Source organism: Biomphalaria glabrata, chromosome 2 (genome assembly GCF_947242115.1).
Source record: "Biomphalaria glabrata chromosome 2, xgBioGlab47.1, whole genome shotgun sequence".
NCBI lineage: Eukaryota > Metazoa > Mollusca > Gastropoda > Planorbidae > Biomphalaria > Biomphalaria glabrata.
In genome coordinates this window covers 31,770,627-31,914,805 of record NC_074712.1, presented here as the reverse complement: position 1 = coordinate 31,914,805, position 144,179 = coordinate 31,770,627, and the positions used below count along the sequence as shown (strand labels likewise).

Here is a 144,179-nt window from a genome sequence, read left to right as displayed (position 1 = left end):
GGCCCTCGATGGAAAAATGTTGCCTACCCCTGGTCTATATCTAACGTGGATGAAAGAGGAAACCATGACGATACATACACAATTTTTTAGGCCTCCCCCCCCCCTTCCCAATAAAGAAGAAACAAAGAAAAAAAATGCTAAGCTTCCTAAACTAAAGATAATATTTATAAAAAAAATAGTTCAACAGGGGAGGTGCGGTGGCTGAGAGAAAAGGGGTTGGCTTCCGAACCACCGGTCCCAGGTTCGAATCCTAGTGAAGACTGAAATTTAAATTTCAGGATCTTAAGGGCGCCTATGAGTCCACCCAGCTCTAATGGGTACCTGACATTAGTTGGGGAAAAGTAAAGGCGGTAGTTCGTTGTGCTGGCCAGATGACACCCTTGTTAACCGTGGAGCACAGAAACAGATGAACTTTACATCATCTGCCCTATAGGCCGTATGGTCTGAAAGGAGAACTTTACTTACTTTTATGATTGGTTTTTAGTAGCTTCTAATGTGATATAGATGTATATCAAAGAATTGTTTTTACATGATATGCACAAGAAAGCCTGTAAGATATTCATTGTTATCTAATTATCTTAAAAGATAACTGCGTGTCAATGTTCATCCGACTAGTCTATATTTAGTTTGATTAGTAATGATACACACATTTTATTTTTTCCCTTTTTCTTAACGTTCAAGTAGCCAGCGTTGAGTCTACTTCAAGCAATGCTTGTCTTGGCGACTGTCTTTTTGGCTGTTTGCGTGCCATATAGTTATGGAAGTATTTGCTGCACGCCAGATCAGTTTGAGGCATTTTTCATCTTTGATGACGCTAATGTTTTTATTGACGCTAATGCTGGTACCGCCTATAGGTCAGTTTTTTGAATTTGTAAATATATTTAGGATTCCTACTGGTGAGTTTTGATATTTGAAAAGTCGACTGCTTGTGTTAACAAAAGAGTAATTTTCTGTTTGTACCGCCTACAGATGAATTATTTGGTAGCTTGCTGAGTTCTGTTGTTTTATTTTTACAACGGTTATGTTAAGTCGCTCTGTAGTTTTCTTGGTTGTTTGGATTTTCGCAATCCATTTTTCGACCATTGTTACACATCGAATCGTCATGAAATTTTACATACAAGCTAATGATCCTATATAACATGAATCAATAAAAGAATAACTAATTAGTCGTAATTATTTAATTTTTGTCCTAATATATATATATATATATATATATATATATATTATATATATATATATATATATATATATATATATATATGTGTGTGTGTGTATATATATATACACACACATGGGGGGAGTGGACCCTAACCCCCGATGGCTACGCACGTCAGAAGCACCATGTATTTTCTATGTTTTTACTTATATAGCTATATCAAAGGCACCATAGCTATGTATTTTTTTGTGTAGATATATCAGAAGAACTATGTATTCTATTGTGCGGATATATCAAAAACAATATGTATTTTCTATGTATTATTTTGTGTAGCTATATCAGAAGCCTTATGTATTCATTTATGTACCTATATTAGAAGCACTATGTATTGTGTACCTATATCTACTCTATATGCATACTCTTGTGCAGCTATATTAATGGCACTGTGTATTCTCTATGTATTCTCTTGTGTGGCTATATCAAAAGAACTATTATTATTTTGGGTAGCTATAAAAAAAAAAGAACTTTATTCTTTGTGTAGCTATATCAACAGCACCGCTCAAGTCTCTTACGACTACACCAGACGAGTGAGTTACATGAACGTATCGTCGGTAGAGCTCACCCCCTTAGTACCACAACCTATCGTGACTCAGTACAAAATAATCAATGATTATGTTAAGGTAAGCCAACACCATCTCTCTCTTTCTACACAATTCATTAGGGAACTGTACAAAGGATAACTTTAGCTTTAAGATAATCAACTTACAACAATGACGACCGAAGTATTAGTAAACTAAATAGAAACAAACAAAAATGTCTCTTTAGCAATACAGAATGTTAAACAGAAAGAATTAATTGGGTGAGGATATCGTTGTTTACTGCATAAATGATTAGACTTGGTTCGAAACCACTCGATTTTTACGCTCTGGCCGATCCGGGGCGGGTGCGTCAATAAAGGTAGATTTTCGGATCGGCCCTAATGTTCCATACATTTGTGTCCACAGAGCTATTTTGCTAGCAAAATAATTCAATGCCAATGTGAAGATTATGTCAAAGAGTGTATGTATATTAATCAATTATAAAGAAAACTTTGTAATGGATTTGTTTATTAAACATTGTCTTAATTACCATTTTAACAAATGATTTTTTCCTTCTACAAAATATACAGCGCCTAGTGGTCAAAATTGATGCTTAAAGTCAAAGACTAAAAAGGCCAAAAAAATAATTAATAAAAAAAAAATATACAAAAACTGCTTGTATCATTCATTGGCCTCCTTGGGTCGTAGAACGATTATGGTTCATCTCGAACACTTTTTCACGTGGCTGTGGAGCCCTATTTTGGAGAGACACTCCCGTTTACATAGGCTATATTGCAGGTCAAGGTGGCTTTCGCTTTGGTGGTAGAGGAGCTGGCCATTTTTCGTCTGGCACGCTTTTCTTCAAGAGATGAGGCCCATGTTTTCTTCAAGAGCTGAGGCCCATGTTTTCTTCAAGAGCTGAGGCCCATGTTTTCTTCAAGAGCTGAGGCCCATGTTTTCTTCAAGAGCTGAGGCCCATGTTTTCTTCAAGAGCTGAGGCCCATGTTTTCTTCAAGAGCTGAGGCCCATGTATTCTTCAAGAGCTTAGGCCCATGTATTCTTCAAGAGCTGAGGCCCATGTTTTCTCGCTTGTATCAAAACACATTAAAATTAGAAAATTAAAAAAAAGAGCGTAGGTGCGAATTTCATTTTATCTCACCCACAATCAATTTTTTTTTCATTTTTTAGTTCTATGGTACTTTTCAGTAGAAAGCGTTGTTTTCTAAATTATTATTTTTTTTTACTATTTATTTTTTTTATAGTTCATTTAGTTCAAAGTTCAATTTCGTGTCATATTTCATAGTTCATCCATCTTTAGGGCATACAGTACCAGTTCTCTGATGTTCACTGTGATAAAACAAACATAGGAACCACGATGCAACAGCTCTGTATACCAGGTGTAGTATTAAAAGAAGACCATCTCTCAAAGAGCTAGATCTTTGGCAACTTATTATTTGTTGAATTTCTATTTAAATTGTTTAAAACTATAAGTCAGTATGCCCAAGTGGCGTAGTTAGGGTATTTGATGCCTGGTGCGGTCGGTCCTCATGATGCCCCCCCCCCCAAACAAAAAATCCTTTTTTTTTCTCCAAAAGAAATGCGTATTTAATGTTAAAGTATTGCTAATTTGGAAAAAAAATATCTATTTTACAAAAAAGATACTACAAATAAATCTTAGTGCTTTCTTACTAGCAGTTTATCTATAATTTTCATACCGCATCATGATATTGCTAAATTTGATGATAATTTCTAGAAGAATTTGGTCCATTGAAAAAAAATTCAACCCCTAGATCTTATATTGTGTTTCTACAGAATCTTCTTGCTTTTGCCTGGTATTTGTTTTCATGCAGCCAATATTGCACTTATTTAGGACTTTTAATCCAGCCTTGACATGTCAGGTGTAGGCTTGATGCCCCTCATCACTTGATGCCCTGTGCGGCCCGAACCACCCGCACACTGCTAACTATGCCACTGGTATGCCCTATAATTTGGTTTAATTAGAACACATGTGGAGATTACTTTATGCATGATTTAGAAAGAACCAAGAATATGAATCTGAATTTTGTTTTGTCTCATTGATTACATGTTTCTGAAGAAAGCTTTGCACTTTAAAATTTTTTTTAAAAAGTCTAACTACCCTAGTGTGAATATAAGCCATAACCCACACACACTAATAATCATATGCTAGTTGTGCTTGTATATTTGAATGAGTTTGTTTTTATGTACAGATAACGCTATCCAGTTGACCAATGGCTTTATTGGTAAAAACCAAACTCAGGTGGTCACATATCAGTACACCTACCCAGGTTCACCCTACACATATACCACTACGATAAACCCAAAAGGTAGGTTCAGATTTGCGCTAAATATAGGCCTATACTTAACCAGTAATGAATATGTGAACAAGCCAATAATCTGTGATATGAGTGTTAAATATATTACAGTTAACGTTTAGCCCAGTATATCTCAAACTTTTAGCAATGAAGCCTCTTCTAGACCAAAAAAAAATTACTTTCGCGACATCCTTAGCAATCCAGGGGGTTATTGCGTTTTCATGAATTATGAGATTCTGAAATTCATTCTCTTGGCGTCTACAACACACTATTTCTCACAGTAAGAAGAGCGAAGGTGGATGAGACTTGAGCCCTCGAGTTCAAATTCAAGTCGCACGATTTTTTAAAAAAATTATTAAATACATTTTAAAAGAAAGCTATTACGGTAACCTTTAACCAGATACCTCTTTCTCCCCCCCCCCTTTCCTTTTCCCCACTGGTCCAGACAAGTGATAGGATCATAGCGCATTGAGAAAGAAACAGTTGGTAAAAATATTTCTAATCGCACAGATTTATTATTCTTATTCTAGAGCTAATAGAAATTAAATTACACGATTGATCCAAACTAATTGATACGATTAATTACAATTAATATAAGCTTTGTTTTTGAAAAAAAAGTATTTTTTTTCTTGTTTTTGTATTTACTTAAATAAAGTTGAATTCTGTTTTATTCTTTTAAATCCACAAGCCTGCTCAACATTGTTTCAATTTATTTTCATCTGGCTGTTCTCAGCGTGCCTTCCTGTTGCTCAGATCTACCTTAGCGCTGATGTAGTGCCAGACAGTGGGACCATGAACAGCATGCTGGTTTCGGACATCTCCCTAGGAATCAAAGACACGTCTGTTTTTATCCCGCCAAAAATCTGCCTCAACGATAAAAGCAGTCGGGTTGAGAAGGTATTGTCGCTATCAGTGACATACTTGTCGTGATGGGATCTCAGATTCCTTAGGGTGCTGAAATGATCAATATAAGTAATTCAAATCTAATGAATTTATAAATGATTTTCTATATAAAAGAATGGAACTAAATGTTCTATTTATCTCCCATTTCCCCGCCTCTCGCTCCCCTCTATAAAAAGTTCAAGCACTAGCCATTATATTTTTATATTTGTATAAGTAATAAATGTATAAAATATTAGTTCTATGTAGCCTATAATTTGTCAACCTATTCAACACGTGTTTGATCCTTATAAAATACTAGAACTGGACACTGGCTATGCCCGCTGATTTATTCCTAGGTTTTATATTGTTTATCCCGGGCATGCTACCCTACCTCATAGTGGCGCCCGGGTGGAAACGATCGTAGGAGGAAACGATTAGGCTAAAGTGTAGCAAAACAAGACTCCCGTGGGGGTGCCTAAGGGGGTGCGAGAGCATCCTCATTGCACTGCGCGGAGTTGTATAAAAGCTCCCACAACCTTGTCACAATCCAGGCGCTGTTCCTCAAGGGGCCGTTACATAAATGGCGTGTCTCGCACAGTTAGCCTGGTATAGAAAAGGAAAATGGCGGGAGTCTTAATGTACGCGGCCTCTTGCCACGATTCTGACCCACCTGCCAGACAGAACAGTGTACACTGTTCTCATTCAGGCCGGTGAGAGAGAGCTCTTTTTCACTTTTGCTGGCCTAGAGTTCCAAGAGCCGAAGACTCAACTCTACCTGAAAGTTTCAAGAAGAAGAAGAAGAATATTGTTAATTATGGCCGGAACACCCTCGTATTTTTTAAATTTCAATATACGGGCCACATTTGAACGATCAACCTAACAGACTTTATTAGCCAGTGAACTAGTGTATTTGTTACAATGACATTTCACGGCCCGCTCTCTTTTCCCTTCTGTCTGTCTGTCTGTCTTATCTGTCGGTCTGTCTGTCTTTGTCTCTGCCTCTCTCCATATCTATCTATCCCTATCTTTCTCATTCTCTCTCTTTCTCTCTGTCTTTTGTTTTCTTTTTTAAGTGTTTTTATATTTTTCTTATTGACATTTATTACCGAAAATCAGAAGTCGTATCATTACAAAAACGTGTCTAGCTGCAGTAGACAACATTGGACAGCGGTGATAAGTGAACTAGATTTATATCTTCTTACTGCTAAATCTTATCAGATAGTTTATTCATGAGCTTAAAAATATTGTTTTTTTTTATTTCAGCTCCAGTTCAACAGAGTTATGTCCAGACTACTCAAACTGACCAGATATTTCTGAAGTTTATATTTTAAATAATTGTTTAAGACGGAATTTGTGTGTATATTTAGTCCATTAAACAGCACAAGACACCGCAGCAGTAGTGATAGAATTCCACAAACGTTACTTCTGCATTACAGTTTGTAAAAAGACAAAAATTAAATGTAATTTTAATCAGATAACTTTTTTTATTATATTCAAGCAAGTGATCTTACGCAAAAATGAATGAAGCTTTTCAAGAATGAATGAAGCTTTGCAAGAATGAATGAAGCTTTGCAAGAATGAATGAAGCTTTGCAAGAATGAATGAGGCTTTGCAAGAATGAATGAAGCTTTTCAAGAATGAATGAAGCTTTGTAAGAATGAATGAAGCTTTGCAAGTTTGAGTTGAATTTCATGAATTTGTGTCTGACTGGTTGAATTAGAGAACATTTTAGTTTTGATTAAATAAAAGTTACTTTCAAATTCTTAGGAAAAGTTTAAACATTTGGTTTCTCTTCGACAAACGTCACATTTGAAGGACGACGTACTGAAGAAACTCGTGTATGTGTCTAACGCAATCAGTATCACAGCCGTCCATTCCAAGGAACAGCAAGTTATGTTGTCACTGGCAACACTATTGCAGACTCCTTGGTCCACCAGGGAGGGCAAATTCCACCCACTCAACAGGCTGTAAGTTTTCATCATGCTCTGGCTATAATTTAAAAAAAAAACAGAAATGGAAAAGTGGTTTGAGTGCTGGGACAAGTCCCGTGGAGTCTGGGAGCGCATGAGGCGCCCTGACCGCACATCTCCGTGGTGGTGGCTGTCCAGGCCTGAGCAAGCTATTATAGCACAGTGCAGGACAGGCCACTGTCCTGATGGCTCATATTTCTCACGGCTATGGCCAAATTTCGATTCACAGTGCCCCCGCTGCGGGGAGGAAGAGGAAACCGTGCCTCATATTCTGTTTGACTGCCCCAGACTTGCTGATCTCCGCCTCGACAGGTCTGGGAAACACAAAATTCTCGACCTGTATGGTGACATTTATGCACTACGCAAGACAGCAGGGTTTCTGTCCAGGGCTTTTGCAAGAGAGGATTTGAGCCTCTCAAGCCCTCACTCAAATGGAGTTTGATGGTCATGATGGTTGTCACCTTGTTCTTTAAATTTAATTTCTATTTAAATTTGTTAATTTTAATTTTTAAAAAAGGAGCGGGGGAGAGATGGAACACAACAACAAAATGTCTTTTATTTTAATTTGAAAGACTTGAAGCATTCTCGATTCATTTTAACTGGATTCGATTTTTTAAAAAGTTCCCACACTTCTAAGAAGTGATGACTATGGACACTTATGCACAAATTATTAACAGCAAAACATTCTTAGCAGCTTTTAAACTAAAAAGCTTAGGGAACAATATGTCTTTTCTCAGGGTGTGACCAATCCATCTTCCCAAACTAAGGTTTGTCTAGCTCTGTTGTTGGCAACTTTTCTTAGGATGTCATCAATTCATTTTCACTTTATTTTCAAGACATGATCATTTATCCCAACTTTGTTTTCTTTCAAAAGTGAAGACCACAGGATCTAATACGTTAATGTTTCTCTAGTCAGAGTCGTAACTGCCTTCATAATCTGTGCAATAAAATTTAAGTTCCCCACGGATAAATGGATTAAAGTCACATAGTCCTGAAAAGTTACAAAGAAAGTTTGTTCGGAAACACAAACTCAAAAATCTGCCCCGAAGTGGTCAGCTCAGGCAGGTAAAAAGGCTGGTTTCAATATTTTTAGAAAGAATATCAAGAACTATGAAGTACAAACTATCAACAACTAAAACCCTATCTCCAACTATCAACATCTAAAACCCTATCTCCAACTATCAACAACTAAAACCCTATCTCCAACTATCAACATCTAAAACCTTATCTCCAACTATCAACATCTAAAACTTTATCTCCAACTATCAACAACTAAAACCCTATCTCCAACTATCAACATCTAAAACCTTATCTCCAACTATCAACATCTAAAACCTTATCTCCAACTATCAACAACTAAAACCCTATCTCCAACTTTCAACAACTAAAACCCTATCTCCAACTATCAACAACTAAAACCCTATCTCCAACTTTCAACAACTAAAACCTTATCTCCAACTATCAACATCTAAAACCCTATCTCCAACTATCAACATCTAAAACCCTATCTCCAACTATCAACAACTAAAACCCTATCTCCAACTTTCAACAACTAAAACCTTATCTCCAACTATCAACATCTTAAACCGTATCTCCAACTATCAACATCTAAAACCTTATCTCCGTCGATACAAAAAGAAGAGACGTGCGCGTGTAGAAGTCCTTGCCGCTGTGTTAATGGTTCGACTAACAACTTAATACCACCGTATACGGAGATTGATTAATGTTATTATTGTTACATAATTTTACATTGTTAATAATCATATGTAATGAAGATATGGTCGCATGTGATGTTATTGACTGCTTATCTAATTGATTTAATATTTTTGTAAAGGGTCAAGATCTCATTCAAAGCCCCAACAACGAAACTTTTATCATTAGTTCCCATGTTTGTCTTGAGTGTCTGATACTTTTAATGTCAGTGACATATGACTAGGCCAAATAAACTGGACAGTAATGACTTCCTCCCCCGCAAAGAGAAATCTACAATCTTCCAACTAAGAACAGGACACACACCTCTGTTAAATTACCATCTTAACAAAATAAATCCTACACACCTATCCCTTTGTAGACACTGCACCCATCCTTGTTAATACTGTAATCCACATCCTCTTTGAATGCCCCTTCCTAATCCAGCTTAGGCAGACCCTAACACCACTTCAGCCCACCATAACCAAGACTATGTAAGGTATTGCTCAACAACTGAAAGGAACAGCACACTATTTTTCCTTGGCACAGTCTGCAAAAGAGCTCACAGCTCAGCTGCAAAAAGCTGGCTAGAAGAAGAAGAAGAATGCCAGTGACATGAAATAGTGATCAAATTAAAGTATTGAGCGTCATTAGCGTATGTTATGAGCGTATCATTGCTGTTGGTTTCATTTGTCTGTTTTTTTTTTAAATTATTTTTGACTATTCTAAAGTCGTCATTAAGTTCATTTAAACATAATGTAGATCTAGAGATCTAAAACAAATCAAGATAATAAAATGATACCATTGCCAGTGGCGTAGCTAGGGTGGGGGAGGAGGGGGAGAATTTGAAAATCCCCCACGCCCCTTCTTGAAGGCCCCCAAATGAATGTTTTTTTTACATGAAAAATTAAATATTACGCAAAATGCAGGGCCCCCAAAGAGGTTAAGCCCCCACGGTCCCCAAAACGATGGAAAAAATTCCAAGCTACGCCCCTGACCATTACACACACAAACTTGTGTGCAGCTCTCTCTTCTTCCACAACGTCCGTCCACAACGAGAATATCCACCCTGTACAATACCTTCACTATCTCTTTTGTTAACTGCTTCATATACAACCGTTTTTTTTTCCTCAAAGAGCACAGTATGTAGATTATATTTCTTAACATAACAGACAGCTGTAGCAATACTAGGTCAGATCAGTAGAAATGCCAATCAAGAATAAAATGAGACGGACCACCTTCGTAATATAGAATAATTTCGAAATATCAATTTAAAAAAATGTTTTAAGATTAAAATACGACCAACAGATTACATAACCCCACCTAAAATGTTTCTCATTCTTACACAGTTACAACAAACAAAATATATAAAATCCTTTCTTAGAATATATAGCTTATCTAAGGGAAAGAGCAGGGCCGGTCTTAGGGCCGCAGTGGGCCCCTACTTTCATAGGCCCCGCGCTAACTCTAGTTGTAAATTATTAAATTAAACCATTCTAACTTATAACAGGGTTTCTGCGGTCTTCTGATTTTCCAGGAGCTCCTGGAAATTTCATGAAATTGCAAAGTATACGAAAAAAGTCATGTAAATCTGAAATTATTAAAAATATCCTGAAAACTCAAAAAAGTTCTGAAAAATAGAAAAAAGTGTAATTTCGGGTGTCATTCAATATGGAAAACGTCAATCGTACTCGCGATTAAAAAAAAAACCGGCATTGTCAGCTTCATTTAATAAAAATGATAGGGCGAATTTTAACCAAAAACAGTAAGTTCTAATTCTTAATTTACTGTAATAGTCAATGTCATTTAAATATAAATCTAAATCTATCTCGATCTCTTAAACAAAATCAAAAGCGATATTTTGCTAGTCGATAGTAAATCTAAAAGGCAGATCGGCTTTTGGTTGGAAATCTACCTTCAATTGTAGATGGCTCGTAAAGTTAGTTTGATCATGATTTGCACTTAGTAAAGTACGAATAAAATGCAAAGACGAATTTATTTTCTAACAAAAAATTTTAATTTTCACTTATTATCATTATCCCTACCCAGACGAGGCCGCGCGCAATCCGTTTCGCATAGGGCCCCGCAATCCGTAGGACCGCCCTGGGGAAGAGCTTACAGCTATATCATACAAGAATGTAATAGTTATTTTCCTTTTGGATATTAAAAAACAATGAATTATCAATAATTAATTAACTAATTGGTTAATTTCTTAATTGATTCATGATTTGTTAGGTGCAATATATAATTGTTTAAAATTTCAACTTGATCTGAGAATGGGTGCTGGAGAAATAAAATGTACAATTATTTAAGGGGGCAAAGCCCGACATATTTAACAATATCTGTGAATACTGAAGGATTAGTTTCCCTTGTTGGTATCTAGCAAAATAATTATTAACAAGTAATTAGATGACAAGTTGGTTAATTATTTTTATTGATTAATATATTGTTTATAACAATAAATAATTGTGCAAAGTTTCAACTTGATCCGAGAATAAGTGTGGGAGAACACAGACAGACAGAAAGAATGACAGATAGAGTGAGTTGATATAAGCTTTGTAAAACAGACTGTTATGATGAAAATTAAACAAGAATTTAACAAGTATAGTACTTTATGTTGCAAACAGACTGAGCTTCATAACAATACGTCGCCCTTATATTGTTTTATATTCATTTTGGACAATTCTTTTGTCTTTGGGGTGGGGAGGAGATATTTCCTTTCTGAAACTTTGACTCGGTATGTTTGAACAAGTTATCCAGGCCAGACAAAGAAATTTAGGGTAAATATTCAGGTTAAAATAATAATATTAAAAAAAAAATTACACTTTTTACAATGCGCTGAGAGACTTTGTCCTGCTTAGGAATTCAAAATAACAGCGTGAAGTGCTTTAAAATATTTTTTTTTGATGTTAAAGTAGATAAAAAAAAAAGGTCATCAAAACGCTCGGAGCCATCAGCCTTGAAGTTGTTATACATTTGAATATATGCTTGTTGAAATCCATCTTGACCTAGACTTTATATAATTTATCTATTTATCGATTTCTTGAAGTACATTCAAACTTTGGTGAGCTAGTTTCTCAGGGGAGAGAATGACTACAGACAATCCAGACTTTCTACTGCATTCTTCGCCTCTAATCTAAATACTTAGGCTTCGTTTAAAATGTGTGTCTGTGTGTATCTGTGAGAATGTGTACATGTGGATATGAATTTGAACCACGTTTTTAAGCTAAGTATAAATATGATTGAACTTGTAGTTGGCATCTAAAGTAGCACAATGGATAAAGTAACTCTGTTTCTTGTGGCGGCACTTTTTGTGACGGCTACTTTAGCGGCACCAAAGAAAATCGAGGTTTGATTAACAATGAAACTATTTGACCAAGATTATTTGTACGTGTTCTGCAGTAATAGTGTGGTTCCTGTTGCTTTCAATCATAGTATGCGTCTTAGAAAACAGACAGATTAATGTAGCTGTGCTGCTAGAGTAGCTTGTCAGACGGAAGGTCCTTGAGACTGAAAACTTAAAGAAGGACGCGTTTGGTGGGCGATGAATGAGTCTCAGGAACTCAAACTGGTAGCATAGGCACAATACGTCTAAAGAGAATATTTAAAGAGATATTGTCAATATTACATTGAATAATAAATGTTTGTTTCAAAACTTAAGCATTATATTCCTCGTCATCAGTTTTCCAAAGAAATAAATATCACAAAACGTCCGCAATATTGAGAGGTTTTCAAAATAAATAAGGGCAATAAGCGACAGTCCTCATTTTAAACAGTTTGGGAGACCAACACACATATAATGTTTGCTTTGTAACATTTTTTTCGCTATGGATCGAACAAAAAAAATCGCAAAATCAAAACACAGCTGATATCAAATTTGGAGACTCCATGGTCAAAAGACCATATTCTCAGTTCATTAATCATATTTATCGAGATTTAAACATTTCTGTTACTGCGTTTTTTTTTAATTTCTAACAAATAAATTTCTAAAAGAGTTTTTGTTTTAATTCAACAGGTGTCATTTATAGATCATGGTGAGTTTATATATTATTTTTTAAAATATGTTTTAGTTACAAATAGATTTCAATAGGTCCATGCTCTTGTCTAGATCGCTGGAACCAATAGCTAGCTTCCTGAAAGTAAGACTTAAAAAATATTAAATGCTTTGTTTCATATAACTTCACTGCGCACACATTTACATTGTAAACGAATACTCCAAACAAATGCATAGATCTGTTTTTAAAAAGAAATGAACTTCTGTGTCAATGGGGTTTTAATATTTACTTCATGATTGGACAGTAGTTGCCGCTTTGCAACCATGTCTCTTAAGACTCTAAGCAAATGATGAGGCTCGCTTTAACAGGCATCATTTAAAGCAGTCTGTGATGAGAGCGAGCTGTCTGATGACTCTCGGGTTTTAATCTAGGTGATTTAGAACTCTGGGATTTTTAGAACACCCCTGAGTTCACCCAACTCTGATGGGCACTTGAGATTATTGTATTTATGTGTATTTTTCTGTTGGGTTGTCTTTATATGAGAAAAGAGTCCTTGTAATCACAACAAATTTCCGTAAGGATCAATAAAGCAGTCTTAGTCTTAGTCTTAGTCTTTTTTGGGGGAAGGTGGTTGGTGGTTGTGCTGGCCACATGTCACCATTATTAACTGTCTGCCATACAAACAGATGTCATGTACATTTTTTTCTGTCTGTGATGGTTCCAAGTAGATACAATGGAAAATCACTTATCTTTTTTTTTTGAGGGTTCAAATCCTAAGACACTCTGAAGACCAAGAAGCACGGGGAGTCCATCTCATTTTCCTTCTCTATACCACATTTGTCATTGGACAAGTTGTTGAGACTTTCTTTCTCGCCTGGTACCACATTTGTCATTGGACAAGTTGTGGAGACTTTCTTTCTCGCCTGGTACCACATTTGTCATTGGACAAGTTGTTGAGACTTTCTTTCTCGCCTGGTACCACATTTGTCATTGGACAAGTTGTTGAGACTTTCTTTCTCGCCTGGTACCACATTTGTCATTGGACAAGTTGTGGAGACTTTCTTTCTCGCCTGGTACCACATTTGTCATTGGACAAGTTGTGGAGACTTTCTTTCTCGCCTGGTACCACATTTGTCATTGGACAAGTTGTTGAGACTTTCTTTCTCGCCTGGTACCACATTTGTCATTGGACAAGTTGTTGAGACTTTCTTTCTCGCCTGGTACCACATTTGTCATTGGACAAGTTGTGGAGACTTTCTTTCTCGCCTGGTACCACATTTGTCATTGGACAAGTTGTTGAGACTTTCTTTCTCGCCTGGTACCACATTTGTCATTGGACAAGTTGTTGAGACTTTCTTTCTCGCCTGGTACCACATTTGTCATTGGACAAGTTGTTGAGACTTTCTCGCCTGGTGCAATGAACTCAGCTCCATAGGACTCCCCCCCCCCACCGTGTTTTGCTACCTAACTTAAGTCTCCTCTTACGAGCTTTTCTACCCGCAGGGAGACGTTGAGGCTGTAAAGATTTTTCTTGACCTGAAAGTTGAGTCAGAGAATCTTGAAACTCTAAGCTGGTGGAAGCTCCCGCCTTCCTAACTCTCGGGCTGGAAGTGAGAATTTAGGCCGATGAACCAGGGGAACCGCTAGGAGTCTGCAATAAAACTGCTCAATGTATTGAATTGTATTGTTACAGGACTGTCTTCCATTCCCGTCAATGCTAACAGTGTGGTTCCATTTAGCTTTTTAACAGAGATTCTTTTTTGTTTCCCTATTGGTCTAATCGTCTCCTCTAAAGAACGTTTCCACTTGAGTGCCATTAAGAGGCTGGGAGGCTTTTGCCAGCAACTTCCAAAGTCGTAATAGTCTAGAAAATAGACTGAGGCTCTTGAAACTCTAGACTCTAGGGCACTCTAGGCCAACGAAAGCTTCTTTCCGCCGACCTGTCTTAACAATGGTTCAGTCTTGAATGTGTCAAAGCAGATGACTATGTATCACATCTCTTATTACAAGTGCCTCGAAACCCAAGATATAGACGAGGCCGAAGGCCGAGTAAAATGGGTAACTTCATCATTATCCTTTAGCATATCACATTAACCATGCATCTTCCAGACATTAGTGTATTAAGAAGAAACAGCATCATTATTTAAAGGAAATAACTTCATTGTTTGTTTTTCACCAGATAACATAGAAGAAACTAACGATGGGGGTCTGGTCTACACGCCACACGGTACGGTCATTGTGGGAGATATCGAGATTGAACTGGTGAGTGAACTAATAGGCTAAAACTTTACTTAATGGTTAATGGCATAAAGCTCATATCAAAGATAACTTACATCTAGTAGTTTAATGATTCTGATATAACATGTAGGCCTACTACCATTGATCAAATCATTTAGAGGCGAGTTTCTTTTTTTCACTAATAACACAAACTCTTTATGTGTATTAGACTAGGAATGGTATCCTCAATCCAAGTCACCGATGGCCTCAAGGTAGAATCTACTACACCATAAGTCAAAATTATTGTAAGTAATTCTGTACATTATTTCTGGTCTAATTGTAGACTTTTATAGTGTACTAGTCGAGTAGCATACGCCGCGCAGCCTTAGGCCACTGCAACCTATGCCACCGCAGTGGGTCCCGAACTGTCATAGGACCCGCGCTAATTCTATATAAATTATTAAATTAAACCATTTTATAACTTATAACAGATTTCCCGCGGCCTCCTGTCGATTTAGCATAGTGTCCATGTTGCATGTATTCCACACATTGGAGAGACGTATATATTTATTAAATACATTATTTTATGTCATGATGTCGAATGCCAAAATTCAGGGGGCCCCTAAAAAGTCCAAGCTCCCAAGGCCCCCAAATCCCTTGCTACGCCACTGAAAGTAGGTCAAAACGTTGTGAAAAACGAGCAGTCTCCTATATGGTCCAATTGGATTTAAAGAACATAAAGAGTTTTAAAAGAAAGCCAGAAAGGTCTTTTCAACATTTTTATAAAGAGCTTCAAAAGAAAGCCAGAAAGGTCGTTTAAACATTTTTTTAAAGAGCTTCAAAAGAAAGCCAGAAAGGTCTTTTCAACATTTTTATAAAGAGCTTAAAAAGAAAGCCAGAAAGGTCTTTTCAACATTTTTATAACTTTTTCTTTCGTTAAGCTTTGAACATAAACACACAAAACATGTTGAGCGCAGTCGTCCCTCACTAGAGGGCGTTTTTACGTACTGAAGACTCCGTGTTTCAGTGATTTGGACAACAAACAATCACACTTGTTTTCCTGGACTACAGGATGTACAAATCTTAGTACGTGGTTTTAAGAAAACTAGAATCATTTTTTTTTAGCACAAATAAAAGGTTGCTAAAGGGAGTTATAATGTTCTTCAGTTCATAAAACCTTCATTAATGTATAACTACGGACTAAATATTGTGTTGATTTGTAACTTTTAGGTGTCTAGACATGTACATTTCCTCTAAAGTAAAAATGTTACTAATTTCAAATCAACAATAAACTCTTGGCCTTTTCGTCACTTCCTATAATTAGTTCAACATAGTAAACAAAAGGTGAAAAGTCAAAAACAAAGACTACATTTTCACAACTGATCACTAACCTAGAGAGGTGACATTTCACACATAAACTTTTACTGCGTGACAAAATACTTTATCACTATATCAGAAAGATCACTTCCGTAATAATTGGATGAATTAAACATAATGTTTTACATACATTTGTGACAGTGGAAATATATTTTTAGCGCAAATTTCATGCTTATAGCATGCTTGGTGCACTATGATTCAATTACTTTTGTGGAGCAGTTAAAAAGGGGGGGGGTATTTGGGGAAAGTTGTAAGTGTTGCCTTTTCAAAAGCTATTTAATTTATTTTTTTTAAATGATCAAGTCTCAGCCTCCACGATAGTAAAGTGACGTGCTAACCACTGAGCCATTCAAGTACTTATAAAAATAAAAGGTTTTATAGTTTAAAAAGTCTAGAGTTTAAAATTTGTAGTGAACGACCTGATTCTCCAAACAGAGTTTTCATTTAGACAACTTGATCTATATATTTCTATTTGAACATTTGAAAAATGGTCGATTAACTAAGTTGTTAGTGCGTCGTGCTAATTATGCGAAGAATCTCGTGGGTTCGATCCCCTTAATGTCTTTTGTTTTCTTTATTTTAACTATAGGACAAATAAAATATAAATGTTTAGTCTACTAGAAATAATTTCCCTTTTATATTTTATCTTTCGTGTGAGAATAGCTTCGGCAATTCACGACACTATCATAGCTGCCATGAGGGAACTGGAGCATGATATCAATGGAGCATCAGGTCACTGCATTCAATTCATTCCTAGGACTAACCAGGTCACTTATATAGAGATCCATGCAGGAACAGGGTAAGTACATCTCATCAGGAAGGTGTATGTGTTTCCACGTGCTAGAAAATGCATTCTCATCCAACCATGTTTTCGAGGCATGCCGGGTGATTTTTGTTGTTTAAATAAGGTGTATCTTCACAGACTTCTTTGTTTCCAAGTAGGATCCTCTTGTCTTTGTAGTATCAGCATGTTCTAAATAGACAAAGTAATATTTCAATGCAAATATTATCTCATCATTTAAGAATTTTCTAAACATATTAATTTATGTTTTATAATAATGACTCAAGCTAATTGGTAAATTAATTTGTCATTACTCATTCTTCGGTCAAAAGTGGCAGCGGCAGAAAAGTAAAGGGGGAATTGAGAAGGGAGTTAACAACCTCCATTTTGAAATGCTAAGCGGTGAAATCTGTCAGAAGGGAAGTGACCCACAAGTCTTGGAGCTAATCGCTCAAAAGCGATTTAACAAAGAGTGAAAACCTACAACTCAAAAGCTAACGCAATGTTAGTCTTAGAAGTTGATTCTTTATTCAGACAACATCGGAAGTGATTAAATGATTATCAAGTTGATGGGAAGGGGGGGGGGAGAGCCATCTCTCTTGACCCTTGACGAACTCTCACTAAGTTTGACTGGCATGTTACTTGAAATGGGGAAAATGAAAGACATTTCTTTTCTTGACTTATTCCCAAAAGTTCTGAAAACATTCCCGTGAAATGTCAACTTCTGTAAGTCTACCACCATATAAGCCTCCCTGTCATAGTGTAAGTCTACAACCATATAAGCCTCCCTGTCATAGTGTAAGTCTACCACCATATAAGCCTCCCTGTCATAGTGTAAGTCTACCACCATATAAGCCTCCCTGTCATAGTGTAAGTCTACTACCATATAGGCCTCCCTGTCATAGTGTAAGTCTACCACCATATAAGCCTCCCTGTCATAGTGTAAGTCTACCACCATATAAGCCTCCCTGTCATAGTGTAAGTCTACCACCATATAAGCCTCCCTGTCATAGTGTAAGTCTACCACCATATAAGCCTCCCTGTCATAGTGTAAGTCTACCACCATATAAGCCTCCTTGTCATAGTGTAAGTCTACCACCATATAAGCCTCCCTGTCATAGTGTAAGTCTACCATCATATAAGCCTCCCTGTCATAGCGTAAGTCTACCACCATATAAGCCTCCCTGTCATAGTGTAAGGCCCACCATTTAAGCCTCCCTGTCATAGTGTAAGTCTACCATCATATAAGCCTCCCTGTCATAGTGTTAGGCCCACCATATAAGCCTCCCTGTCATAGTGTAAGTCTACCATCATATAAGCCTCCCTGTCATAGTGTTAGGCCCACCATATAAGCCTCCCTGTCATAGTGTAAGTCTACCACCATATAAGCCTCCCTGTCATAGTGTAAGTCTACCAACATATAAGCCTCCCTGTCATAGTGTAAGTCTACCATCATATAAGCCTCCCTGTCATAGTTTAAGTCTACCACCCTATAAGCCTCCCTGTCATAGTGTAAGGCCCACCATATAAGCCTCCCTGTCATAGTGTAAGTCTACCACCATATAAGCCTCCCTGTCATAGTGTAAGTCTACCACCATATAAGCCTCCCTGTCATAGTGTAAGTCTACCACCATATAAGCCTCCCTGTCATAGTGTAAGTCTACCCCCATATTAGCCTCCCTGTCATAGTGTAAGTCTACCACCATATAAGCCTCCCTGTCATAGTGTAAGTCTACCACCATATAAGCCTCCCTGTCATAGTGTAAGTCTACCACCATATAAGCCTCCCTGTCATAGTGTAAGTCTACCCCCATATAAGCCTCCCTGTCATAGTATAAGGCCCACCATATAAGCCTCCCTGTCATAGTGTAAGTCTACCACCATTTAAGCCTCCATGTCATAGTGTAAGTCTACCACCATATAAGCCTCCCTGTCATAGTGTAAGTCTACCACCATATAAGCCTCCCTGTCATAGTGTAAGTCTACCACCATATAAGCCTCCCTGTCATAGTGTTAGGCCCACCATATAAGCCTCCCTGTCATAGTGTAAGTCTACCACCATATAAGCCTCCCTGTCATAGTGTAAGTCTACCACCATATAAGCCTCCTTGTCATAGTGTAAGTCTACCACCATATAAGCCTCCCTGTCATAGTGTAAGTCTACCATCATATAAGCCTCCCTGTCATAGCGTAAGTCTACCACCATATAAGCCTCCCTGTCATAGTGTAAGGCCCACCATTTAAGCCTCCCTGTCATAGTGTAAGTCTACCATCATATAAGCCTCCCTGTCATAGTGTTAGGCCCACCATATAAGCCTCCCTGTCATAGTGTAAGTCTACCATCATATAAGCCTCCCTGTCATAGTGTTAGGCCCACCATATAAGCCTCCCTGTCATAGTGTAAGTCTACCACCATATAAGCCTCCCTGTCATAGTGTTAGGCCCACCATATAAGCCTTCCTGTCATAGTGTAAGTCTACCATCATATAAGCCTCCCTGTCATAGTGTAAGGCCCACTATATAAGCCTCCCTGTCATAGTGTAAGTCTACCACCATATAAGCCTCCCTGTCATAGTGTAAGGCCCACCATATAAGCCTCCCTGTCATAGTGTAAGTCTACCACCATATAAGCCTCCCTGTCATAGTGTAAGTCTACCACCATATAAGCCTCCGTTTCATAGTGTAAGTCTACCACCATATAAGCCTCCCTCTCATAGTGTTAGGCCCACCATATAAGCCTCCCTGTCATAGTGTAAGTCTACCACCATATAAGCCTCCCTGTCATAGTGTAAGTCTACCTCCATATAGGCCTCCCTGTCATAGTGTTAGGACCACCATATAAGCCTCCCTGTCATAGTGTAAGTCTACCACCATATAAGCCTCCCTGTCAAAGTGTAAGTCTACCACCATATAAGCCTCCTTGTCATAGTGTAAGTCTACCACCATATAAGCCTCCCTGTCATAGTGTAAGTCTACCATCATATAGGCCTCCCTGTCATAGTGTTAGGCCCACCATATAAGCCTCCCTGTCATAGTGTTAGGCCCACCATATAAGCCTCCCTGTCATAGTGTTAGGCCCACCATATAAGCCTACCTGTCATAGTGTAAGTCTACCACAATATAAGCCTCCCTGTCATAGTGTAAGTCTACCACCATATAGGTCTCCCTGTCATAGTGTAAGTCTACCACCATATAAGCCTCCCTGTCATAGTGTAAGTCTACCACCATATAAGCCTCCCTGTCATATTGTTAGGCCCACCATATAAGCCTCCCTGTCATAGTGTTAATCCCACCATATAAGCCTCCCTGTCATAGTGTAAGTCTACCACCATATAAGCCTCCCTGTCATAGTGTAAGGCTCACCATATAAGCCTCCCTGTCATAGTGTAAGTCTACCACCATATAAGCCTCCCTGTCATAGTGTAAGTGTACCACCATATAAGCCTCCCTGTCATAGTGTAAGTCTACCACCATATAAGCCTCCCTCTCATAGTGTTAGGCCCACCATATAAGCCTCCCTGTCATAGTGTAAGTCTACCACCATATAAGCTTCCCTGTCATAGTGTAAGTCTACCACCATATAGGCCTCCCTGTCATAGTGTTAGGACCACCATATAAGCCTCCCTGTCATAGTGTAAGTCTACCACCATATAAGCCTCCCTGTCATAGTGTAAGTCTACCACCATATAAGCCTCCCTGTCATAGTGTAAGTCTACCATCATATAGGCCTCCCTGTCATAGTGTTAGGCCCACCATATAAGCCTCCCTGTCATAGTGTTAGGCCCACCATATAAGCCTCCCTGTCATAGTGTTAGGCCCACCATATAAGCTTCCCTGTCATAGTGTAAGTCTACCACCATATAAGCCTCCCTGTCATAGTGTAAGTCTAACACCATATAAGCCTCCCTGTCATAGTGTAAGTCTACCACCATATAAGCCTCCCTGTCATAGTGTAAGTCTACCAACATATAAGCCTCCCTGTCATAGTGTAAGTCTACCATCATATAAGCCTCCCTGTCATAGTTTAAGTCTACCACCCTATAAGCCTCCCTGTCATAGTGTAAGGCCCACCATATAAGCCTCCCTGTCATAGTGTAAGTCTACCACCATATAAGCCTCCCTGTCATAGTGTAAGTCTACCACCATATAAGCCTCCCTGTCATAGTGTAAGTCTACCACCATATAAGCCTCCCTGTCATAGTGTAAGTCTACCCCCATATTAGCCTCCCTGTCATAGTGTAAGTCTACCACCATATAAGCCTTCCTGTCATAGTGTAAGTCTACCACCATATAAGCCTCCCTGTCATAGTGTAAGTCTACCACCATATAAGCCTCCCTGTCATAGTGTAAGTCTACCCCCATATAAGCCTCCCTGTCATAGTGTAAGGCCCACCATATAAGCCTCCCTGTCATAGTGTAAGTCTACCACCATATAAGCCTCCATGTCATAGTGTAAGTCTACCACCATATAAGCCTCCCTGTCATAGTGTAAGTCTACCACCATATAAGCCTCCCTGTCATAGTGTAAGTCTACCACCATATAAGCCTCCCTGTCATAGTGTTAGGCCCACCATATAAGCCTCCCTGTCATAGTGTAAGTGTACCACCATATAAGCTTCCCTGTCATATTGTAAGTCTACCACCATATAGGCCTCCCTGTCATAGTGTTAGGACCACCATATAAGCCTCCCTGTCATAGTGTAAGTCTACCACCATATAAGCCTCCCTGTCATAGTGTAAGTCTACCACCAAATAAGCCTCCCTGTCATAGTGTAAGTCTACCATCATATAGGCCTCCCTGTCATAGTGTTAGGCCCACCATATAAGCCTCCCTGTCATAGTGTTAGGCCCACCATATAAGCCTCCAATTCATAGTGTTAGGCCCACCATATAAGCTTCCCTGTCATAGTGTAAGTCTACCACCATATAAGCCTCCCTGTCATAGTGTAAGTCTACCCCCATATTAGCCTCCCTGTCATAGTGTAAGTCTACCACCATATAAGCCTCCCTGTCATAGTGTAAGTCTACCACCATATAAGCCTCCCTGTCATAGTGTAAGTCTACCACCATATAAGCCTCCCTGTCATAGTGTAAGTCTACCCCCATATAAGCCTCCCTGTCATAGTATAAGGCCCACCATATAAGCCTCCCTGTCATAGTGTAAGTCTACCACCATTTAAGCCTCCATGTCATAGTGTAAGTCTACCACCATATAAGCCTCCCTGTCATAGTGTAAGTCTACCACCATATAAGCCTCCCTGTCATAGTGTAAGTCTACCACCATATAAGCCTCCCTGTCATAGTGTTAGGCCCACCATATAAGCCTCCCTGTCATAGTGTAAGTCTACCACCATATAAGCCTCCCTGTCATAGTGTAAGTCTACCACCATATAAGCCTCCTTGTCATAGTGTAAGTCTACCACCATATAAGCCTCCCTGTCATAGTGTAAGTCTACCATCATATAAGCCTCCCTGTCATAGCGTAAGTCTACCACCATATAAGCCTCCCTGTCATAGTGTAAGGCCCACCATTTAAGCCTCCCTGTCATAGTGTAAGTCTACCATCATATAAGCCTCCCTGTCATAGTGTTAGGCCCACCATATAAGCCTCCCTGTCATAGTGTAAGTCTACCATCATATAAGCCTCCCTGTCATAGTGTTAGGCCCACCATATAAGCCTCCCTGTCATAGTGTAAGTCTACCACCATATAAGCCTCCCTGTCATAGTGTTAGGCCCACCATATAAGCCTTCCTGTCATAGTGTAAGTCTACCATCATATAAGCCTCCCTGTCATAGTGTAAGGCCCACTATATAAGCCTCCCTGTCATAGTGTAAGTCTACCACCATATAAGCCTCCCTGTCATAGTGTAAGGCCCACCATATAAGCCTCCCTGTCATAGTGTAAGTCTACCACCATATAAGCCTCCCTGTCATAGTGTAAGTCTACCACCATATAAGCCTCCGTTTCATAGTGTAAGTCTACCACCATATAAGCCTCCCTCTCATAGTGTTAGGCCCACCATATAAGCCTCCCTGTCATAGTGTAAGTCTACCACCATATAAGCCTCCCTGTCATAGTGTAAGTCTACCTCCATATAGGCCTCCCTGTCATAGTGTTAGGACCACCATATAAGCCTCCCTGTCATAGTGTAAGTCTACCACCATATAAGCCTCCCTGTCAAAGTGTAAGTCTACCACCATATAAGCCTCCTTGTCATAGTGTAAGTCTACCACCATATAAGCCTCCCTGTCATAGTGTAAGTCTACCATCATATAGGCCTCCCTGTCATAGTGTTAGGCCCACCATATAAGCCTCCCTGTCATAGTGTTAGGCCCACCATATAAGCCTCCCTGTCATAGTGTTAGGCCCACCATATAAGCCTACCTGTCATAGTGTAAGTCTACCACAATATAAGCCTCCCTGTCATAGTGTAAGTCTACCACCATATAGGTCTCCCTGTCATAGTGTAAGTCTACCACCATATAAGCCTCCCTGTCATAGTGTAAGTCTACCACCATATAAGCCTCCCTGTCATATTGTTAGGCCCACCATATAAGCCTCCCTGTCATAGTGTTAATCCCACCATATAAGCCTCCCTGTCATAGTGTAAGTCTACCACCATATAAGCCTCCCTGTCATAGTGTAAGGCTCACCATATAAGCCTCCCTGTCATAGTGTAAGTCTACCACCATATAAGCCTCCCTGTCATAGTGTAAGTGTACCACCATATAAGCCTCCCTGTCATAGTGTAAGTCTACCACCATATAAGCCTCCCTCTCATAGTGTTAGGCCCACCATATAAGCCTCCCTGTCATAGTGTAAGTCTACCACCATATAAGCTTCCCTGTCATAGTGTAAGTCTACCACCATATAGGCCTCCCTGTCATAGTGTTAGGACCACCATATAAGCCTCCCTGTCATAGTGTAAGTCTACCACCATATAAGCCTCCCTGTCATAGTGTAAGTCTACCACCATATAAGCCTCCCTGTCATAGTGTAAGTCTACCATCATATAGGCCTCCCTGTCATAGTGTTAGGCCCACCATATAAGCCTCCCTGTCATAGTGTTAGGCCCACCATATAAGCCTCCCTGTCATAGTGTTAGGCCCACCATATAAGCTTCCCTGTCATAGTGTAAGTCTACCACCATATAAGCCTCCCTGTCATAGTGTAAGTCTAACACCATATAAGCCTCCCTGTCATAGTGTAAGTCTACCACCATATAAGCCTCCCTGTCATAGTGTAAGTCTACCAACATATAAGCCTCCCTGTCATAGTGTAAGTCTACCATCATATAAGCCTCCCTGTCATAGTTTAAGTCTACCACCCTATAAGCCTCCCTGTCATAGTGTAAGGCCCACCATATAAGCCTCCCTGTCATAGTGTAAGTCTACCACCATATAAGCCTCCCTGTCATAGTGTAAGTCTACCACCATATAAGCCTCCCTGTCATAGTGTAAGTCTACCACCATATAAGCCTCCCTGTCATAGTGTAAGTCTACCCCCATATTAGCCTCCCTGTCATAGTGTAAGTCTACCACCATATAAGCCTTCCTGTCATAGTGTAAGTCTACCACCATATAAGCCTCCCTGTCATAGTGTAAGTCTACCACCATATAAGCCTCCCTGTCATAGTGTAAGTCTACCCCCATATAAGCCTCCCTGTCATAGTGTAAGGCCCACCATATAAGCCTCCCTGTCATAGTGTAAGTCTACCACCATATAAGCCTCCATGTCATAGTGTAAGTCTACCACCATATAAGCCTCCCTGTCATAGTGTAAGTCTACCACCATATAAGCCTCCCTGTCATAGTGTAAGTCTACCACCATATAAGCCTCCCTGTCATAGTGTTAGGCCCACCATATAAGCCTCCCTGTCATAGTGTAAGTGTACCACCATATAAGCTTCCCTGTCATATTGTAAGTCTACCACCATATAGGCCTCCCTGTCATAGTGTTAGGAAAAATAGAAAAAAGTGTAATTTCGGGTGTCATTCAATATGGAAAACGTCAATCGTACTCGCGATTAAAAAAAAAACCGGCATTGTCAGCTTCATTTAATAAAAATGATAGGGCGAATTTTAACCAAAAACAGTAAGTTCTAATTCTTAATTTACTGTAATAGTCAATGTCATTTAAATATAAATCTAAATCTATCTCGATCTCTTAAACAAAATCAAAAGCGATATTTTGCTAGTCGATAGTAAATCTAAAAGGCAGATCGGCTTTTGGTTGGAAATCTACCTTCAATTGTAGATGGCTCGTAAAGTTAGTTTGATCATGATTTGCACTTAGTAAAGTACGAATAAAATGCAAAGACGAATTTATTTTCTAACAAAAAATTTTAATTTTCACTTATTATCATTATCCCTACCCAGACGAGGCCGCGCGCAATCCGTTTCGCATAGGGCCCCGCAATCCGTAGGACCGCCCTGGGGAAGAGCTTACAGCTATATCATACAAGAATGTAATAGTTATTTTCCTTTTGGATATTAAAAAACAATGAATTATCAATAATTAATTAACTAATTTGGTTAATTTCTTAATTGATTCATGATTTGTTAGGTGCAATATATAATTGTTTAAAATTTCAACTTGATCTGAGAATGGGTGCTGGAGAAATAAAATGTACAATTATTTAAGGGGGCAAAGCCCGACATATTTAACAATATCTGTGAATACTGAAGGATTAGTTTCCCTTGTTGGTATCTAGCAAAATAATTATTAACAAGTAATTAGATGACAAGTTGGTTAATTATTTTTATTGATTAATATATTGTTTATAACAATAAATAATTGTGCAAAGTTTCAACTTGATCCGAGAATAAGTGTGGGAGAACACAGACAGACAGAAAGAATGACAGATAGAGTGAGTTGATATAAGCTTTGTAAAACAGACTGTTATGATGAAAATTAAACAAGAATTTAACAAGTATAGTACTTTATGTTGCAAACAGACTGAGCTTCATAACAATACGTCGCCCTTATATTGTTTTATATTCATTTTGGACAATTCTTTTGTCTTTGGGGTGGGGAGGAGATATTTCCTTTCTGAAACTTTGACTCGGTATGTTTGAACAAGTTATCCAGGCCAGACAAAGAAATTTAGGGTAAATATTCAGGTTAAAATAATAATATTAAAAAAAAAATTACACTTTTTACAATGCGCTGAGAGACTTTGTCCTGCTTAGGAATTCAAAATAACAGCGTGAAGTGCTTTAAAATATTTTTTTTTGATGTTAAAGTAGATAAAAAAAAAAGGTCATCAAAACGCTCGGAGCCATCAGCCTTGAAGTTGTTATACATTTGAATATATGCTTGTTGAAATCCATCTTGACCTAGACTTTATATAATTTATCTATTTATCGATTTCTTGAAGTACATTCAAACTTTGGTGAGCTAGTTTCTCAGGGGAGAGAATGACTACAGACAATCCAGACTTTCTACTGCATTCTTCGCCTCTAATCTAAATACTTAGGCTTCGTTTAAAATGTGTGTCTGTGTGTATCTGTGAGAATGTGTACATGTGGATATGAATTTGAACCACGTTTTTAAGCTAAGTATAAATATGATTGAACTTGTAGTTGGCATCTAAAGTAGCACAATGGATAAAGTAACTCTGTTTCTTGTGGCGGCACTTTTTGTGACGGCTACTTTAGCGGCACCAAAGAAAATCGAGGTTTGATTAACAATGAAACTATTTGACCAAGATTATTTGTACGTGTTCTGCAGTAATAGTGTGGTTCCTGTTGCTTTCAATCATAGTATGCGTCTTAGAAAACAGACAGATTAATGTAGCTGTGCTGCTAGAGTAGCTTGTCAGACGGAAGGTCCTTGAGACTGAAAACTTAAAGAAGGACGCGTTTGGTGGGCGATGAATGAGTCTCAGGAACTCAAACTGGTAGCATAGGCACAATACGTCTAAAGAGAATATTTAAAGAGATATTGTCAATATTACATTGAATAATAAATGTTTGTTTCAAAACTTAAGCATTATATTCCTCGTCATCAGTTTTCCAAAGAAATAAATATCACAAAACGTCCGCAATATTGAGAGGTTTTCAAAATAAATAAGGGCAATAAGCGACAGTCCTCATTTTAAACAGTTTGGGAGACCAACACACATATAATGTTTGCTTTGTAACATTTTTTTCGCTATGGATCGAACAAAAAAAATCGCAAAATCAAAACACAGCTGATATCAAATTTGGAGACTCCATGGTCAAAAGACCATATTCTCAGTTCATTAATCATATTTATCGAGATTTAAACATTTCTGTTACTGCGTTTTTTTTTAATTTCTAACAAATAAATTTCTAAAAGAGTTTTTGTTTTAATTCAACAGGTGTCATTTATAGATCATGGTGAGTTTATATATTATTTTTTAAAATATGTTTTAGTTACAAATAGATTTCAATAGGTCCATGCTCTTGTCTAGATCGCTGGAACCAATAGCTAGCTTCCTGAAAGTAAGACTTAAAAAATATTAAATGCTTTGTTTCATATAACTTCACTGCGCACACATTTACATTGTAAACGAATACTCCAAACAAATGCATAGATCTGTTTTTAAAAAGAAATGAACTTCTGTGTCAATGGGGTTTTAATATTTACTTCATGATTGGACAGTAGTTGCCGCTTTGCAACCATGTCTCTTAAGACTCTAAGCAAATGATGAGGCTCGCTTTAACAGGCATCATTTAAAGCAGTCTGTGATGAGAGCGAGCTGTCTGATGACTCTCGGGTTTTAATCTAGGTGATTTAGAACTCTGGGATTTTTAGAACACCCCTGAGTTCACCCAACTCTGATGGGCACTTGAGATTATTGTATTTATGTGTATTTTTCTGTTGGGTTGTCTTTATATGAGAAAAGAGTCCTTGTAATCACAACAAATTTCCGTAAGGATCAATAAAGCAGTCTTAGTCTTAGTCTTAGTCTTTTTTGGGGGAAGGTGGTTGGTGGTTGTGCTGGCCACATGTCACCATTATTAACTGTCTGCCATACAAACAGATGTCATGTACATTTTTTTCTGTCTGTGATGGTTCCAAGTAGATACAATGGAAAATCACTTATCTTTTTTTTTTGAGGGTTCAAATCCTAAGACACTCTGAAGACCAAGAAGCACGGGGAGTCCATCTCATTTTCCTTCTCTATACCACATTTGTCATTGGACAAGTTGTTGAGACTTTCTTTCTCGCCTGGTACCACATTTGTCATTGGACAAGTTGTGGAGACTTTCTTTCTCGCCTGGTACCACATTTGTCATTGGACAAGTTGTTGAGACTTTCTTTCTCGCCTGGTACCACATTTGTCATTGGACAAGTTGTTGAGACTTTCTTTCTCGCCTGGTACCACATTTGTCATTGGACAAGTTGTGGAGACTTTCTTTCTCGCCTGGTACCACATTTGTCATTGGACAAGTTGTGGAGACTTTCTTTCTCGCCTGGTACCACATTTGTCATTGGACAAGTTGTTGAGACTTTCTTTCTCGCCTGGTACCACATTTGTCATTGGACAAGTTGTTGAGACTTTCTTTCTCGCCTGGTACCACATTTGTCATTGGACAAGTTGTGGAGACTTTCTTTCTCGCCTGGTACCACATTTGTCATTGGACAAGTTGTTGAGACTTTCTTTCTCGCCTGGTACCACATTTGTCATTGGACAAGTTGTTGAGACTTTCTTTCTCGCCTGGTACCACATTTGTCATTGGACAAGTTGTTGAGACTTTCTCGCCTGGTGCAATGAACTCAGCTCCATAGGACTCCCCCCCCCCACCGTGTTTTGCTACCTAACTTAAGTCTCCTCTTACGAGCTTTTCTACCCGCAGGGAGACGTTGAGGCTGTAAAGATTTTTCTTGACCTGAAAGTTGAGTCAGAGAATCTTGAAACTCTAAGCTGGTGGAAGCTCCCGCCTTCCTAACTCTCGGGCTGGAAGTGAGAATTTAGGCCGATGAACCAGGGGAACCGCTAGGAGTCTGCAATAAAACTGCTCAATGTATTGAATTGTATTGTTACAGGACTGTCTTCCATTCCCGTCAATGCTAACAGTGTGGTTCCATTTAGCTTTTTAACAGAGATTCTTTTTTGTTTCCCTATTGGTCTAATCGTCTCCTCTAAAGAACGTTTCCACTTGAGTGCCATTAAGAGGCTGGGAGGCTTTTGCCAGCAACTTCCAAAGTCGTAATAGTCTAGAAAATAGACTGAGGCTCTTGAAACTCTAGACTCTAGGGCACTCTAGGCCAACGAAAGCTTCTTTCCGCCGACCTGTCTTAACAATGGTTCAGTCTTGAATGTGTCAAAGCAGATGACTATGTATCACATCTCTTATTACAAGTGCCTCGAAACCCAAGATATAGACGAGGCCGAAGGCCGAGTAAAATGGGTAACTTCATCATTATCCTTTAGCATATCACATTAACCATGCATCTTCCAGACATTAGTGTATTAAGAAGAAACAGCATCATTATTTAAAGGAAATAACTTCATTGTTTGTTTTTCACCAGATAACATAGAAGAAACTAACGATGGGGGTCTGGTCTACACGCCACACGGTACGGTCATTGTGGGAGATATCGAGATTGAACTGGTGAGTGAACTAATAGGCTAAAACTTTACTTAATGGTTAATGGCATAAAGCTCATATCAAAGATAACTTACATCTAGTAGTTTAATGATTCTGATATAACATGTAGGCCTACTACCATTGATCAAATCATTTAGAGGCGAGTTTCTTTTTTTCACTAATAACACAAACTCTTTATGTGTATTAGACTAGGAATGGTATCCTCAATCCAAGTCACCGATGGCCTCAAGGTAGAATCTACTACACCATAAGTCAAAATTATTGTAAGTAATTCTGTACATTATTTCTGGTCTAATTGTAGACTTTTATAGTGTACTAGTCGAGTAGCATACGCCGCGCAGCCTTAGGCCACTGCAACCTATGCCACCGCAGTGGGTCCCGAACTGTCATAGGACCCGCGCTAATTCTATATAAATTATTAAATTAAACCATTTTATAACTTATAACAGATTTCCCGCGGCCTCCTGTCGATTTAGCATAGTGTCCATGTTGCATGTATTCCACACATTGGAGAGACGTATATATTTATTAAATACATTATTTTATGTCATGATGTCGAATGCCAAAATTCAGGGGGCCCCTAAAAAGTCCAAGCTCCCAAGGCCCCCAAATCCCTTGCTACGCCACTGAAAGTAGGTCAAAACGTTGTGAAAAACGAGCAGTCTCCTATATGGTCCAATTGGATTTAAAGAACATAAAGAGTTTTAAAAGAAAGCCAGAAAGGTCTTTTCAACATTTTTATAAAGAGCTTCAAAAGAAAGCCAGAAAGGTCGTTTAAACATTTTTTTAAAGAGCTTCAAAAGAAAGCCAGAAAGGTCTTTTCAACATTTTTATAAAGAGCTTAAAAAGAAAGCCAGAAAGGTCTTTTCAACATTTTTATAACTTTTTCTTTCGTTAAGCTTTGAACATAAACACACAAAACATGTTGAGCGCAGTCGTCCCTCACTAGAGGGCGTTTTTACGTACTGAAGACTCCGTGTTTCAGTGATTTGGACAACAAACAATCACACTTGTTTTCCTGGACTACAGGATGTACAAATCTTAGTACGTGGTTTTAAGAAAACTAGAATCATTTTTTTTTAGCACAAATAAAAGGTTGCTAAAGGGAGTTATAATGTTCTTCAGTTCATAAAACCTTCATTAATGTATAACTACGGACTAAATATTGTGTTGATTTGTAACTTTTAGGTGTCTAGACATGTACATTTCCTCTAAAGTAAAAATGTTACTAATTTCAAATCAACAATAAACTCTTGGCCTTTTCGTCACTTCCTATAATTAGTTCAACATAGTAAACAAAAGGTGAAAAGTCAAAAACAAAGACTACATTTTCACAACTGATCACTAACCTAGAGAGGTGACATTTCACACATAAACTTTTACTGCGTGACAAAATACTTTATCACTATATCAGAAAGATCACTTCCGTAATAATTGGATGAATTAAACATAATGTTTTACATACATTTGTGACAGTGGAAATATATTTTTAGCGCAAATTTCATGCTTATAGCATGCTTGGTGCACTATGATTCAATTACTTTTGTGGAGCAGTTAAAAAGGGGGGGGGTATTTGGGGAAAGTTGTAAGTGTTGCCTTTTCAAAAGCTATTTAATTTATTTTTTTTAAATGATCAAGTCTCAGCCTCCACGATAGTAAAGTGACGTGCTAACCACTGAGCCATTCAAGTACTTATAAAAATAAAAGGTTTTATAGTTTAAAAAGTCTAGAGTTTAAAATTTGTAGTGAACGACCTGATTCTCCAAACAGAGTTTTCATTTAGACAACTTGATCTATATATTTCTATTTGAACATTTGAAAAATGGTCGATTAACTAAGTTGTTAGTGCGTCGTGCTAATTATGCGAAGAATCTCGTGGGTTCGATCCCCTTAATGTCTTTTGTTTTCTTTATTTTAACTATAGGACAAATAAAATATAAATGTTTAGTCTACTAGAAATAATTTCCCTTTTATATTTTATCTTTCGTGTGAGAATAGCTTCGGCAATTCACGACACTATCATAGCTGCCATGAGGGAACTGGAGCATGATATCAATGGAGCATCAGGTCACTGCATTCAATTCATTCCTAGGACTAACCAGGTCACTTATATAGAGATCCATGCAGGAACAGGGTAAGTACATCTCATCAGGAAGGTGTATGTGTTTCCACGTGCTAGAAAATGCATTCTCATCCAACCATGTTTTCGAGGCATGCCGGGTGATTTTTGTTGTTTAAATAAGGTGTATCTTCACAGACTTCTTTGTTTCCAAGTAGGATCCTCTTGTCTTTGTAGTATCAGCATGTTCTAAATAGACAAAGTAATATTTCAATGCAAATATTATCTCATCATTTAAGAATTTTCTAAACATATTAATTTATGTTTTATAATAATGACTCAAGCTAATTGGTAAATTAATTTGTCATTACTCATTCTTCGGTCAAAAGTGGCAGCGGCAGAAAAGTAAAGGGGGAATTGAGAAGGGAGTTAACAACCTCCATTTTGAAATGCTAAGCGGTGAAATCTGTCAGAAGGGAAGTGACCCACAAGTCTTGGAGCTAATCGCTCAAAAGCGATTTAACAAAGAGTGAAAACCTACAACTCAAAAGCTAACGCAATGTTAGTCTTAGAAGTTGATTCTTTATTCAGACAACATCGGAAGTGATTAAATGATTATCAAGTTGATGGGAAGGGGGGGGGGAGAGCCATCTCTCTTGACCCTTGACGAACTCTCACTAAGTTTGACTGGCATGTTACTTGAAATGGGGAAAATGAAAGACATTTCTTTTCTTGACTTATTCCCAAAAGTTCTGAAAACATTCCCGTGAAATGTCAACTTCTGTAAGTCTACCACCATATAAGCCTCCCTGTCATAGTGTAAGTCTACAACCATATAAGCCTCCCTGTCATAGTGTAAGTCTACCACCATATAAGCCTCCCTGTCATAGTGTAAGTCTACCACCATATAAGCCTCCCTGTCATAGTGTAAGTCTACTACCATATAGGCCTCCCTGTCATAGTGTAAGTCTACCACCATATAAGCCTCCCTGTCATAGTGTAAGTCTACCACCATATAAGCCTCCCTGTCATAGTGTAAGTCTACCACCATATAAGCCTCCCTGTCATAGTGTAAGTCTACCACCATATAAGCCTCCCTGTCATAGTGTAAGTCTACCACCATATAAGCCTCCTTGTCATAGTGTAAGTCTACCACCATATAAGCCTCCCTGTCATAGTGTAAGTCTACCATCATATAAGCCTCCCTGTCATAGCGTAAGTCTACCACCATATAAGCCTCCCTGTCATAGTGTAAGGCCCACCATTTAAGCCTCCCTGTCATAGTGTAAGTCTACCATCATATAAGCCTCCCTGTCATAGTGTTAGGCCCACCATATAAGCCTCCCTGTCATAGTGTAAGTCTACCATCATATAAGCCTCCCTGTCATAGTGTTAGGCCCACCATATAAGCCTCCCTGTCATAGTGTAAGTCTACCACCATATAAGCCTCCCTGTCATAGTGTAAGTCTACCAACATATAAGCCTCCCTGTCATAGTGTAAGTCTACCATCATATAAGCCTCCCTGTCATAGTTTAAGTCTACCACCCTATAAGCCTCCCTGTCATAGTGTAAGGCCCACCATATAAGCCTCCCTGTCATAGTGTAAGTCTACCACCATATAAGCCTCCCTGTCATAGTGTAAGTCTACCACCATATAAGCCTCCCTGTCATAGTGTAAGTCTACCACCATATAAGCCTCCCTGTCATAGTGTAAGTCTACCCCCATATTAGCCTCCCTGTCATAGTGTAAGTCTACCACCATATAAGCCTCCCTGTCATAGTGTAAGTCTACCACCATATAAGCCTCCCTGTCATAGTGTAAGTCTACCACCATATAAGCCTCCCTGTCATAGTGTAAGTCTACCCCCATATAAGCCTCCCTGTCATAGTATAAGGCCCACCATATAAGCCTCCCTGTCATAGTGTAAGTCTACCACCATTTAAGCCTCCATGTCATAGTGTAAGTCTACCACCATATAAGCCTCCCTGTCATAGTGTAAGTCTACCACCATATAAGCCTCCCTGTCATAGTGTAAGTCTACCACCATATAAGCCTCCCTGTCATAGTGTTAGGCCCACCATATAAGCCTCCCTGTCATAGTGTAAGTCTACCACCATATAAGCCTCCCTGTCATAGTGTAAGTCTACCACCATATAAGCCTCCTTGTCATAGTGTAAGTCTACCACCATATAAGCCTCCCTGTCATAGTGTAAGTCTACCATCATATAAGCCTCCCTGTCATAGCGTAAGTCTACCACCATATAAGCCTCCCTGTCATAGTGTAAGGCCCACCATTTAAGCCTCCCTGTCATAGTGTAAGTCTACCATCATATAAGCCTCCCTGTCATAGTGTTAGGCCCACCATATAAGCCTCCCTGTCATAGTGTAAGTCTACCATCATATAAGCCTCCCTGTCATAGTGTTAGGCCCACCATATAAGCCTCCCTGTCATAGTGTAAGTCTACCACCATATAAGCCTCCCTGTCATAGTGTTAGGCCCACCATATAAGCCTTCCTGTCATAGTGTAAGTCTACCATCATATAAGCCTCCCTGTCATAGTGTAAGGCCCACTATATAAGCCTCCCTGTCATAGTGTAAGTCTACCACCATATAAGCCTCCCTGTCATAGTGTAAGGCCCACCATATAAGCCTCCCTGTCATAGTGTAAGTCTACCACCATATAAGCCTCCCTGTCATAGTGTAAGTCTACCACCATATAAGCCTCCGTTTCATAGTGTAAGTCTACCACCATATAAGCCTCCCTCTCATAGTGTTAGGCCCACCATATAAGCCTCCCTGTCATAGTGTAAGTCTACCACCATATAAGCCTCCCTGTCATAGTGTAAGTCTACCTCCATATAGGCCTCCCTGTCATAGTGTTAGGACCACCATATAAGCCTCCCTGTCATAGTGTAAGTCTACCACCATATACGCCTCCCTGTCAAAGTGTAAGTCTACCACCATATAAGCCTCCTTGTCATAGTGTAAGTCTACCACCATATAAGCCTCCCTGTCATAGTGTAAGTCTACCATCATATAGGCCTCCCTGTCATAGTGTTAGGCCCACCATATAAGCCTCCCTGTCATAGTGTTAGGCCCACCATATAAGCCTCCCTGTCATAGTGTTAGGCCCACCATATAAGCCTACCTGTCATAGTGTAAGTCTACCACAATATAAGCCTCCCTGTCATAGTGTAAGTCTACCACCATATAGGTCTCCCTGTCATAGTGTAAGTCTACCACCATATAAGCCTCCCTGTCATAGTGTAAGTCTACCACCATATAAGCCTCCCTGTCATATTGTTAGGCCCACCATATAAGCCTCCCTGTCATAGTGTTAATCCCACCATATAAGCCTCCCTGTCATAGTGTAAGTCTACCACCATATAAGCCTCCCTGTCATAGTGTAAGGCTCACCATATAAGCCTCCCTGTCATAGTGTAAGTCTACCACCATATAAGCCTCCCTGTCATAGTGTAAGTGTACCACCATATAAGCCTCCCTGTCATAGTGTAAGTCTACCACCATATAAGCCTCCCTCTCATAGTGTTAGGCCCACCATATAAGCCTCCCTGTCATAGTGTAAGTCTACCACCATATAAGCTTCCCTGTCATAGTGTAAGTCTACCACCATATAGGCCTCCCTGTCATAGTGTTAGGACCACCATATAAGCCTCCCTGTCATAGTGTAAGTCTACCACCATATAAGCCTCCCTGTCATAGTGTAAGTCTACCACCATATAAGCCTCCCTGTCATAGTGTAAGTCTACCATCATATAGGCCTCCCTGTCATAGTGTTAGGCCCACCATATAAGCCTCCCTGTCATAGTGTTAGGCCCACCATATAAGCCTCCCTGTCATAGTGTTAGGCCCACCATATAAGCTTCCCTGTCATAGTGTAAGTCTACCACCATATAAGCCTCCCTGTCATAGTGTAAGTCTAACACCATATAAGCCTCCCTGTCATAGTGTAAGTCTACCACCATATAAGCCTCCCTGTCATAGTGTAAGTCTACCAACATATAAGCCTCCCTGTCATAGTGTAAGTCTACCATCATATAAGCCTCCCTGTCATAGTTTAAGTCTACCACCCTATAAGCCTCCCTGTCATAGTGTAAGGCCCACCATATAAGCCTCCCTGTCATAGTGTAAGTCTACCACCATATAAGCCTCCCTGTCATAGTGTAAGTCTACCACCATATAAGCCTCCCTGTCATAGTGTAAGTCTACCACCATATAAGCCTCCCTGTCATAGTGTAAGTCTACCCCCATATTAGCCTCCCTGTCATAGTGTAAGTCTACCACCATATAAGCCTTCCTGTCATAGTGTAAGTCTACCACCATATAAGCCTCCCTGTCATAGTGTAAGTCTACCACCATATAAGCCTCCCTGTCATAGTGTAAGTCTACCCCCATATAAGCCTCCCTGTCATAGTGTAAGGCCCACCATATAAGCCTCCCTGTCATAGTGTAAGTCTACCACCATATAAGCCTCCATGTCATAGTGTAAGTCTACCACCATATAAGCCTCCCTGTCATAGTGTAAGTCTACCACCATATAAGCCTCCCTGTCATAGTGTAAGTCTACCACCATATAAGCCTCCCTGTCATAGTGTTAGGCCCACCATATAAGCCTCCCTGTCATAGTGTAAGTGTACCACCATATAAGCTTCCCTGTCATATTGTAAGTCTACCACCATATAGGCCTCCCTGTCATAGTGTTAGGACCACCATATAAGCCTCCCTGTCATAGTGTAAGTCTACCACCATATAAGCCTCCCTGTCATAGTGTAAGTCTACCACCAAATAAGCCTCCCTGTCATAGTGTAAGTCTACCATCATATAGGCCTCCCTGTCATAGTGTTAGGCCCACCATATAAGCCTCCCTGTCATAGTGTTAGGCCCACCATATAAGCCTCCAATTCATAGTGTTAGGCCCACCATATAAGCTTCCCTGTCATAGTGTAAGTCTACCACCATATAAGCCTCCCTGTCATAGTGTAAGTCTACCCCCATATTAGCCTCCCTGTCATAGTGTAAGTCTACCACCATATAAGCCTCCCTGTCATAGTGTAAGTCTACCACCATATAAGCCTCCCTGTCATAGTGTAAGTCTACCACCATATAAGCCTCCCTGTCATAGTGTAAGTCTACCCCCATATAAGCCTCCCTGTCATAGTATAAGGCCCACCATATAAGCCTCCCTGTCATAGTGTAAGTCTACCACCATTTAAGCCTCCATGTCATAGTGTAAGTCTACCACCATATAAGCCTCCCTGTCATAGTGTAAGTCTACCACCATATAAGCCTCCCTGTCATAGTGTAAGTCTACCACCATATAAGCCTCCCTGTCATAGTGTTAGGCCCACCATATAAGCCTCCCTGTCATAGTGTAAGTCTACCACCATATAAGCCTCCCTGTCATAGTGTAAGTCTACCACCATATAAGCCTCCTTGTCATAGTGTAAGTCTACCACCATATAAGCCTCCCTGTCATAGTGTAAGTCTACCATCATATAAGCCTCCCTGTCATAGCGTAAGTCTACCACCATATAAGCCTCCCTGTCATAGTGTAAGGCCCACCATTTAAGCCTCCCTGTCATAGTGTAAGTCTACCATCATATAAGCCTCCCTGTCATAGTGTTAGGCCCACCATATAAGCCTCCCTGTCATAGTGTAAGTCTACCATCATATAAGCCTCCCTGTCATAGTGTTAGGCCCACCATATAAGCCTCCCTGTCATAGTGTAAGTCTACCACCATATAAGCCTCCCTGTCATAGTGTTAGGCCCACCATATAAGCCTTCCTGTCATAGTGTAAGTCTACCATCATATAAGCCTCCCTGTCATAGTGTAAGGCCCACTATATAAGCCTCCCTGTCATAGTGTAAGTCTACCACCATATAAGCCTCCCTGTCATAGTGTAAGGCCCACCATATAAGCCTCCCTGTCATAGTGTAAGTCTACCACCATATAAGCCTCCCTGTCATAGTGTAAGTCTACCACCATATAAGCCTCCGTTTCATAGTGTAAGTCTACCACCATATAAGCCTCCCTCTCATAGTGTTAGGCCCACCATATAAGCCTCCCTGTCATAGTGTAAGTCTACCACCATATAAGCCTCCCTGTCATAGTGTAAGTCTACCTCCATATAGGCCTCCCTGTCATAGTGTTAGGACCACCATATAAGCCTCCCTGTCATAGTGTAAGTCTACCACCATATAAGCCTCCCTGTCAAAGTGTAAGTCTACCACCATATAAGCCTCCTTGTCATAGTGTAAGTCTACCACCATATAAGCCTCCCTGTCATAGTGTAAGTCTACCATCATATAGGCCTCCCTGTCATAGTGTTAGGCCCACCATATAAGCCTCCCTGTCATAGTGTTAGGCCCACCATATAAGCCTCCCTGTCATAGTGTTAGGCCCACCATATAAGCCTACCTGTCATAGTGTAAGTCTACCACAATATAAGCCTCCCTGTCATAGTGTAAGTCTACCACCATATAGGTCTCCCTGTCATAGTGTAAGTCTACCACCATATAAGCCTCCCTGTCATAGTGTAAGTCTACCACCATATAAGCCTCCCTGTCATATTGTTAGGCCCACCATATAAGCCTCCCTGTCATAGTGTTAATCCCACCATATAAGCCTCCCTGTCATAGTGTAAGTCTACCACCATATAAGCCTCCCTGTCATAGTGTAAGGCTCACCATATAAGCCTCCCTGTCATAGTGTAAGTCTACCACCATATAAGCCTCCCTGTCATAGTGTAAGTGTACCACCATATAAGCCTCCCTGTCATAGTGTAAGTCTACCACCATATAAGCCTCCCTCTCATAGTGTTAGGCCCACCATATAAGCCTCCCTGTCATAGTGTAAGTCTACCACCATATAAGCTTCCCTGTCATAGTGTAAGTCTACCACCATATAGGCCTCCCTGTCATAGTGTTAGGACCACCATATAAGCCTCCCTGTCATAGTGTAAGTCTACCACCATATAAGCCTCCCTGTCATAGTGTAAGTCTACCACCATATAAGCCTCCCTGTCATAGTGTAAGTCTACCATCATATAGGCCTCCCTGTCATAGTGTTAGGCCCACCATATAAGCCTCCCTGTCATAGTGTTAGGCCCACCATATAAGCCTCCCTGTCATAGTGTTAGGCCCACCATATAAGCTTCCCTGTCATAGTGTAAGTCTACCACCATATAAGCCTCCCTGTCATAGTGTAAGTCTAACACCATATAAGCCTCCCTGTCATAGTGTAAGTCTACCACCATATAAGCCTCCCTGTCATAGTGTAAGTCTACCAACATATAAGCCTCCCTGTCATAGTGTAAGTCTACCATCATATAAGCCTCCCTGTCATAGTTTAAGTCTACCACCCTATAAGCCTCCCTGTCATAGTGTAAGGCCCACCATATAAGCCTCCCTGTCATAGTGTAAGTCTACCACCATATAAGCCTCCCTGTCATAGTGTAAGTCTACCACCATATAAGCCTCCCTGTCATAGTGTAAGTCTACCACCATATAAGCCTCCCTGTCATAGTGTAAGTCTACCCCCATATTAGCCTCCCTGTCATAGTGTAAGTCTACCACCATATAAGCCTTCCTGTCATAGTGTAAGTCTACCACCATATAAGCCTCCCTGTCATAGTGTAAGTCTACCACCATATAAGCCTCCCTGTCATAGTGTAAGTCTACCCCCATATAAGCCTCCCTGTCATAGTGTAAGGCCCACCATATAAGCCTCCCTGTCATAGTGTAAGTCTACCACCATATAAGCCTCCATGTCATAGTGTAAGTCTACCACCATATAAGCCTCCCTGTCATAGTGTAAGTCTACCACCATATAAGCCTCCCTGTCATAGTGTAAGTCTACCACCATATAAGCCTCCCTGTCATAGTGTTAGGCCCACCATATAAGCCTCCCTGTCATAGTGTAAGTGTACCACCATATAAGCTTCCCTGTCATATTGTAAGTCTACCACCATATAGGCCTCCCTGTCATAGTGTTAGGACCACCATATAAGCCTCCCTGTCATAGTGTAAGTCTACCACCATATAAGCCTCCCTGTCATAGTGTAAGTCTACCACCAAATAAGCCTCCCTGTCATAGTGTAAGTCTACCATCATATAGGCCTCCCTGTCATAGTGTTAGGCCCACCATATAAGCCTCCCTGTCATAGTGTTAGGCCCACCATATAAGCCTCCAATTCATAGTGTTAGGCCCACCATATAAGCTTCCCTGTCATAGTGTAAGTCTACCACCATATAAGCCTCCCTGTCATAGTGTAAGTCTACCACCATATAAGCCTCCCTGTCATAGTGTAAGTCTACCACCATATAAGCCTCCCTGTCATAGTGTAAGTCTACCACCATATAAGCCTCCCTGTCATAGTGTAAGTCTACCATCATATAAGCCTCCCTGTCATAGTTTAAGTCTACCACCCTATAAGCCTCCCTGTCATAGTGTAAGGCCCACCATATAAGCCTCCCTGTCATAGTGTAAGTCTACCACCATATAAGCCTCCCTGTCATAGTGTAAGTCTACCACCATATAAGCCTCCCTGTCATAGTGTAAGTCTACCACCATATAAGCCTCCCTGTCATAGTGTAAGTCTACCCCCATATAAGCCTCCCTGTCATAGTGTAAGGCCCACCATATAAGCCTCCCTGTCATAGTGTAAGTCTACCACCATATAAGCCTCCCTGTCATAGTGTAAGTCTACCACCATATAAGCCTCCCTGTCATAGTGTAAGTCTACCACCATATAAGCCTCCCTTTCATAGTGTAAGTCTACCACCATATAAGCCTCCCTGTCATAGTGTAAGTCTACCACCATATAAGCCTCCCTGTCATAGTGTAAGGCTCACCATATAAGCCTCCCTGTCATAGTGTAAGTCTACCACCATATAAGCCTCCCTGTCATAGTGTAAGTGTACCACCATATAAGCCTCCTTGTCATAGTGTAAGTCTACCACCATATAAGCCTCCCTCTCATAGTGTTAGGCCCACCATATAAGCCTCCCTGTCATAGTGTAAGTCTACCACCATATAAGCTTCCCTGTCATAGTGTAAGTCTACCACCATATAGGCCTCCCTGTCATAGTGTAAGTCTACCACCATATAGGCCTACCTGTCATAGTGTTAGGCCCACCATCACCAAGTTAATGGATGTTCGGACGCACTGTTTGCCCTTGAACTATTACAAACACTTTGACATCGAGTTTAAAAGAAAGTTTCTCTCTAAGTAATGACCAATGTAAAGATCAAGACTTATAGTATTATCTTGTCATATGTTTCTTTGTGTTGAGATTCTCAGTAGTGCAGATAAAATTTGTCGGTCAAAACTATCTTTTTTTTTACACAATTTGTCTCAATTATGAAACTGCCCTCTAATGTAATCTGTAATCAGTGTAAAGGTGCATCCACGATTTCATACAGCTCTTAAATCAATGTTTCTCAAACTTTTGCATGTCACGTCACACGCTCAGACCAAAAAAACATTCCTTCAGAACTCCATCAGCCACCTGGTGGGGGGGGGGAGGCTATAGTTACGTCTGTGGGGCAGCTAAAATAAAGCTATAGAAGTGGTGGGATCTGCCGATACTAAATTGTGAAAGTCATTGGAGGTACTGAGCATTGAAGTCTTTAACCGGCATGATAGTCAAAGGAGTATTTTTAGTTCAGCGGGACATCTTGTAGTGGCAGGTTTGTTGTTCAGTTCTGCGGGACATCTTGTAGTTGGCAGGTTTGTTCAGTTCTGCGGGACATCTTTTAGTTGGCAGGTTTGTTCAGTTCTGCGGGACATTTTGTAGTTGGCAGGTTTGTTCAGTTCTGCGGGACATCTTGTAGTTGGCAGGTTTGTTCAGTTCTGCGGGACATCTTGTAGTTGGCAGGTTTGTTCAGTTCTGCGGGACATCTTGTAGTTGGCAGGTTTGTTCAGTTCTGCGGGACATCTTGTAGTTGGCAGGTTTGTTCAGTTCTGCGGGACATCTTGTAGTGGCAGGTTTGTTGTTCAGTTCGGCGGGACATCTTGTAGTTGGCAGGTTTGTTCAGTTCTGCGGGACATCTTGTAGTGGCAGGTTTGTTGTTCAGTTCGGCGGGACATCTTGTAGTGGCAGGTTTGTTGTTCAGTTCGGCGGGACATCTTGTAGTTGGCAGGTTTGTTCAGTTCGGCGGGACATCTTGTAGTTGGCAGGTTTGTTCAGTTCTACGGGACATCTTGTAGTTGGCAGGTTTGTTCAGTTCTGCGGGACATCTTGTAGTTGGCAGGTTTGTTCACGCAGAAGACGTCAACAATGTTACGCTAGACATTTGATCGTTCTGATGTCAGAAAGGCTGGTAGAATCGCAATGGCGGAGTTTTATTTAAATATCTTCTACAGAAGAAGTTTTTAAATAGATCTAGTTGCAGACGCCTCTTTCGAAAACAGAAGATGAAACGACGCCACTTAAATGAAATGTTGAAAACCTCGTCGTTTTTATTAGATTTTTACTAATACTTTTTCTAATTTTTAATACTAAAATATGGACTACCACGCAAATACAATAATAACAAGGTTACAAAAGACAGTTTGTGTGGAAACACGAACTCAAAATCGGCCCCAAAGATGTCCACCCAGGCAGGCTTCAATATTTTTAGAAAGAACATCCAAATGAAATTATATCAAAGACAAATGAGAGATAAGAATGGAGAAAGAAGGTTAACTGATCTTGTGTAGTGCCCCAACGGTACAGCTGATCAAAGTATAGGTGCAAGTGAATGCAAAGTTAGATGTGAACCTGGCCTAACTAGTTCCCCTTTCAGACCTTGTGGTCTATAGGGCAGATGTGGTAAAGTTCATCTGTTTTTGTGGCCTACTGTTAGCGAGCGTGTCATGGAGCCAGCACAACGACCAACCGCCTATACTTTTCCCCAACTAATGTCAGTTAGAGCTGGGTAGACTCAGAGGCGCCCAAAGATTCCAAAGTTGAAAATCCCAGTCTTCACCAGGATTCGGTTCGGAAGCCAAGCGCTTTACCTCTCAGCCACCGCGCCTCCCCTGGCCTAACTGATGTCTTATAATTGATCTAATTGCTTTGAAAAGGCTCAATCTCTTATTCGAATCCTCAAAAAAAAAAAATAAATAATTTCCGCAATAAAAAAAATGTTCAGAAAAATGGAGTTTATAAGATCACTATTTATTTTAAATTAGGTCTAACTTATAATGCATACTAATTAGCTTTTTCTCTTTAAAAAAACTGCTTGCATAACTGATTTTAAAAATTAGATTTTTCGCTTTCAGGAAAAAAAAAAGCCGTTGCATCAGAACTTGGAATGGTATAAAATATTGTGATGTCGGATTTTCAATATCTTTTCTAGTTTACGAGATCTAAACGGGACAGACGGACAGACATTTCACACAAAACTAATAGCGTCTTTTCCCCTTTCGGGGGCCGCTAAAAAAGACTACACACGCTATCTAGGCGCGCACCCACAGTTCTAGAGATGCTTTAATTAATACACATAGTACATTCTGAACGCCGTAGCAAACGAAACTATTCTCACCTCTTCTTATGTACAAAGTAACTGAACAACTTAGGACTAGATCTAGATTTCGATAGAATGGAGAAATGGCCCACTAATATAGAAAGAGATGGGGAAATAGGGAACGACAAAGAGGGGGGGGAGACAAAGAGGGACGGAAAGACAGATAATGAGATATAAACAGACAGAGAGAGAGAAAGAGAAAGATAATCTTAATGGCATTATCAGGGATAGGAGTACGCGAAATAGCGTATTAATTAGGGCATAGCCTTGAACTTTACAGGTCGTGACCTATAAAGCTTTTTTTTTTATTAAGGTCTGTGTATTATCTGCTTTCTAATAAGAAGAAAAATTATGTCCAGAGCTCAGACGTCAGATAATATGCTCCGTATTATTCAATCAAATTTTTATTAAGTGCTTGATTTAAAAATGTGTAAATGCCCACTGTCCAACAGGTCTTAGATCTATCACTGACTCCTAGATCTCGATACATTGGAGTGCAATGTCCAAGGTGAAACATGGACTATACACTACAAAAATGTTTTGATTTGACGTTTTCCTGCTATATTAGTAACTTTTTATTATTTTGTTTAGTCCTAGTAGAGCTATGAAAATACTGTCGTAAAAGAAAAAAAAATCTGAAATTGGCTTTGGTAACTATTATAACAAGGAAAATATAAACAAATAAAAAAAAAAACAAAGCTTAACTAATGGAAAAAATCGCTAATTCACTGCCATACATCTCAATATAGCAGGAATAAGCTTCCTTTTTGAATATACAACAAAATTGATTAATTATCACTAAGTGATTAATTAATTGGTAATTTCAACTTGATCCGAGAATGGGAATTGGAAGGAAAAAACTTATAGAAAAATTTAAAAGGGCAATAACTCAAATACAGTCATATCTCGCAATAAGTAGCATTTTTTTCCTTTTTCAATACCGACCAAAATATTTAATTAGCAACAATTAATTAACTAATTATTTTTTATTTTTTTTTACTGATTCATGTTTTGTTAGGCACAATCAACTTGATTCTAAAATAAATCCGTTTGTAACACAATCATTTTACTAGACAGACAGAGTGATTTGATATAAGCTAAGTAAAAATTGGTCTAATATTTCACTGATAACAGAGCTAAAAATAAAATAAAAACTGTTTGATAAAAACAGAACTAGTTTTGATATTAGACAATTTCAAGAGAAAAAATCTTGCCAAAGGAAGTGTATTGAGTCTCGGGGACAGGGACACTCAAGCTGCCATATTCATAGAAGGTGCTGTCTTAGTGCCAAGTATAGAAGGTGCTGTCTTAGTGCCAAGTCTTAGTGCAGTGTTTCTCAACCAGCAACAGCCAAACTAATTATTTACAATGTTTTAAAAGTTATGTGTTGACTAATTGTTATCATCTATAGAGCGAGAAGCTGGTCTACGTATTTTTCAAGAGGGACAAAAAGAAACAAGATTCTAAACTAAATCCATGTTGGACAATGAACCAAGTAAAATGATATTGTTACTATTTTATTACCAATGTTTCAAAACAATTAAATCTTTGAAGTAAGGGACGTTGTTTCAATCTTCTAAGTAGAACTTTGGTCAAATGTTTTCAGGAGCAACAATGTCGAGTAAAAAAAACTTTTCGATTATTTTCTTTTAATAAGAATGGTCGCAATTCTCCCGATAGTCATCTATCGTTCTGTTGACGACTTTTGAGTGATACAAAAAAGGAGCTCGAAGATGACTTTACGACTATGACTCTCTTTACGTGAGCTATATCGTTCGTGGACACAATGTGCTCATTGTTTCTTTCACAAAATCTAGATCAAAGTTCTCTTCTATGTCTTAGCTTTTGATAAAGTTTCTATCAGCTCAATCTGTCTGCCTGGTACACAGTTTGTACGTTATTTCTCCCACTTCCCATTCTCGGAACAAGTTGAAACTTTGCACAAGAATTCATTGTCCCTAACAGCGCACGAATCCAGCAAGAAATGAAGAGTCACATAATTAATTAGTGATAATGAATCAATTGTGTCTGATTTAGAAAAAGGGAAATTAATCTTACAGTATCGAGAGAGCATGACTCTAAATGTACAGTTATTTTCCTTGTATAAGCTTAAATATTAGAAAAAATACTTTGCTCGTTTTCTGCTATTGGTCATTGGGCATCAAAGAAACGTTTATTATCAATGATACCAGGCATATGTTGTTGTTCCATGTGCTAGATTACATCAGTAGGCCTATAACGTAACCTAATAACCGAAAAAAGTGACACAGAAAGTAGAACTGATAGGAGCCATTGGAAACAGATAAGTAAACGTTCGTCTTTGGTGCGTACTATACTTTTGTGATGTCACCATTACACCAATTTACATCTTGCAGAAACGAGTCATCACTTATATGAAGATACCCCCTTTTGTTTCGACCGTAGATAAGGTCCAGGCTTTCATCTCACTTCTAAGAGGATGAACCATAGTCGTTACATGACTCAAAGTCTCAAAGGTGCTATAGATAGTCATATCGCTGTTGAGGCTGTATCTAATAAGTTAATTAGTCAACACATAACTTTTAAAAGATTTAAAATAATTAATTGTGCTCTTGTCTTGCACTGATTGGGCAAATTAAAAGTCTTTGCAGCAGTGCTTTAAAGCTGAACAAAAAGCGTTATAGTCATCATCATCACCCTCCATTTGAGTGATGGCTTGAGATGCTCTAATCCTCTATTGCAAAAGCCTTGGAAAGAAGCCCTACTGTTGTACGTGGTGCATGTTAATGCAAACAATACAATAACAATCTCAGAATAAGTTTCGTTGCTACAATTTGATTGGCATTTTATTATTATTATAATCTCATATTATGCATTGATTTGAACAAGAGACTGTTTTCAATAACATTGATCTTGTTACAACAATGTTACAACAGAGTTTTTATTGTCCTTGTTTCTAGGTGTCACTCAATCATTGGATTTAACAACCATGGTAAACAAGACGTTTCTATTGGCGCTGGCTGCGAGCTGAAGGGAATAATCATGCACGAGCTGATACACACCATTGGCTTCTGGCATGAGCAGAGCCGTCCAGACAGAGACAACTACATTAACATTGATCTTAATAACGTTAAAGCAGGTCAGGGTTAGGTGCAGGGCATTATATACAGATCTATATCTAAATATCAAAAAAATTCACAATAATACATGTATAGTATATCAGAAGTTAGGAATAGCATCTCCTTCTCTCTCTCTCTCTCTCTCTCTCTCAAAAAACGTTAGTCAATGAAGGTCACCTAGCAGTTTTCCTGTTGAGTTTACATTTTGCTCAGATCTTATTTATGCATTTGAAAACCATTGTGGCTGAACTGTTTTTTTTTGTTTCAAAATGTTTATGTAACGATGGCAGGGCCGGTGGGGCTACAGCCCAGGGGGACTCCACAAGGAATGGGGCCCCCACACAATAGAAAAAAAATCTCTATTTCAACGGGTCAGCAACTTACATTTTTGTTTAAAATATTTTTTTTTTCGCATTTTTTACCAACAATACTTTAAATTTTGAAGTTGTTAACTGTGTCAGCTTATACTCTCCCTCATAGTGTGCTCGTAATATACAACAGGAGCTCCGCATTTACTATATTGCGTAGTACACTTTATGTTACTAAAATATGCATATTCATTTTTTTTAAATATGGCGCGTGCTTTTAGATATTGATATTTTATTAATAAGTGGATTTTTATTAAAGCTTTCAAAAAAAAAAGTTTAGAGGCCTCCACAAAAAGTCAGTCTAGGGGCCTCCACAAAATGTCAGTCTAGGGGCCTCCACAAAATGTCAGTCTAGGGGCCTCCACAAAATGTCAGTCTAGGGGCCTCCACAAAAGTCAGTCTAGCGGCCTCCACAAAAGTAAGTCTAGGTACCTCCGCATACCTAAATCCGGCCCTGGGCGATGTATTTATTTTTTTGCCGACATAACTTCTCCAAAATAACGATAATCCTATTTTTAACCTGTCCTATTTTATTTTTAGCTTCTGGAAGCTAATGTGTAATAAACTCGACCCTTCCACATCTTATGAGATCTTGACCCGTACATTACTAGCATTTAGCATGTATCACTTGGTCTCTTAGAGAATTATTCTGAATCTTGGACGAGGCTAAAGAGTCAAGAGATTAGCACGACGTCTCTCCAGTCTTCTTTCTCCTTCTTCTTCTTCTTCTTCTTCATAAGTTTATGTTGGGGGGGTTCAGACAAGTACTCCTATACCTTCGATGACCTGGGCAGTGGTTTCCAGATATGGCAGCTCTTCATATAGTTTATGTTTAATATAGGTGGGCTTTGAGGCCAGTATCTTCGGGTCTCTCGGTAGAGTATGCAGCTTTGAAGGTCATTCTCTGGTGATGCTCCATAAGGGCAAATCTCACTAGTCCTTATTTAACTTCCGGAACATGTGTTGTCTCATTCTGTTGTGTCCGGTTCTGAAAAGAATTATTATAAGTTAGTTATGCCGGGACCGCTTGTAATAGGCATCTTTTTTTCTTGAACTTTGCGTCAGAGCTGGCCCATTTCTAGTTTATTCTACTCTTTTTTTTTCCCTTTAGACCAGTGATGCCCAACATGTCTAAGCATAGTTGGGGAGGGGAGGTGTATCTATATTTCCCACTTGCTGTCACGGGTACAACGCGTCAAAGAAATGGTCCAGTAGAAACGAACGTCTGCTGCTTGTGAAGAGAAGTTATCAAGGGAGTTAATACTCGGTCGTTGGTTTGTAGCCACAGTCAGTTAGTAGGCTACGGCTAAACCGATCTAGGCGTATTCTATTCTTAATAAACTAACTTTCAAATAACTTTCACAAATTTCTCTCTTAAAACAAAAGCTTAATATAACTTTTATTAATAATATATACAGATTTGACTTGATATGAGGCATAGATCTAGTAGTAACAAAATGAAATAATATTTTAAACAAAATCGATCTCACTTCATTCCTGAACTAGTTATCCGTTCAGCTATCCCCACGTGACTTCTTAACATCAGTTATGACAGACCAGCTCTTATTTTCATCATTCCATCATTCTACAACACCAAATTCTTTCTTTTCTTGTAGTTACTTTGGAAACACACACATACACAGTGATACACTCCAAAACAAAGGGGCCTGATAGCGCCACGTAACAGAGTTACTGGCCGAATAGGGCCCTAGAGCCTTGGGATAGACATCGCTGAGTTAGATCATCTTTTTTTTTTCAGAATCCAGACACGACTTTAACCTCCATCCCGTGACTGAGGCCACCACACTCAACACCGCCTATGACTTTGGCTCCATCATGCACTACGGGGTCTACACCTTTGCTCTGGACCGCTCCAAGCCGGTCATCACAGCCAAACCTGGGAAGGCATCAGACACTACGTCCATGGGCCAGAGGCTGAGTCTAAGTACTACTGATGTGCTGAAGATACAGAGGCTATACGGATGTACTGAAGGTAGGCCCCTTGAACTAGGACTGGTCTGTGGAAACAACTGTCCAACAATGATGTGTTACCAAAGATATAGTGTCAGTACAGGTGCACTAAAAACACGAGAATCTAAAGGAATTATTGTCAAAGTCTTCATTTTTAATTTTAAAAGCTTGTTTTGTTAATAATGTTAAAACCATATCTTATAGACAAAATAACTGAAATTGTTGAAGAGCCAAGGGCGCTACCTTTTGCGGACATATTTTCTTTTTTTTTAATATTGTAGCCTCCCTTATTTTGTTATACTATTGATTAAATAAAAAGCTGTTAGCTTTAGTCTAATGCAAACAAATAAACATGATTCTAAAAACTTTTTCCCCCACAGATACTACTCATATAACTAAACCAAGTAAGTATTTTTTTTGTTTGCTAATTAGGCTTACTAATCACTGGTCTGGTCACCTGTTATTAATACTTTGTAGATCAAAATGTCAAATTCTACAATTCACATAAACATTGCATGCTTTCGAAAATTAGACCAATGGAAAGTATAAGAAGACGTAAATATAGAACACTGAACAGTACATAAAGGATATATACAATATTAAAATAATTAAGAAAGCCCACATTACTATGCTTATCTACTAGTTGAAACTTGAATATTTCTATACTAGTTGGGCTCATAATACTTCTTCTCTTAATCCTGTGAAGTCCTAGGGGAGCGTAGTGCCGCCGCCACCACACCTCTCCTCCCAACTCGGTTCTGACCAGCTTTCTTCATCTGCTCCCAAGCCATTCCAGTATCCTCAGCTTCACTGATGAGTGACCTCTTCCAGGTTTGCTTGGGTCTGCCCACTTTCCTCTTTCCTTGCGGAAGTAACGTCTGTATTATATAAGAAGAAGATAAGAAGATAAGTGCCTGCCTTGCAACATTGGTAGCTAGTGTTCGCAGGTTGTGTGTCCTAACCAGCTCCACTTACGCTTTTTCATAATACATAGATAGTATATACAAAATATACCTTTTTTTAAATAGTTATAAATCTTCCGAGCCGCTCGAATCTGGTATACTTTGTTGTTGAACTTACTGGATTCACTTTTAGTCTTTATACAAGTAGTCAAGTTTCAAAAGGGGAGGTAAAGGTATAGTCTCTGATGAGATCATTCAGATCTTGTGATATTTCATTTGATTCAAAATCTCAGTTTGCGTATCTTCACTAATTTGACTTAGGGCGAAAATGACCACATGAAATTTTGGGGTCAAAACGTAATTTTCTTCTCTGTAATTTACAGGATTGAATAAGAACTAAGTTTCTTACTAACATTTCCAAAATTAATTTTAACAGTCAAAATTAGTAAACATAGAACAGTAAGATATTATTCCTGAGGACCACATGAAACCTATATTGTTAATACAATAAAATAGATGGAAATGGATGAATGAATCCTGAATTATCCTCGCAGTTCAATTCCCTGCTTTCGACTTTCAGCTACTTTAACCAAATGTACTTTTGAAAGCACTGAATGTGGTTTGGTCATCGAGCATACAACTTTTAACTGGATTCATGGCCGGGGTGTAATTGCAGATGGTCCACATGCTGGCTATTCTTTCGGTACAGGTAAGTGACTTTCTAATTTGTTGTATTGGTTTTCTGTGGCCTTGGTAAGCCAGTATGCCCTATCATCAGTACAAACTGAACATGTATATCAATAATTTGACATTTCATTTTCAAAGTGTTCCTGTAAATTTTGTTATAAGATTTTTTCTTCAAATATAGGAATATATATATTAAGTTGACTGTTCGTATAATATACTCGTGTTTCTACTTGTTCAGATTCCTATTTAATTGCGGTCCAGTCCCCGACACACGCCACTGGTGTAGCCAAGATTCACAGTCCTACCTACAGAAATGGTCCAGTCTGCGTAGACTTCTACTTCTACCAGAAAGGCCCAAGCTCGTATCTGGATGTAGTGGTTCAAGGTCCCCATCTGACTACCACTGTTGTCAAGAACTACCACAACAACTACCAAAACAACTGGGTGCACAGCAGGACGTCCGTCAACGTTCCAGTGGGAACTGAGTTCACGGTGAGTTCATGACGACATTCCTGTAAGTTCCGAGTTCACGGTGAGTTCATGACGACATTCCTGTTAGTTCTGAGTTCACGGTGAGTTCATGACGACATTCCTGTTAGTTCTGAGTTCACGGTGAGCTGATGCCGACATTCCTGTTAGTTCTGAGTTCACGGTGAGCTGATGCCGACATTCCTGTTAGTTCTGAGTTCACGGTGAGTTCATGACGACATTCCTGTTAGTTCTGAGTTCACGACGACATTCCTGTTAGTTCTGAGTTCACGGTGAGTTCATGACGACATTCCTGTTAGTTCTGAGCTCACGGTGAGTTCACGACGACATTCCTGTTAGTTCTGAGTTCACGGTGAGTTCATGACGACATCCCTGTTAGTTCTGAGTTCACGGTGAGTTCATAACGACATCCCTGTTAGTTCTGAGTTCATGGTGAGTTCATGACGACATCCCTGTTAGTTCTGAGTTCACGGTGAGTTCACGACGACATTCCTGTTAGTTCTGAGTTCACGGTGAGCTCATGACGACATTCCAGTGGGTTCACGAGCAGTGAATCTTGAAGGTGTGTGTATAACGAAAAAGTAAATGGAGGAAGGGTCACTGAGGGTCAGAGCATTAGAGTGGTACTAGCCAAAGAACACGTTGATGCTTAACTAGGAGGAGCGCCCTTATTTACTTCACAACACCCTGTACAATGAAACGACTGTTTATTTTTTTATTTAGTAATAGTAGAGACATACACAAATAATTTTGTTAGGCAAATGTCAGAGTTTCTGTGTTTAATGAATTCACAAGTTCTTAAATATATTTTTTTTCCCAGGTAACATTCCAGGCCCACATGGCGGCAGGCGATGTGGCTATAGATGATGTTCATATATACCAGGGACACTGTGTGTAGAATTCTCATATAGTTCTTTTTATCCATATTTTAGTATTAAGGCTATAATCTAATGGTATTCAATACATTTCTCAATAGTCATAAAACATTGTTTCTGTACTTTTTCTAAATACAACTCAAGATGGAAAAACTCAAGTTGCTTTTTATTTTGTTACCGCCCTTGCACTGCTATACTGACTAGCGTTTGTTTACTCGTCGTCATGTGCCTTGAAAACTTACCGAAGTGTATTGATTTGTGACTTTCTTGCAGCCTGCCTTACCCCCGCTTTTTTTTGTCACGAAGTGTTTAATTACAGTTAGCACTCTATAGGCCGTGGCATAATAAATACTGAGTTTCTACATGTGTGTATTTCAAATTTAAAAAGAAATATGAAACTCGAAGCTGTAGCAAATAATTGATTTATTTTATACACATTATCAGAGTTCACAATGACAACAATTGTATGTAGTTTACATAAGTAAAAAAATAATAACTTTAATCTTTTATATATAGTCCACAAAAACAACAACAAAAAAAAAAAAATGCAAGAAAGACTCATATGTTATGAGAGGATTTCTGGACAAATAATAGTTCTCCTTTCAGACCTTGTGATCTACGCGGTTAATAATGCAAAGGTGATCTGTTTCTGTAGCCTACGGTTAACGAGGATGTCATGTGGCCAGCACAACGAACAACCACCTCTACTTTTCCCTAACTAATGTCAGTTATCCCATTAAATCCCAGTCCTTACCAGGATTCGAACCCGGGACCCCCGTTCAGAAGCCAAGCTCTTTACCACTCAGCGACCGCGCCTTCTGGACAAATAATGCGTGGACAGTTTAAAAAAAAAAGAGATAACAGCCACAGGATCATTGACCGTCATGCCCCAATGAGTTTGATTTTGATTACGTAGGCTGAGAAAGATTTGATAATGTGTAAGACGGGTGTGAAAATGTAGCGAGCATCTGTGCGCCATAGTGGCGTGTTGCTGGATGTGTCGGATTGTCGTGCGTCACATCAGGGGCCATTGCCAATATCCGGCAATTCTACAAGTGCATGCTGTGTGGGTGAGGTAAGGAAAACTTAAGATCAAAAGTCAATAAACGACAAAGTGGCCTTCGTCGCCTTAATGTGACGTCATACACTAGGAAAAGGCCAATTGATTTATTTTTAGCGTGTGCAGGGGAGAGAGTAGATTATCAAGGTGCACAAGTACTCAATGGAAAATTAAAAGTGCTGACACGGACAGATGGAACACTCTTTCAAGCCCTATTGGGCCTCAGATTTTTTTTAAAAAGCTTGTTTAGAAAAAGGGGTCGTTTGATGGTGCTAGTCGGCCCATGGTAGTATATAAGTTGCATAAAACCTAAAAGCCATGAAATAAGTTACAAAACAAAAAAAATGGAAATGTGTTTGATTTATTTTTCAAAATATATACACAATTAGCCTAACCCATTTCTACTTGTGAGATTTAAACTTTAAATGAGAGAAAATATTATTCTTGCACTACTATACGCAGAACTCTATTTCACTAGGCGCGAGGTTAGGGTGACAGGGAAAACTATGCTAAGTGGCCACAATGGTCAAGATTTGAATGACCCTTTATTTTTGTTAAGGAACATGACTTACTGTAAGTTGGACCATCAGCCACTGGGTTGAACCGAGACCATTCGTTAGAGAAGGCCTGAACACTGAACTGCCACGTCACAGGTCTGTACAATGTGGCAACGAGCTATTGGTTAAATTGCCCACAGATTGTGACGTTGCATGTCAACTAAGCCACACACTATTTGTAAGTACTGGATTGAACTAATGCTCACACTATTTGTAAGACTCCATGCACTAAGACTTCATGCGGGGATTATCTCCCTTGTAGCACGGTCCAGGTATATGACAGTGTTGTTCATGGTGTCTCCGTACAGGGCAAGACATACACCAGAAAGGTTTTGAGGGACGGAACTTCAAAATGCCTAATCTGTAAAAAAAAATGCTCTTTGCACAAAGACGATTGAAACAGAGTCTGTCCAAAGGAAGTTTAAAGACAAACTCAAGCACTCAGTAGTTCCAAGAGACACTGGACAAATGGTCTGTTTCTACATGGGAAAATAGTTTAAGAAGTGAAAGAAAGAAAAAAAAAAGAAAACGCTAAAGTATATTATAAGTATTGTGGGAGTGGGTGGGGGACATAGACCTCTGATTTAGCCTGAGAACTGTTTAGAATCGAATACTCATTTTTAGATGTCAGTATTAGATTTGGACTAACCATCCCACCCTAGCTAAACAAAATGGTTCTATGGAAGAAATTCACCGAGTCACCGGCACCACTGAGCCACCGGCACCACTGAGTGCCAGGCAACGAGATGACGCTCTGAACGTTAACAAACTGAGAGACGGGGGACAAACTGAGATGCGATGGCACGGTGATAAAACATAACGCTGAGAGAAAACAACAACTCATTAAATGTCCAGGAACACTGACCAGCCGATGAGAGTGTTGAACAAGAACACGCTGACCTCAGCAGTAAAGTGAGACCAAATGAGACAATGTTCATACATGAAAGGTCATTGACAGGACAGACTGTCAGTGGGCGAGGATGTTCTATAAATAAAACGTTGGGTGATAAAAGATACTTTGCAAATAATGTCAAGCTTCACATTGGAAGCATTTTGCATTGATCATTGCCATCAAACATTACATCAAAAACAAAATAATAATAAAACAAATTTAAAAACAAAGTCACGTGTGCATGAAACCAATCACAGAAATGTCATAAAGTTCCAAACTAAAAAAAAAGATGTAGCAAATGAAACACTTCGATGTTTTGTTGTGCACATTCTCAAAGATTCCTAATGAAAAGTTTCAGATAAAATGTTAGTACTTAGATCTATATGGACTGGAGCTGCTTAAATAAAGTATATGAGACTTACTTTGATAGTGTTTAAGAATTGTTTCAACAAGTCAAATATTCTGAAAAAAAAAAAAGAAAGCTATCGTTTTGAACAAAATTAAGGGAATGATTTATTTTTCATTCTATCTTTAAATTATCTTGATACTTATATTTTTACTAATACAATGTTTATGCTTGCCCTGGATGTGACAAAATATGTAGGTCACAGCTGGGTCTGCGCAGCCACGGGAAATACTGCATTCCTCGCTAATCTTCGGACTCGAAGACAAACCTTATTATTTGTTACTAATAACTCTAAATCTATTATAAATAATTCTACAAAACAAGTGCTGCTCTAGAATCTAAAACTTCTATGAAATTAGTTGCAACAATGTGCTGACAGCCCAAAGTAAAGGGAGACACTGCTCGACATGAGTTAACTGGCCAGAACTTGTATGTACTGGAATGGACTCCAAATGCCATTCAAATAAATAATACAATTTTGGAGGACGGAAAAAAATACAAGTGTCAGTTATATACACAGAACGCAAAAATAGTACATGTGTATTGCTTAGCACAGCCTAGGAAGCTTTCTGGCCACATGACAAAGTGTCTAGTCTTTGTTTAATATAGAACTGAAATACAAAATCAATAAAATATGGACAGCAGCTTAAAATACATAAAATACATTCATTTTAAAAATGTGTATACATTCATATTAACAGATACAGATCATGTCGGAGTCAAGAAGAAATGACTAGCTTGGAGATCACAAAGTCTTATCTCTAAACGCCTTCACAATTTTCTGTGTATGAATAATTAACTTTGTCATCTATGTGCATTGGGGATTTGTCTCCACATTAGAGAAGACATGATGATGAATGGAACATTTTGACAGCCTGTAACCTCTAGGAGAACCGGTAACAGAAACACACTAAGTTGTGGCTGGAGGGGACAAGCACACAGACACACACATTCTCCTTGCACCGCTATACAAGCACAAGATTTGTGTTTTCTAAATACGTCATTTGTCCATACTCACTATTACACCGGCCCCTTGGTGGAGAGAGACTCTGTTCTAGTCAGCTCGTGATGGTGAAACCAGATATCACCAACACCTGACCTAACCTAGGACAGTGGGGGTGGGGAGGGGGTGCAGGTGAGATCAAAGGCAAATCTAAACGTTTGCTGCGGAATATTGTGCAAGTAATGTACAAATGTAAAAGTCGATATATTGATATCTCCAGACTTTGTCAAGTTACAACACAGTATAATATCACCAAGTGTAAGTTTGCCGGAAGGTTCATAATTGTAAAAGTAACAATGGCATTAATGCAGAACGTGTAAATATTTAATACATTCACCTTGTACATGTACACATGTAGCCAACAGAATATATTCAAGGAGTACAATCTGTATCCAAGACTCCAGGTACATAATTCTTCTCATGGGAAATGAAGTGCCATCAAAACATACATGACCATTGAACAAAAAAAAAAACAAAAAAAAAACGAAACATTAAAATAGTTGACTATGTTAAAATAGGAAGTGACCCATTAGGACATGACTCAGGAACCTAATCAATGTCTTATCTATCAGTGATGGGCAAACCACGGCCTGCAGGCCGAATCAGGTCTAGTGAAAGGTTCAAACCGGTTCGTCATATTGTCATTACGATAAAAAAAAAAGTTACACTCATAATGTAAATATTCAAGTTTTTAATTCGATTTAGAAATGAGTGAAATATTGAGCATATCGATTGAAATGATTCACTTTGTTGATTTCGCTGGGCACATTCGTAGAAGATTTCAACCCTAAATTGTGGAATTAAAAACTTGTCCTGTTTTAACAAGCAGAATGAAGTTAGAAGTACTTTTTCAAACATAAGACAAACTACGGAGGAAAATGCCAATATGAATGCTACTAAGCAATGGAGACTATTTTTGTTTCTGCTACTTGAACATTGAAGGGAACAACAAAACAAACAAAATAAAAAGAATTTTTTTTTCTAAAGACAACAGCTGACCAACATTTGTAAGAGTGAACATTTTGATCTTAATAACTAATGAATAAGAGATTTAATTAACTGTAAAAAAATTCCCCAACCCCCGACAACAATCCTGGTTAAGCTACCGGTGTCCAGGCAAGTTTTGGATGTTTGCAGCCTGAAATTAAAACAAAAAAGCCCAGGTGGAAAAAATTGGTAGACGATACATGTACATTAATATCTAAATACAGCAGAATGGTTCAGCAGTAACAGTTAGTAGTGTTTAAAAAAAATATATAATAATTAGAATGTCAAGAAATACAAACAAATAAGTGACATAGTAATAAGGTCAAGACTACCCTGCGTCTGTCATATCTAAAGAATCGGACACTGATCAGTTTAAAAAAAGATAACAGTCCCACATACATGTACACCGTCCATTAACATACACAGGTCAGTTAGAACATTCATAATCATTACACAGGTCAGTTAGACCAGTCATAATCATTACACAAGTCAGTTAGACCAGTCATAATCATACACACTGGTCAGTTATATTAACCTATTTAATATATATAATTTGTTTCAAAATAAATATCACAACATTTATGCTGTCTAAATACGCTTGACAAGAATCTTAATGCAAAATATGCTAGACTTTTAATTAATACAAGTATTCCGAGAAACAAACTGGAGATTTACATTGTAATAAGAGGCAGCACTTCATTCATACTTGAGTCAAAGAAGATACATCATTTCAACTCGTGTATCTTATTCTCCAGCTAACAAGAACTGCGAGACTCCTTTAATATCTCCTCCATCTTCTCCCTCATCATCTCCATAGCAACAGCGTCTTCTCCAGTGGCAATCCCTCCCTCAGACGATACAACAGAACTGAAACTAATCCTACTTTCAGCTTCATCCCTGTTGTAGGACGGATATCTTTCCAAGGAATGTGCATCAACATGCGAGGCTTCTTCCCTCACATAGCCAGCTATGTCTAAATCATTTGAAACGGGTTGGGGGTTTTCTGTGACATTGTGACCGTGATCGTGGGACAAGACAGTGATGTCATGGTGATGGTGAGATTCACCTGTTTGTTTGTCGGGAACATCAAGGTCCATCTCCTCATCAGAGTCCTGTAGAAGTTCATGTGAAGCACCTTGACCTGTGTGAAGGTTATATGTCAATGTGTTTGAACCAACATACTCATCATTCATGTAAGATATATCTTTAGACTGAACCATGATTTCATTATTAGGCTGCTGATGTAGAAGCCCCACGGAGCGAGCAGCACCCTCATAAAACTGAGTTTCTGCCACAACCTCCACATCGCTTAGCCTTGGTTCCACTGTCCAGGCATTGACAATAATCTCAGGAGGGGCGCCCACCTTACCACTTGAGAACCTCGTCTCATGAACTGTGTCAAGATTCTGTCTGCTGGCTGATGCAATGGAACTTGAAGTCTGCGAAGAGGCTTCACCGCCTCTTTCTTGCATTTGTAGGTCCATGTTTGACTTGCCCATTTCCGTATCTTCTTCAATGTGTGGTTCTAACCCTGAAACGTACCTTGCCTTGTGCACGGGGCGACGGCTGCGGTGGGATTTATGAACACGCCGAGGGGGCACCCCAACTGGACTGTTGATTCTGCTGTACATCTGCGGGGAGGCAGATCGATTGGGCAATTCAGAAGACTGAGTTAACACTTTGCGTATCTGCCTGTCTACCACCGAAGCCTGATTCGGATTTCGACTAGACGGCCTACGGTGCTGCTGATACTGTTGATGAGGTGACCAGCTGCCAGCGACTCGCCCGTTGAGAGTCTCAGCACCTGCAGGTCTCTCGCCATGTTGGGCGGTGTGACTGACGCTACCGCTGGAATGTTGCTGCTGATTTTGCTGCTGTTGCTGCTGCGGCTGTTGCTTGGGTGGAGGCTTTCTGTTGCAGATGACAAAATACACAACGCTCACCGAGGCGCTCACACCCAGGGCGCCGATCGATACACATATTAAAATAATGCCGACTACTTTCTTGCCTTCCTCGTTGTGTAGCTCTGGTGGCAGTCCACTTGTGTCCACCTGTCAGGACAAGGTGAGGAACAGAAAAAAAAGTTTTAGTTCTCGGTATAGCAACTAAACAAAAAGATTTTAATAGAGGTCTAGAACAGCTCCACAATTCATCATAATATGTGTGTGTGTCTGGTCTAGAACAGCTCAACAATTCATCATAATATGTGTGTGTGTCTGGTCTAGAACAGATCAACAATTCATCATAATATATGTGTGTGTGTGAGTGTGTCTGTGTGTCTATAAATCATTATTTCATTATATTAATTTTTTTTTTAATAATTTTTTTTGCGAATAGTGACTTACCCTTACAGTGGCCTTCATTAGTTTCAAAAGTATAGATAACTATAAACAATATACTGAACAGATCATCATGGCTTGGAACCTACACAGGGAGGGGCCAGTGCACGAAGGCGCTGGGCAAAATATTTGTGAGGCCGCTACCCTCTTCAAGCTTCAATATAAATGCACTTAATACTTTCTATAAATCTAAAGAGAGAAAACGAGTATTTTGTTGATGCTATATACGTTCCCTTGTTCTCTCACGTTGAGTATGCAAACTTTGCTGAAAATGATTTATTTTTTAAATATGGAGTCTCCCATTTAAAAGTGTGGCCCTGGGCGGCCCCAAAGTCTTGCACTGTCTTAAATCCTACTCTAATCCCTGTTAAAGTGACATTCGTTGAAGCTTCTTCTACTTCTTCAGTGACCACTTCTCGAGCTGACCAACCAGCACAGCACATGTGTGTCCCTGTTACTTACCTCCATAAATGTCACGTTGAGTACAATACAGATGCCTGCTGACAACATGAAGATACCAAACATGGAAGTAAACACACCCACGGCACAACAGCAACATTGGGCTCTCTGGGACTGAAGACTGGCCATCTGCAAGGGAGGGGGAGGGGAAATAGGAAATTGTCAATATATTTTATTTAATACAGACGTTACTTCAAAAGAGAAGATGATTAGGCATATGTCCTACGCGTCATGCATCTAGTCATGCATGTTAGCCAATGACCTAAATTCTGCCAAATCATTGGTTTTCCTGGCTGGCTCAGGCAACCCATTCCATGCTATAATAGTACTAGGGAAGAAGGAGCATTTGTATTCACATATGTATATAACTAATGATCGTCAGAAATTTCAGAAAATTTCCAACAGTAGGCCTACACTAAATGATAGTGGAAAGTCAACACTAAAAAACGAAAGTTTTTTTTTCTCGCGGTAAAACTTATCAGCGAGTCACAACATGGTCTATTAGACTAAAGGATATGTGAATCAAACTAACAGAGCAGGCCGTGTGAACTCAAGGTGCAGGGCCCTCACTAGTGCATTATGTCACTTTCTCACTTTTCTGAGACTCTTTCACTGAAGGTTTGTTCTAATTTCTTACAGAAGAAAACTACAGGATAAAGAAAGAAGAGAGAGAGAGAGAGAGAGAGAGAGAGAGGGAGACGTGTGTGTGTAGAAGATAGATTAAGCTTGCAGCTTTATTGTGACTTCGTAGCTACTATACAATACCATCGAAATATTTGATTATGAGTCAAAGTAGATTCAGGAAAAGGGAAAATATATCAATTGGCAGACAATCCAAAAGTTAGTAAATAAATAATTTAAAAAAAAATCACTGCCCTTTCGTTAGCACGATAAAGAAAAAGATCATTCACGATGCAGAGAATACAAGCCAGCCCCGTGAAGTACTCTGCAGATAGCTGACACCGAGTCTATTCAAAGAAAACTAATAGATCTAGATCTAGACTTCGGGCCACGCAGCTTTTTAATTAAACAATTTAAAAATCTAGATGAAAAAAAAATCTGCTGTCTGTATCTGGTACAAGAGTTGCTTGTTGCTTACAATCAACAGCTTTGAAAGCTTGCGTGGTAACTTAAGGATATCAGGAACTTATGTCTCCGTTAGGGGTACAAGGTGCATTGTGAGATCAAGTACGTTTTGTATATATAATATATACAATAACATAGATGTAACTATTTCTTAATTCAATTCGTCAATTTCTAGAAAGATTGACACTCTGTTCTACTGGAAGTGTATTAGTTGAACCAATAGATCAACTCATTGGTCAAGTTTAACTTAGTTCTTTGTTGTCCACGCTACGCACATCGATCAGTTTCTACAATGTTTTCTTTTATGATTGCGAGAGATAGAGGTAAAGAAAATAGTACCCAAACTGCCACCAATATTTAACACGAGGATAACCAGAGCTTTTGTTCATTTATAATGTTGAAGAGTTGTATCCCTTTAAAATATGTTAGTTGTCCTTAGCAACGTACTAGGCGTGAAACTGGACGTACTGGTATGACACAAATAGTGAATGCATTAATGAGACTGTTATTTAGTCTAATTACTTTTTTTTTCTTTTGGCATATTTTATCTCGATTTCATCATTTCCGAAGTATATGTTCTTAAAATCATTAATATTTCTTTTTTTAGCGGCCCCCGAAAGGGGAAAAGACGCTATTAGTTTTGTGCGAAATGTCTGTCCGTCTGTCCGTCCGTCCCGTTTAGATCTCGTAAACTAGAAGAGACATTGAAAATCCGACTTCACAATATTTTAGACCATTCAAAGTTCTGATGCAACGGCTACTTTTTTTTCCTGAAATCGAAAATTCTAATTTTTAAAATCAATTATGCAAGCAGTTTTTTATAAGAAAAAGCTAATTAGTATGCATTATATGTTAGACCTAATTTAAGACGAATAGTAATCTTATAAACATCATTTTCGTGAACATTTTTTCTATATAGCGGAAATTTTTTTTTTTTTTTTTTGAGGATTCGAATATGAGATTGAGCCTTTTCAAAACAATTAACTTATTTAGTTCGAACCGAGGGTCCCGGGTTCGAATCCTGGTGAAGACTGGGATTTTCAACTTCTGACTCTACCCAGCTCTATGGGTACCTGACATTAGTTGGGGAAAAGCAAAGGCGGTTGGTCGTTGTGCTGGCTACATGACACCCTCGTTAACCGTAGGCCACAAAAAACAGATGAACTTTACATCATCTGCCCTATAGACCACAAACTAGTTAGGCCAGGTTCACATCTAACTTTACATTCACTTTCACGTATCCTTTGATCTGCGGGACGGTTGGGGCACTACACAAGATCTGTTAACCTTCTTTCTCCATTCTTATCTCTCATTTGTCTTTGATATAATTTATTCGGATGTTCTTTTTGAAAATATTGAAGCCTACCTGGGTGGACCACTGGTCGTGCGGTTTGCGCGCTGGACTGTCGTTTGGATTTATCGACGATCGAAGGTTCAAACCCTGCCTGCTCCCATCCCCCGTCGTCCTGCGGGAGGTTTGGACTAGGAAGTAAACTATCTTCAACTCTGAAGGATTATCCGAATTATGTAAACCATTTTACTTCGGGGGCCGATTTTGAGTTTGTGTTTCCACACAAACTGTCTTTTGTAACCTTGTTTTGTTTTAAATCCTCCCAGAATTAATTAATATTTTAACCTCACTGTGCTATTGTCCGCCCTGTCATTGTTTGCCTTATTAGTGTTGGCCATGTCAAGGAAAAAAAACCATTCAAACCGTAGTGAGAAGGACTACTGCCTTCTAATGATATTGTAATCGATACAGACTTAACGGCAGCATTCTATACTACACATCAAAAGAACAGTATCCATTTGAATTATCGATAACTAACGTCACATCTCATATCGATACTTGTTGTTGATATATATCTCAAATGGATACTTGACGTTAGACACATCTCATATCGATACCTGACGTCGAGATACATCTCATATCGATACCTGACGTCGAGCTACATCTCAATCCTAAGGCTAACGAGGTGATTTAAATTAAGGTCAAAATGGTCAAGATTAGATAATGAAATGTCATTATGGCCCAGTTAAGACAAACTAGGTCACTTGATTATGTTTTTAAATACGTATAGGTCACTTGGTTCTGTTTTTAAATACGTATAGGTCACTTGGTTCTGTTTTTAAACACGTATAGGTCACTTGGTTCTGTTTTTAAATACGTATAGGTCACTTGGTTGCTGTTTTTAAATACGTATAGGTCACTTGGTTCTGTTTTTAAATACGTATAGGTCACTTGGTTTCTGTTTTTAAATACGTATAGGTCACTTGGTTCTGTTTTTAAATACGTATAGGTCACTTGGTTTCTGTTTTTAAACACGTATATGTCACTTGGTTCTGTTTTTAAATACGTATAGGTCACTTGGTTCTGTTTTTAAATACGTATAGGTCACTTGGTTCTGTTTTTAAATACGTATAGGTCACTTGGTTTCTGTTTTTAAATACGTATAGGTCACTTAGTTCTGTTTTTAAACACGTATAGGTCACTTGGTTCTGTTTTTAAATACGTATAGGTCACTTGGTTTCTGTTTTTAAATACGTATAGGTCACTTGGTTCTGTTTTTAAATACGTATAGGTCACTTGGTTCTGTTTTTAAATACGTATAGGTCACTTGGTTCTGTTTTTAAATACGTATTGGGTCACTTGGTTCTGTTTTTAAATACGTATAGGTCACTTGGTTGCTGTTTTTAAATACGTATAGGTCACTTGGTTGCTGTTTTTAAATACGTATAGGTCACTTGGTTGCTGTTTTTAAATACGTATAGGTCACTTGGTTCTGTTTTTAAATACGTATAGGTCACTTGGTTCTGTTTTTAAATACGTATAGGTCACTTGGTTCTGTTTTTAAATACGTATAGGTAACTTGGTTTCTGTTTTTAAACACGTATAGGTCACTTGGTTCTGTTTTTAAATAGGAATAGGTCACTTGGTTGCTGTTTTTAAATACGTACAGGTCACTTGGTTGCTGTTTTTAAATACGTATAGGTCACTTGGTTGCTGTTTTTAAATACTTATTGCTTGAAAGTTGCAGTGTTATTTCAGTAATAATATGCGAAAATATCCAAACAAATGGTTGGTGCCAGCTAAATTTTCGATCAGTTTTACCCTTCTTTAGATCAGTTGTAACTTCTTTAGATCAGTTTTACCCTTCTTTAGATCAGTTGTAACTTCTTTAGATCAGTTGTAACTTCTTTAGATCAGTTGTAACGTCTTTAGATCAGTTGTACACTTCTTTAGATCAGTTGTAACGTCTTTAGATCAGTTGTACACTTTTTCTGACTTAAATGAATGTGCTCTTTATAGACGAAATACAAATCTAAATAGTAGGTGTGCATTTTAAGGTCTAGTTTAGAAAATATTTAGTTTATATTTAGTTTATTTAGTTAGCCAATGGTTAATGAACCCAACTTGGTCCAATAATATGACCAATGAAAAGGCTTTGATGAGAGGTTCATGGAAATCATCTTTGTATTAATGCATATCACATTTTGAGAAATAAAAGAACTGTGTGCATATATGTTTTAATAATATACCAAATCATCACCCGTAATATCTTATGAAAGAAAAAACGGCTTACAAACATTTAGTTTTAAAAGAGTTCGCTTTTATAAGATAAAAAGTAAGACTTAGGCATGCTCTACAATATCATGAAATCGGACTTTCAATATCTTTACCAGAGGCGTAGTTAGCCACATGCGGATGGTGCGTGTCGCATAGGGTATCAAGTTGTGAAGGCCATCAAACTTTCTCCCAGCATGTAGTAAGTTCCTATTTCCTTCAGATTTTCAGACAACAAAAAAAAAAACAGGACAATCTACTCTAGACTGAACGACATTGGAGATTGTCCTGAAGACATTGCAGAGGATGTTCCAATACAACTTGTCACTCAATGATTCAAAACAGTTCAGTGTATGGCTAGTTCATTCAGAGAGATCTATAGGCATCCAGAATCAGCCAAAGTAAAGAAGGTGAAGCTATCAAAGGTTTGGTTCTTCCGGCGAATGCCCAAAGGCGAGAAAGTTCTAAAAAAATGTATGTATATATATAGCTCGTCAAAAAAAAGAATCCTTATTTTACTTCAACAAGATCCAGTACATTTAAATTGCGTTAGAATCCAACGATATACTCAATGCGTGCTGGAGGTTATTACCGAAAATTGATAACCACTAGACTGCAGAGTTCACATTCAGCTTGCTTGGAAGGAGTTTGAAGTTTGTCAGAGTAGGAAACAGCATAGACAGCAAGGCTCAAGATTGAAGAGAATCTTAGACATTATTAATTTTCTCTAAAAACAAAACGCCACTAGGCCACTGATCTTTTCTTTTTTTTTTAAAGATCTAAACTTGACAAAGTGACGGAAAGAAGTACGGAAGGACAGACAAAAGTCATAAAACTAATAGCAGCTTTTCCCCTTTCGAGGGCCACTAGCAAAACATAAGAAACTATTACTTGTTCACTATCATACAAGTGACAACGCTAAGTGAACACAAAAAGAAAACAGAGATCTAGATCTCTACGTGACTTTCAAATGTTTGTGCATGTAGAGATGATACATGTATGTTTTCACGAGCAGCTACGAGTACAACTGATGGCGTTTTTGTTATTGAACCGCTATTTCCCAGGGGCAAATTATTGAACCAAAAAAAACCCAGGGGTAAATTATTGAACCAAAAAAAACCCAGGGGCAAATTATTGAACCAAAAAAAACCCAGGGGCAAATTATTGAACCAAAAACCAGGGGTAAATTATTGACAAAATCTAGAGTGGTTAAGAGGTCTGTAACCTGGCGTCGTGACACAATCATTGGCACAGTTCAATACACGTCAAGCAGATCAATCAATACACGCAGACCTACATCCGTAGACTAGGGATTGGCTTTAATAATAATGTACTGGAAACAGTTGTCAATGATACCCAGACACCGGGATAGATAATTATAGAGTTTAAACTGCAGGAGTAGACAAGAAATAGCCGACCCTATAAAGATTGAAAGGGAGAAAAGAAGGTGTGGAGAATGGAGAAAATAAAAGAAAGAAAGAAGGGAGAAGGATTGATTTTATGTGGCAGTTTCTTCTGTTACTAGGTATTATTGACTGTCTTTATGGATAGGTTCGAGAACTAGTGTTGTTATAAGTCTTCTAATGACGGCCTATTCGGTTTTTGTATATAATTTCACTATTGAACCTATAGATCGCAAGGTTTGAAAGAGGAACCTTTTTTATTGAACCAGGGAGAAGTACAAATAATAGAACAACGCTGTGACCTAAGACGATTCTTCTAGACTGATACAATGCTAAGTGATGAAGCGCCTGTCATTCGCATGCGCTCTTTGGCTTTGAGTAACCACAGATTATTGTTTGACTAAGGTTATATCAACTCACTCTGTCTGTCTGCGCCAAATTTTAAACATGTTATTTCTCCCAGGCCACACCCATCAAGAGGAAGCTTTACACAATTAATTATTGTACCTTAAAAACTATGAATCAATTATCAAATGAACCAAATAGTCGATTCAATACGGGTAATTGTTTATTTTGGTTGATACCAACATGGGAAATTAATCCTTTAGTATTCACATATTTTGGTAAATATGTGGGGTGTTGCCCAATTAGATAATTGTACACGTCATTTCTTTCACACCCCTTCTTGGATTATGTTGAAACTATACACAATTATTTATTAATTTAAAAAATTAACCAAATAGTCAATTAATTATTTGTGATTCATTAATTTAGATCGATATTGATTAAGGGAAATAAATCTGATAGATATGGCTATAACATACAGTTGTTTCTCTAATTTAAGCTTTTGTTGTTTTTTTTTAAAGTATTTTCTACATTATGCTTGTTTTGTTTTGTTATGACTTTGTTTTGCCCCGTCCCTGCCTAGGCAAACTAAAAGTACATGTACTACTCCTAAGTTCTCTGTCCCAGCCCAGTGAACGTCAGTGAACTTGATCTTACAGGTGAATACATCTTTTAACACCCTTACTAGCAGGAGACTAGTGAAAGCAACTTTAGGAGGAATGTGTTCTTCTATAAGTATCTTAAATAAACCATCCATTGTTTGTCCAAGAGCAAACCTCCAACAATTAGTGCCGGTCCTAGACGTTTCCATGATCAGGACTAGTTCCTCTAGTCAACGTTGTTGAAGTCATGCGAGTATTATATCACTAGATCGAGAACCACTAATCTTCTACACAAGGCGTGACTGTGTTGATACGCCTGTTCGATTGTAAATTCACACTTGACAGACATTGCAATTCTGTTCAATGATCTTATATCCGTTTGAAATGGCAACCAATAGCATAGAAGCTGTTGTGAAATAGCCTTAATCTAACAGTGTTGGGTTAGAGATAGCATAGGTGTTTTTGTGTGTGTGTGTGTGTGTGTTGTTTTCAGCGGAGTACTTTGTCCACATTTGACCTGGCAGCTGTATACAAGAAATAGTACTCGAGGAGGTAAACTTTAAACAATTAGTTGGGCTAGTTTCTACATCAGAAATGGCGCAAGGGAAATGTTGGCTGTTGGGCAGATAAAACTGGTGACTTTGGGCAAACAAAAAAGAGGGGGCACACTACAGTGCTTGTACTACACCGCGTTTATACATGTACATACAGGGGGCACACTACAGTGCTTGTACTACACCGCGTTTATACATGTACATACAGGGGGCACACTACAGTGCTTGTACTACACAGCGTTTATACATGTACATACTGGGGGCACACTACAGTGCTTGTACTACACCGCGTTTATACATGTACATACAGGGGGCACACTACAGTGCTTGTACTACACCGCGTTTATACATGTACATACAGGGGGCACACTACAGTGCTTGTACTACACCGCGTTTATACATGTACATACAGGGGGCACACTACAGTGCTTGTACTACACCGCGTTTATACATGTACATACTTTCAGCTAAAGCCCCCTCTCCCTTCTCAGTCGATATAGTCATAGTGGCCAAGTTTTCATTCATCAAGCAAATCATCTCTTGGTAGCAATAATAACGAAATGAAAGTTAATTAACTAAAATATTCAAGCAACAAGATAATGTGCAAGTGCTCTACAACAGTCATAAGTAAAATGTTGTCCTCCATAGTTTAGAGATGTCTGTAAAAGATACGAATCATATGTCCTATTGCCCAATATATTGTAGCGATACGAATCATATGTCCTATTGCCCAATATATTGTAGCGATACGAATCATATGTCCTATTGCCCAAAATATTGTAGTAATACGAATCATATGTCCTATTGCCCAATATATTGTAGTGATACGAGTCATATGTCCTATTGCCCAATATATTGTAGTGATACGAATCATATGTCATGTTGTCCAATTCTATTGTAGTGATATGAATCATATGTCCTGTTGCCCAATTCTATTGTCGTGATACGAATCATATGTCCTGTTATCTTCTATTGTAGTGATACGAATCATATGTCATGTTGTCCAATTCTATTGTAGTGATATGAATCATATGTCCTGTTGCCCAATTCTATTGTAGTGATACGAATCATATGTCCTGTTATCTTCTATTGTAGTGATACGAATCATATGTCTTTGTGACAGGTGGGGAAAGGTGACGTGTGTTTGGCACGTTTTATGTCTAGGGGATGATTATTTTTAAATGCTATCACACCCCCACTTATCAGCATATGAATCGGGAGCAGACACGCAACGAGACAAAGCAATGAAAGATAGATACAAAAGTTAAAATAAAAGAATATTTATTTACATAAATATACATATAAGAATAAAAGGGGGAGGGTTTGCATCTATCTCTAATTAGTAAGGTATTTTGATCATCACTGTAGCACCTAATAAGAGAGTATGTCACTTTGTCCTCTGACTTAGCTGGTTGTCCTGTTGATGTCGTAGCTGGCTGTGTCCTGGCTTGAGGTTCTGCAGCTGGAGGTGGCGCTCTAGCGGATAGAGGGACGCCGGCGATATAGTTCTTGTGGAGTCTCAGTCCCAAGTTCTAGTATCTGTAGTGGGCACAGTATGGCGGGTGGCCGGATACCGTGGGCACAATGTTACTGCGGGCAGAGCTGATCTGCCGTGGGCAGCGTAGTTGACAGGATATGTCCAGTGAGTTGCAGAGGGTTGGCGTAGCTATGACGTCTCACACAGATCTGAACCTATAGGGACGTCGCACCTAATAGCTTGACAGGTGGGCTGTCGAATAGGCGGGCAATGCCGATAGCGCCAAGTGGTAGAGTTGAGTAGATCTCAGTAGGCAAGTGCGGTGCTGAATAGCACTAAGCACATAGATAGTAGGTGATTCTTGATATCAAACAAATAGGCAGGTAAATAGGCAATAGGTGATAGGCAAATAGGCAGGTAAGTGATCCGATAAATAGGCAGACACCTGAGGGAGGCTGCGGATAAATAAAGACAAGTTAGGACATGTCTCTCATGCATCTTATCGATGCCCTCGACTGAGGTGCATTCGTCAGATTGGTAAAATTGCTTTTGAGCACAAAAGGGGAGATGATGACAATGGGATTTGGGAAAATAGATGGCAGATAGTGGCAATATAGAAAAGTACATAAAAGGGGAAATAATAATATAAAAATGTACATAGAAGGGGAAATAATAATCTCAAATAAACAACACAGGTGGATAGAGAAAGAAAAGGGGGGGGGGTGAATGGGCGGTGGTCATCGACCGAGACGCTTTGTTTGCATATGACCGTGGGTCGAGAACAATGGAGCGCGCTTGAATGGTGTGGGCGCCACTCTCGTAAGATTGAAATGACTACAGGGGAGATAATTCAATACACAAAGAAAAGGGGGGGGGAGGGGATAGTTCATATTTCTTCACTAGACGCAGTATCAGTGCGCTAGTCAAATTATCACGGTTGTCAGCCGAGATAAAGAAAATAAAATAAGATGTACAAGTATATACATGGTTGCATCAACTATCAATTGAGCAACGTAGCATTAATAGATTAACGCAATACATAAATAAATACATAGGACATGTTTATGTTTTCTACTTACGCCAGTGAGAAATACACAATGCACTAATTAAATATAAATGAGCTAAGCAAAATACACATGATAATATCCAATGGAAATAGCACAAAAGTAATTGAGATGGAACTTGTGATTAAGTTCGGCTTACCACCAGGTATTCCTCTAGGAGAAAGAATAAGTGATATAGTCCAGACTCGATAGTTCAGCTCGAATGAGAAAGAGAGGGTGATTTGAGTTGGTTTACTATATATATATGCCTGAAAGTGTGGGCGGACACCGGAAATGTCCTAGGCTAAGAATTAGCTTACACGTGGGTGAAGTCCGACAAGAGCCGCACCTTGGAGTATCACGCGGTGTGTAGACCAGGGTAATCTCTTGGATCAAAGAGAGACGTGAGAAAAAGGGGGGGGGGAGGATTAGCTTGCATTCAACCAAGGTGGCGTCAACCGCGGCTGTCAGACATCCTGTCGATAAGATCAAGGTCTGAGCGTATCTTTGCCCCGGTCAAGGGAAGATAAATGAAAGGACTGGCCTAATTTTCTCCAAGGTGGTGGACTAAGTCTGGCCTGGTAGAGAGGAAAAGGTGTGGCGGGTGAATAATTTAGGGGTAGGATGGAGAAATAATTAAAATAAAATAAATAAATAATGAAAAATAATAATTAATGCTGTGATAAATTAGAGTGACTCTGACAGCGAGTTTTTGACTTGTCACAGTCTTATTGCCCAATTCTGTTGTAGTGAAACAGGGGAGTGCAATGGACAGTACCGTGTATGTACGTACAAAATTTACCTTGCCCCCAACATAGACGGCCTCTTTTGTGTTCACTATACTTTGGTACTTTGTAATGTAAGAGTACTTCATTTAAGCATACTATGTAATGTCCTGGCTGCCTGGTCGTGCGGTTTGGTCGCTGGACTGTCGTTCGGATTTATCGATGGTCGAGGGTTCAAAATCCTGCCCGCTCCCATCCCCCGTCGTCCTGCGGGAGGTTTGGACTAGGAAGTAAACTATATTCAACTATGATGGAACATCCGAAACATGTAAAACATTTTACAACAAACAAAAAACAAACATACGTTGAGAAAGTTGGACAATGAACGCTGAGGCTGAAAGAAGAATCCAAGCCTTTGAGAGTAGATGAACAGAAAAATGCTGGGTATCAGATACAAGGAAAAGAAGACAAACGAATGTGTACTTGTACAAATCAACACTGTGATTGTCAAAAAGGATGAACACCCCAATACTGTGAAAGCTGAGCTGGTTTGGTTATACTGTAAGACATGGCTATCAAAAGTCTTCAACGTACAGTGGAGGGAGCACAAAGAAAGTCGTCCAAAGAAAAGCTGGCTGGAGAATAGAACAAATGGACCGGCCCCTCTCTCTTGATAGCCTGCTAATAGAGCTGCTGAGGGCTGGAGAATAGAACAAATGGACCGGCCCCTCTCTCTTGATAGCCTGCTAATAGAGCTGCTGAGGGCTGGAGAATAGAACAAATGGACCGGCCCCTCTCTCTTGATAGTCTGCTAATAGAGCTGCTGAGGGCTGGAGAATAGAACAAATGGACCGGCCCCTCTCTCTTGATAGCCTGCTAATAGAGCTGCTGAGGGCTGGAGAATAGAACAAATGGACCGGCCCCTCTCTCTTGATAGTCTGCTAATAGAGCTGCTGAGGGCTGGAGAATAGAACAAATGGACCGGCCCCTCTCTCTTGATAGCCTGCTAATAGAGCTGCTGAGGGCTGGAGAATAGAACAAATGGACCGGCCCCTCTCTCTTGATAGCCTGCTAATAGAGCTGCTGAGCTGACGCGAACTGTCACAGCACCCCGTCGACGAAAGTCAAGGGATAGATGAGATGAGGTAATGTGAGTATATTTAGTCCTGTAAGTATATTTAGTCATGTAAGTATATTTAGTCCTGTAAGTTTATTTAGTCATGTAAGTATATTTAGTCCTGTAAGTATATTTAGTCATGTTAGTATATTTATTAAGCCGTGCGAACTTATCAATAGTTTTTGTTTCATTTCAACAGTAATCAGTATATCGATATAAACAGTTTCAATGTAGCCAAGCACCCGAGTGGTCAAGTGACATAGCCATTGTATCGAGGATGGGAGGGGGAGGCACCCTTCCAGCCACGCGCTGTTTAAATAACGACGAGGCAGCAGCCACAACACTCATATGACAACAATGGCAGCACTCAACAAGTCGAACGTGTCAACACACCGTTGCTAACGACGCCAGAATGGACGCGTTTCGAGATGATGTCGGAAGAGTTGTCGGTAAAATAAATGGTCCGCATACAAAACAAGAAAAACCTGTACGCAGTATTTATACCGAATGATCGATTAGGCCCTACTGTGTGCTGGATCTTTGACTTGAAGTATTGACTGGGTGTAGGGCAATGCAACATATACAGATCACATGGGGTGGTGGGGCGAGAGTGGAATTGGGAAAATACCTTATCAACTTTTTTTTTAATTCTATTTTTCTTTCACGACTAAAACTCTCCAGCCCATAAAATGACATTGTGTCATAAGTATAAAATAACATTGTGTCATAAGTCTCTGATACAGGTCAACGACTCCCGAAAAGATTGTTGGTGGGGGCTGCTGGGCAGAAAGAGGGGGGGGGGGGTCCACGTATAGTCCAATAATTATCGTTGATATAACATACTATAGCAGGGGTGGGCAAATTACGGCCAGCGGGCCACATGCGTCCCGCCGAAGTGTTTTATGCGGCCCGCCGACACCTGCAGAAATCAGGTGTTCCAACAGTATATACATATAAAAATGCAAATATTAAAAATAATATCTATATAAATTATTGAAACTGTTTCATTATAAAAAGTTTTAAGTAAAAGAAGATTATCCTTATTGGCTATAGTACTACAGCATAGCGTAGCGTGATAAGTATTAAATAAAACGATTCGAAATTGATTCTAACTTTTAAAAAATAATAAAACAGAAAGTCAGTCGAGTTAGGCAGTGAATAGGGCCACTGTTGTAAAGACCAGCTGTTTCTGTGTCTAACAAGGGTGTCATGGGGCCAGAAGTTGGCCAGAACTACGACCAAATGCAGTCCACAACTAAGGAAAAACTATTACATCCAGCATTGGAAATCTCATGCTTAACAAGATTAGGAAGCCGCTCACTTTACCACTTAACGAAAATCTAATTATAAATAACGCTGAATTGTTTATCTGTAATACATGTGCACCACGTATATAGGTCATTGCTATACAAAAAAAAAACACAAAAAAACATGCCATATGACAGTCCCCCCCATCTCTCCCCCTCCCATGAGTGTGTAAGCCTTATCAGCGACCTGACCTGTCACGTATGTGCATCAGATATCACTATTGCTTAATATAGACAGCGGTTGTGTCAGCCTGGATGTCATTTAATTTGTACTTTTATTGTTAGGTAGACATGTATCATTGTGACCTAGATCTATCTTTAATACTTGACGGGATTCCCACTTTATTCCATGTGATACAGCGATTGAAAGTAACGATATCATTGTCACGGTTGAAGGGCAACTAAGACAAGGTTGCGAAAGCGTCGCCGGTTATGTAATTGTGAGAGTTAAGGTCATCCAATGAATTATCGGTGAATGATGAGTCAAGATGTAATAATAACGTAGCAGGTAAGGTAAATTATCGGCGCCCCCCCCCATTTTCCACGAACATCACATAGAAATATATGCTGCGTGTGGCATCCCCATAAGTGGGATTTTTCATTTTGGAATCTTTAGGGCGTCTGCTTCCACCCAGCTCTAAAGGGTACCGGACATTAGTTGAGAAAAAGTAAAGGCTGTAGGTCGTTGTGCTGACCACATGACACCCTGCTCGTTAACCGTTGGCCAAATTAAGAAACAGATGACTTAGTATCATCTGCCCTATAGATCGCAAGGTCTGAAAGGAGAACTTTACTTTACAACACAATAATATGTTGTTTTTTTTTAAAAGTGATTGAGAAAAAAAAAAGGCCGAGAAAAAGCGTGTGTGTGTGGAAAGGGGGACAGAATGGTGTGGTAGATTGATACAAGAAGATCGGAGGATTCCAGCTACCTCGTCGCTTCAGCAGCGAACCAGCCCCTTGAGGCAATCTCCCCATGGTAATCGCTGCACTCGGCCACTTACAGCGAATGGACACAGGATCGGGGGGCGGTGCGCCGTGTTCGTGGTACGGTCCGATTTCTAGCCCAGTCATTATGGCCGTCACTGATGGGAGCCCTCAGACAGGACAGGGGTGGAGAGCCCCATGTCCAGTCCTGGTTGTTGGATAAAAGCCTTTCTAACAATCAACGGGATAGTGGCCTTCATTGAAGATTTAAGAAGATGGAGTCAGTGCTAATTAGAAATGTGTGTGATTTGCTCATTCCAACTCTAGATAGATTTAGACTGTTATTATGGTGTCTAGCAGGGGCACCTTAGTTGTCGCTTGAAGAGAACAGGTGTTCAGAGTAAGGTAGCAGTAGAAGTCGGCAGTAGAGGTCGGCAGTAGAGGTAGGCAGTAGAGATAGGCAGTAGAAGTAGGCAGTAGAAGTTGGCAGTAGAAGTCAGCAGTAGACGTCGGCAGTAGAAATAGGCAGTAGAAGTAGGCAGTAGAAGTAGGCAGTAGAAGTAAGTAGTAGAAGTAGGCAGTAGAAGTCAGCAGTAGACGTCGGCAGTAGAAGTAGGCAGTAGAAGTAGGCAGTAGAAGTAAGTAGTAGAAGTAGGCAGTAGAAGTAGGCAGTAGAAGTAAGTAGTAGAAGTAGGCAGTAGAAGTCAGCAGTAGACGTCGGCAGTAGAAGTCAGCAGTAGAAGTAAGTAGTAGAAGTAGGCAGTAGAAGTAGGCAGTAGAAGTAAGTAGTAGAAGTAGGCAGTAGAAGTCAGCAGTAGACGTCGGCAGTAGAAGTAGGCAGTAGAAGTAGGCAGTAGAAGTAAGTAGTAGAAGTAGGCAGTAGAAGTAGGCAGTAGAAGTAGGCAGTAGAAGTAAGTAGTAGAAGTAGGCAGTAGAAGTAAGTAGTAGAAGTAGGCAGTAGAAGTAAGTAGTAGAAGTAGGCAGTAGAAGTAGGCAGTAGAAGTAGGCAGTAGAAGTAAGTAGTAGAAGTAGGCAGTAGAAGTAGGCAGTAGAAGTAGGCAGTAGAAGTAAGTAGTAGAAGTAGGCAGTAGAAGTAAGTAGTAGAAGTAGGCAGTAGAAGTAAGTAGTAGAAGTAGGCAGTAGAAGTAGGCAGTAGAAGTAAGTAGTAGAAGTAGGCAGTAGAAGTAAGTAGTAGAAGTAGGCATTAGAAGTATGCAGTAGAAGTATGCAGTAGAAGTAGGCAGTAGAAGTAGGCAGTAGAAGTAGGCAGTAGAAGTAGGCAGTAGAAGTAAGTAGTAGAAGTAGGCAGTAGAAGTAGGCAGTAGAAGTAGGCAGTAGAAGTAGGCAGTAGAAGTAAGTAGTAGAAATAGGCAGTAGAAGTAAGTAGTAGAAGTAGGCAGTAGAAGTAGGCAGTAGAAGTAGGCAGTAGAAGTAGGCAGTATATCTCTGACCCTCTTTCGTTCATCAATCATCACCTGGACCGGATATAAGCATGTGGAGGCCCAGGGGCAGCACTTTTATTTTGGTGGAGGCCCAGGGGCAGCACTTTTATTTTGGTGGAGGCCCAGGGGCAGCACTTTTATTTTGGTGGAGGCCCAGGGGCAGGACTTTTATTTTGGTGGAGGCCCAGGGGCAGCACTTTTATTTTGGTGGAGGCCCAGGGGCAGGACTTTCATTTTAGAAACATATTTCATAAACATGTTTTAATGTTTTTTTAATTGTATATTTTTTGAGTTTGTGGAGGGTAAGGCCCATGTTAGACGTAAATCCGGAGCTGTATTGACTTATTCCCAGATGTATTGACTTATTCCCAGATGTATTGACTTATTCCCAGATGTATTGACTTATTCCCAGATGTATTGACTTATTCCCAGATGTATTGACTTATTCCCAGATGTATTGACTTATTCCCAGATGTATTGACTTATTCCCAGATGTATTGACTTATTCCCAGATGTATTGACTTATTCCCAGATGTATTGACTTATTCCCAGATGTATTGACTTATTCCCAGATGTAGTGACTTATTCCCAGATGTATTGACTTATTCAGATGTAGTGACTTATTCCCAGATGTATTGACTTATTCCCAGATGTATTGACTTATTCCCAGATGCTAAAAGTGTACACTTCTTAACCACGTTAGTTTTGCCAGCCGTAAAAATGCGAAAAAATGTTTTTAAAAAAACAACAACTTTAAAGTTTTTGACCCTTCGAAATTCGGATATATTTGTATCCCCTTTTTTGGATACCCAGTTCTTGTGGAGTCCCGGGGCTGTAGCCCCACCTGCCCTCCCTTAAATCCGGCCCTGATCAACACCGGCGTCTCTAATGCAATAAATGTCCCCAACGTACCTTCCATTTTACTTTATTAGACAAACAGGCCACGCCTTTCCACTTACACCACCCGTTCACGGGTACACATTCCAAACTCCGGGAATCCCTTGTTTATGAATTTATAGGATAAATAGCGTGACAGAAATAAGACTTGTTGACCTCGTTTTGTTGGTGACTAACCCACCTGGAATACATCTTCTTGCTGTGTGGTACACTGTCTATGAGTGGCGTTGCTAGGTATACGGAATATAGATCTAGCTCTACATTTGATAAGGTTAAATAGATTAATTTACTGAAGTCTACATTTCACTAGAAAAGAAACTGTTAGCAAGAAAATAAAAAGAATGCCATATTTTAGAATAAGAAAATAGAATAATAGTAAATTTCATTTTATTTTCCTTCTTTTTTTTTTAAATATATAATACGCCCCATATATGCCCTATACTTTAGTTAAAAAGTGTATATTTTTTGAGTTTGTGGAGGGTAAGGACCTGGCTTGACGCGCTGCCGAAAATCCGGAGATGCATTTATTTATTACGAGCACACCGCAAGCGGACAGTTTTGCCAACTTAGGATAAAAAATATCCGAAAACATAAACGCTTCTGATCACTCAAAATTTTGATTTGTTTATATTGTGGGGACCCGTCTCTCGTGGAGACCCCGTGACAGTAGCTCAGCCTTCTCTCAAATCCGGCCCTATATGTCCTTAAACAGATTTAATCTTTAAACTTCAGTACGTGACAATTCGATCACCTTATCGTGGAATATAATTTATATAAATCTATATCAAATATAAATATAGATAGCTATAATTCATCCAAAAAGGGCTATTGTTAGATCAACAAATATATATATATAGATCTATATATTATATATATATATATATATATATATATATATATATATATATATATATATATATATATATATATATATATATATATTGGGCCTATATATATATATATAGTTAGTTAGAAAGAAAATATAGATATCGTCTATATATAGATCTACATCTAGATTATATATCAACTAGATATATATCATAATAAATAGATCTTTTTACAGGATTTAAATTAGATTTTAGAGCTAGACCTTTAAATGTATATAGATCTATATTTAGATCTAGATCTCTTTTAGATTTTAAATATAAGCCTACCACATAGATCTACAAGTAGATTTAGATATAGATATGATCTCATAAGTAGACCTCTAGATCTAGTAGAAGTAGATTAGTTATGCGAAACGAGTTTCCTTACCTTCTTGCCTATCCGTTTAAGAATTAAAGCCAGAGGCATTTTTTTTTTACAAACTTGTATTTCGTTTTAAACTAAACAACTTGACCAAACAGAAATGTACCGAAAAGATACTGTCGTTAAAAAGGAAATCATACACACCAGAAAGAAAGAAATGACACTAAACATGACAACTTCTCCGATACAGGAGCGACGTGTTTCATTTGTGCTAACATTTTTACTATGCAATGTCAACTTAGCAGACTTTGGGCCGTGACACAGTTTTGAAATGGGCGATATCGATCACACGCTTAGGGCACTGTTGATACCTGGCTGTTAGCTTCCGTGGGCTGTTTTTTTTTTTTTTTACTTTCTCTGTTAGAACGTAAATTGATAATAGTTTACTTTTTAAAAGTTAATGAATTGACGTGTTTATTGTAATAAAACATTCAACCGAGGCAGCCAATGATCATCAAATGACATTTAAATTAAAGAAACTTTTTTTTTTAAACTTGATGTGACAATAATCGATTCTAAGCCAATAAAGTTATTTAGTAGGCTCGATACCATCACATAAAAACTTCAAACATGCAGCTGTTAAAGGCCATGATATACATACACTGCTATTTACACTCATAAATACATTATTGTGGAAAAACAAAAAATAAACTTTATAATGTGTGAGATAGTGCTTGTCGATGTATAAATATGTGTTTATGTGTAGCGAAAACGACAAACGTTGGATGTTATAGGCAGTTTATAGATCTGTTGTAGTTAAGCCTGGTGTATAGGAAAATGGTTTAATTTTCTCATGTAGTGACTAGTTTAGGTGATGAACTAGTACATTTATTTGGCTTTGAAATATTCTTAATTAAAATGTATTCATGATTAGATCTTATGTTATTTTGTTATAGTATACTGCTCTCTCTCTCTCTCTCTTTCTTTGTGTGTTTAATTCTCTTTTGTATATAATGTTAATTGTTTTAGAAGTTTCTTCATATACAATATGATTACGTTCCAGTTTACACCCCTTCCTTCTGGAGGATGACGATAGATTGGGCTTGAACTCACTACCATCGCAAAACCAGTACGAAGCGCATACTACATGACCCGCCAGCCAAACATTGTGATTCAGTAACTTTTTTGTTATTTATAGAATTGAGATACAAGTCTGTTGCCCCTACAATCCCCTCACCGTCTCTCCTCTCCAACCTCTTCAACGCCATGGGTTATTTAAATACATTAATGGCTCTAAACAATTGTAACACAAGACATCGTTTTCCTTTTCTATCCATGATTTTGTCTTGTGTATCAAGCCGTTGGGAAAACGAATCATTAAAAGCCATTGTTTTACCCACACTTCCAAATGTTATCACCATGGAAACTCAGAGATTGTGTTATCCCATTATCACACAAGCAGCAGCCAGTGGGCAGTAGCTCGTTGTTCATATTATTAGTATCCAATCAATGCAATCAATTACAGGTCTACTTATTTTCTGAGGCTTGAACTCTACAGACTATTAGTATTTAAGATTAGTGAACTCCTCTAAACTGTGTAAGAACCCCAGATTACTAACATCATTAGTCCCAGATGTTAACACTTGAGTCCGTGTAATGCAATAATATGGTGAGCCCAGATCAATGGGTTTTTCTGGATCGAGCATTAACAACAGAACCGCTTCAGTGAAGTTTTCAATTGAAATCAAGATCAATAACTTCAATGTTTCTCACATAGAAAATCGACGACTGATTTTTGGTGTCAGGTTGAACTATTGCCAGGGGTGTCTCCAAGTAGTTAAAAGAAAATCATACTCTATGGTCAACAAAGGGACAGAATGGGAACACAGAGAAAAATGCGGTACTAAGTGGCCCTCGACAAAATAGATTGAAGGACATCACATGATCAGTGCTTTGAATAAAGCAACAGCTGTAAGTCGAGCGGACATATGGCCAGATAAGAAAGGAAACTACAATATTGCCCTGATCAATACCTGCTCATATCAATTTCATAAAACTGGAAAAAAAAGAGGGGGGGAATAATAATAAGGTTGTCTTCGAGTACGAATATAAGGGAAGAATACAGTATTTCATGTGAGTGGGTAGACCCAGCTTTGACCTGCATATTTTGTCAGACTCAATGCAAACAAAGCCCTTGTCCACTGGGGCCACTTGAAACAAAGAAAAACAATCCTAAATGTAATGCGCAAGTATGGATATCTACACACCAGAGCAACGTTTGGCGTTAATTCGCGTTAAAAAGAAAAAAAAATATAGTAGAGATGGTAAAGCTACAAAATGTTAGTCAATGAAATCTACACTTCCTACTTCTATGTAGATCACCGGTTCGGTGCACCATTTACATTATTAATGGGGCACTGGTTTACAGTTGAGCGGAGAAACTACAGACTAATACTTGAACTATGATGAAATGACACAATCAATACACACATCGGGTGGTGCACAGAAACAAAGGATTACACCGTTTTTTCCAATTTACTATTGTTTTAGTATAGATAACATCTCCATGGCAACCTTAACGATAGACGGACCCAGTAATACAATTTGTTTCACCCACAATGCATCTCATTAATTTATAACGGTGTCATCTTGTTTTTGTCTTTCCTTGCTTGCAACACAACTAGAAGTAGAATTAAGACCATCCTTTGGGGAATTATTTATGTAAGTAGACAATAAAATCAACAAATAACTGAGCACAAAAGTACAAATGAGTTACGTTATAAAAATAAACAAAAACAATTAATGGAGTTCATGTTAGGCTATAACACCTAGGCGGCCTCTGTGGGTCAGCTGTTGTAGGCCTACTCACTAATAGCATTACACCCAAACGAACATCAGACTAACATATAAGTCGGAGATTAAATCCTGATTAACACGAAATGCCTTTCAAATTTCAATGATTTTGTTTTTTATGTTTGTACCAAACATGGGCGTAGCCAGGATTTTTTTTCGGGGGGGGGGTGAATTCCCCCCCCCGACCCCCCCCCCCCCGGCGAAAAAAAAAATTATATCTATTTATGTGTGTGTGTGTGTGTGTGTGTGTGAGTACAAAATCTTTATTACATTCTGACCCTTCATTCTTTCGGAAGACGTTTATTGTGCCCTAGAATAGGTTCTTCCATGAGTTAGTGGAAAAATTGTAGATTCTTCGACATTACTAGCAAAGGGGTCTGGGGGATCGCTAGGAGCTCCCCCAGCGTGGGGCGAAGCCCCGCCGCCAAGCACTATTTCTGATATTGAAAACCAACAAAATGCATATTCTGAGGTATCTACAGTGCTTTTTCCTGCTATTAAAAAGTTCTATTTCAAAAACCTAATGTGATATTCTTACTGACTTAGACCCTCCTACGCCGTTCGGAGCATTTGACGTCAAGCTGTTTCCATAAAAATCTGTCACTGGTAATGTCTGAAGCCTCTTTCCACCTACTATGAGGACCTTCATGAATGAGTGGCGTCAAGTTGTACTAGGATATCATTGCAACTCTTCTTATGCTTAATTCATTTTGTCGGAGAACATGTCCCGCAAACCTCATGCGTCGTTCTCTCACAATCTTACTAAGGGGTCGACTCCCAGTTCGGCATAGGATTTCCTTGATTTAGACCCGATCTCTATAACTGACTCCTAAAATCTGTCTTAGCCATTTTTGTTGAGCTACATTTAGTGTTTTTCGATTTCGGTAGATGACTATTCACTGCAGTTTATTAAGGGAGCCCTGCCACTGGTAAAAATGTGTAATCTCTCTTGAATACGCTCTTGGAATTAAGTGACTGTAGTTTGCTTTAGATTTTATATCGGAAAGAGAAGTTTTAACGTCAAAATCTTCTGTTGGGGGTTTTCCACCTCAAAATGCTCTGTAGGGGGATCTTAAACTCAAAACCATCTGGAGGGGTTTAAAACTTTAAAAAAAAGCCATCTGTAGAAGAAGGGTTTAAACTCAAAACCCCCGATTGGCTTGGCTACGCTCAAATAATTTTAGTGTGTAATTTGCTTTTTTTTTTATATTGAAGATGTATTTTTAGCACCAAACCCCTCTGAATGGGGGTTTAAACTCAAAACCCTTTTCGGCAACGTTCATAGCATTTTGAGTGCGTAATTTGCTTTTTTTCTTACACTGAAGATGTATTTAAATTTATCCTCAAACCCCACTGGAGGGGAGTTTAAACTCAAAACCCCTTTGACTACACTCATAACATTTTTAGTGTATAATTTGCTTTGTTTTTATTATTAAAGAGATATTTTTTACCTTCAAACCCCGCTGAAGTGGGGTTTAAACTCAAAACTGAGTCAAAACAATTTAGCCACGCTCATAACATTTTGAGTGAGTAATTAGCTGCTTTTTTTTTATATATCAAAGAGGGGGTTTACCGTAAATTTTAGACGGGGTTTTAAAATCAAAATCTTCCTTAACTGTGCTCTTGGAATTAGGGGATTTTCGTTTGCATTTTTTTCTGTTTTGTTTTATAGAAGAGGGGGAGTTAACTGCAAAAACCCCAGGTAGGGGGTTTAAAACTCAAAACCCCTGGTAGGGGGTTTTAAACTCAAAACCCCTAGTAGGTTTTTTTTTAACTCAACCCCTCTGGTAGGGGTTTTAAACTCGAACACCCCCCCCCCCCCGGTAGGGGTTTTTAAACTCGAAACCCCCTGGTAGGGGGTTTTAAACTCAAAACCCCCTGGTAGGCGGTTTTAAACTCAAAATCCCCTGGTAGGCGGTTTTAAACTTATAACCCCTTTGGTTGTGCTGGGGCAAGTGATGGTTTAGTATTAAAATCTCACCTAAAATAAACAAAATCAAAGCAAAAAATTAGTCACTAAATTCCGACTCCCCCCCTTCGGGGGGGGGGGGGGGAGGGGATTTCATTTCGGGGGGGGGGGGGGGTTTGAACCCCAACCCCCCCCCCCCCTGGCTACGCCCATGGTACCAAAGACCTATTCAAGACTTTAATGTTTTCAATCGCAAATTTTCGACACTTCGGAACGGGACATTTAATTGTGTGATTGCCATGAAATGCCATGTGTGTGTTTAGATATAGCCTTTTAAAAAAGAAAGCTTCAACAATATTTCCAATAAAAAATATTTTCGCACGAGTTTCCATTTGCCAAACATCTAGACATGTAGAACTCACAGCTTTTGACCCTCGCTGGTTGCAAAGCTCGTGAGACCGACTTTGCCATGTCTGAGAAGTAATGCGCCACAGAAAATGGTCGAACGAAGCTTGAAGGAAGCTCTTTTCAAAAGATTGACTAGTAGGTCAGCCATTTCAATGTAAAGAGACTTGATCATAATGTATAGACTACTGTTGTTTATCGTTTCCTTCTGATCCACGTGATCACCCTGGTTGTACATTTCAAAACAACACATCTCAGTCTATAAGGGCCTTATACTAACCATGAATGTATGCAGGAATAAAACATGATCGAAGCAGTCTATTTGAAAACAAAAGATATACTGTATAGATCTATATGAATGATAAGTGTCTCTATTGTGTTTCTTTGAAGCATATATTTTAAAATCTTTATCTTCTAATCTTTATTGATTCTTTTTTTTTTATCTACGAACTAAAGAAAGAGGAAGTCTAGCCCGTTGTAAATAACATTTTAAAGAACGTTTACTGTATGTAAATTTATATTTTGCAGGGTCAAGCAGCCGACCAATGTGATTGACTGCCTGGTCATCCAATATGAGCACGACAAGCGACTTGTCGTTGAAATCGTTAAGTTTGTCAAGAGGTAATTGTCATTATTTCCACCTCGCTAAGCATTCGAAATTTCCATCGAAGGAGATGGTCTTCACACAGTAATGATATATATTATTATAAACAGAATATACATTATAGACCTATATTTTTTTTTATGTTGTTATGGCGTGTGTGTGTGTGTGTGAAGTATAAAAAAAAGTAAAGTTCTCCTTTGAGATCTTGCTATCTATAGGGCAGATGTAAAAGTCTTCTGTTTCTATGGCCTACGGTTAAAGAGAGTGTCATGTGGCTAGCACAACGACAAACCCACTTTACTTTTCCAACTAATGTCAAGCACCCATTAGAGTTCGTGGTCTCAGGGGCATCTAAAAGTCCCGAAGCTAAAAATCCTAGTCTTTACTGAGATTCGAACCCCAGTCATCTCGGTTCGAAAGCCAAGCGCTTATCCACTCATCCACCACGCTTCTCATGTTAAATTATGGCAGATAATTTGTTTCTATTAGCTCAATAGTCTCTGATGTAACCACGAGGAAGCCTGTCGCAGTTGATGTTATAAATAGAGGAGTGTAAGTTTGAGCTGTTGACGAGTGTCAGAGAGATGTGTAGTGTAAAGTGAGTTGTATTGTGTTAAAACTATTCAAGATAACATTTCACGCGTGTTTTTTCATACATCTACGCTGAAGTCAAAAGCTGTTTGTTTTGTCATAAAAAGTTATGCTCATTTTTACAAAGCTTATATCAACTCTGTCTGTCTTGTAAAAAGTTTGTAAACCCAATGTCGGATCAAGCTGAAAATTTACACAAATTATTTCTTTTCCTGACAATACAAATATCAATTTTTAAAAACTTAACTATTAATTAATTATCTATTGGTAATTCATTATTGTGTTTGTCATCTCGAACAAGGGAAAGAACGGGACATTTAATTGTGTGATTGCCATGAAATGCCATGTGTGTGTTTAGATATAGCCTTTTAAAAAAGAAAGCTTCAACAATATTTCCAATAAAAAATATTTTCGCACGAGTTTCCATTTGCCAAACATCTAGACATGTAGAACTCACAGCTTTTGACCCTCGCTGGTTGCAAAGCTCGTGAGACCGACTTTGCCATGTCTGAGAAGTAATGCGCCACAGAAAATGGTCGAACGAAGCTTGAAGGAAGCTCTTTTCAAAAGATTGACTAGTAGGTCAGCCATTTCAATGTAAAGAGACTTGAACATAATGTATAGACTACTGTTGTTTATCGTTTCCTTCTGATCCACGTGATCACCCTGGTTGTACATTTCAAAACAACACATCTCAGTCTATAAGGGCCTTATACTAACCATGAATGTATGCAGGAATAAAACATGATCGAAGCAGTCTATTTGAAAACAAAAGATATACTGTATAGATCTATATGAATGATAAGTGTCTCTATTGTGTTTCTTTGAAGCATATATTTTAAAATCTTTATCTTCTAATCTTTATTGATTCTTTTTTTTTATCTACGAACTAAAGAAAGAGGAAGTCTAGCCCGTTGTAAATAACATTTTAAAGAACGTTTACTGTATGTAAATTTATATTTTGCAGGGTCAAGCAGCCGACCAATGTGATTGACTGCCTGGTCATCCAATATGAGCACGACAAGCGACTTGTCGTTGAAATCGTTAAGTTTGTCAAGAGGTAATTGTCATTATTTCCACCTCGCTAAGCATTCGAAATTTCCATCGAAGGAGATGGTCTTCACACAGTAATGATATATATTATTATAAACAGAATATACATTATAGACCTATATTTTTTTTTATGTTGTTATGGCGTGTGTGTGTGTGTGTGAAGTATAAAAAAAAGTAAAGTTCTCCTTTGAGATCTTGCTATCTATAGGGCAGATGTAAAAGTCTTCTGTTTCTATGGCCTACGGTTAAAGAGAGTGTCATGTGGCTAGCACAACGACAAACCCACTTTACTTTTCCAACTAATGTCAAGCACCCATTAGAGTTCGTGGTCTCAGGGGCATCTAAAAGTCCCGAAGCTAAAAATCCTAGTCTTTACTGAGATTCGAACCCCAGTCATCTCGGTTCGAAAGCCAAGCGCTTATCCACTCATCCACCACGCTTCTCATGTTAAATTATGGCAGATAATTTGTTTCTATTAGCTCAATAGTCTCTGATGTAACCACGAGGAAGCCTGTCGCAGTTGATGTTATAAATAGAGGAGTGTAAGTTTGAGCTGTTGACGAGTGTCAGAGAGATGTGTAGTGTAAAGTGAGTTGTATTGTGTTAAAACTATTCAAGATAACATTTCACGCGTGTTTTTTCATACATCTACGCTGAAGTCAAAAGCTGTTTGTTTTGTCATAAAAAGTTATGCTCATTTTTACAAAGCTTATATCAACTCTGTCTGTCTTGTAAAAAGTTTGTAAACCCAATGTCGGATCAAGCTGAAAATTTACACAAATTATTTCTTTTCCTGACAATACAAATATCAATTTTTAAAAACTTAACTATTAATTAATTATCTATTGGTAATTCATTATTGTGTTTGTCATCTCGAACAAGGGACTGAAGTAGTGGTATAGGCCGGATTAGTCCCCTTATATGTCGCCGTCTGAGTCTTAGTAAACACAAACATGAAATACAATGAGAGTTTAGAAACAATACATAACTATACAATCTTCTATGTTCATAAGAGCTTCACTAGCGGAGTGGTTACAATGTTTGCTTGAAGAGGCTTGAGTCATAAGTTCGAATTCAAGTCGTTCCCCCTGCGGCGCTACAAATCTCAAAAAACTGTATCGGATATTCCGTTCCTTTGGTCACATCAGCTGCGTGGAGAGAGGAGGAACTGATGTGTGAGCGATATCGTTCTGACCATAAACAATTAAACAATGCCCATTCTTGAAGTAATGTCCGAAACAAACAAGTGAAGCCAATGTTTTCCATTGAAATGTGATCTGCTTGTCCACACTGATCCTAGCTAAACCAATTTAACTGACCACTAATCATACCGGTCATACAGTTTGTTTAATACTGTATTGTATTGTATTGTATTCAATAGTGTCAGATCACTAAAGCACGGGTATAACGTGATTACATTGTAATAAACTACTAACCTTCTAAACTGTCCACTGGCCTTATCTGCGCGTCAATCAGCCCCCCCATTCAGCGAATTCACTTGTCTGTGGACAATTTCTATGTAGGTACAAGTGAAGATCGTTTAGTAAGTGTATAAAGGTGGACAATTATTTTTTTTTCCACTGTTAAATGCAGACAGGTTTTTAAAAAGTATATATAGGAGTCCGGCGTCTTTCTAGAAGGGAAAAACGTCTGTACAATTTTCATGGTAATCACAAGTATATAGAATATTATCGACGTTTAGAGATTATTCAACACTTTGTCGCTATCAGTTCGTTAGATGGAATTGTGTGTATGAAACCGATGGTACTAAGTATTCCATTATAAGAAAAAAGGTTGTAAAGGTAATAGAACAAACTTAAACTTTACTGCAAACTTCATGAAAAGAAAAAAAAAAGTAAAATCTGGTTTAATCTTGATTCATAGTCGTTATCAGAGATCTGTATAGCAAACAAACAGCTTCAGACCTCAACGGCAGTTGTTTAATGTAAAAAAAAAAAAAGAGTTCGTATGCTACTTGCTCGGACGTAGTAGTGGTAACTTAAACTCAACGAATATAAGAGCTGATTCAGGGCCGGGCTTGGATACTTGGAGGCCCTAAGCAAAGTAAATTTGGTGGCCCCAAACGAAATAGAAAAAAAAAATAAACAGAGAAAAAAAAACGCAATTTCAAACCTAGTGTACTCCAACAAAAGCATTGGACACAAGTTTCACTATTTCTTCTCTATGTTTTGAGTCCTAGGCGAGGCCCCTACTAATCGGAGGCCCTAAGCGGCTGCCTAGTTTGCCTATGCCTAAGGCCGGCCCTGACTGATTATATAATGAATTTTGGTAGAAGTAGAATGAATGACGCCTCTTCTTTTCAATGGTCGACTCCTACTTCTGAGCCACTCGTCATTGAGTAAAATTAATGATTGTTGGGAACAGAAACTATGGAAATAAAAACAATTTGGAACCCAGAGTAAGTGTATACTGTCATTGTGTATACTGTCATTGTGTATACTGTCATTGTGTATATTGTCAGTGTGTATACTGTCATTGTGTATACTGTCATTGTGTATATTGTCATTGTGTATATTGTCATTGTGTATACTGTCATTGTGTATACTACACTGTCATTGTGTATACTGTCATTGTCTATACTGTCATTGTGTATACTGTCATTGTGTATACTGTCATTGTGTATACTGTCATTGTGTATACTGTCATTGTGTATACTGTCATTGTGTATATTGTCAGTGTGTATACTGTCATTGTGTATACTGTCATTGTGTATACTGTCATTGTGTATATTGTCAGTGTGTATACTGTCATTGTGTATACTGTCATTGTGTATACTGTCATTGTGTATATTGTCAGTGTGTATACTGTCATTGTGTATACTGTCATTGTGTATACTGTCATTGTGTATATTGTCAGTGTGTATACTGTCATTGTGTATATTGTCATTGTGTATATTGTCATTGTGTATACTGTCAGTATGTACTTTGATCTTTTAGTAGATGGAGAGCCTTTGGATAGAGGAGTTGATGAAGACTAAGAGTCTCAATTCTCGCCTATGGAAAAAAATCCTTCCCAATTGGTCGAGTGTATCAATGGCTTTAACATGTGTGTTTTTTTTTTTGTTTCGTTTTCTGTTAGCCTCGTGCAGTATCTACTGTAATAGTATACCGACAATAGAGTAGCTATAACAAAAAAAAAAAAACACGAAATACTAGCTTTAATATATTGTTTTTTAAAAATCTGTAGAAATACAAATATAAATAGAATGTGAATTTTTAGTTTTATAAAATCTAAGCGCGCACCATATAGAGTAGGCCTACTATTGATCTGAAACCTTTTTTTTTCGAGTGAGGAAATTAAACAAAAATTTTTTAGTGTGTGAGCTTGCGCTCCCACAGCTATTTTTATATGTAATTTTATTTTTCTACTTTTATAGGTCAGAGCTATTTTATGTATTCTATTTTTTATAGGCTAGTGCCAGAATTAATATTTGTACTTCCACTTTTTGTTATATGGGTTAGGGCGGGTAGTATAAATAGTTAAATCCATGCTACATTCTGGACAGTTGACCAGCGGTCAGAAAAGTATATCACTGTCTGTGTGACAGTTATTGATCTTGGTGATCTGGCGTATACTTATTTAATCATTTCTATATTTCTGTACCTGTGAAGGCCTGTAAGTGTAGAAATATATTATATTTTCTTTTACTAGATCTATGTCACACTGTGTGTAAATATGCTAGATATATTTTAATTTAGTTTTATTTTCTAGTTGGCAGTTGTTCCCAACATGCTGTATTAAAAATGGCGGCGCCCAGCTTAGCCTGATATGAATATGTTGTTCATGCTCTAGATCTAGTATAATATATGATTTTGTATTTATAGTTTTGCATTAATGTATTGCAGGCTATTGTTACTTCTGAAATACATGCTGCTGGAGATAACTGCTGCATCTAATATTGCTGCTATTACTCTGCCCTGCTATAATTGCTGCTGTCCTGTAGATCTAGCTAGATTAGTGTTATTTTGTTTCTTGTTTCTGTAGTGTTAATTAGACTTGGTGTGTGCTTAGCCGACTTAGCGAGGCTTAGTGGCTTAGTCTGTTCTTAGTGAAGTAATACTACTTAGTAAGGTACTAACTAAGGTGTTCTTGTTTTAGTTATAGTTATTGGTTGGTTGTAGTAGTAGAATCTTGTAGATCTAGTCTAGTTTATCCTAGGGTGTTAGTGTAGATCTAGGTCTAGTGTAGTAGTTGTAGTGATTTAGTTAGATAGTTGGTTTGATCAGTTTGTGTTAGATAGTTGGTTTGGTTAGTTTGTTAGTGTTTGTAGTGGTGTAGATTTAGAGGGTTTTAGTTAGTTGTTTGGGTTTTAGTTTACATATTATTTTATTATTGATTTTTTTTTTGTGTATGTAAATAAAGTTTCATTTTGTTTATTTATCCTAAAGTAAAGTATCGTTTGTGCTTTCATTTAGTTTAGGTTAGTATGTCTGGTTACTTAGGTGACTCTAGCCCCTTGGTCGTAGACTGAGGTGTCACAGATTGAGCCCACCCAGTAGCGCTAACATCTGCCTACTGTATAAAATTTAATGTTGAGCAGAGAAAAGGTCTCATCCAGCGCCTCCTGACCTGCTCACAATTGTTTGCAAGTTAAAACATATGCACATCATTATTTGGACAGGCAGATACACAGGGATGAAAACAACGTTGAATAATTGACATTTTTCAGTCTAGACTTCCGGTCTGAAGATGGGCCTGGAAATGGAGGGGGCGAATACAGGAGTTAACATACAAATTACGATTCGTTTAATAATACATTGCATGGGCGTAGCCGCGGAGGGGTGGGGGCTCAACAGGGGGGGGTAATTTTGTGACTGATTTTTACTTTGATTTTGTTTATGTTAGGTGACATTTTAATATTAAACCATCACTTGCCCCAACACAGCCAAGGGGGGTTTTGAGTTTTAAATCCCCTTCCAGGGAGTTTTGCGGTTAAACCACCCTCTTTTATAAAACAAAAAAATGCAAACGACAATCTACAAATTCAAAGAGCATAGCTAAGGGGTGTTTTGATTTTAAAATTCCCTCCGAAATTTTATTTACGATAAAACCCCCTCCTTATTATAAGACTAAAGCATACATCAATCACCAGATTCTATGAGCGTAGCCTAGAGGGGTTTTGAGATTAAACCCCCCTCCTTCAGCGGGCTTTAAGTTTAAAACCCTTCTAGATGGTTTTGAGTCTAAAACCCTCCTCCAGCGGGGCTTGAAGCTAAAAACCACCTCTTCAATATAAAAAAAGCAAATTACACACTCAAAATTTTATGAGCGTAGCCAAAGGGGGGGGGGTGAGTTTAAACCCCCATCCAGCGGGGTTTGAAGGGGTTTTCAATATAAAATAAAGTCAAATTACACACTAAACTTCTATGAGCGTAGTGAAAGTGTGTGGGGTGGGTTGTGTTTAAAAGATAAAACCCCCTCCAGATGGTTTTTAGTTTAAAATCCCCTACAGATAGCGTTGAGGTTGAAAACCCCCTCTTCAATATTATTCTAAAGCAAGCTACAGCCACCAAATTTTATGAGCGTAGCAAAAGGGGTTTTGAGTTTGTTTAAAAAAATTGTTTTAGTTTAAAACTCCCCTAACAGATGGTTTTGACGATAAAACTTCCCTTTTCTTTATAAAATCTAAAGCAAACTACATCCACTAAATTCCAAGAGCGTAGCCAAGAGAAGTTACAAATTTCTACCAGTCGCTGGGCTCCATTAATAAAGAGCAATGAATAACATGAAATTCATCTGCCAAAATTGAATTGGCTCAACAAAGATGGCTAAGACGGATTTTAGAAGTCAGTTATAGAGATCGGGTCTCAATCAAGGAAATCCTATGCCAAACTTAGTCGACCACTTAGTGATGTTGTGACAGAGCGTCGCATGAGGTTTGCGGGACATCTTCTCCGACAAAAGAAATTACGCATACCAAGAGTTGCGATGACATGGAAGCCATTACGAGGAAAGCGCAAACAGGGACATCCTCGTATAACTTGGCACCACACTTTCCTGGTGGATCTCAGAGCATTGGACCCAGGTAAGAAGAGGCTTCAGACATTGCCAGTGACAGATTTTTGTGGAGACGGCTTGCCGCCCAATGCACCGAACTAAGTAAGAAAAGCAGATTAGGTTTTTGAATTAAAATTGTTTAATAGCAGGATAATGCACTGTAGATACCTCAGAATATGCATTTGTTTTAAAGACCGGAAATAGTGCCTGTCGGCGGGGCTCAGCTCGAACCTCGCTTGGGGAACTCACAGCGCTCTCCCAGATCTCCTGCTTGCAAGGGCGGGGTGTCTACAGTTTTTCCAATACAGTTTATACACACACGCACACACAAATATATATATGTGGCGCGGGAGAAATCCCTCCACTCCCGCCCCGAAAAAACTCCTGGCTGCGCCAATGATACATTGTGTCTGTCTTTATGCATAAATTAACGTCAGTACTCCATTGTTTTATTTTCATATCGCTTTCTCTTCTTTTTCTCTCTTTGTTGCTTGAAATATGTAAACCAGATTTTAAGCATCAAAGTGTAAACAAAGTTCAGATTACTGCGATCAACTTAACTTTCGGTGAGAACAGTGGAACGCAAACACATGCAAAATTACATTAGATATAGGTCAGTGAGTGATTCGTGGTACCAAGTCAACCGTTAACGTATGCCACCATTGTGTGACGGGGTTATTATCCTTTAATTAACTACCCTAATCAATACAATTGACTAAATCGATCCATCTGCTGGTTTCTGTTACATTAGACCTAGCTATTTTAAGAATGTTCAAATTCTCTATGCATGTTATGTTGCTAATGCACGATTTGATAAATTCCATTAAATATTAATTGTAATCAGCTGGAGCCGTTGATAAGCATTGTTAAACATATAAAATAATAAACGTCATGAGTTCGAAATGTGATGTCTATGTGATACATTAGGGCAGTGATGCCCTAACTACGGCTTGCGGGCCAGATCCGGCCCGCGACGTGGTTCTGACAGGTCCGCCAAAACATCAGCACAAAATGTAGAAAATATAAAGAAAAAGGTTGAAAAATGTATTTCACGTTTCCTTTGATGTAGTTCATACTAATCTATTGTCTTGTTAGTTATTCGTGCTAATTTTTTTTTTCTATAAGAACACAAGTTGTTGTATTTTTTTCATCGAAAAGAATTGACAGTTGTTTTTAGAGTTATTTTAGAGTCTTGGACGATTCAGCGGCTGTCTTGAGCTAGCTGTGTCCTTGACATCCCATGTGTATAACGCAGCGCATCTTTTCTGCATCATTTTGGTTCAGGTACTGCTGACATCAACATGATAGGTGCCATTCCATGTAACATTTGTAGCCTACATTAAGGAAATGAGAGTATCGAAGAATTGGAGGTTAAAACTTCCAGAACAAGTGGACAAATCTTTATTAAATGTAAATTAACATGACAACATGTTTGATTTGTACAGAAAGTGTGGCTGTTTTAAAGAACATAACATAAAAAGGCATTCTATAACAAACCATTACAAAAATATGGAAGCACTGTCAGCTTAAGCCGCTAAGGAAAGAGTCGCTAAGTTACGTCTAGAGTTGAGCGAGTGACGAAAGTATTTACCAAGAAGTCAAGAAAATGAGTCGACTGTAATACAGAGTTGATCACATTAAAAGAAGAGAATTGAAGCATAAAAAAGTGATGGCTAGCAATGATGGAATAAAATCGGCCTGAAAAAAATGCAATTGAAGCTGTCAGCCTTTCTGGCATGACAATTGCAAAACGAGTGGACAATGTTGATAAAAATCTCCATTCAAAACTAAATGACAGAGCAACAGATTTGGAAATAATTACTACTGACACTGAGGAGTGTCCCAAACTGGAACTGATTGACTTAGAAAGCCAGACTTCCCAGCTTGAGAAATTTCGAACAATACAGACATAAGATCTCTTCGCCGTGTTGTCTACATAAACCTTGCACATTTCCGAAAACAATTGCTGTGTAGGATCACAATGTTTACAAGTACTTAATTTAGTAGAAAAACTGTTTCATTTATAAGACACTTGAAACCCTTGTTACATAATTTACGTATGGCTGGATCCTTGGGATTGTTATAAAACTATTTAAAATGGTTTAGTCTCTATTTCATTTTTCTGTATCTTTTTTCATTAATGTGGCCCACGACACGAGTGTTAGAAATTAAAATGGCCCACAGACTGTATAAGGTTGGGCATCACTGCATTAGGGATATAAAATCTTTTACTTGCTGATAGACTTCTTGAAAAAGAACTGTAAAAATTAAAAATAAGGGACTGTCTATGTGATACATTAGGGCTATAAAGTCTTTTACTTGTTGATAGACTTGACAAAACTGTCGAAATAAAAAATAAGGGACTTCACTCTCCCGCTTTCTTGATGACCAAAACATTCAGTAATAAACTGAGCTATTACGTTTCAACCACCAGTTGACCTTGACCTTAGTCTGTTGGACCGTTGGGGCACCATGCAAGATTTGTCGACCGTCTTTCTCCATTCCTCTCTGTCTTTTGCCATAGTTAGAACCTCTTTCAACGGCAGGACCACCAATTCTCCCATGTCGTCCTCCATCGCTCTCCCCCCCCCCCCCCACAGGCACTGCTCTCCGAAGGAAGGTCCCTGCGAGCCCCGAAGACCGTGCAATATGGCCTTAGATTTTTAGCTTGCGTTTTTTTTTTTACGATACTTAGCATTCCTGTCTCTAATCTGTTTGTTTAACTACATACCGAATAATAATAATTATAATTGTATCTATATTGCGCTGTTAACAAACATAACGTAGGATCTATCTATATTGCGCTGTTAACAAACATAATGTAGGATCTATCTATATTGCGCTGTTAACAAACACAATGTAGGATCTATCTATATTGCGCTGTTAACTAACATAATGTAGGATCTATCTATATTGCGCTGTTAACAAACACAATGTAGGATCTATCTATATTGCGCTGTTAACCAACACAATGTAGGATCTATCTATATTGCGCTGTTAACAAACACAATGTAGGATCTATCTATATTGCGCTGTTAACAAACATAATGTAGGATCTATCTATATTGCGCTGTTAACAAACACAATTTAGGATCTATCTATATTGCGCTGTTAACTAACATAATGTAGGATCTATCTATATTGCGCTGTTAACAAACACAATGTAGGATCTATCTATATTGCGCTGTTAACCAACACAATGTAGGATCTATCTATATTGCGCTGTTAACAAACATAATGTAGGATCTATCTATATTGCGCTGTTAACAAACACAATGTAGGATCTATCTATATTGCGCTGTTAACAAACACAATGTAGGATCTATCTATATTGCGCTGTTAACAAACACAATGTAGGATCTATCTATATTGCGCTGTTAACCAACACAATGTAGGATCTATCTATATTGCGCTGTTAACAAACATAATGTAGGATATATCTATATTGCGCTGTTAACAAACACAATGTAGGATCTATCTATATTGCGCTGTTAACAAACACAATATAGGATCTATCTATATTGCGCTGTTAACCAACACAATGTAGGATCTATGCGCTATAGTAACATAACAGACACGAACAAGAGCGTGAAAATAACAATCTAATCCAGTGTTTCCCAAACTTTTTCCTTAACGGAACACTTCGCACATTCGGAGTATTTAGCGGAACACTTTGCTTATTTTTTTAGAGAGATTAATTCACGTGGTGGCTTAATATTTAATTCTTCCAGTAGTTCGTGGAACACCTATAAAGGCTCATTTGGTCCATGCACTGAAAAACCTCCCAAACTGTAACTTCTAAGGGAGATAAGAGGCACAACTAAAAGCGTTGAGTCTATGGAGCAGAGGGTTCTAAGAAGGACATAAAAATATATAGGTCTGTGGTATCAATAAAATACGAGGCTCATCAACCGCCATTTACCTTGATCTGAAAACGAGACTTGATACCCTAAAGGTAACCTTTGTTTTTAAAAATATAAATGAATTAGATGTAAGTAAAGTTCCCCTTTCAGACCTTGTGGTCTATAAGGCAGATGATGTAAAAGTCATCTGTTTCTGTTGCTTACGGTTAACGAGGATGTCATGTGGCCAGCTCAACTACCAACCGCCTTTACTCAACTAATGTCAGGTACCCATTAGAGCTGGGTGGACTCAAAGGCGCCCGAAGATACCCGAAGATACCCAAATTGAAAATCTCAGTCGTCACCAGGATTCGAACCGCGGTACGGAAGCCAAGCACTTTATAGCTCACCACTTTATCTCTTTTAATCCTAGTTTCTATTTGAATGGTCTTTTTAATGTTTTGGGTGTTTTTAATTCCACCATTTGTTTAATACTTGCTTTTGGAAAAGACGATAACATTTTTTATCTAGAATCAGGCTTAACTTCTCATTTTCTGCCCTATAGATCCCAAGGTCTGAAAGATGTACTTTTACCTCTACTTTACAGCCTCACTTTCACGTGTCAACTAATAATGGCGTGTTGTTTTTTTCAGCCTTTGACTATTTGATGCAATTTTTTAAATTCTTCTTATCAGCTTGCAAATTCGTCATGAAATCATCCTGTTGCAAAGGTCAGCATGCACGCTGGTCTATGAGGTTTAGCCAGTACAATGACCGATAGGCTTTAGTTAGACCAGCAGTTTCAATGTTCGCATTTAAAGTTGAATAAATCCTGGAGATTTTTTCCCTGGCCTCCATTGTAAAAAAATAAATCCTCTTTTACAATGCTCTGTCAAACACACATTGCCGTAGTCTGTGAAAACCCCACTTCCTCACCCGTTGCCTCAACCAACTAGCCCATAACTCACTACCTTGACGAGCTTAGTCCGTCAACCATTGTTTCAACCAACTAACGCCTCCCCTTTGCATTTAGGAACTAGCCCCCTCACCCACTACTTTAACCAACTAGTCAGTCAAACAGTAACGTCCTTAGTTCGCAAACTGTTTCAGTAATATTGAATTGAACTTTCTGTTCAAATAGGCAAGTTGGAAGAAAAACAAAAGGACTGCCATTTGTTTACGTACTCAATGAAAACTGGAGAACAAGATTTTGGCGCAGCTGTTTCGGAGCCACCGTTTATGGCACCGGACTCTCTCTACAATGGCTGCGCAAAAACAGTCGAGCCTACTAGCTGCGGCGTGTTCCTCAATTAGAGAATAATAATGCAAGTATTGTGTTCAAACATATTTACATTAATCTGAAAATAATACTCACTCTTAATTTATCCACATACTTTTGGACACCCATTTTGACCGCTGCCCAGTACAAGTGTCGAGACCCAGACACTCTCATGTGTTCACTGGGGGTGACACTGGCAGGAAGAGAACAAAAACAAAGACAAAGATAACAAGCAAATATTTAAAAAAATATATATCCTTTAAAAAAGAAAACAAAACAAAACACCTATCTAAGGGGAAGAACTCCGCACTTACAATTATATCTCTCAATAATGTAGAAGATATTTCTCTTATTCGATAACAACCACATTAATCAATTACCAATAATTAATTAACTAATTGGTTAATTTTTTCATTTTCGTGTCTTGTCTATTCCAATGAATATTTGTGTAAAGTTTTAACATGATCCGAGAATGGATGTGGGAGAAATAACGTGTACAAACCAAACAGAGTGAGCTGATATAAGCTTTGTACAGACCGTATCTTGATGTGAATCCAATACGTAAACCAGATCCATTTATATTAGATAGATAGATAGATAGATAGATAGATAGATAGATAGATAGATAGATAGATAGATAGATAGATAGACAGACAGACAGACAGACAGACAGATAGATAGATAGATAGATAGATAGATAGATAGATAGATAGATAGATAGATAGATAGATAGATAGATAGATAGATAGATAGATAGATAATGGATAGATGGATAGATAACGTTAAATTGTTTTGTTATCAGTAGCTACTGTAACAGAAAAAAAAACTTACTTTGGTTTCGTACAAATGAATTATGACAGTTATTTTCTCAGAAAGCCAAATCCTAGACCTTAAGAAGAACCTTATCAATGTTGTTCTACTTAGTTGAACCTATATACACCGTTCTGGCAACTTAACAATGAACACTCGCAATCGCGGCGTTCAATCAGGGGGTCATTGTCGTCGAGTGTTTGATTTATTGATCTCGTTGAAAAGGGGAGAAAATAAGTAAATCGTATGCAACGAGTTAATTTTCATGATTACCTCCCATTGTTGTTTCAGTTAATAAAAATAATTCTTTGGTTTATATCTAAGTAAATAAGTAGATCTAAATCAACATACGATTAATAATTGTAAAATGCAGAGAACTTCAAGACGTCATTTTAGAAAGGCGGGGTACATGAAGAACGGACTTAATTAAATATGTGAGGAAAGCTGTTAAACTAGACCGTTAGTAAAAAGTTCTTCTATCTGTTCTAAGTTAATTACCAGTTATTTATAATGCACCACATTTGTATACTCTGATACTTGCAAACAGTTTAGTGGACAATCTGTATACTAGAACAAAACATTACAACTATCGAGAACTTTCATCAGAACATATTACCTCCCCATGTGCTAGTATACTTTGTTTAATTAATTATAGAAATCAATGATTCAGTTCCTACACACTCTTTCTAATAGTTAAAAAAAAATAATCTGAATAATGTATATCGACAATTTTCACTAATTTTATCCAGCTGAAATTTCGAATATAAACTGCGTGAATTTTTTTTTTATTTCAAAAAGATCACTACATCAATGTTACATTAATAAAAAAACAAAGTATTTACTATTTACCGTTAAAGTGTCTACTACATAATGAATAACAATGTATTTTTTCTCATTCCTTAGCATCAGTAATAACCCTTTTTGCATACCACCACCCTCATACAAACGTAAAAGAAAATTATTATAAAAAAAAAAATAATAATACATAATATACCCGAAGTGGTCCGCTAATGCAGGTAAAAGAAGCGGGTCCCCGTACCCTGTAAGGAATAATATTATATGATTATGAAAAACTACTTATTAAATTTGTTGTAAATTATATTCGACTAATATGGTTACTAAATAAATTTTTCTCTTTAATAAAATAAACATTTTTATGTAAAAACATTTTTTGACAAAAAAAATCTAAAATCGTTTACATAAATGTGTTAAAAATATACTAAATAGTAACCTCCATTACTAAATAGTCTCCCGTGTCTTTTTTTTTTTTTTTTTACTATTATAATAGTGAATACTTGTCAAATTTATGAAAAAAAAATGCTTGCATAGATGATTTTAAAAATTAAATTTTTCGCTTTCAGAAAATAAAAAAGTATCCGTTGCATCACAACTTTGAAAGATCTAAACCATCATGATATTGATTTTTAATCTTTTCTAAACGGGACGGACGGACAGACAGACCAAACAAAACTAATAGTGGTTATTCCCCTTTCGGGGGACCGCTAAAAATGAATATTACTTCTATAGTTCATCATCTAGATACAGTTACACGATTAACATAGCACAATAAAGGGCTGTTTATCATATGGGACTATTAACCAGGAACAGTAATTCTAGGCCAATGCGTTGGGTGTTAATACAGCATAGTAGTGTTAGGAAAAGGGAGGTCATTATGAATATGAACAGTAATTCTAGGCCAATGCGTTGGGTGTTAATACAGCATAGTAGTGTTAGGAAAAGGGAGGTCATTATGAATATGAAGGCCTTGGACGACTTTCTCGTCAGTATCTCGATAGGTCTGATGCAGTAAACATTGATTTTATGTGCATTTAGGCCTAAACAATGTCACGACAGAGTTTCGTGTGTGTGTGTTTTTTGGATGTTTTTTTCTCGTAAAGAATAATTTACCAGACAAAAAAAAAAACAAAGTTCATATCTTTTGAAAGAAATCGTAGTCTACAAACTATAGCTTGTTACACTCCAATAAGGACTGACATTGAAACATTTTCCGTCGAGTTTCATATTTGGAATAGCTCTGTGTCTCTATTTGACTATCTCCTTCTACGTCTCAAGAGACGATCTTTTCACCATGCAACTTCTCACGTGACAAAGAGGCCAGGTTGGGCAGTTTCACTTCATCATCCTTCTGATGCGATCCAGGACCACTTCTTTAGAGTTGTCCACCTCGTGGATCTCAACTGTGCTTGTTTTTAAACCTCCAAACTGTTGCTTGCATACGTCAATGGACGACCAGCAGTTCTTTACAATTCTTCAATTTTCTTCTGTGTTAAGTTTCATTTTTTGTTCTGTGTGATGCACTAGTACGTGCAGTAGGCTACAGCTAATACTGAATGCTGTAAAAGATTTCTAGGGAATAATTGATGGTTTCCTCGGCTATAGTTCAACGAATACTATTGTTTTGAGGTGCGTGGTGTGCATCTTAAGTCAGATCAGAATGGTACTAAAGCTTCAAAGTTTAGCTCTTACATCTCCTAGATAATGCACATTACAATGTGGTTTCTGGACACATCTATTACGTTTTAAAGCGCATCCTAAAAGTGGTTTTAATAGTTGCACATAACGCTTCTAGGGGGCACATCATGAAATGTAAAACAATTTCACATCTGCCCACAGTCACACTGACCAAACATCTATTTCTAAAACAATTTCTAAAGAAGATGACTAGGTCTTGTAGACGTGGAGGACTAATGTTCAATGTATTGGCCCCAGGACAGAAATATTAGCGCGTGCCTCGACTGAAGTGTTCACGGTGTAGCCTACACTGAAACAAATTGTGTACATGTCTATTTAGCGTGCCCAAACCATCTCAAGCCCTTAGGGAAGTAATTGATTCAAGCTTCACACAAAAGATACATAACTACATTCCTTTTTTTTTTTTTAAAGTAATATAGTTTATCTCAATAAGTGGGAAGCGTGGTCGAAAAGCTAAGTACGCCTGAACTCGGCTTGGCTACCTATGAAGGGGGCTCGAGGTTCGACACCCGACTCGAGCAGAGTTGTGCTTACTGAGCGCCTACAGGCAGCACGGAAAACCTTCTCCCAGAAACCCACTCCCACTGGTCCACAAATGAGATTGGACCATTGCGTTCAGCGCATGCTATAAGCATGAAAGTAGAGCTATATAAAAGCAATACTTATTATTATTTATTTATATTATTAATTAATTATGAAACGATCAAGACTTTTAACAATGTCTATACGTAGATTGTCCTAGAAACACTAACAAAGCATTCCAAATAATATAAAAAATACATGGAATTGAAAGAATACAAGTGTGGACATTTCTTGTAGACATCTATTTTACACAATAGAACACAAGTACAGGGCTCAATGGATACTGTATCTGAATACTCTTTGTGTATGGATTTCAAACTGTTAACTTACAATACGAATGCAGAAATACAAAGTTTTTGTTTAGTCTTTCAAATGGTTCTGATTCAATAAAACTCTCTTCACCTGCAATATTGCATCCTAGATTAGCCAATGTCTTAACTATGTGTTGGAACATAAGTTTGGAAGATATCATTAGGAATTCAAACCTTATCAAAGTCCTAATTTTTATCCTCATGTAATCTACTTGAGGTGAATCTATTCCCACAACTTTTGTGTTAGTGTAAGAGTTAAGTAAAAGCAAATGAAACCATGGAAACTAAATTGTCCTAATGCTATTTTTGTTCAAAGCTGAACCCCCCCCCCCCCCAAAAAAAAAAATATTCTAAGTGTATAATCAAATAGATCAATGAGATAAGTATTGATCTTAGAAATGTGAACTAGGTACAAATGTGTTTCTTGTAATGTAACTTCATGTATAAGTGAAATGCTAAATACTTAAAGAGAAATCACAACTGTAGAAACATATGGAAGAGAAAAAAAAAACTTTTCTTCATCATGTTTTATTTGAAGATCTGTTTGTGATACTTTGAAAGGCTACAAAATGTAGAGACTAATGAAATGAAACAAAATGTCTTTGAATTGACCAGTAACAACACAGTTCTCTTCTTGTAGGCCAACAGTAGACTGAGATGAACTTCTGAACCTAGTTTCTCAGGACAAAGTTTTGGAAACTTACTAAACATTTTAAAGTTCATTAAAAAATTGAGACCAGAACCCAGAACATTTACCATGTCCAATAAAAGAAAAACAGAATTAAAAACTTGTTCTGGCTTTTCATTCCTTGCATCTCCATTTGATGAGCATGTGCTGTCACACTGGTAGAATGTTATCTGTCAAAAATGGTCTGCTTATATATTACAAAAAAAACCCCACAACTTTAAGCATCATCTAGCAACTGACCGAGTCTTCTCAAAGTATTAGACTGTTTCAAAGTTATCTTTATACGTAGAACTTGTATGTGTTGACACAAGAAGCCAACATTCATATATACCATGAATAATAGTTGAACAAACTCTGAAGACAAGAAATACTACTAAGTGGTTCAATGTTCATTCTATGCTCCAGAACAACTTGATCCTAATAGTCCAATGTGAGAAATAGTTCTCTACAAGATTCAATGCTTCAATAAACTAGTCTCACAAAAGCAAACATCAATACTTTAATTGAATGCATAATATCAGATTCTAAAATTCTATTATACAAACCAATGAAACTAAAAATCTGTAGGACCAAACTTATGCTTCTATCATAATAACTGTCTGGTGAGGTCTCTAGTCCATGAAACAATCCTCCACCACATCCAAGTGAAATTCAATAGATGTTTTGTACATTTAGACTTTTCAATCCAATAGAACAATAAATTAAAAGAAACAATAAACATGAATATTCAAAGTAAGATAATAATATGTGACTATAATAATCATAGTAAATACAAACAAACAAATATTTTTTAATCATATCTGGAAGTAAGCATAACATTTTTGTTTTATTTTCATTTTGATAACTATATTACAACATGCTGGCCACTAAGGGGAGACAACCTTTTAGTACCAAACTCAAAGTGATTCACACACAGAAAACAGGAAAATTAGTGAAAATAATATTGTCATTATGACAATTTATAAAATACCTAATTATATTAATAATAATGGAGTAAGGGAGAGGTAATGATAGACGAATATTTCAGCCATTAAACATACTAATACATGTTTATGTATAAAAATCACAAATAGTTTATTCAAAAAAAATGAATGACAGTCATAAACAAGAACTCCTACTTCCATAAGAGTCAACTCATAAGCATTAAATAGATCTAGTAGTAGAAAATAAGAGTTAACTCAACAGACAGGAGGGACCTGGTTTTATCACTATAGTAGCATATTTTAGAAAACATCAAAATCATTTCCCAGGGGAGGGGGGAATAACAGCCCATCCGTTTAAAATACAACCAGCAAAATGTTCAAGCACAAGAGGGAAGAAGATGGGCACTAATTAGATGTTCTCAGGGGAAGGAAGAATATACAAAAGTCCTTTGGTTATTAAAATTCTTCATTTAACTACTACTTACACCTGTCAAGGATCTGACATCTGGCTGAACCAGAACCCAGGGCCACAAAGACAAAAAAAAACAACCACATTTTATAGACTTGTATAGTACAGGTAATGTACAAGCTGTTAATCAAATGTACATTCCACAACATGTACTCCCCCACATTAAGACACAGTCACTGAAATGTTTTAGGAGGAACCACATTCGAGACAATTGCACACAGATACACAATTTGTGATAGATATATACAATCAACAAGTCTTTTTCTCCATCAAGTTCATTTTCAAACTTTCACTTTGTGTTTTATTCATCCACCATGTGTCATTCTGTCATTTCATTCTCCCTCATTGTCAGGCTAATTAATGTACTGTGCTAGCCAGCGGAAACCTTCGCCATAACCCTGTCGTTTCAGTACACTACTCATAAATAGTTCCATGGGGCGACCAGGTAGTTCACTTCTGGAAACATTGCCCTAAGAAAAAGAAACAAAAAAGAATTCCTTCTAAAAAAGATCAATTGCTCTTTTAAAACAGCAATAATTTTGAAACGAAAATTTAAAGACTATTTCAATATGTCGTTGGATATTAAATTAATTTTTTTTTGAAGAAAACATTTTAATATTGTGTTACTTTAATTGTTTTCAAAGTCACATTACAATAAATGACAAATTTATTTCCATCCACAATAACTTAAGTGCTGACTATTTCTGTGTAATCAAGATTTTAAAAATATACTAATTAATTCAACTGAGCTGACATTTTTTAAGTACTTTCATAAATTCAGCCAAGGAGGCATGATAATTGATAAAAACATTTTTTGATTTGTTTACCTTTAGTTAGCCAATTTATCAACTGTTGGTCACAAGTAAACAAACCACTAGGCCAATGTTTGTTTACATTTGAAGTGGTTATACAGTTCAAGCCAATATCAATGTCTTATCTTACCATTAGAGTGATCCAAATGAATAGGCCAAACATATACCCTTGTCTTACCTTTCCAGTGGTCAGATTGTGAAGGCCAAACCAATGTCTTATTTCATCTTCACTAGCAGCCCCAGGTATATCAATCTTATTGCCTAGTATCAGAATAGGAGCATTAGCCACTTGTTCATCTGTCAATAAGCTCTGTTCATAAAAATTAAGAAAAAAAAAATTCAGTTCAGACTTAGCAGTGAATGAATGAGACAAATATTTAAGACTTATTCACTTCTATGGATATTGGTTTCCAAGGATGTCATGTGACTAACACAAAAGATCAACCACCTTTTCTATACCCAAATATTATCAGGAAATCATTATTACTATTATGTAGACTTGTAGACGCTCTAAAATTGTGAATTAAAAATGCTGGTCTTCATCAGAACCTTGGTTCAGAACATAGCACTTTACAAACACCCCCCACCCAAGAACTGTTCATAAATAGAAACAATTATACCACAATTGTTACAATAAATTACTCAATCTCAAATAAATGCAAGTGGCTTAAGGAAATGTTAAGTTAAGTTAATTTTTAACATATAGCAGAAGATAAAACTAGAACCCAGTGATAAGGAGAAAAATGAAAGAGAGGTTTTAATGACTGAAAGAGAGGTTTCAATGACTGAGTGAGAGGTTTCAATGACTGAATGAAAGGCTTTCAATGACTCACATCAAGTTCAGCTTTGGCTTCATGAAATCGTCCCCTGTCATGACAATCAATAAGAAATACAATGCCATCCACTGCCGGGAAGTAATCTTTCCAAACTCTTCTAGCTGTTGAGATTAATATCATTATTAATATTAATATCATGAAATTTTAGTTTGTTCAAGCAAAGCAGCATAGCAATATGATTAATTAAAATAAACATAAAAATAAAATTGATTAAGGTTTTGGTGCTGAGTTATATTATTTTTGCATGGCTGTATTAGCTAACTGCAATTTAATTGAAAATAAATTTTCTCACCTTGCCTGTGACCTCCAAGATCAAATGTAGTAAATTTCATGCCTCCCATAGATAACTCTTCTGATGCTGTTAAAAAGAATGTTTTTAAGAATTTGTTTATTTTTAAATGGAAAGCTTTTAAAATTAAAATTGGATTAAAATTACTTTTTTAACAATTAATAGTTTAATTAACAAAAAATAAATAAATTTAAAAATTCAATATTTGTTTAAAATTTTAATTTAGTACCAGTATCCAAAACTTTAAAAAAAATAAAAGCAATTTAATATATATATTTAAAATGTTAAGTACTGGTACTAATAATTACGATAAAATTATTGGACTATCCGTGTCTATATAATATATATATAATGAAAGTGTACAAAATACTGAACATGCTGAGTTAAATCATTTTTTTTTTCACAGTTTTATAGCCTGAACTAAAACTGTTAAAAGACAATTTGAGACTCAGGTCATTTTGTTTACAAAGGTAAATGACTAGGGATGAGCACAAAGTAGAAACTCTAATAGAACAAAAGCGGAGAATGTGTTGAAACTTGTTTGGGGGCAAAGTGACTTACTTGGGTGAAGGGTAGGGACATGCTGAGCCATTCTATCATCTTTTAACCTGTGTAGCAATGTTGTTTTTCCTGCATTATCAAGCCCAAGGAAAACTAATTTACCAGATTTTTTCCACAAACCTAAATAGGAAAAAACACACATGATAAAACAAAACATGCAAGCAATTGAAAAAGAATGCAGTTAAATCCTTTTTTATTTTTTTAAAAAAGAAAACAAAAAGCAGTTTTTCACTCCATGCCTGACTAGCGTTTGTTTTTTAAGAAACTTAATAGGAGCCACAAACTCAAGAAAGCAAGATAATGTATGCCAACTGCAACAGTGGGCAATAGGAAAACAATGCAAATTCTCATGGCCAGGGAACTTTAGTATTCAGGATGTCATCATTCTCCATTAGCATTGCTAACTCCCAATCCAACTTACTAGGATGAAGAGTTGGCACTGGCTGAATTATGTGCCCTTCTTTAAGAACACCCAGAAGTGTTGTTTTCCCAGCATTATCCAAGCCAAGAAGAAGAAGTTTGCCAGCTTTTTGATAAAAACCTTTCATATACAATGTACAATCAATTGTTTTGGTTCTAATAGGTTATGGAGAACATAATTTTGAAAGAATTATTTTTAAAATGTGTAAAAATTAATGTTTTTAAAAATTGTACAGCTCTTTACTGGGATGTAGAGTCTAGAGGCAAAGGTGTATGATTCACATCCTGATCTATAATAATTTCATATCCCTAAGGGTGCAGCCAGGTACTCTCAGCTTTAATAGACACCCTACTTATGTTGAAGAACGTATACATATATATATGCAGTTAGAACCTGTGCCAGGTCCAACACTATTCTGGCTGCAATAACAAGTCACTTGTATCTTACTTTACACCTGAGATATTGAAAAGAAAATATTTTTTAATGTGAAATCTAATAATTTCTTGCTTTTAACTTTCTCAATATGCTATCACTTGTCTGGACCAGTTAGAAAGTGGTAGGGGGGAGACAGAAGTGGGGTATCTGGGTGATGGCTTTTTTAACTCATTGACTGCAGTGTTTTTTTTTCAAAAATAAATGCTACTTTTTTTTTTTTAAAAAGAAAATGTTCCAAACATGGCTAAAACAAAAATGTATCATTTAAGTACCAATGATGCTATAGTAACATATATTTGGTATCAAAGTAAAGGTAAATGAATGGAGAATGTGAAAATGTAAACATCTTTCTATTTAAATATAAGATACAAATTATAATCTAAATAATATGACACTCAGAAAAAAAAAAATGGATGCCCTAATTTAGAACTTTTGAGACCTAAATTTAGATTTTGTTCTTTGCATTACTGTTGAAACAGCATATTTAGACATTTACAGCATTTTCAAAAAGAAATGTGATAAAACAGTCAATAAAAGATGATGAATCATTGATTATATTGCTGTAACTCTGCCTACAGCGAGCCCAAAGAACCTCAACGAAAGTGATAGGTAAAAACAGCAATTTAATAATAGACTAATAGTCGGATAACAATTACACATTCGAATAATAACAACACTTGTTTACATCAGCCATCTTTTGACTTCCACACTTATTTCCTGTCTCTGTCCCGTGTCTCATGGTGCGCAGTCTCACACCTAATGACAACGTGCAATGTAGAGTCATAACACTGCCCCCTCGTTAAAACTGTTTGTCTCGAACAAAGTTTGCCCCGCCATGATAAAGATGAAGCCGATCCACGTGAACAACCTTGAAGCTAGACCGTGGAGTCTTCTGAATTCGGTAGACCACATCGTTGATCCTTTTAACGACACGATATGGACCTTCCCAGTCTCTTTTGAGTTTTGGGGATCTACCTTTTCTTCTCTGGGGGTTATATAGCCATACCAGATCGCCTTCCTGAAACCCCGAAGCATTTGCACGTCTATCGTATCGAGTCTTCATTAGATCGCAGTTATTCTTCATTGTCCCACGAGCCAGAGAATGTGTTTCCTCCAGACGCCGTCTAAGATCGTTGACATACTCAGAAGCAATGACTGGTGTGTCTCTCGGAAGTCCAAATAGCAGATCACTTGGCAACCAAAGTTCCCGGCCGAACAACATCTTTGCAGGGGTATATGAAGTAGAGCAATGGATGGAACTCCTGTAGGACATCAGGAACACTGGAATGTATGCATCCCAGTTGTCTTGTCGATCATCGGTGACCTTCGACAAGTATTGTTCTAAGGTACGATTAAACCGCTCTACCATTCCGTCTGACTGCGGGTGTAGTGCGAGTTTTATTGATGCCAAGCACCCGGCACATTTCCTGAAATACTCTAGATTCAAAGTTCCTGCCCTGATCGGAGTGTAGTTCCATTGAGACACCAAAACGACTAATCCAGTTCTCTACAAGCGTTTCTGCTACCGTTGTTGCTTCTTGGTTCGGTATCGCATACGCCTCCGGCCATTTAGTGAAGTAATCAATAGCTACCAATATGTACTTATTTCCTAGTCTAGTTTCAGGAAATGGCCCTGCCACATCGATTGCAATCCTTTCAAACGGAACTCCAACTATGTATTGTTGCATTCGTCCCCTTGTTTTGCGTGAAGGGCCCTTTGCGGCTGTACAGATGTCACAGCCCCGGCACCATTCCTCTACATCCTCTCTGTATCTGAACCAGTAGAATCTTTGGCGAACCTTATCGAGGGTCTTATTAACGCCCAGATGAGATCCACTGGTACCGTTGTGAATTTCCTGCAGCACCTCAGACACTCTGCTTTTTGGTAATATAAGCTGAAAACGCCTCGATGTGCCGTCGACGGATTCCCAGACCCTTCTTAGGACACCATTAATGATGGTTATTGAGTCCCATTAAGCCCAGTAAGCTTTCGTGGCAGCCCCTTTTTCAGAGATGTGCTGCCACTCGGGCCGTTGTCCATTCTCCTTCCATAGCAGAATAGGAGCCAGATCATTATCTTCCAACTGGTCCTCTCTAATTTTTTCATCTGACCAGGACCCGGTAACATCTACTCCTAGACGACGACACTCAGTTTCTTTTTCTTCTGCCTTCACGCGGTGCCTGCACTGCATTTCGCATGGTCTTCGAGACAATGCATCGGCATTCTGGTGAATCAGTCCCTTCCTGTGTTCAGTCTCAAATTCATAATTCTGCAACCGTTCAACCCATCTCGCCACCTGTCCCTCTGGATTCTTGAAAGATAGTAGCCATTTCAAGGCTGCGTGGTCAGTTCTCAGTTTAAACCTTTGTCCATAGAGATATTTATGAAAATGTTTAATTGAATCAACTACAGCCAACAATTCACGTCTCGTAACACAATAATTCCTTTCAGACTTTGACAACCTTCTACTAAAGTAAGCTACGACCTTTTCGTTTCCATCAATACTCTGCGATAGCACAGCACCGATACCCGTACCGCTTGCGTCCGTATCCAGAATGAATGGTATACCCGCTAGTGGGTATGCTAATATCGGCAACGAAAGGAGAGCCTCTTTTAACTTTTCAAACGCCTCCTGGCATTCTATTGTCCATATAAACCGTTTTTTCTGTTCTGTCAGTTGGTGAAGGACTCCTGCAATCCTAGAGAAGCCTGGAACAAAGCGTCGGTAATAAGTGCAAAGACCCAGAAAACTTTTCAGTTCTTGTACACTTCCAGGGACAGGCCATTGCCTAACCGCTTCACTTTTGTCCAGATCCGTGCTTATACCCTTGCTTGATACAACATTGGTCACACTTCTTGGGGTGGAGCTTCATACCCGCACTTCGAATCCTCTGAAACACTTCTCTCAAATTGTTCAGATGTTCATCAAATGTTCTTCCGAGCACGATAATGTCATCAAGATATACTAGGCAAGTATTCCAGTTAAGACCTTTTAAAACTTGATCCATCAATCTCTCAAAAGTAGCTGGTGCATTGCATAGGCCAAATGGCATCACCTTAAATTGCCACAAGCCACTTCCAGCTGAAAAGGCCGTTTTCTCTTTATCAATGGGATGCATCCCTATCTGCCAATATCCGCTCTTGAGGTCTAGAGTAGAGAATATTCGTGATCCGGCGAGCGTGTCCAATGTGTCATCAATGCGGGGAAGAGGATAACTATCTTTCTGCGTGACATTATTTAATGCCCGGTAATCAACACAAAACCGCAAAGTCCCATCTTTCTTTTTAACCAATACAACCGGTGAACACCACGGGCTGTTGGGTGGCTCGATGACCCCTTGTTGTTTCATGCGTTCGAGCATATCGAGGGCCTCTTGCTGTTTAGCCAACGGTAGACGACGCGGTGGTTGTCGAATGGGTCTGGCACTTCCCGTATCAATACGGTGTTGTACAAGGTTTGTCCTCCCGCAATCATCCTCGTCACAGGGCATAATGTCCATAAATTCCAAAATTAATTTCTCAGCTTTGTTATATTCTTCCATCGAAAGATTTTCTTCCATCTTGGTAAGAATTTTGTGTATCTGTGCGCTCTCCTTTGGTACCGTGTTTGTCAATCCCTCTGCGTCCCGACATTGTGTGATCAGATCCACGGAGTAACAGTCCGCTATGACACTGCCCGCTCGTAACTTATTTTCCTGAGAGTAAAGATTCATGACTCTCACAGGGACCTTTCTATCACCAACACTGACCACCAACGTCTTTCCTACAGCCAGACAATTTTCTGTTCATCTCGCTGTTTCTACGAGTTTTGTACTAATGGTTTTGCAATGTCCTTCAACCTTTCCCCATAATATACATTCCGATTGTGCTGGTATGGTCGTATCTTCTACCAACAAAATTCTTCTTGCTTGACCGTATCCCTTATCCTCCTCAAGTAGTCTGCCAATATCCGCTCTTGAGGTCTAGAGTAGAGAATATTCGTGATCCGGCGAGCGTGTCCAATGTGTCATCAATGCGGGGAAGAGGATAACTATCTTTCTGCGTGACATTATTTAATGCCCGGTAATCAACACAAAACCGCAAAGTCCCATCTTTCTTTTTAACCAATACAACCGGTGAACACCACGGGCTGTTGGGTGGCTCGATGACCCCTTGTTGTTTCATGCGTTCGAGCATATCGAGGGCCTCTTGCTGTTTAGCCAACGGTAGACGACGCGGTGGTTGTCGAATGGGTCTGGCACTTCCCGTATCAATACGGTGTTGTACAAGGTTTGTCCTCCCGCAATCATCCTCGTCACAGGGCATAATGTCCATAAATTCCAAAATTAATTTCTCAGCTTTGTTATATTCTTCCATCGAAAGATTTTCTTCCATCTTGGTAAGAATTTTGTGTATCTGTGCGCTCTCCTTTGGTACCGTGTTTGTCAATCCCTCTGCGTCCCGACATTGTGTGATCAGATCCACGGAGTAACAGTCCGCTATGACACTGCCCGCTCGTAACTTATTTTCCTGAGAGTAAAGATTCATGACTCTCACAGGGACCTTTCTATCACCAACACTGACCACCAACGTCTTTCCTACAGCCAGACAATTTTCTGTTCATCTCGCTGTTTCTACGAGTTTTGTACTAATGGTTTTGCAATGTCCTTCAACCTTTCCCCATAATATACATTCCGATTGTGCTGGTATGGTCGTATCTTCTACCAACAAAATTCTTCTTGCTTGACCGTATCCCTTATCCTCCTCAAGTAGTCTGCCAATATCCGCTCTTGAGGTCTAGAGTAGAGAATATTCGTGATCCGGCGAGCGTGTCCAATGTGTCATCAATGCGGGGAAGAGGATAACTATCTTTCTGCGTGACATTATTTAATGCCCGGTAATCAACACAAAACCGCAAAGTCCCATCTTTCTTTTTAACCAATACAACCGGTGAACACCACGGGCTGTTGGGTGGCTCGATGACCCCTTGTTGTTTCATGCGTTCGAGCATATCGAGGGCCTCTTGCTGTTTAGCCAACGGTAGACGACGCGGTGGTTGTCGAATGGGTCTGGCACTTCCCGTATCAATACGGTGTTGTACAAGGTTTGTCCTCCCGCAATCATCCTCGTCACAGGGCATAATGTCCATAAATTCCAAAATTAATTTCTCAGCTTTGTTATATTCTTCCATCGAAAGATTTTCTTCCATCTTGGTAAGAATTTTGTGTATCTGTGCGCTCTCCTTTGGTACCGTGTTTGTCAATCCCTCTGCGTCCCGACATTGTGTGATCAGATCCACGGAGTAACAGTCCGCTATGACACTGCCCGCTCGTAACTTATTTTCCTGAGAGTAAAGATTCATGACTCTCACAGGGACCTTTCTATCACCAACACTGACCACCAACGTCTTTCCTACAGCCAGACAATTTTCTGTTCATCTCGCTGTTTCTACGAGTTTTGTACTAATGGTTTTGCAATGTCCTTCAACCTTTCCCCATAATATACATTCCGATTGTGCTGGTATGGTCGTATCTTCTACCAACAAAATTCTTCTTGCTTGACCGTATCCCTTATCCTCCTCAAGTAGTGGAATCTCCATGTTAGCATATTGTACAGTGCCATTAGCCATGTTTAAAGACAGCCCCAATGCTTGCATAAAATCCAAGCCGAGGATACACTCGTCAGTCATGTTTGCGATCAGGAACTCATGACAGAATGGTTGGGTTTGAATTTCAAAGTTAAGTTTGACCTGCCCCAACACTGGTATTAGTTCGCCACTGGCTGTTTTCAGTGTATAACTGTTTGCTAATTCTGTTATTTCCTGATCTCCAATATAATCGGGTCTAATTATCGACCGAGATGCCCCGGTGTCCAAAAGAAAAGCGCAACACCCGCGGCCGATCTTTCCTTGTACCTTTTAACTTCTGTTTCTTCCCAACACAGTGACAGAAATAACCATTTTTGGAGCCTCTTTATACCGCGCTGCCTGTCTCTGCTCCGTGAAACCGGCAGACATTAGTTTTCCCGGTTGCCGTTCTGTCTTTCTTGTGATTGGCGTCCATGACCCCGAAGCCCTTTGGTACAATCCCTTTGCATATGACCAGGGGTGTTGCAGTTCCAGCAGCGAAGAAGTGTTCTATTTTGTTCATCTCTAGTCTCGTCCACCACCCTTCTGACCAGCCGTGCAAGATCCTCCTCCTGGGGTCGTCTTTCATCTATAGCCTCCCCTACCAGTCTTCATACCAGCTGTGTAGGATCCTCCTCCCGAGCATCTATCGTCCGGCTGTGCTGCGTGGCCCTCGCTGAATCTCTTGCCACCTCATAGGACAGAGCATAGATAAGGGCTTCGCTTACTTTCCGTTTTCCGCTGATTCGGATGGCTTTTTTAAGTTCTGCATCTCGCACTCCATCTATGAAGGCATCTGTAACAATAACATCCAAAAATTCTGGTGTTGCCAATGGGTAAGCCAGACTGGCAAGACGCTCAATGTCTGCCGCTAATTTCTGTAGTGTCTCTCCATATTTCTGCAGTCGGCTTTTTAATTGTATTCTAAACACTTCCTGTAAGTGCTCGTCGCCGTATCGCAGTTCCATTGTATTGACCATAGCATCGAAGTCCGTCTGGTCCTTCATTGTCTGTAACAATTCGGCTGCCTTGCCTCTGAGTGCCAACACCAGACCAGTTGCTTTCTCTACCTTAGTGTTCCATCTGTTGACTTTGGCCGCCGCTTCAAACTGCATTCGGTACACTGACCAAGAAACAGAGCCGTCAAACACCGGCGGTTTAGTCTTCCCCGTCATTTCAGTCACGGTGGCCCCCGCATCTTGTTTTTTTCTCTAGCTCCGCCTTCATTTCATTTCGTAATACTTGAATTTGCGAATCAACATCCTCTACCATCCGCGACCGGAGCTCAGTTACCTCATCTCTTAATTGTTGTTTGTAATCGTCCATATCCTTTTCAATCCAAACACAACAGATTCTATAGAGCTAAGTTTATTACCTAATTCATTTTTAAGTTCATCCTTCACCAATTTCAGGTCTTCCTTTATTTGCTCTTTCATCGATTTCCAAATCTCCGCCGTATCGGGTTCTATTTCAAATAAATAGGTGTCAGGATCCAGTTCATCATCTATGATGCTTTGCTTCAGACGCTCCATGAGCGCCTCTTTGTTGCCGCTTACCTTCAGCTCTCTGCATCTGAGTTCTCGTCTAAGTTCTATCAATGAAAGCTGACCAAGTGTTTTTGTTGACGCCATCCCGTATCTTTCTCACGTTGGCCTACCAAAACTTATGTTGGGTTATCCGAGAAAAAAATGTTGTAACGGTCGTGTATAAAGACCTTGTTCCCACTTTCGTTGAGAATCCCACTTCTGACACCAATTGCTGTAACTCTGCCTACAGCGAGCCCAAAGAACCTCAACGAAAGTGATAGGTAAAAACAGCAATTTAATAATAGACTAATAGTCAGATAACAATTACACATTCGAATAATAACAACACTTGTTTACATCAGCCATCTTTTGACTTATTTCCTGTCTCTGTCCCGTGTCTCATGGTGCGCAGTCTCACACCTAATGACAACGTGCAATGTAGAGTCATAACAATATTATTATTTTTACCTGGTTTTTTAGTCAGAAAAAAAGTGAAAATTATTGCGCTTTTCATTACTACCAATAACAATAGATACCAGTACTAAATTTATCACCCAAATGCACTCAAATATTATGTACATTTGAATCAATGGGATATAGATCTAGATTTGTCTTCTTTTTATTTGCCTAGAACATCTTTCATTCTAATACTAGACCAGTGCAAGACATAGGCTAGCGAGAGATCAAAGCCTAAATCTCTAACTAGATGAAGGACAATAAAAATCCTAATTCATTTTACCTAAGATTTAGACATCTAATAGATTATTATTACTGTTCCTTTGTGATAAGTTATGGATTTAGAATAGTTTTATATTTTACTTGTATTTAGTAGTAAACCTTTTGGAGTGCAACTTGAACCAGTATAGTGATGGTGATGATTTTTACCAAAAAAACAATACTAAAAAAAGTTGCTAGAAAATATACCAAAGGCCCAGCATGGTGGATGAATAGTGGATTTAGATCTGCCATTTCTGTTGTTTTCATTTATCTTAGGCTTAGATCTATAGGAATCTACAAAGGTGTAAAGAAAAAAGCATAGATCTAGTCAACCTTGATCTACATTCAAGACCTAGCCCTAGTCTAAGCTAAGGCTAAGGCCTAAGCATAAGGCAATACTAGATCTAAATCTAAATATGCTAATAATGTCCAAGTCTGCTTCATCCTATGCTAAATCTTGATCAAGATATTCATTATTACAATTCATAGAAGTATAAATAAAACAATAATAAAGCTTCTTCAGTAGTAAACATTGTGGGTGTGTCTTGGACAAGCATAGCCATGATATTGTAGATTTTTACAGACAAACAATACTAAAAAAAAAAAAAAATGGGAAAAAAATGCCCACGGTGGATGATTATTTGATGTAGATCTACCATTTCCTTTCTTTTTATTTATCATAAGCTTAGATCTAGAGATATATCTAGATCTAGAGTCCAAGTCTAGAGATAAAAGCTTAGCTACATCTAGTCAATCTCGATCTACAGACTACACTCTACACCTAGCCTACTGACAATAATAGATTTAGATCTAAATACTAATAATATAGATATAAATACGCTAAATTTAGACCTACCTGGATCTAATGTATATATCTATATCAAATTCGTCATTATTACTATTTATTTGTGATAAATTTTAGAATAATTATAAAGTTTCTTCAGTAGTAAACATTGTGGGTGTGTCTTGGACTAGCGTAGTCATGGCGACGTTTTTTACATCGTAAAAAAAGAAATAAATAAATGTCTAAATAAAGCAAAAGGCTTCTAATTTCTATGTAAACAAAGGATGAAGAACTCTTTTATAAAGTAAAAATAGTTCCACTGTTGTTAGTTAAAAATTTTAATTTAAAAATGCAACGAAACAAAGGTAGGGTAAGAACATCTATTCGATAGACGTTCCGTGCGTTTAGGGGCAGACAGACCGTCTATGGGATAGACGCTCCGCACTCATTGAGTTAATGTACTTATAAAAAAAAAAGTGAGTGACCTGAATTCAAACTCGAGGGCTAAGGACTCCTCAAGCCAATACGGTAGCCACTGTAACAGGGAGATGCTTATGAAAATAAATTTTATAGTTAATTACAAACTTTTCTTTCTACAAACAATAAAGGGGACTAATTCAACTTATACCACTTAATCAGTCAAGTAAAATTTCTTTCCCCTGTTCAAGATACCAAACAAAATAACTAATTACCAATAGTTAATTAACTAATTGGTTTTAGTTTTTCGTATTGCTTCTTGTGATGTCAGGTAAAAGAAATAATTGTGCAAAATTTCTGCATGAAATAAAGTGTACAAATGTTTTACCAGACAGATTGACAGAGTGAGTTGATATTTAAGCTTTGTAAAAAGGAGGTTGCCCAAGAAAGAACAGAGTAAAATGAATAAGTTAAAATCACACATTGACAGGAAAATAAAGAAGAGATTTTCGGTTGGCAATCCATATGTGATGACAGCCTGTCAGGCTGTATGTTAATGTAAGCAAAATGTTTTATATATCGTATTTAAAATTAAATTAATTTTTAACAACTTAGAGTAATCATAAAGTAATTTTAAGTGAAACTTCAACAAAATGGGATTAAACAAAAGTATTTAAAGAAAGCATCAGTAAGTGTAAGCTAAAACAAACAAAAAATATGACTCTTTAAAAAAAATTTAAGAGCTTTGCATGGTTTAAATATTGTTTACAGGTGTTATTTGCCTAGGCCTGGCAAATAATATGACTTTGCATACAACTTTAAACTTAAAAAAACAATTTAAATCTTGTTTTTTTTTAGAAAAATAAAGCTTACCTAAAAAATTAAGAATGGATGAAAAATAATCCCATAAAAACATTGTTACTTGTGTGACTACAAAATCGATGCCTGAAAAAAAAGATATATTGAAAAAAATAATTTTTATTATTATTATTATAAAAAATAAAAACAAAGAATGATTTAGACCTACAGCCAAAGAGGGGCTCGGCAGGCAAAAAGACAAATAGATTTCAGCAGACAATAACTTTACATGAGTCACAGGTGATTTAAACACAATAGTCATAAATCTAGAGATGGGACTGTAATTCAAAGTGCACTTTTTCCTTAATAATTAATTTTTTAGTCACTATATTTAATGCCAGGTCCTAAACAGAAAGGTAATTTAACCATTTTGAGACAGTGACTTTTTGCACTTTGTTGCAGAGAAGATGAAGCACTTTTTACAAACTGAATCTTCTTTTACAAAAAAATTCATAAAAAAAACAACCACAAAACTACATATTTAATATATATATATTATTGAAGAGAAATGATTGAACAAATACAATCTTATAGAATCAAAGTGAAATATTAACATTTATTAAAATAAGCCAAGCTAATTTGCATAATTTATGCACACAAAAAAAATACAAAATTTTTCAAAACAGAACTGAAAAATTAATGTTTTTTAAAGAAATTTTAGGCCTGAATAAGTCCTAATACTTGTGTTTGAGGATACAAGGCCCATGGAGACCCTTAAATCTTAAGTGACTTAAGACACTTCTGTCTGTCACATTTTGAACCATTTTTTCTAACCCACCCCCCTCCCCAGGTACCATGGAAACAAACACCTATTTTTTGGCCACAGTGACAGCCACCCATTTATGACAGAGGGTTCTTCTTATGAGCGACACATAAAGTATACAGAATAGATATGTGCTGCTGAAGTGATGGTGTAATTGGCTGTATAGTGTTAATTGTATCATAATCATACTGCCAATAAATTAAGATTAGATATTATATCATATATCTAGTAATGTATAGTAGATCTAGATAATTAGTGTTATAATAATAATACATATATAATATATATATATCTAGATTCTAGATTATTCTAGATCTATAATGACTAGATCTATATAATGTTATTTATTAAATATTAGAATCAAGTAATCAATACTAAAATCACTAGATCTAAATTAAATCTAGATAGAATTTTATATCTACTCTACTATAACTATAGTATAGAGATTTTATTTCTTAGCCAGGAGAAACTGGCTCCAGAAACTTGCTTAAAATTTAAATCGATATTTTATAGATCCAGAAAAATAATTTACTCTGTGAGGGTGATTGTAAACTCATTGTGAAATAAAATCTCAATCTCAAAGCTTTTCAGTGAATTTAAATGAACTTGAAGACAGGACTAACTAAGCATGAGTCATAAGTGCATAAGTCACGTAACTCATAAGTCTAACTCTAAGTCTAAACTTCAGACTAAACCAGTCTAAGCCTTGGCAGTTGAGAATTCTAGATTAGAATTTCTAGATCTTAATTGACTTGTCTTAATCCAGATTGACTACATCAATTTGTGTAGAATCTAATTCTTCTAGATTAATATCTATTCTAAAAAAAAGACGCTTGAGAAGGCAATTGAAAATGGAACTCCAAACAGTGAAAAACTGAAACAGTCCAGACGGTAAATTATAAAACTGTTTTATGAGTGATAAATTTTATGTTGCGATCTGGTTCAGTGGTTAGGCTTTAGACTTTAGCCGTCTTTACTTTTATCGTCTAGACTAGACGTAGTCTAGATTAGGTGTAGCTTTATATAAATCTATTGCCACCTTTTATAATTTAAAATATACATGCATATTAAAATTACAACGAAACCAAGTAACTATGGTACACAGTACCGTATAGTTCTCCAACGCAATTCAGCTACGTTGGATTTATACACAATCTCCTTAGACGTGTAAACCTTCGAGATAAAATGGCTGATTGCTGAATGACGTAGTTCCTTTAGCAGTAAGAATTTTTTTCATTAGTTGGTCAAAAATAGCCACGTATGAAAAATACTCTTACGGCGATATTTTAATGATAGTCTATAAGTTCATCTGTAGTCAACTTCCGATTACAGTCTTCTGTACAACACAAATGTGTCCTCTAGATCTAGTTAATAGTCTACTAGCTTAGTTTCACTTTAACCATAACCATAACAAAAAAAACAAAAATGTCTGTTTCACAGGTGAACTGAAAAATTGTTGAAAACTGTAGATCTAATTTTGATGACTGTTAATCGAATATATTCTAGACTAGATCTATCCTATCCTATTTATTATTTATGACTTAGATCTAGATTCTAGATCTACTTAATCATACTTCTTAATGTCAAGTTATGTCTTATAACTTACTAGATAGTATAACTTATAGTAAGTTATAGGTCTTATACTTATACTTGTCATATGTCTATTTGGATTCTCATTGATTATGAGTATCCTCACTCAGTATCGATCAATAATCACACCAATTAATGATCAATGATCAGTCACTGAGTCTGGACCTGATGGTATTCCATCTAGATTACTCAAGGAACTAAGCAATGAGCTAGCCCCAGTGTTCAAAATTGACAAATTACTCTTTCAGGCTTCGCTTAACCAGGGCAGAGTACCAAAGGACTGGAAAGAAGCTAATGTCCCCCCCCCCCCCATTTAAAAAAGGAGAAAAATCTGACCCAGGAAACTACAGACCAGTATCACTTACCAGCATCACATGTAAAATCCTAGATCACATAATATGTAGCAACATCATAAACCACTTAGTCAAACATAATGTCCTCACACCATACCAACATCATGAACATGGCTTTAGAAAATATAGATAATTTGAAACACAACTAATAGGACTAATTGATGATTTTTCAAAAGGTTTTTGATAATAGTGAACAAATAGATGCTATCTTACTAGATTTTTCTAAGGCTTTTGACAAAGTTCACCACCATAGTTTGCTTAAAAAATTAAAATATTTCGGCATTAATGGTCCACTGCATCAGTGGATTAAAGATTTTCTGATAGGGAGAGAACAAACTGTAATAATAAATGGCTCTAAATCAACACCGATAACAGTAAACTCAGGTGTACCTCAAGGAACAGTCTTGGGTCCACTACTATTTTTAATTTACATAAATGATTTACCAAATTGAATTACTTCAGGAACAAAAGTCAGATTATTTGCAGATGATTGCATAATATATAGAACAATAAAAACAACACAAGACACAGATATTTTACAAAGAGAATTAGATGAATTACAGAAATGGGAATCAAATTGGAGCATGTCTTTCCACCCAGAAAAATGTCAGTTGTTAAGAGTAACAAAAAAACTAAAACAAATTAATTCCACTTATCTTATTCATGGCAAACCAGTAACACAGACTAAAAACGCAAAATACCTAGGTGTTATAATAAATGAAAAACTGTCATGGAATCCACATATTGATGAAACTATAGTGCTATTAGAGCTTGGAATGGGTTGCCTGAGCTAGCCAGGAAAACCAGTGACTTGGCAGAGTTTAAGTCATTGGTTAATATGCATGACTAAATGCATGACACGTAGGACGTAATCATCTTCTTTTTTGAAGTAACGTCTGTATTATATAAGATAAGATAAGAGTCAGTTTGAGTTACAGTATATTTATAATGACATATAATAATAATAATATCTATATGAATATCATAACATGATAAAAATTAAATCGGATGGTGAAGCTAAATTGTAAAACATGCATAATCATGATAATCATGTCGATTTCAATTATCATGATTATATATATTATTTATAATTTAAAATCTAAAGGTGCTATTATTACTCATATTAGTATTATTAGATCTAGATTCCAAAAACTTGAGGTCTATAAACAATAATAATACTAGATCTATAATTTATAATAAACTGTATTACTGTATTGGTATTATGATTAGATCTATATAAGATTAGATAATCAGACGATTCAGACTCAAGAATGTCACAGAGTGTCAGAAAAAAAGAATTTAGAATGAGACCTTTTTAAAGTTTTTATGCAGATCTGTCTTTAGATTTAGATCTAGATCTATTTTAATTTTATAATCTAGAATTCTAGACCTATTATGATAATATATAATTTTTTAATTTAGTAAGACTAATAAATAGATCTAGTTCTAAGATTAATCCTAAATTATAATATAATTTTCTGGTAAGTGACGTTTTGGCTCCGCCCTTTTGGCATGAGCCGTTTTGGCGCGAGATATCATTTGACGATAATTTAATAAACACGTAGCTTTTATAACAATGTTTATTTCACTCTACCATAATATTGTATGTATAGTATGAATTCTAACACCGTTCAGCGAATTGTTTTTTTTTTAATTATAAAGGTTTTACTTATTTCATGAATATAGGCCAATAATAAGTCAGATTCCTGAATGGTAATGACATGCTATATGTGAGTTCTGCTAATCGCACTGGATGACATTTTTGGTGTTCATTCCAAAAGATTTTTATTTGACATTTGTGTAATATACGAACTAGCTAAGTGTCACACTTTAATATAACAAAAACCATGTTAACATTTAAAACACTATTACGCTGAATGACGACAATAACTCCACACATAGTAAAGATCAAGACACGGAATGTGGTCAGTACAAACTCTAACGTGAATCCACAAATATAAACAAACACTTTGGGCGACAATAGATAGAAACAAATTCACGACACTAAGATACTTTGAAAAGATATATTTTGAGAAATTGGGTAGGGGTGATTTGGGTGACACATCTCGCATTGACACAAATGAAGACAAGACCAGCACCGAGCACTGGTCGTTGGCGTCATGCGTCTGGCGATCATCTCCTTGGGAATGGTCATTACATGTGACACCTATCCCGCCCCCTCTCTTCTGCTCACATTTCACTCCTTGTATATACTCTTTCCTCCACCCCTCCCCTCTCTCAGGCGTAAAACCAATTCCAGCGACTTAGGCAAATAACCATGGTGTCTATGTATACTTAACTTAAAGTATTTTGACAAACATGGTACATGTATTATATTTTTACTTATTATTAGCAAGTGTTTGGTATGTATGGCTGGAGAAACCTTACAGTCATTAAATAAACAAATGTTAATGTAAACAAATAATTGCATTAATTTTTAGTCTATCAACTTTTCATTTTGTTTTTGATTTTTCTTTTTAATTTTAAAGTATTATCTTAAAAAACTTTTTTGAAAGTAAAAGTGTGCCTCTTAATAAACACACATACACAAGCCAAAATGTTTATTAAAGAAAATGATGTGAAAAACAAACACACATTTACATTTAGTACATGAAAAATATGTCTTAACACAAACACTCATGCAAAACATAGATATGAATAATTCTTTTAAAAGAAATAATACAATAAACGTACATAATGTATTTCGCGACAAAACGTCCTGTCGCCAAAACAGCTCGCGCCGAAACGACGGGGCCAAAACGGCCTGCTTCGATAATTTTCTATCATTAACAATTTAATACAATCTATACCTAGACTTTAAGTCCTTTTTTAGACTCTTATCTAATTGTTATCTATATTTCTATATATACACAATTACAAACATAAAAGTAAAAACTAATTGACTTGCTCTGTCTACAGACTAGGGTAGCAGTAGTGATTTGAAGCTCTAGTCAATTCTTCCAGCTCCTTAGCCAGCCTTTTCCCATTAGCCCTATTATCCTGTCCCATTTTTACACCTTTTTTCTTAGTCATTCATTCATCGTTTTGCTCATTGAGACATTGTCTGGATCCATTAACTCCCTCATTCTTACCATAGCTTTACTTTGTCCTCTCTATTCCTTTGTTTTTTATTCCCCATTACTACACCCTTCATCTCATGCCCTCAGCCATTGTCTTCCATTTACCCCCTTTATCCATATCTCAATAGAAGTAAAACAGAAACAAAGTATCACAGCAAAAGGAAAAAAAAAAAAAGCCTCATTGTTTCCATTTGCTTGGGAATGGCATCTATTTCCATCTTTATTTTTTTTTTATGCAAATATAAATTGATATGCCTTTTATAAATACCACTTGATTTAATACTAAAATTTAATAAAACCTATGGTTAACCTGTTAGTGTTATAATTTACTTGTATGTTGTATTATATAAAGCTATATTGTTGAATTTGATATTAGATTATATTGGTGATTGAAAAGTTATCAATTTTATATTCTATTCTTACAATTTTCATTTTAAAAAAGTGTGCACATAAATAAGAAAAACATTTCTCTTGTATATTCTAGATTTTCCCAAAGTCCCTACCAGTGTCATCTTTTTTTCTGGCTTTTCGTGGAATATCAACAACATCATCTGTGTGCAAAAACAGAAAGTGTGGCGTACCAAAAGTCACTCCTTTCAGAACACATCCACTTACTTATGAGGAAGCCCAGCCACCCAGTAAGATTTATGTGACCAAAGGATGGTTATCATGGAATACAAGTAAGCGTTTCTAAACAATTCTAAACAATTGTTCTGGTATTGATAAAGTTGCCATTTTTGCTTACCAGGGCACTAGTTCATAAAATTTAGTACAAATCTTTCCTGCAATAAACTCATCCTGTTTTTGTTTTAATTGTGCAAACACAACTTAGCTTGAGTGTTTTGAACTTGAGCCCCCTTGATTGGTAGCTAAGGGATTTATGCCATACACTTCAATTTTAAGAGCCTTTTTGTTTATAATAACTTTTGTTATATTGGCAAAAACTAACAAACCTGGATTTGTAGTGCTTTATCTTAAAACTGCCACTGTAAGCTTAAGCAATGGCTTTGATAGTGTAAATGGTATCCCAAATACCAGAAGAGTGAAAGCAAAAAACATGGATGAAAAGAATCCAACAAACTATAACAAACAATTTTTCTATGCAAACACTTTTAACCCATTATGAAAACACTAAGGAAGAATGTACGGTAACTCAAAAATAATAAAGTTAGGATCCCATAAGTAGTCTTGATAATGTCAAATTTATCTTCTATAGGTAACTTGTATGAAGAAAAAAGGCATGCTGAAACAACCTTTGAAGATTTGATCATTAGGAAGTTCATGTTTGGCACCTGGCATGGTATCTTAGCATCAGAAGTAGTAATTAAAAGACGCCATAATATGATTGTGCTTGCATTTTTGGCATCCATGGAACATGCTCTTCAACGACAAGTCTATTTTCTTCAAGGGTACACAGAAGAATTGTTGACTAATTGGTTTAAATGCCCTGTTAAAGTTGAACTATCTGCTGTTAGTTCCAAAAATGATGTCATTTTCAAAAAAATTTAATTGCAGATCAGTATTCATTATTAAAAATCAATGTATTTTATCTATAATACCTTTTATTTTGTTTGCAATTGATGTCCTGTTTTAAACAAAATCCTTTTAAAATCTTAAGTCATTTCAGTGATATAATGCTATTTTTGGAGAATTATAGCCAGATAGACCCTAGCTTTGTGTGGTGCTGTATATGATCCATACATTTAGTGGAGTCTGGTCTTGATTACAGTGTAATCCAAGTGTCCAAACCTAGAGCCTTGTTTCTGACAAGCTTGTTATGTAATCCTTTGTGTTCAATGTGAGGATAAAAAAAACCTGTTAAATTAATCATCACAAATCAAAATTTACATAATCAAGCATAACACAGTGCAAACCTAGATCGATAAAGTTGTCCGAAGCATTTATTTTATATATATTATGAAAATCCACATTATTATTTGTGACACTATTAACAGGTCAATCATCAAGACTTTTTATATATTTATAGAGTTATGGGAAAGCCATGTAGGGTCTAAAATCTGAAAAAAAATTTTTTTTAGTTGTTCATTTTGTATATTATAGCAGAACTACTAAGACAGGTTTCTTTGACCTAAAATGGCAAGGTCATGCTTTTGTATATAAAAATAAAACTGCCAACACTACCAAACAGAATTGATAAGCAAACAAAAATGTGATTACTAATTATTTATTCTTGAAGATTGTGTAGGCTTCCTTTCTAGAGAGCTGCTGTAAACATGTACACACAGGGTAACAACAGTTATGGATAGAAAGATTTGCCATTTCAAACTCGAGGTTTTGGGGGTCCTCTTTACACTACTAGGGCCAGTAAACATTAGCTTAAGATAATAGAGCTACAACACTAAGGGTCAAACCCCCCCCCCCCCTAGAAACCACACCAAAAGGTTATTGATTTAGAGTAGTGCTTAAAATATGCTATATAACAATGAAAAGGGATTATCCATCCCCCACTGCAATAACAATAGACACGTCATTGTGATGAATTGTCTTTTATATACACAAGAGCTCACGTTTTAAGACTAGTGACATAGAATCTGCTTTATTTTCTCATTAATGAATTATGACATAATTTAAAACATTTCACCAAATGTCAAAGAAAAAAGGTTTCTGTAAGCATAAAATTATATATATATTTGTTGGCAGGACCAACACATAACTATTGCAACATGCATTCTTGGACATAACACTCAAGTATGATAATAAAAAAGAAATAATGAACATGCATTACAATTGTCATCACATACCTTCTTTCAAACAAACATGGCAATCTTCAATACTGAAGTTTTTAGAAAGAAAGAAAAACATTTCATAGAAGGAAAAAAAAAAAAAAAATAAATACTGAAATAAGAGGGTGTGAGACAATACATTTCTTGAAATAACCTATCAAATTTAGACTTGTTTTTGAAATTATAAATAACAGAAGTACTTAACAGATTAAAGCCATTTCATGAAAAACTAAATTAAAACTTTGATCCAGAGAGAACACATGACACTGATTGCTGCTGATAGGCCACAGACTTTTCAAAAAAGTTTTTATAATTTAAAAGAAAATGGTCAAAACAAAATGTCAGAAATAATTTCTTATGCTCAAGTGAGCAGGTTTGAAGTTAATATTTATAATGTATTGCTCATTACAACATGAATAAATTAAAAATAGATCATTATAAATAGCGTGATGCGTTCAAATGAATTTATGAAGTGTAACACAAAAATTAAGCAAATCTTTTTAACAATATCATCCATAACAACATGCCCTGTGAAACCAAGAACAAAAAATATGCTCTTTTGATGTACTGGTAACTTAAAAAAAAAAATGAGGATTATTAAACAAGGTTACTTTTGTCCAGGAGGCAAATTTGTTATAATTTTCAAAAGTGTACTTATTTACACCAATCCAATGTAAATGTACAATGATTATGTGGTATCAACAAATTGTAGAAGTTTGTTAAAGGGAGATAATTAATGGAGACACCACTAAATAAAACTATGGATCCAGTTCAACCAATAAAAGCCACATCTGATAAAAAGTGTATGTATTGTTAATGGGTGACAATGTTTAACTAAACTGATAACCTAGGTGTTTATGCTCAATTATACTGAATAGCAAAAATAATAAAAATTCTGCTTAAGACATTCAGCTATCCTTTCTTGTCCTCATATAATCAACATATTTGCAGTGCCACTGTTCTGAACTGCCACTGACAGATTGAAAGCATCTTGAGAAACATGGTTAGTCAGCACAACCAAGGAGCATCAAGTCTCTACAGTGTATAGTACTTTGTCCACATTCAGCTCAGAGAAGGGATTGCTAGGCGTAGGAAGTCAAACAATATACAATCAGAGGTTGCATGCATACATTCTTGTCATTCCATTTGTTACATTCAGAAACATTTCCTAGACTACACAAGCATTTCAAACATTTGTCTTTTACATTAGTTACAAGAAAAAAAAATCTGCCAGTGAATAAGAGGACAGAAGGGGGGAAAAAACTTGTTCTAACTGGGAGGAAAAATATTATGTATACAAATAGGTCATTCACATTTGTTGTTTTCAAAATATCACAATTTAAAAAAAAGAGAGAGAGAGAGATAGAGTGTGTAGGAAAAAAAAACAGAATTCAAAACAATAAATAGACCACATAACAACTGCTGTACAATGAATGTGTCAGTCAGGTAATATTACAATAATAAAACAATCAATTTCTTCTGATGATTAAAAGAAAATGATTCATTAGGCACAAAACTAAAAATGTCACTGAAACTTCCGATATATCCTGGGCAATGAATGATGAGCTAGAACACTAGTTCAGTACTAATCAACCTTTGGTTTTTCCTTGAAGAAATTGTAAAAACTCATAGTAAGACATACTATTTTCTGTGCGATCTTCAAGCATATGCTGGAAAAATAATTGCCGATTTTTGCTGTCATCCCTGAAAAATTGAGAATAAGTATATTTTATGTATAAATTTATTTAATATTGTAATGAACATTATGGAACTAAAACGTTTTGTTGTAAAATTAAGTCTATACTTAAAAAAAAAATTGAGCAAACCTGATGACAAGAAAGGTAACTCCAAATGGTCTGGAGTCCATTAGGTAATTTATAAAGCTTCTGATGTTTTCTGATAGTGGGTTTTCCAATTCTGGTAAATCCATCTGTGAGTTTAGGACAAAAAAAAATTGTATTAAAAAATCACTATTAAGACAATGTGGCAACAATCAAAACTGTGTCAAGAGATAAGTCTCTCACCATGTCATCAGGTATAGACATAAAGTTTGGCTTATCAAAGACATCCTGACATATCTGGTCACCAACTCCACTTCCAACCAATAAACACATGGCATCTCCTGTATCCATCAGGAAGAGACCAGTTCTATCAATGTTGGCAGAAGACAGCTGCAACAATGGAGCACTTGGTATTTCTTCATTTCCTCTCTTTATGGGCTTCTGTAAAAAAGCATTTCAAACAATATAAACATAAAAGTAAATTAAAATCCTTGGAACTGAGTGAATTCTTATTAATCAAAATATGACTATACATTTCTACGGATAGTGTGTTGGATTTCAGAAGGTGAGTGTTTGATCATCATTTTGTAATAGTAATTTAAAGTCTAGACTATTGAAACTCTAGATAAATGGAAGCTCCCCTCTGCATGTATGTTTGAACAATTAAACTATCCTTGATTGACTTTTCCGTCCACATGTATCGCAAGGAAAGGTGGTATGTGCTTTTTTTCAAGAGCCAATACTTTTTCGCTGCCCATAGCTTTCTAGGCCACCATTTCTCTCCACAAAGTGTGGTCTTTCCAGCAGTCAAAATTTGCTTTGAGGTCCGTTTGATTACATCTACATTTCAGAGGTTGGGATGACCAGCCAGCAAGTATCTTAGTGTTACATACTCTTTCTTGCCATGTGATTTTTAAGATCCTTCGGAGGCAGCATGAGTTTAGTTTTCTCTCATCCTTTGCATAGATAGTCCATGACTTACTGCCATACAGTAGTGTGCTCCAAATACATGCCTTACCATTTTGGCCATTGAAGTGAGTTTCCAGTTTTACCAAAGTCCTGGTCTGAGTCTAGCGAAAGTTGCAGCCTTCCCTATTGTTTTTTTTTATCTCCTTTTCTAGAGACAAGCCATCTTGAATTGCAGATCCCATGTAGCAGAATTTGTATGCCGCTTCTAGTTTGTTTTTATCTATGAGGATGGAGAATAGTATTGTATCAGTTGGCTCCATCACATTTGTTTTCTTCATGCTATTAGTTAGCCCATACTCTTCACAGGCCTGAGAGAAGCAGGCAGGACATTAGCAACTGAAGCACAATATGTGTGTGTGCCACTAATGCTGCTAATAGAATCTCTCTTATAAGGGTGGTTCTGATTTTCTTTTTCGACCTCAGTCTGACAATATTCAAAAGTTTGTCATTAAATCTGGAATGGAGATAGAGTATTGGGGCCAAAACGCATTCTTGTATTAATGCTAAAACTTTTGGAGCAGGAGCCATTGAACTGCAAAGTACACATCATATTTTGGTGGAAAGAAACAGTTACATTTAGCAGCTTATTTTCTGAACCAGACGTTAGTCAGGTCAATGAGCGCAATATAGAGGCATTCTTTGTTCACTGCACTTTTCCTGCAGCTGATGGAGAGAGAATATCATGTCAATTGTGGATCTCCCAGAGCAAAGCCACATTTGGATTCTGGGTAGACCCGATCAACAATCCTAGTTGAAACGCTGTAATGTTTTTTTCTATACAAAGGAAGCTTCAGCTCTAAATGTATAATTGCTTTTGTACATCATTCAACTGTCCACACGAAAAAAAACAACATATAACCATCACATAGATGCAGAAATATGTGAACTTATTTCATATTCTCATCAGGCAATTATTACTTTTGAAAGATTCATATTCTGTAACAAAAATTTACTATAAAATTATTTTGTTAAGTCTCTCACCTCTTCACTTATTCTCAACAATGGATACAGGTGAGGGTACAGATTCTGAATTAAATAACAAACTGGCAACACCTTAAACTGTTGCATTGCAAACACCCTATCATCAATTTTTGTTTTGCTTGCCAGGCTAAATGCAATCTGTGAAAAAAAAAAGAACATCTGTTTAGTTAGTAGTAGGACACAGGAAATCTTTAAACCTTTCATCAAAGTAATGGTAATATTTCTCATTCTTAGGCACACTTTAAAAAGAACAAATAGCTTTACAAATACAAATTGTTTTGACACTTATATGTTTTTAGTACTAAGAGATCCCACCAAACAGTCCAGAAGTTTTTAAGTCAAATACCGGTTCTTCTAATATTTTGGAAGAAAATGTATTGATGCAATACATAACAAGAATAAGTAAGGATTTAACGAACTACAAAATAAATTGAATAGAGTAATTTTTAATCTTAGTCTACCCACTTTACTTTCTCTTTTGTGGCCACTAGACCTTATCAAATGTTCTTGATTAATTAACTATCATTTTATGTAGATAAAATTTGTCAAGGAAGAAAATACATTGTGTTTTCATTGTTTGTATAAAAAACAACCACCACAAACTATTGGGTACTGAAAGACACTATTGACTATTATCTGTCAAACTCTGAGCACTTACACTTTTCAACATGGCTAACATTAGCATAGGCATTAATCTGAGAGAAAATGGGGCCAGCACAGCACCAGCCCTCTGAGATGCAGGGATCTGTTGAGCATAAGCTGCAAGAGCATCCAGTGAGGCATTCATCATAGCATCTCTGGCATCACTTATTGCAGAGTTTAGTGATCTATCAACAGCTACAAGAAGACAAAATCAAAACCAATGTTTCTATGCTGCATTTAGTAAGTGAAAATTCTTTGGAACAGATAGTATATCAGTTGTATTTTAATTTTTAATGCAATTTTAAATATTTTAACTTAATAACTATACTGGTTATACTATTTTGTACTGACCCATTTTAGCCAACAAAGAAGCGATCGCTTGTTGATCAGCATTTGCAAAAACATCGCTTAATTGATTTGTAACAGGCACACACAAAGTATGAACTCTTATTCGGCGCTCACCTGAAATAATAGTTAGCACATTTATCAATATATATCCATGTCATTAAATATTTTCAGGAGAAACTGTTTAAAAAAAAAAGGGTTTACCTTTACTAGATGTGTACAATAATGCAGCTTGGAAACTAACAGTACTAGACTCCTGGAGATTGTCTTCAATTGACATCTGCATTCCAAAACCAGCATCAGGGTTAATATTTGGCAGCGATAACAGGTCAGTTGATCGAACAAAAAAATTGCCATGAAATGTATGGATACTCAAACCTAAAATTTAAAAAATCAACAAGACAATAATTATCTTTACTACTTTGAATTTAGCCAATATTAGTCACATAATATAATGTTAAATACTAGTAGAACTAAATGTTTCATGAGCATGGATGAAGAAACTTTTTACTAGCATTTCAAAACAAGACCTATTTTTTAAATTTTACAACTGGTCCATAAGGTGACATTACTTCTTAAAGTTACTAAAGCACAAAAAGGTAATGTACTAAAATACTTATTTCAGGCAATAAATAATAATAATCTTTATTACCCATGAGGAAATTTATCCTACAATTTATGAATCATAAGATAATACTAAAAGAAAATATATTATCACTATAGAAGCATAATATACATTCATGCTAGTTTCCCTAAAATGTTACATGTGAAATGTTTAGATCAGACAGATCAATTCTGTTCAATCATATGATTGCCAGGGAAAGGACTTTTTGTGTCTTTGATTTGTAAATGGTATATTGTATCTCCTATGTGATGCTAAATTAGTTAAATATACAGACAGTTGAATCCTCTTAACCGGACCCTCTGTTAATCAAACCAGAAACAAAACATATCCTATTGTATAACCATCATATTATTCTCTAATCTGGAACAATATGAATTATTCATAAAAAAAATAAAGAAACAAAAGTCAAGGCATGGTCATTAAAAAAATGATTTGATGGGTGAACTTTGTTTACCTCTTGTGCACCTTATCCTCATAACTGACTCAAAGCCTATCTTTCGTGTCAAATAACGCCGAAGGTCTGTGTCAAATTTTTCTACCAAACCAGGGTTTTTAACAGAGTGGTAGGATGGATAGTAATAAATACATCCTGCAGAAAACTTGGAAATACAAGCTGTGGAAACAAAGGTGTCTTGGCAATTAGGAAGCAAAACACATAACATAACTGTAACAATTAGTTGCTGAGCCTGGTACTAATGAACTTTGTTGGCTTTGCAGATAAACTGTTATAGAATTTTCTTTTTGGCATAAATACTTCTCCATAGCTGTTTTCATCTTGGTATACTTTGATGTTTTAATATAAGAAATGGTATATTTATATACTTTCTTTTTTTTTAATATTTATCACACAGAAATAAATTAATTAATTTCAATAAATTGAAGACATTTTTGTTACGATTCACACAGAGAAAATTATCTTTTTATTTGTCAAATGAATAGGAATTAAGATTCTTACCAAGTGTTGCAATATCTGCATACTGGCCATTCAACATAAACAAATCTACAGCAATCTGCTGGGCTGAACAATCCAAAGAAAGTTTTTTATAAAAATCTGTGGCTGGTCCCAAATTAGTCACAGTCTAAAAAAAAGTAACATTCATCTTAGGTCTCGGCTCATTTGAATATCATCTTAATATAAAATAAATATTAACACTAATCTAAAGAAAAGAGCTTCTTTTAACCAAAAACAATGCTTAAAAAAAAAGTCAATCACTGGCTGGTGATGAGACAATACAAACTCAATTTCTCAAGATAAAGAAATTATTTAAGTAAAATGTAATATCTATTAACCAATGGAGCTAACAAAAACAAAAATTACTTTAAGAAAAACAAAGCCAATATTAAGTGTAATTGTATCAATTAGTTTGGATCAGTCATGTAATTATATGTATCATTGACCAACACATTATAAATCTGTGCGATTAGAAATATTTGTACCAATTATTATTGTTTAGCTTTCTCAATACCCTATGATCCTATCACTTGTCTGGACCAGCTGTGAAAGGGGAGGGAAGAAGGGTGTATCTTGGTGAATGTTTACATGATTGGTTTTTTAAATGCGTACAAGAAATGTTCACTCAGGGGTCCTCATAGGGACTATTCCACTAATACATCTGTCAAATACAAGTTCTTTTCCTTGCTCAAGTTACAAAACAAAATAATAATTTATTGTTTTTTCTTGTGTTGTCAGGTAAAAGAATATAATTTAAAATTGGATGTGGAAGAAATATGTACAAACTTTTTACCAAACAGACAGAGTGAGTTGATATAAGCTTTGTAAAAAGTAATGTTTTTAATAGTTGTGACAGACCTTTCCTGAACTGCTAGCAGCATCTCTGTTCTCTAATGCACCTGGTCCAACTGTTGGCAGACATGTCTGGACTACAGTAATTCTTCCTCCAGTAGCACTCTTTAATGTAAACACACAAAAAAACAACAAGATGTTTTAAGTATTTAAAGAAGTTTAATGAACTGTTGCCTAAATAGTCATAGTCTACAGAGATAAAACCAACCATTAGTTTATGAGCTGACTGAAGCGCTGCTCCCAGGGCACTACCAGTTTCATAATTGCCATCAAAAAGGTTTGGTAGTTGATTTAACAGGTCACTGATAAGCTCCTTACTCTCATGTAAATTGACTAGCAGGTTATCTGGACAAGGCAAAAATGGATCTAGGAAAAAGAAAATATAATGAACTTTATACTCAATGATAGTGAGATGTGCATAGAGAAATAAAATATAATGAACTTTATACTCAATGATAGTGATATGTGCATAGAGAAAGAAAATATAATGAACTTTATACTCAATGATAGTGAGATGTGCATAGAGAAAGAAAATATAATGAACTTTATACTCAATGATAAAGAGATGTGCATAGAGAAAGAAAATATTATGAACTTTATACTCAATGATAGTGAGATGTGCATAGACAGAATAACTTTTACAATTTTCCATCTATAAAAAAAAAAAAAACTTTTGAAATTTCTAAATGTAAAGTGTTAAAGAGAGTGCTTATACTAAACTGAAATACAAATAAAATGAACAGGCTCTACACTGCTAAGAGAAATATTTTCTTAAAAACACTTTTTAAAGCCATCCTTCAGCACAAAAACATGAGACATTTATATGTTCACAATAAGTAATGACTAACGAAGTAATCTACCTTCCAAATCTGGTACACACATCATCTGTGGTTGGGAGAGCCCCTCAGATAGATTGAAATAATACAATGCTTTATCAAAACACAGAAAGCCTATTGTTGTCCTAGCATCTCCAGGAAGTTTATCAAGCTCATCCAAAAGAACCTGACAAAACTGTGCAAGATAGCCTGCACAAGAAAACCAGACATTTAGTATTAGGTATATAGATGTAACAGATGATTAGTTTCTTCCTCCCCCAACTAGTAGTGTCTATTCAAACAAATGTTTTCTAGCTATCATTTAATTATTACTATTTGATACTTTTCTTGTATTATTTTTTATCAGATATACCAGCTTTACTAGCTGTCACTAGTGTAAATGTCTGAATTGACAAGTAAGAGTTTTTTTGTCATGAAATGTGTATATTAAGAATTCAGGGGAATATTTGTACAGATTTTACTTCTTTTCACATTATTAACAGTAACAGTAACATTCAAGATAACTGAAATTGTATGTTCATACATCTTTCATCATTAAATGCAAACATTTAGTTAGACTAAAAACATAAAAAGTCAACAATATGAATTTTAGGCCAACAATGCTATAGAAACCTTAAATATTTGAAGACTAAAAAATGGATTATTACAAATTTGATGTGCAGCAATTACCTTTTTATTTTATCACTCTAATTTATTGTGGATCTTCTTTTAAAGATAATAAAGTAAATTCATTACTATGGCAAGATTTTTAACAGTTAAAAGGAGTACTGCTTATAGCTTCATACACTTAGGAATAAAAAAAAAAAAGCTTATTACAAAGTAGAAAACAAACATTTCTTTGAAAGTGATAAATATAATCTTGCTTTTAAGAGGGGAAAAAAAGAGTGAATGTGACAACATAGGCCCATATAAGAGAGGTGAAATGAGTACAACTGATGAGAAAGCACTGTAGAGTGTAAAATCTCATGATGGGGAAAGTTAACATTAACATGAAGAGAAGATTTGATTATAGGACTAACAAATCAACCGAAGGGTAAGGGGAAAAAAAAACCCAGTAAATGTGGTGAGATTTTAAGAAGCAAACAATATAGAGCAGCTCACCAGTTTTCACTGCATTGAAAGACACATCCAACAAAAAGAGGTAAACAGCAGGCTGTGGCGGTCTTAACTGAAAAATGTAAAGCACATTATGATTGACTAACAACTAAATATAATGAATACAAGAAAACTGGGATTTTGACAGGAAAGTATTACAAACACGCACAAAGTGTTTACCATATATTCAGAGGGAGCTATGAATTCAATCGTGGCAGATTTTACTTCAGGTCTTCTTTGGGGATCACCATAAGTTTTACTCACAGGATCAAAAGAAAATTCATCTGGTACTACAAAAAAGTATAATTGAAATGATCAAATGATCAGTACAACAAATAGAAAAGTACTTTCCTACTAAAATGTGTTAAAATTAAAAGCTGATATTTAGAATAATACATTTAAGTAATATTTTGTAAAGAGCCATAGTGAGTGTTGAAGCCTTGAACACAATCACAACCTCTAAAACTAAGAATGCTATCAAAGAAACAAAAAACTTAAAGAAATCCAGTATATTTACGTACAAAAGACCTCTTAACTAGTTACTATCAAGCATAAATAAAGCCAATCTATTTACGTACAATCATTAACTCTAAAGCAAAGATTACACTTCCATCTCCTCTGGTCAGTGAACACAACAAATGGATTGATGTAGGTTCTGCAAGCCCGACATCTCACAATGACACTGGACTGTATCACAGGAAGCTGCTACTCAAACAAATAAATAAATGAAATTCAACACTGATTCAGACAAACTATTGCTTTTTTATCAAGTTTTATATGAAATGTTTGAAATACCAAGAATTGGTATTAAATTACACATATGTTTAAAATCTTATTTTTTCTTACAATCAGAATACAAAACAAAGTCACAGGTTACCATGGACTATGGATTTAGCACTAAAAATTTATAAAAAGAAATATGCAATTAAGATAACATTTTTATTTGAATACTGCTTTAAAATGTAAACATATGTAAACCTTATACCATAGTCCCAAATAAACCCCCCAAAAAAATATATATTTCTAAGTCTAGGAATGCCAAATTTTTATTGAAATAGAAAAAAAAGACAGAATGTAAATAGTAGGCTTATCAAAAAACATTTTAAATCAGTACATAAAAATTAAGTGTTAGAAAGATATCATTCATTCAGGTCTTAGGGCAATCATACTAAGTAAAAAAGAAAAACCTCCACATTACAAGCATATGGGAGAGACAGATGGCATTGTACTTACTCCATTACTCTCTTCCTGCAAGTCAGTAACAAAGACTTTTTTTTTATAACCAATTGTTTTAAAATACACATTTTCTTATCTAATTTAATACCCAAAATTAAATTCTTTTAAATTATGCTGAACTCTTAAGTCACTGTACAAGTGAATAAAATTTTACTTTTTTTTTTCATTGCAAATTAATAGGCTCTAGTTGAGGGGACATAAATATAAAACAAACAAATCAATTATTTGACAAAATGATTCAGCTAGATCATTATAATAAATTGTGTCAACAACAACAAAAAATGTTGTTGAAAACCTGTAAAAAATACTTACTGATAAATCTCTAAAAGGGTGTATTAGAATTCCAAGTGGTAGCCTAGCTTTGTTGAGCAATGCAGAGTTTTGTGGTATTGCATTCAAGGTACACCGGAAAATGCTGTAAGAGAATCATTTACAACAAGTATGTTTAGTCGGTTAGCCCGAAATCAGAAAAAAAAAAAAAGACTTTATGCAAGGAGCATATTTTAATAATTATAACACAAAAGTAGTTTATTTTGATGTGATTTAAAAAACAATATTCTGCTTAAGTAGCTGACAAGATGAAAATTTTAGTTATTATTTCTTAATCTAGAAAACACTTCAAATGACCATCTGGGAAATTAAGTATTAAACAAAAGTTTTTAAAATTTGATCACAATTTGAAGATGAAGAAAAAAAATAAATGTGAAAAATGTTTGTTTCATTCTATTTCTATGCACAGTATTTTATTACCAAACTTTGTTTTTGTTACCACATGATTTTTGTAATAATATGAAATGTAAACTGAAAAGAAGAAAGCTCACTCTGGGCTGCAGTTGACTTTCTTGAAGTCATTCGGTAGTGCTGGCCTGGGTGTCTCCATACCATCTGGAGGAAACAACTGTCTCTCATTCAGTAAATTAATGGATCTCTGTCCATCCTGCAATAAACACAAAGCAAGTTTCAATATAGTGTACTAATTCAAAAGGTAATCTAATCTATATGCACACAATAGTTAAAACATCAAGCTTTCAAATAAACTATTTGGTACATAAGACTTTGATGGCAACTTTGTGATATAAATACATATTATATCAGGATAAGTAGCACTTTTTCATGACAAAATTTTAGGAGAATGAATTTTTTTTTTTTTGAAAGTCTGCATATAATCTTAATGTGTTATGTTTTTAGAAAAAAATAAATTAATATATAAACAATTTTCATCTGTTAACATGTGAAATCTACTTATTTCTATTGTCCAGAGAAGTATTTTGCTTTAACCTATAAAAAAAAAAAGCTGAATAAAGATGGAATGAAGACAATAAGAAATGTGGGATGCTGTTAATATACTAAAACAAAGTATTGGTGATATAAATTTCCACCAGTTTATATATGTATGGTTTAATCATTACTATACAAAAGAAAGCAGTTCTTTAACCTAAAAAAAAAATCAAATTAGGTTGGTATGAAAAAAACAGAAATGCTGGTTACAACTAAAATTATAAAACAAGTATTTGTATTTTTCCAGTCTATGATCAGCTAAGCTATTATACTCACCTGCATGCCCATTTGACTAAAGTTTTGAGTCACTGTATTCATAGTGTTAGGATATCCGCCAACACCAGGTTGAGGATAGTGGGGGGAATAGCCACCTTGATTTGGCATAGGGGGAACACCAGGTGACTGAAATAACAAAAATGAATATAGTTAAATGTATTAAATTTTTTGGTCACTAAACACATACAGTAGATCATCAATTTAATATTAACCTCAAGAGAACATATTTTGTAAGCTTACCAGTCTTTATGTGAATATATAAATTTACACAAACACACACAAAGACTTTGAATACAATGGATACAACATCATAATTAGCTACAAATCTGGGCACAATAATCATCATGACAGTGAATTTCCCAATTATTTCATAATTGAGCACAGACTGTAAACAATTATAATTATCAGCCAACCCAACAATATTTAAGACAGATAGCCACAGACAGACATGCCTACCCCCAAGACCCAGAATGTGGAACACTCAGGTTCAAAATGTGGAATTTTGGGCCCCAATGTGGAACATATGCGCGTTTATGTTTGTCAGCCATACTGTACCCAATATAAATAAAACTTCAATTATATTACTTTAATAACAATACTAGTTTGCTTTTTATAAATTAGATGTAAATAGTATAATATTATTAAAAGTAAGAAAACCTTTAATTCATAATTATGTCCTTTGTTTGAAATCAATAGTTCTAACTCCTATGTGATTATTCTAGATCTACTTGATTATCTATCCTTTTCTAGGGCTCTACTCTAGTCACTCTAGATGTTGGCTCTAGTTAGTGCTAGATCTAAAATAATTGAAGAGTGTCTACTAGTAGTACTAGTCTAGGACTAGACCTACATCTAATAATAAGTCCTCTAAGTCTAAGAACACAGATTATAATAAATAGATCTATATTATAGATCTAGATCTAAATATTTATGTCTAGATCTATGGACTTATTGAGAACTAAATTTATTACATATGATAATGATACATAGAAATCTAGAGATTAGAGATCTATCACCTTCTAAGTCTATTTCTCTAGATACTAAGATAGATCTAGATTTAGTATCATCTAGACTCTAGTAACTAGGCATCTAGTTAAATCTAGTAATCTAGTGTTAGATCTAGATACTAATTTATTTAGACTATGTAATAAGTAGATATATAGCCTTATTTAGATCTAGGCCTTAGCCTTACTGTGTCTAAGTTAATTAATTACATTTAGATCTAGGTCTAGATCTAGATCTCTAATAACCTATTTGAAAAAAAATCCTTTTCTTAGAATAGAATTACCTAAGAAACCAGTTGAGTTAGTCACGTTAGTCAGAATAATTGATAATTGAGAATAGCGCCTTTGTCGGGAAAAGAAAGGGATTTGAATGGAAAATTAGGTTTATCAGCACTTACTAGATTCTAAGAATAGATCTAGACCTAGAGTACTAGATCTAGATGTAGATCTATGTCTAGATCTAGATCTAGCTCAACCATATCTTCGTAAATTTAGGACACACCGGGTCCGGGAGGAGATGAAATGTAAACAATAAACACAGACCTAGATATATTTTATTTTTCATTCAGTATTTTCATTTCGCATTATTAATAAATAATGAAAAATCGGCGATTTTTTTTTTTGTGTCGGAATTCAGACTTGGCGGAACAAAAAATCGTGAATGCGGAACGGCGGAACATGTGAGCTTTTTTGATGCTTTTGCGGGACGGTTCCGCATAATGCGGGACTGTAGGCATGTCTGCACAGAGCCTACAACTAGAATAGATCAACCTTAATAATTTGAATCAACCAAAAGCTACAAGTAAATCATAATTTTAAACATTCTGTTGGGATGGTTTACTTTTATTAAATGCAGTTTAGTCATCTCTGTCAAATAAACTTTATCTTGATAATAAAAAGTTAATGTTAGAAAACATTATAATACTGTACTGAAACTTCTATTTTATCAACACCAAATAATAGTTTGGGGAAAAGAAGATGATTTCATAAATTCAATTAATTATTTATAGCAAAGCAAAGTTTAAGTGTCTACAAACAAAGAATAGCTTAAGGCAGTTTATACAAACAATACAATTTATGAATGGGTTATTTTGTGAGAAAATTACTATCAAAAGTGAATATATTGAATTGATACATTAATAAAAAAAAAAATGAGCAGTGACAATATAAACATACTGTGGGTCCATATTGTGATGTAGGTGGCAATGCAGAAAGTTTATTATCACCAACTCCACTTGGGGGATAGCCCGACATAAGGCCAGGTCCTGGTGGAGGATACCTAGAGGCACCAAGTCCCTGTGGTGATGGGAAGGTGGCTGATGTGTTCGAAGAGGGTGGTGGTGGTGGGAATCCTTGAGCTGAAGGAGGTGGAGGGAATCCTGGTGCAATGGCAGATGTTGGAGGCATGGGATACCTCTGTTGTCCACCAGTGGAAGAGAATCCAGAACTCTGACTTGACTGAGGCATGGGAGGGAATCCTAGGGGTGGTCGTTGAACTTGAAAGGGTGGTTGTGACTGATTTTGCTGTTGCTGAAGCAGACCTGGCCATGGCTGCCCAGGAGGAACTCCAGGCCTGGTTGGAAACGGTTGATTATGTCCTGTTGATAAAGATGTGGGACTTCCTCTGTGTTCCTGAAAGCCTGGTGATGATGCTCCTGAAAAAGAACCCAGTAATTTTTTTTATTTTTTTTGTCATTGAAATATTTGATGTATAAACTAAATCTTACTTTATATGTAAAGAAAATTTGTTTTCTGAATTCAGAATTACCTTGACCAGGTGAAAATTGTCCTTCTAAAGCATCCATTGAATAGCCTGAAATTGGTGAAGGGCCCCTAGAAGACCGTTCTGATGGAGGTTCTTAAACAGAAAGTACCAAATATGAATATTGAGAATAAACAACTGTTTGACTTCATCAAACACTACAGAAAAGTAGACAATACTGCTAATTTAAAATAATATTAAATTATTATGAAATTACAATGACAAGGTAATCAACAGTAAAAGCTCACACCTAATTGCAAAGAGAAAAAATAAATTTAAAATAAACTTAGAGCTCATGCACTGTTAAAAAAAAAAAAAAAAAGGTGGTGAAGAGAGATTTACATATTATTTATCAACAAACTAATTAACACAAAAGCATAAAATTTATTGTTTGGTTGTTTTTTTTTTGGTACGTAATAAAAATTTTGTGGCCATTTCAGAACTGTTCTATGTAATCATTTTGATTTTTTGCTCTTAAATTACAAATTCCCAATTACCTGAATTATTAGGAGTTGGAATGGGAGTTTTTTGCAAGAGGGGATTAACTTGATGTGAATATTGTCCCTGTCCATGATATGGTGCAGGTAGCAGCTCATTTGGTCGACCTGTTAGGAATATTTAATTGTCCTGTCATGCAACATAATGGAATAGTGGTTTCAACATTCTTTATAAAAGAAAATGTACGTCTTGAATAAAAATTAGATAAAAGAAAAAAAAAGGGGGAAGGGATACAAAGAAAGAAACTTGTGCTAGCAATGAACACATAAACATCACAATATAAAATTATGTGATTAAAAAGCTAAAAGTCAAGCACATTCAGTTTTGTTAGTATAAAAAAAAATGTATTGAAAAGAAACAAGCATGCTTTTGTTTTATAAATAACACATGAACTTCCTTCCATTCAGTTTCTAGAACTATTTCGCGCTGTTATTTGTGTTGCTTACTAATCATCATGGTGTAAAGAAACATTTATTTCTTGTAGCACTATAGGCCTTGTAACTTAGCCTGACTAATTTAGCTTAATTAATAATACCAATGACTTAGCAAATTTAAGTCTCTAACCAACATGCACGACTAGCTTGACGTAACGGACATAATCTTCTATTTTGAAGAAACCTTTGAAATTTATAAGATAAATTTTCACTTAAAATTAGTGCTTCAATATTTGTTATCAAGAACTTGGTAAATTGGTGCCATGAGTTGAATGAAAGGCAGCAGATGGCCTTATTAATGATTAAGATTATAACATTTTTTATATATTGGCTTAAATTGTAATTAAATATAATATCCATATTCTTATACTACCAATTAAAAGCCTATTTGACGATTTAAATAACATATAAAATAATATACAATACAATTCTTACTGAAAAGGTAAACTATAGTAGAATTTACTAATAATTATTTTAAAATAAATGAGAGCATTTTAAGGCAAATTGTTTTAAAATCCAAAAACAATTATTTTGATCATTAGTTTTGGCCTTACTTTGTATATTATCACCAGAAGACTGTAAAGAGCTAGTTGGTGGTGGCAAGCTACTACCAACTGTAGAAGTCATAGGTCTGACAGGCAGACCAGTTTGTAAAGGAGTCCTTAAGCCCTGGAAGGGTTGAGCTGCCACTTGATAATTTGCGGGCTGAGATCCTACATTAGATGTTGGCTGAAAAGGTGGTCGAGAGTTTAAACTGGCTGGTCCATTCACCTGAAGCCCAGGTACCTGTGATGTTGGAGGAAGAGGAGGATAGGGTCCCTGGGGCCGTACTTGTGTTCCAGCACCAGGAGAATAACCAAAGCCTGGTGTCACAGGAGGTGGTGGAAATCCAGATGAGTTCATACTGGGGGGTAGAGGCTGTTGCTGTTGTTGTACAGTTGGATTAAAACCATTTATATTAGGTGTCTGTTGGGCAGATCCCATCCAAGGCTGATTTCCACTCTGTACAGAAGATGGAAAGGCTCCACTAGGTTGAAAAAATGGCCCATTAGGTGCTTGTCCTAAAGGTTTCAGTTGGGCTAAAAAAAAAGAAAATATAACCTTTTTTTATGTTATGAAAATAATTTTAATTCTGAAAGACATTTTTTCCACTAATTCTTAAAATGTTGAAATGATAAACTGCTATACCATCTATACATATAAATAATAAGTTAACAAGTGTCTAAGAGATTGTGGATTTTACTATATATAATATCTATAATTTTAAAAGTATATACACATAAAAAATTATAGACTATTAGAAATATAATTGATCTATAATATGAGTATTTCTCTCCAAATAGTCAATAGATATTTATATATATACCAGTTTTTATTAAAGTTTTATTAAATACTTTTTTCTTAGTCATAGTCTAAAACTCTATAATCTAAAGTCCTTAGACTTAAGAAACTAAAGTTTACTAAAGTAAAGGCTAGAGACTAGAGGATAAGGAAGCAAAGCTGAATATGTATTAATTAATCTATTATAAATTATTATTTAGAATAATTTAGATCTAGTCTAGTAATAGATCTTAGTTCTAAAATCTAGTAAGTAAGGATGGCTGCCTGTTCATGCGGTTTGCACGCTGGACTGTCGTTTGGATTTATCTATGAGTATGGTCCCAGGTTCAAACCCTGCCCACTCCCATCCCCCGTCATCCTGCGGGAGGTTTGGACTAGGAAGTAAACTATCTTCAACTTTGAAGAAACATCCGAAACATGTAAAACTACTAAAACAAACAAGCAAGTAAATTAAGACTTTTTTTTTTACTTTGTTGATTTAATTTTACATATGGTTACATTGCCAAGCATAAAATTAAAAAGAAAGTCAACACCAAATTTTTTAGATCTATATAATTAAATATGTATAGATTATGCAAGTAGGTCTATAGATCTAGATCTATTACCTGTTTGAGAAATATTGCTGGGTTGAGAATTATACTCATACTGCTGTGACTGTAGGGGTGAGTTTGTGTTGGGAAAGACTGGCGGAGGGTTACTTCTTTCAGCCATACCTATTTTAACCTATACTTTAAATGATTAATACCACTATTAGATACTGACAACATAAAAAGGAATTGTATAAAAATTGTTAATGTCTCTTATGATAACCATTTTTTTAACGATACAATTTTATTTGCGTCACTCCTAACAATGCGTTTTTTCCCCAAGACACGAAATGTTTCCGGAAGTGATCGTAAGGACGCATGCGTGATTCGGGATACGTGGCATTGAAATCCGCAAGGGAAGCTACTGTGAAAATTAATTTTCTCCAAAGATCAAAGTTTAGGTTAGGTGTATCAAAGAAATGACTAGCAAAGTATTGTTTCCAACTAAATTATTTATTTCAGACAGCTAATTTCTAGAGAGTATTTAGTTAGATCTAAATGGTGTAACATAAACTGTCATATTAAGTTTCTTTAAAGAATAGAAAATTGAATACTTACAAGCATACCCTGAGAGAGAAAATTATATAACGATAAGAGAAAATAATTCAGACTTCCTCACTTCCGGAGTTTACTTTTAATTAGCACCATTAAAGTATTACCTCGGATGATACTCGGATCAAATCACTTGTATTCATGGTCTAAAAACTTATTAGAATACTTTAGAAATGATTCCAAAATATTAATATTACAGAAACCTCTTATTAACTACTTACCATTTTCACGTTTAGCCAGACAACATAGACTTTTTCTCTCCAAGCCTTACGGTACCAGGCTGAAGGGAAAAAAAACAACATACATGTAGACCTATTTTTCTCGATGCAGTTTGAGAATCAACAAAAAAAAACTTACTGGTAGTGTGGCAGCAAGAACGATTAAACAACGCTTAAAAGTAGGCGCATAAAAAAGATCTGTTGTCATATGCTATAGGTCTAATAAAAATAATATAATAATTGGCCTCGTTCAGTCGTAGAACGACTATGGTTCATCTCGAACACTTTTTCATATGGCTGTGGAGCCCTATTTTGGAGAGACACTCCCATCCACATATATTGCAGGTCAAGGTGGCTTTCGCTTTGGTGTTAAAGGAGCCAGGCATTACATATGGCACACTTTCCTTCAAGAGCTGAGGCCCATGTTTTCTCGCTGTCCATAGCTTTCTTGGTCACCGTCTCTCTCCAACTAGTGCGGTCTAGGGCTATGTCTTCCCAATGGTCAGTATCGATGTTCTCTGATTTTAAATCCCGTTTTATCACATCCACGTAACGGAGGTGGGGGCAACCAGTTTTTCTTGAGCCGGACGCGAGTTGCCCGTAGATAATGATTTTCGTGATGCGATTGTCCTCCATCCGGCGAACATGTCCGAGTCAGTGCAGGCGGTTTTGTATACATGCTGGGAAGGCCCATTCGCGCGAGGATCTCAGTATTGCACACTCTTTCTTTCCATGTTAAGATCCTTCGAAGGCAGCGCAAGTGGAGTGAGTTTAGTTTTTTCTGTTGCTTTGTGTAGGAAGTCCACGACTCACTGCCGTACAGTAACGTGCTAAGAAGGTAGGCCTATACCTTGTAGACCTCCATTTTGGTTGCTGTAGTGAGCTTCTGGTTTTCCCATACTCTGGTCGGAGTCTAGCGAAGGTCGATGCGCCCTCCTTATGCGTTTTTTTTAATCTCCTTTTCTAGAGACAGGTAATCTTGAATTGTAGATCCAATATAGCAGAATTCATTTACGGCGTCCAGCTTGTTATCGTCTATGAGGATTGAGGGTGATGCTGTAGCAGGTGGTCCCATAACATTTGCTTTCTTTTTGCTAATGTTTTGGCCATACTCTTTACCAGTGCTTTTTTTTGTAAAGAAAAAAAAAGTAGGTGCTGGTAATTTATAATAAACGTTAAAATGCAAGAAAAGTAATTTTTTCCCCACAATGAAAAAGGTGCCGGTACGCCGTACCGGTGCCGGTGCGTACCGTCACAAAAAAAAAGCAATTCTCTTTACAAGCTTGGGAGAAGCGGGACATTAGTGACTGAAGCTCCTCTTGTGAGTGTGCCACTACCGCTGCGTCTCCCGCGAATAGCATATCTCCTACGAGGGTGGTTCTGATTTTAGTTTTGGTCCTCAGTCTAGCAATATTTAGAAGTTTGCCATAAAACCTGGAATAAAGATAGATGCCTTCGGTGGATTTGTCAAACGCGTGGTGGATCAGCATTGAAAAGAGTATTCCAAAGTGGGTTGGGGCCAGGACACATCCTAGTTTGACTCCTCTGTTTATACTGAAACTTTCGGAGCAGGCGCCGTTGAACTGCACTGTACCCATCATAATTTGGTGGAAAGAGACAATACCATTTTATTTTTAAAGAGGCCTTCTCTGCTGACTAGATCAAAGGCCTTTGTCAGGTCAGTGAATGCGATGTACAAAGGCCTCCTTTGCTCTCTGCACTTTTCCTGAAGTTGGCGGATGGAGAAAATCATGTCAATTGTGGATCTCCCTGAGCGAAAGCCGAACTGTGATTCTAGATAGACCCGATCAGCAAGTTTTTGTAGCCTGGTAAGTATCACTCGAGCAAAGACTTTGCCTACAATACTTAAGAGGGAGATTCCACTGTAATTGTTGCAGTTGCTTCAGTCACTTTTGACGATCTTAGCATCTTGCAGATCTCGGGGATACTGTCACATTCAGGGCTTTGCCGCAGCCATACATGTCTCACCAGTCGAATGCAAAGGCTCAGGAACAAATAGCCTGGTGAACCAATTCCAGGGTATTCTCTCTCGCAGTGTGGCGCCCTGAAAGAGGTTCCTATTGACGAAGAGCTAAACTGGTACATCATGGAACAGGGAGACGGTTACTCTGATCAGCCGAAAGTTTTCGATACTGTTAGATGTAGATCAAACTAGTCTCTGAGACTGTTAGATGGAGATTCATCAGAGACCCGCTGGCCCAGCCCTGGGAGGGTGGGTGGTGTTTTAGTTTCGAAATTACTCTATTTGTGTAAAAAGAAATGTCAGTAATATGTATGCAATGTATTTACATTCTTATGGGGAGGTATACCTGAATATCTTACTTTTGTTATTTCTAAAGCT

At 37.3% G+C, this 144,179-nt stretch overlaps 7 protein-coding genes and 1 long non-coding RNA gene across 11 annotated transcripts; 4 read left to right on the top strand and 4 right to left on the bottom strand.

Moving 5' to 3' along the window:
- The first annotated feature begins 644 nt into the window (after positions 1–644).
- On the top strand, positions 645–6,424 carry LOC106080039 (mammalian ependymin-related protein 1-like). The gene is made up of 6 exons (XM_056020076.1): positions 645–854; positions 1,698–1,836; positions 3,053–3,131; positions 3,963–4,079; positions 4,801–4,964; positions 6,213–6,424. Exons 1-6 carry the CDS (start codon positions 709–711, stop codon positions 6,264–6,266), a joined length of 699 nt encoding a protein of 232 aa, XP_055876051.1. The 5' UTR covers positions 645–708; the 3' UTR covers positions 6,267–6,424.
- A 5,372-nt stretch (positions 6,425–11,796) lies between these two features.
- Positions 11,797–17,023, top strand: LOC106060669 (uncharacterized). The gene is made up of 5 exons (XM_013218641.2): positions 11,797–11,957; positions 12,624–12,642; positions 14,783–14,865; positions 15,050–15,125; positions 16,861–17,023. The coding sequence occupies exons 1-5, from the start codon at positions 11,883–11,885 to the stop codon at positions 16,998–17,000; spliced, it is 393 nt and encodes a 130-aa protein (XP_013074095.2). The 5' UTR covers positions 11,797–11,882; the 3' UTR covers positions 17,001–17,023.
- A 9,484-nt stretch (positions 17,024–26,507) lies between these two features.
- On the top strand, positions 26,508–51,708 carry LOC106057719 (hatching enzyme 1.2-like). Its single transcript, XM_056020074.1, has 11 exons — positions 26,508–26,659; positions 27,326–27,344; positions 29,485–29,567; positions 29,752–29,827; positions 31,563–31,698; positions 46,100–46,278; positions 48,386–48,619; positions 48,978–49,001; positions 50,080–50,208; positions 50,425–50,678; positions 51,496–51,708. The coding sequence occupies exons 1-11, from the start codon at positions 26,585–26,587 to the stop codon at positions 51,571–51,573; spliced, it is 1,287 nt and encodes a 428-aa protein (XP_055876049.1). The 5' UTR covers positions 26,508–26,584; the 3' UTR covers positions 51,574–51,708.
- A 248-nt stretch (positions 51,709–51,956) lies between these two features.
- Positions 51,957–96,573, bottom strand: LOC129924566 (uncharacterized). 2 transcript variants are annotated; one of them, XM_056020072.1, is made up of 4 exons: positions 96,317–96,573; positions 95,582–95,678; positions 59,257–59,382; positions 51,957–58,506 (listed from the first exon to the last, which is right to left on the bottom strand). In XM_056020072.1, the coding sequence occupies exons 2-4, from the start codon at positions 95,657–95,659 to the stop codon at positions 57,211–57,213; spliced, it is 1,500 nt and encodes a 499-aa protein (XP_055876047.1). In that variant the 5' UTR covers positions 95,660–95,678; positions 96,317–96,573; the 3' UTR covers positions 51,957–57,210. The 2 variants fall into 2 exon arrangements, with proteins under 2 accessions (XP_055876047.1, XP_055876048.1); XM_056020073.1 differs by lacking the exons at positions 95,582–95,678; positions 96,317–96,573 and adding an exon at positions 76,998–77,551.
- On the bottom strand, positions 68,073–74,060 carry LOC129924567 (uncharacterized). Its single transcript, XR_008776551.1, has 2 exons — positions 69,489–74,060; positions 68,073–68,740 (listed from the first exon to the last, which is right to left on the bottom strand). It is a non-coding gene; the product is annotated as an uncharacterized LOC129924567 (long non-coding RNA).
- A 3,617-nt stretch (positions 96,574–100,190) lies between the features above and the next one.
- On the bottom strand, positions 100,191–117,015 carry LOC106060036 (GTP-binding protein SAR1b-like). 2 transcript variants are annotated; one of them, XM_013217772.2, is made up of 7 exons: positions 116,895–117,015; positions 115,039–115,110; positions 104,681–104,800; positions 103,702–103,767; positions 103,407–103,510; positions 102,752–102,883; positions 100,191–102,231 (listed from the first exon to the last, which is right to left on the bottom strand). In XM_013217772.2, the coding sequence occupies exons 2-7, from the start codon at positions 115,079–115,081 to the stop codon at positions 102,115–102,117; spliced, it is 582 nt and encodes a 193-aa protein (XP_013073226.2). In that variant the 5' UTR covers positions 115,082–115,110; positions 116,895–117,015; the 3' UTR covers positions 100,191–102,114. The 2 variants fall into 2 exon arrangements, with proteins under 2 accessions (XP_013073226.2, XP_013073225.1); XM_013217771.2 differs by lacking the exon at positions 104,681–104,800 and adding an exon at positions 104,260–104,379 and having other exon boundaries at positions 116,895–117,014.
- Positions 117,016–117,069: 54 nt separating this feature from the next.
- Positions 117,070–122,365, top strand: LOC106060035 (28S ribosomal protein S24, mitochondrial-like). Its single transcript, XM_013217769.2, has 3 exons — positions 117,070–117,226; positions 121,294–121,489; positions 122,026–122,365. The coding sequence occupies exons 1-3, from the start codon at positions 117,212–117,214 to the stop codon at positions 122,316–122,318; spliced, it is 504 nt and encodes a 167-aa protein (XP_013073223.1). The 5' UTR covers positions 117,070–117,211; the 3' UTR covers positions 122,319–122,365.
- A 615-nt stretch (positions 122,366–122,980) lies between these two features.
- On the bottom strand, positions 122,981–141,375 carry LOC106060034 (protein transport protein Sec24A-like). 2 transcript variants are annotated; one of them, XM_013217766.2, is made up of 23 exons: positions 141,066–141,375; positions 139,674–140,198; positions 138,685–138,792; positions 138,194–138,283; positions 137,602–138,080; positions 135,422–135,547; positions 134,689–134,804; positions 134,180–134,282; positions 133,210–133,336; positions 132,812–132,921; positions 132,638–132,704; positions 131,561–131,725; positions 130,909–131,066; positions 130,707–130,805; positions 129,852–129,975; positions 129,351–129,509; positions 128,476–128,649; positions 128,278–128,388; positions 127,943–128,121; positions 127,285–127,422; positions 125,578–125,775; positions 125,380–125,483; positions 122,981–125,257 (listed from the first exon to the last, which is right to left on the bottom strand). In XM_013217766.2, the coding sequence occupies exons 1-23, from the start codon at positions 141,169–141,171 to the stop codon at positions 125,143–125,145; spliced, it is 3,681 nt and encodes a 1,226-aa protein (XP_013073220.2). In that variant the 5' UTR covers positions 141,172–141,375; the 3' UTR covers positions 122,981–125,142. The 2 variants fall into 2 exon arrangements, with proteins under 2 accessions (XP_013073220.2, XP_055876045.1); XM_056020070.1 differs by lacking the exon at positions 138,685–138,792.
- Positions 141,376–144,179: the final 2,804 nt, after the last annotated feature.

Excerpts from the sequence above, each read along its gene's own strand:
- LOC106080039 (XM_056020076.1), top strand. The coding sequence starts at position 709 with ATGCTTGTCTTGGCGACTGTCTTTTTGGCTGTTTGCGTGCCATATAGT. Across the intron at positions 4,080-4,800 it reads CACTACGATAAACCCAAAAG|CGTGCCTTCCTGTTGCTCAG; the intron begins GTAGGTTCAGAT and ends GGCTGTTCTCAG. Across the intron at positions 4,965-6,212 it reads AAAGCAGTCGGGTTGAGAAG|CTCCAGTTCAACAGAGTTAT; the intron begins GTATTGTCGCTA and ends TTTTTATTTCAG.
- LOC106060669 (XM_013218641.2), top strand. The coding sequence starts at position 11,883 with ATGGATAAAGTAACTCTGTTTCTTGTGGCGGCACTTTTTGTGACGGCT. Across the intron at positions 14,866-15,049 it reads GAGATATCGAGATTGAACTG|ACTAGGAATGGTATCCTCAA; the intron begins GTGAGTGAACTA and ends TATGTGTATTAG. Across the intron at positions 15,126-16,860 it reads CACCATAAGTCAAAATTATT|CTTCGGCAATTCACGACACT; the intron begins GTAAGTAATTCT and ends GTGTGAGAATAG.
- LOC106057719 (XM_056020074.1), top strand. The coding sequence starts at position 26,585 with ATGGATAAAGTAACTCTGTTTCTTGTGGCGGCACTTTTTGTGACGGCT. Across the intron at positions 50,209-50,424 it reads TGGCTATTCTTTCGGTACAG|ATTCCTATTTAATTGCGGTC; the intron begins GTAAGTGACTTT and ends CTACTTGTTCAG. Across the intron at positions 50,679-51,495 it reads CAGTGGGAACTGAGTTCACG|GTAACATTCCAGGCCCACAT; the intron begins GTGAGTTCATGA and ends TTTTTTTCCCAG.
- LOC129924566 (XM_056020072.1), bottom strand. The coding sequence starts at position 95,659 with ATGAGAGTGTCTGGGTCTCGACACTTGTACTGGGCAGCGGTCAAAATG. Across the intron at positions 59,383-95,581 it reads AGTATGTGGATAAATTAAGA|ATGGCCAGTCTTCAGTCCCA; the intron begins GTGAGTATTATT and ends CCTCCCTTGCAG. Across the intron at positions 58,507-59,256 it reads TCAACGTGACATTTATGGAG|GTGGACACAAGTGGACTGCC; the intron begins GTAAGTAACAGG and ends TTGTCCTGACAG.
- LOC106060036 (XM_013217772.2), bottom strand. The coding sequence starts at position 115,081 with ATGTTTTTATGGGATTATTTTTCATCCATTCTTAATTTTTTAG. Across the intron at positions 104,801-115,038 it reads ATCCATTCTTAATTTTTTAG|GTTTTTATCAAAAAGCTGGC; the intron begins GTAAGCTTTATT and ends TGTATATGAAAG. Across the intron at positions 102,232-102,751 it reads ACAATCTGACCACTGGAAAG|GGCAATGTTTCCAGAAGTGA; the intron begins GTAAGACAAGGG and ends TCTTTTTCTTAG.
- LOC106060035 (XM_013217769.2), top strand. Across the intron at positions 121,490-122,025 it reads ATGGTTATCATGGAATACAA|GTAACTTGTATGAAGAAAAA; the intron begins GTAAGCGTTTCT and ends TATCTTCTATAG.
- LOC106060034 (XM_013217766.2), bottom strand. The coding sequence starts at position 141,171 with ATGGCTGAAAGAAGTAACCCTCCGCCAGTCTTTCCCAACACAAACTCA. Across the intron at positions 134,805-135,421 it reads TTAGTCAAATGGGCATGCAG|GATGGACAGAGATCCATTAA; the intron begins GTGAGTATAATA and ends TGTTTATTGCAG. Across the intron at positions 125,776-127,284 it reads TGTTGAGAATAAGTGAAGAG|AAGCCCATAAAGAGAGGAAA; the intron begins GTGAGAGACTTA and ends GCTTTTTTACAG.